At 34.5% G+C, this 133,184-nt stretch overlaps 8 protein-coding genes across 16 annotated transcripts; 4 read left to right on the top strand and 4 right to left on the bottom strand.

Annotated features, from left to right (window-relative positions):
* Window positions 1–5,283: 5,283 nt before the first annotated feature.
* LOC106069578 (sphingosine-1-phosphate phosphatase 2-like) lies at window positions 5,284–14,170 on the bottom strand. The gene is made up of 3 exons (XM_013229279.2): window positions 12,396–14,170; window positions 10,402–10,491; window positions 5,284–9,229 (listed from the first exon to the last, which is right to left on the bottom strand). Exons 1-3 carry the CDS (start codon window positions 13,158–13,160, stop codon window positions 8,645–8,647), a joined length of 1,440 nt encoding a protein of 479 aa, XP_013084733.2. The 5' UTR covers window positions 13,161–14,170; the 3' UTR covers window positions 5,284–8,644.
* An 11,710-nt stretch (window positions 14,171–25,880) lies between these two features.
* LOC106069577 (WD repeat-containing protein 25-like) lies at window positions 25,881–34,124 on the bottom strand. 3 transcript variants are annotated; one of them, XM_056024220.1, is made up of 8 exons: window positions 33,847–34,124; window positions 30,886–31,195; window positions 29,140–29,926; window positions 27,843–28,013; window positions 27,507–27,676; window positions 26,824–26,961; window positions 26,319–26,459; window positions 25,881–26,157 (listed from the first exon to the last, which is right to left on the bottom strand). In XM_056024220.1, the coding sequence occupies exons 2-8, from the start codon at window positions 30,886–30,888 to the stop codon at window positions 25,936–25,938; spliced, it is 1,632 nt and encodes a 543-aa protein (XP_055880195.1). In that variant the 5' UTR covers window positions 30,889–31,195; window positions 33,847–34,124; the 3' UTR covers window positions 25,881–25,935. The 3 variants fall into 3 exon arrangements, with proteins under 3 accessions (XP_055880195.1, XP_055880196.1, XP_055880197.1); XM_056024221.1 differs by lacking the exon at window positions 30,886–31,195; XM_056024222.1 differs by lacking the exon at window positions 30,886–31,195 and having other exon boundaries at window positions 33,987–34,067.
* Window positions 34,125–36,148: 2,024 nt separating this feature from the next.
* Window positions 36,149–48,336, top strand: LOC106069580 (tryptophan--tRNA ligase, cytoplasmic-like). Its single transcript, XM_013229280.2, has 9 exons — window positions 36,149–36,304; window positions 37,251–37,389; window positions 39,397–39,505; window positions 39,669–39,788; window positions 40,473–40,655; window positions 43,102–43,315; window positions 46,144–46,317; window positions 46,594–46,734; window positions 47,408–48,336. The coding sequence occupies exons 2-9, from the start codon at window positions 37,299–37,301 to the stop codon at window positions 47,564–47,566; spliced, it is 1,191 nt and encodes a 396-aa protein (XP_013084734.1). The 5' UTR covers window positions 36,149–36,304; window positions 37,251–37,298; the 3' UTR covers window positions 47,567–48,336.
* Window positions 48,337–49,698: 1,362 nt separating this feature from the next.
* LOC106069576 (tryptophan--tRNA ligase, cytoplasmic-like) lies at window positions 49,699–58,486 on the top strand. The gene is made up of 9 exons (XM_013229276.2): window positions 49,699–49,876; window positions 52,881–53,020; window positions 53,208–53,316; window positions 54,339–54,458; window positions 54,701–54,883; window positions 55,171–55,384; window positions 56,133–56,306; window positions 56,839–56,979; window positions 57,679–58,486. Exons 2-9 carry the CDS (start codon window positions 52,885–52,887, stop codon window positions 57,835–57,837), a joined length of 1,236 nt encoding a protein of 411 aa, XP_013084730.2. The 5' UTR covers window positions 49,699–49,876; window positions 52,881–52,884; the 3' UTR covers window positions 57,838–58,486.
* LOC106069575 (leucine-rich repeat-containing protein 73-like) lies at window positions 58,289–72,761 on the bottom strand. 4 transcript variants are annotated; one of them, XM_056024223.1, is made up of 5 exons: window positions 72,712–72,761; window positions 63,655–63,815; window positions 63,280–63,503; window positions 61,695–61,871; window positions 58,289–61,142 (listed from the first exon to the last, which is right to left on the bottom strand). In XM_056024223.1, the coding sequence occupies exons 2-5, from the start codon at window positions 63,704–63,706 to the stop codon at window positions 60,498–60,500; spliced, it is 1,098 nt and encodes a 365-aa protein (XP_055880198.1). In that variant the 5' UTR covers window positions 63,707–63,815; window positions 72,712–72,761; the 3' UTR covers window positions 58,289–60,497. The 4 variants fall into 4 exon arrangements, with proteins under 4 accessions (XP_055880198.1, XP_055880200.1, XP_055880199.1 ...); XM_056024225.1 differs by lacking the exon at window positions 72,712–72,761 and adding an exon at window positions 70,251–70,375; XM_056024224.1 differs by lacking the exon at window positions 72,712–72,761 and adding an exon at window positions 66,974–67,057.
* A 1,116-nt stretch (window positions 72,762–73,877) lies between these two features.
* On the top strand, window positions 73,878–76,347 carry LOC106069567 (5' exonuclease Apollo-like). The gene is given in 4 exon segments (XM_056023392.1): window positions 73,878–73,939; window positions 73,941–74,030; window positions 74,081–74,715; window positions 75,980–76,347. Coding segments are annotated over 4 exon segments (1,155 nt in total).
* Window positions 76,348–88,104: 11,757 nt separating this feature from the next.
* Window positions 88,105–106,207, top strand: LOC106069574 (uncharacterized). 3 transcript variants are annotated; one of them, XM_056024219.1, is made up of 3 exons: window positions 88,105–88,222; window positions 96,308–97,109; window positions 101,489–106,207. In XM_056024219.1, exons 2-3 carry the CDS (start codon window positions 96,317–96,319, stop codon window positions 104,443–104,445), a joined length of 3,750 nt encoding a protein of 1,249 aa, XP_055880194.1. In that variant the 5' UTR covers window positions 88,105–88,222; window positions 96,308–96,316; the 3' UTR covers window positions 104,446–106,207. The 3 variants fall into 3 exon arrangements, with proteins under 3 accessions (XP_055880194.1, XP_055880193.1, XP_013084726.2); XM_056024218.1 differs by lacking the exon at window positions 88,105–88,222 and adding an exon at window positions 88,274–88,444; XM_013229272.2 differs by lacking the exon at window positions 88,105–88,222 and adding an exon at window positions 88,504–88,748.
* Window positions 106,208–112,328: 6,121 nt separating this feature from the next.
* Window positions 112,329–131,404, bottom strand: LOC106069568 (cytochrome P450 4F6-like). Of its 2 annotated transcripts, none has more exons than XM_013229258.2 (11): window positions 131,298–131,404; window positions 129,817–129,998; window positions 127,854–128,004; window positions 127,001–127,182; window positions 125,720–125,844; window positions 125,280–125,339; window positions 121,353–121,476; window positions 119,885–120,014; window positions 117,058–117,187; window positions 115,805–116,149; window positions 112,329–113,830 (listed from the first exon to the last, which is right to left on the bottom strand). In XM_013229258.2, exons 2-11 carry the CDS (start codon window positions 129,979–129,981, stop codon window positions 113,722–113,724), a joined length of 1,521 nt encoding a protein of 506 aa, XP_013084712.2. In that variant the 5' UTR covers window positions 129,982–129,998; window positions 131,298–131,404; the 3' UTR covers window positions 112,329–113,721. The 2 variants fall into 2 exon arrangements, with proteins under 2 accessions (XP_013084712.2, XP_055880459.1); XM_056024484.1 differs by having other exon boundaries at window positions 131,307–131,402.
* Window positions 131,405–133,184: the final 1,780 nt, after the last annotated feature.

Below are 133,184 nucleotides of genomic sequence, written 5' to 3'. Positions count from 1 at the left end.
GAACTAATAGATGAGAAAGGTTCTAAAGATAATAGGGCCTTCATATGGGCCTAAAATATGCATTTCTTTGCTTTTTTAGTATAATTTTTAAGCCATCTGACAAATTATATATATATATATATATATATATATATATATATATATATATATATATATATATATATATATATCATGGGCGTAGCCAGGATTTTTTTTCGGGGAGGGTTTTGGAATCCCCCCCCGACCCCCCCCCCCCCCAGGCGAAAAAAATTATATATATATATATATATATATGTGTGTGTGTGTACATAATTAATTTTTATTACATTCTGACCCTTTCGGAAGACGTTTATTGTTTATTGTAGACTTCCCGCCCTTGCTAGCAAGGGGGTCTGGGGGAGTTCGTAGTGCTCCCCCAGCGCGGGGCGAAGCCCCGCCGCCGAGCACTATTTCTGGTATTGAAAGCCAACAAAATGCATATTCTGAGGTATCTACAGTGCATTATCTTGCTATTAAAAAGTTTTATTTCAAAAAACCTAATGTGCTATTCTTACTGACTTAGACCCTCTCGCGCCGTTCGGCGCATTTTCCGGCAAGCTGTTTCCGCAACTCTTATTTTGCGTTATTCATTTTGTCGGAGAACATGTCCCGCAAAACCTCATGCGACGCTCTGTCACAACCTTACTAAGGATTCGACTCCCAGTTCGGCATATGATTTCTTTGATTTAGACCCGATCTCTATGACTGACTCCTAAAATCTGTCTTAACCATCTTTGTTGAGACACATTTAATGATTTTCAATTTCGGCAGAAGACTATTCACACTTTATTAATGGAGCCCAAGCCACTGGTAGAAATTTGTAACTTTTCTTGACTACGCTCTTGGAATTACATGCCTCTATTTCGCTTTAGATTTTATATCGAAAAGGAAAGTTTTTTCGTCAAATCATCTGTTGAGGGGTTTTGAACTAAGAAATCTCTGGAGTTTTTTTTGTTTTGTTTTTAATTCAAAACCCAATTTAGCTACGATCTTAGAATTTGGTGAGTGTAGTTTGCTTTAAGATAATATTGAAGAGAGAGGTTTTCAACTCTAAACGCTCTGTAAGGGAATTTTAAACTCAAAACCATCTGGAGTAGTTTTAAACTTTAAAGAAAAAGCCATCTGGAGGAGGGGGATTTAAACTCAAAACCCCTTTGGCTACGCTCATAGATTTTATAGTGTGTAATTTGCTTTTTTTTTCATATTGAAGAGGTACTTTTTAGCTTAAAACCCCAACTTGGGGGGGGGGGGGGTAAACTCAAAACCCCTTTGGCTACGCTCATAGAATTTTGAGTGTGTAATTTGCTTTTTTTATATTGAAGATGGGGTTTATCGTAAATTTTGGAGGGGGTTTTAAAATCAAAATCTTCCTCAACTGTGCTGTTGGAATTTGGGGATTGTTGTTTGCATTTTTTTTTTGTTTTGTTTTATAGAAGAGGGGGATTTAACTCAAAAACCTCTGGTAGGGGGTTTAAAATTCAAACCCCCCCTGTAGGGGGTTTTAAACTCAAAGCCCCCTGGTAGAGGGATTTGTATCTCAAAACCCCCTGATAGGGTTTTTTTTAAATCTCAAAACCCCCTGGTAGGGGGATTTAAACTCAAAACCCCCTGGTAGAGGGTTTTTAACTCAAAACTGCCTCGGCTGTGCTGTGGTAAGTGATGATTTAGTATTAAAATCTCACCTAAAATAAACGAAATGAAAGCAAAAATCAGTCACTTAATTCCTTCCCCCCCCCCCCCCAGGGGGGGGGATTTCATTTCGGGGGGGGTTTGAACCCCAAGAACCCCCCCCTGGCTACGCCCATGATATATATATATATATATATATATATAGGCCCTTTATAGCTAGGTCTTATAATATAGGCAAACTAGGGCCCTAATACATGTATTTTAAGATCTGGTACAGCGCGGTTTGTCTTTTGACATTAAAAGCTTTGACCTGTATTGTAGCACTATATCTATAACGCGGGCGGATCTAAAATAGGGCGGTAGAGGGCGTTTTGTGTGTGTGTGTGTGTGTGTGGTAGTAGTACAATTTGCGCAAATAGCCTGATAATTCAAATTAGATTGTTACTTATGGATAATTAAATCTATTCTTTACCCCCACCCCCAACACACACACATTGACAAATCTTAAGAGTGTTTAATGGCAGCAAAAGTATTTTACATTAGTAGGGCCTAGGCCTGACTATAAGCTTTACACAAATAGTACCATTTCTTCAACATAAGGCCTTTACACACACACACGTGCACCCGATCCTTTCATTTCCGAAACTTGTATTTAAAAAAAAAAAAATAACTGTCCCCTAATTATTACATGACCAAAAATAGAAATCGATTTTAGATATTAAATAAGGATTTTATGAGTGCTTCCACTCGACCCTTCTCTGAAGTACCAAAATTTTCAAATATTTCTATTCTAAAAATCACAATTTCGGTGCACTTTTGAAGATATTCTATTCTTATGTTACTTAGTAGGCCTTGGTTATCATTATTGAAAGCCATAATTTCAAAAACAAATCTTTTCACCAGCTATCCTAAATATAGAACCAGTGTACCATATGCCTAGTATATAGGTAGGCCTACTTTTTTTGTTTTGTTTTTTGTCGCTTCATCAAAATAAAAAAAAGTTTCTAATAATAATAATAAAACTCATGTGTTGAAGTGAAATGGCTTGAAGTCTAAGAAACTTGATACAAATCTTAATCACCCCAAACAATTTAGATTTCCACTCTATTAGTTACTCCACATTGTTTCTCACTGACCTGTATATATACTTTTTTATGTCTACGTTAGACCTGTCATCGTTTTAAAGCTCTAGACCCGCCCTTGTTCTAGATCTAGTACGGGTACCTGAAACGTTATATAGATTTAATAGATAATGCAGTGGGAAAAGAATCATATCGTGACTTGAGCTTTATGTCTTTGACATAAGGACATTATGAGACGAAGGTCACACACTGGATTCAGTTCTCGCGTCTATAAAAAAAGAAGCATAACTCTAGCGTTGGGTAAATGTAAGTGAAGGTATTATTTCCCCTCAATACGAATAGGTCAATAGAATGTTTTAGAAATAGTTGAATACTGAAGAGGAATGAGAGGAACCAATCGATACACACATGAACTAAATCGCGCTGAATTTCGGAGACCACGAGTTGACAAAACGACGTTGGCTTGTATTAAACACACACCACAAGAATAAAGTACCTTCCTACTTTGAACATTTGTAAATCTAGCTAGTAAGCTAACGTCCACCTACTCGCAGTGCTCAGCCCCATTTGCAAGTTAAAAACAAAATCGATTTCTGCACTTCTTGAAGCTGAAGAGCTTTGGTGCATATCTTTCTCTCCATGGACTAATGTCTTCCATTAAGACATTCATTAAACACCTTGACTCTCTATTGGAACAGTTTCGTCTGGGAACATTTCGTACGTTCCAACAGAACTGAAGATGATTACATCCAAGCCACAACCTCCTTCAAGATGGCAAAGCATGGCGCGTGCAAGGTTCGAACTGAACCATGCGACGACAGTCCGAAGTGTATATACGTCCAGGCTATCATCCATTTTATGATTTATTTAGGATGCAATTGATCACGTACAGATATCGATCTAATAATTTTTTTTTTATTCGGTGTCACAACAAAGTTCTACAAATAGACTAACAGTGACATCCCCTTAATAACCCCTGATGCCTTTGATAAGAAACAAGCTCTGTTCGCAACTGACCCATCTCTTCAGGTAAAACCATTTCGGTCTTGTCATATGAGCCATATTACCCGGAACCTTGTACATTTGATCAGATGTCCATACATAACAGCTCCCCCTTTTTTTTTTCCACTAGCGTGTTATATCATCGGCAAAAAAAAAAAAAAAAGTGGGTTCTAATCAGTAAGAGATGTTCATTAACTGTATGAGATAACCAAAATATGTTATCAGTGAAAGGAAAGTAAAGTGATAGGGCTAAGAACACAGCCAAACAATGCAACTGTAACTAACAGAGAAGATCTGAAAAGAAATGTAATGGTGTTTGCTAATGCAGTTGCAAACAAGCAAAAATTATATATTTAAAAATCCTTTTAAAAAAAAAAAAAAAAAAAAGCTGAAGAATTAACTTCCCTTGTTGGTATCCAACAAAATAATTAATTACCAGTAATTAATTGACTAATAAGTCAGTTTTCATTATTGATTCATGCCTTGTATATGCCAATGAATAATTGTGCAAAGTTTCAACTTGACCCGAGAATGGGTATAGGAGAAAAGGTGTACAGACTTTTAACCAGTGTTGATTTAAGCTTTGAAAAAAAAATAAATATGCCGCAATTTTACTACACTTCCTAAATCTAAAATATCACTAATTATCACATAGTAACAAAGAAGAGTTTATTCTTTCCTTTTTTTTTCAACATGCAGGTTTTATTTTATGTATACACATAAAACCATTTTTTCCTGAACCATACATTAAAAAAAAAGCAAACAAAACAAATGTGTAGATTCAATAGATGCAGCAGGATTCACATAACACAATTTGATCATTAGTAAGGGGTTAGAGATCATAGAACTACAACTGTTGGCATGACTTGAAAACTTTCTGCAATGATACAACTGAACACTCAAATATACAAATATTTTTAACAACAAGGCATGACCACTTGTAATTATTCAAAACCATTTTCACTTCAAAATGACAAGGTGTGATATCACACAATCATGTACACACACACAAATCACGTCAGTATTAAAAATAAATATTTAGTTAAAATGAAACACTTTTTAACCACTTGCTGTTCATAACAGGAAAAAAAAAAATGTATGACAATAAAAGGCACATATTAAAAAAAAAAATTAACAACTGGGTTATTTTGAGAATCACTGAATACATAAGTGACTACTGAAACAACATGAGGACCACTAGACCTGACCCAAATTTATTTTTTATTACGGTATATTAACTTTGACCAAACACAGCTAGGTAAGAAATTGTACAACTGGGATAAAGTTTGAATAAATATTAATATGTCAATAATTATTGTATACTGGTAAGTAAACACAAGCAATTCAATTGTTTTAAATGAGCCTCAAAGTCAGATGTATATACATACACTTAAATATTATGAAAATATGCTTCACATGACTATTCTAAATATCACATGCACTTGAAGGTACTGTCAAACAAACAAAAAACAAGTTAACACAATATACTGGGTACAAATTCTGCTTAATTCAAGATGAACAACAACTAAAAAAATTAAGTTTCCGGGGGGGGGGGGGGGGGGGGGGGGGGGGGGATAAAAATATGTCATATTTTTCTTTTGACATGCTAAATGTGTACAGGTTTTTTTTGCTTAGGATTGTCCCAAACAAACATTTTGTGCTACATACCATAACTGGCATAATAACATAGTAACAGCCTGATGGGCCTTATAAAGGATAACAAGGATAAGGGAAAATGGCTTGTTGTATCCTGTTTCAAGTAATAGGAAACCCAAGTTCTGATTTACCCAACCAGCAGCTCCAGTGTATCACATAGACTTTTTTTCCTCTCTGGTGTTTGAAGAGGGGCACTTTTTTTTTTTAATCGTTGACTGACTAGCAGTGACATGACTCCAGGAAATCAATGTAGTTAACTCATTTCCATGCTTGACTGGAGATGAATAATCAGCACTGGGTGCTGAATTCAGGCATTTGATCTCACATTCAATCGTTCTTTGAGCCCAGGAAAATAAATGCTAATATTATTTTTAAAATGTGTAGATTTTTTTTTTTCAATTACATTTCTGGGTCAACTAAAAAAAAAAAGAAGGAAGCAAGTTTTACATAAGCGGTTCTCAGTCAATTGTTTAAGTGTATATTATTATAGGCCAGGGGTAAAGTACTAAAAAAAAAAGTATGGTGGTTAACCCTGTTAGCAAGGGTAGAGTTAAATCAATTTTGTTTGTATATTGATGGAATAAAACAAAAAGTAATTTGAAATCTATTTCAAAGATTCGAAAACACTGTTCTATAAACTTTACATTTTCATTCACATCTGCACATGGACATGTTTTGTTTGTTGTTATTGAAACGGAAAAAGAAAAAGAGAATTTCACCCTTTATTTAAAAGGTTTAATATTGTATTTATTATAGCAAGTAAAACTTGCTTTTCCTACTTTTTTAAAAGTGTTAAAGCAGGGTATAAATACAAGTCAAGCAGTTTCGTAAATACAAAGAAAGAAATATGGGTGATTAAAAAAAAAAGATTTTGTTAGTATGCCAACTGAGATATAACCTTAAGAAAACATTTTTTTTTGGGGTGTCAAGAACTAAATTTTAAAAGAAAAAAAAAAGATTCATTATCAATTTGTTTTAGTCTTTGTTGTGCTGAAACTGTGACAAAACATTTCAGAAAAATAAAAAATTAACCCCCCCCTTCTATAAAGCCAGACTAAAATGTAAAAAAAAAATATATTAAAAATGACAAAGAAACAAACCAAACTTTCCATAAGTGGACGGAAAATAAAAACAGTAAATAATACTGCAATGAAAGCAAAACTACCTTTCCACTGCCAGGAAATATCCACAATTCTTTGACTAGGCTGTGAGAAAAACAAGAGACAAACATGTAATGTTTTTGTACATTGTAATGTCTCACTGATTTACCTTTCAAAAAGCATTTTCATGCAAACAACTAGATGTGGTTCTTTTATTATGGCAAAGAAGCTCTTTGTCCAAAAAACATTTGAAACCCTCTCACTTTTGTTTACCAAAATTGTTTTACGTGTTCCTTCAGAATTAATGATTATTACATCCTAGCCCCAACCTCCAGCGGAATGTGGAAAATAATTTCAGACAGAAAGAATTAACACATTTGAGATAATTAAAATTAAAAGTAATCTAAAAACCATAAAGTTCATTCTTAATTTTTGCTAACTGTGACAACTTCAGAATCACTCATATAGGAGTGGAAAAAGTTGGAAAACATAGCAAGCAACTGGAAGGCATGAGTTAATGGCCTATGACAAAAGTGAAACAATAGACCATGACCACAGCTACAGCTGGTTGTAGCTTGTGCTATTAGTTTGCTACCATTTCAACATGAAGTAAGATATAATGCCACCAGTGAAGGTATCAGCTTTTTAACACACAGCTTGGATAATGATGGGTGCCACTAAGACTCACCATTATAATAAGCATCATCAGTGGTGCCCCAACAGCCCACCACACAGGATAACTTTAAAGAAGGCAATAGAAGTAAAAAAAAAACAACAAAAAAACACCAGTACAAGAGTTTCATCACTTAAAGTTATGAACGTTTAACACATGTATCACTCTCAATCATTGATGATAGCTTTTCATTACAGAGAATGATAACGTAAAAGTATCTGTTTTAGGAACAGATAGCCTTAGCATTAAATCCTAATGTTAAAGAAACATTTAGGATCAGGGCAAATTAAAAAAAAAAAAAAGAAACAGCCACCAACAATGTGATCATTATAAATAAACTTAAGTATCAGTAGATAGGAAATATTTAACACTTATTGATTTGTAAAGAGTATATGTTATATATTTAACAGGTATATGTTATCAGCACTAATCTTCTCATTAAATATTTTTACCTACTATTTGTTTAAAAAAAAATAAGAATAACATAAGAGCAACAAAACATAAAACTATGGTTCAGAACAAGCTATGCACATAAAAATTGCAATCTTGCTCTTAAGATTTTTTTCCATAAAATATATATGTTACAGTTTCAATACAAATGAACACAATATTTCCTAAGTGCCCATTAACAAAAAAAAATTTGTATTTGTGTGTAAAAGGTATCAATATTTAACTTAAAAAAAAAAAGTCTTTAACACATTGAATTTATTGTATGAAGTACAAACCAGCCAAAAGAATTACTTTGCTAAAAACTAATTTTATACTTTAAAAAAAAAAAAAAGAAATACAAAAGGAGTCCACTGCTATTTGATTTGTCTAGAGGCCATGTAAGTACACGAAAGATTAAGATATTGATGGAGTGATACATACAATAAATATATATTATATATATTATTTTACATAGTTGAGTATTTTGAGGGATGCACATTATTAAGATTTACCTCATCGTAATAACATTATTATGACTTGGCTCCAAATGTCAACACCAGCGGATTTATAAATGTGTTGGCTAATTGACACAATGTGAAAGAGGAGTGAACAAACAAGACAGATGATTGTTTTCCTTTACAACATATCAATCAAGTCAGCAAGCAAAATGCATGAACAATAATTTGCAGCCAATTTCACAGGTTTAATAACATTGTTAAAAAATATATATATGTGTACATTTTTTTTAATGTACACGAAAATTTTTATCTAGAAAAAATGATGATACCGAAAGCAGTAAAAAATAAAAGTAATTTTAAATATTAAAGCTTTATAGACAAAATATGTGAACAAGAAAAAAAAAAAGCTTGTATACACATTAATGACACAAACAGGCTGTGTGTATACCCTATTGTTAGGAAGTTTTATATACATTGCTAATTAGTCAAGAATCTATTGCAACTTCTACACTTATGCTTTTTTTTTTTAACTTAAATTTTTTTGATACTTTTCTGATTAAGGTTTGAAGGGGAACTTTACTCTTTTGTTTTAACAGATTAAGATGAATAACTAAAGATTTCTGAATAAAAACCTTCCCTTTCTAAATGAATTTGTTGAAATATAAGGGGCATCACATATGTTGCAACTATCCCTCCAATGAAATAAGGAAGATATCGATAGGGTAGCTCTATACTAAACTGCTGTTTTGTAACAGGGTCTTTAGGATCGTATCCCAAGATCCAAGAAAGCGTATACAATATTATCTTCTTAATGGCAGTCAGGGCTAAAAATATAAAGATGGAGCCTAGAATTTGGCGTATTAATGCAATACCAACACCACTGAGGGTGGGTAGGGCCAAAGTTAATGGCAAGGCTTCAGGTGTAGGATTTACATTTGATAACTGGCCAGTCATCCAAAGGCCACTGTATATCCCAGAAAAAACTCCTAGTATAAGAATAGTATCTCCACGAGTGGTGCTCCATCGTTTCATAGAAGGATATATCCAGCTTAAAAGTATGCATGTAGACATAACTACAGGTATAGATATTTTAGAAGAGAGGATAAACCTGTCAATGGAGTCCACAAAAGGAACAGTAATTAACATTAGAAATGCTGCCAATGACACTCCAGCAATTACATCCTGTAAAAAAAAACAAACAGCTTGTAAGAAGAAACATGCTAACAATATAGATATATTATTTTGAATTTTAAAAAATAATTTAAAGGTAATTAGATGATATTGTAGTAAATGCACTTTCTGTATCAAATAGTTTGTGCCATAATGTATGCATGGTGCCCCTATATATATATATATATAAGACTGCTTTATTGATCCCTTTGGAAATTTGTGATTACAAGGACTCTTTCTCATATATAGAACACAACAGAAATATACACATAAATACAACAGACACAACATAAAAGTTAATTCAGTGACTACACACAGGCATCTCGGTCTTTTTTGTTTCCTGATCAACGCGTGGAGTTGATATAGTCTGACCGAGTGAGGTACGAACAAGTTTTTGTACCGCTCTGTTCTTGCTTTGATTGACAGCAGTCGCCTACTTCACGACGGCCTGACGTAGTTCTGATGAAGCAGGTGGCCGTTGTCTTCCAAGACTTTTTCGATTTTCCTTAGACACTTTTGTTCAAAAAGTTCCTTTAAGTGTGGTAATGTTGTAGGTGTAATTTTTGATGCCCTTTTTATGATGGTTTCTAGACGGCACAACAGGTTAGATGAAGCGTTGCCTTGCCAACAAGTTATTCCGATTGTTAGCAGATTTTGTATAATCGTGCCATAAAAAGGATTTAGGATCTTCTTATTTAGTTTAAAGCTATTGAGTTTGTATAGAAAAAAAAGTCGCTGGGCTGTTTACTTTGTCAGAGTTCCAAAATGGTCTTCCCATGACAGATTGTTATTAATGATAATGCCTAGATATTTATATGTCTTCACTTGTTCTATAGATGTGGTGTTTATTTGCAGTTCACGTTTAGTTTAATTATATTGAAATATAAAAACATATTAAAGCAAAGTGGCATAATGAACAATAAATGAAGGCAGAGAGAGAAGCAAACAGCATGAAAGCTAGCCACTTCAGTTTTTATGGGAATTTAGCTTAATAAGGCTTTTTGAACTACAGTGTTGTTGATTTATATACATTAATTATCTTTTTGTTGAAATCAGATAACTCTAGGTTATCATTCTTCATTGAATGCATTGTAACTAAATGATTCATTGTTGGGACTTCTAAATAGAAAAACAAAGCAACATTAGGTGCATTCAAAATACAAAGAGTCTTCTAGGTGACTTACCAAGACACTGTGCATGCCAAGGTAGAGGCGACTAAAACTGACTAGTAGACACCAAGTTATAGCAATAAATAGACTCAGTACTAGATTGAACTGAAACAAAAAATGATCAAAAGCTTTTAAAATAAAACAATATAGGCCATACTAACATTTAAAAATATAAGTTCAATAGTTTGCTTACAATTTATACAATATAAAATATAATAAAAATTCTAGTTGAATAATTTATTTTTTCACATAAATTATCTTTATAAACATGAGTAAATTTGTTTTTAAAATCACAATTATTGGCACTATTTCATAGCAATGATTATTCAAGAGCAGAAAAAAAAAAAGCTTAAATTTTTTAGACAGTAGGAGTTAAATTAAAGCCTAATGATTATAGCACAGTTCAATTTATGTGAATCAAACATATTTTTATGGTATAAATTTTATTCATTGGCCAGACGGATTAGAGATAGATACAGAAAATTACAAAGGAATTCACACAAATAGTTAACAAGTTTCTTTAAATGTATATTATATTTCAAATTCCCTAGTCTCATCTTCAACATGTGCACTTATTACATTACTCTTAAGTTGCCTTCCTACAAATCCCACCAACCCCAAATCTTGAATTTCACCCCCACCCCAACATTTTCCTAATAATGTTACATATGAAAGAAAAAGAAAAAAAAGGCCTTTAGAATGTAAATCCCAATGAGCCACTTTTAAAGAGCCAATCCAATTTAAAGAGGTTTGAAATGAGGGAATTTATTTCTGCTTTTATTCCTTTCACCAGTGTGATAAGCATAGTCCTACTATTCACCTTCAAGAAACACTTTTTAAAAATTCTATCAGCTAAGATGGGGTAATTTAGGGAATTTCTCCACTATCTACCCCTCGTTCTTTTAAAACTTTACCATTTGGAGTACTTATCCTTTCCTTCCCATCTAATGGCTTGTTATCATTTACATCTAAAGGTCATTTATTTATGATAGTACCATATAAATATATAAATAATGTTTTCAATTCAAAGTTTGAAGACCACTTCAAATCTCGGATAAGTATGCATGCAGCGCTATAAAAGATACTGTCATCCTAGATAACAACATTGACACAACCTTACTGATATATATATATAAATATATATATATAAATATATAATATATTATGTAAATTTTTTACATGATATTCAAAAGTACAAAATATTAACAAAAACGACAATAAATATACAGTGACAACAGTAAGGGAGGATGAGAATCAATAATCTGACTTGAACTTTCAATGATTGTCATGCTAAATGTGATCATGGACAACAGAGAGAAAGTTACTGACACTAGGATCCTGTTTGTCTGCCTATGGGTGGCGATCCAGTACCAAATTAGAAAATCTTCTCATATACTTGTTTTTAGATCTACACATAACATGTTATGTGGTTTGCACTTGTGATGGTTTACATGATCCCTTGCAATTTGAAGAAGGTTAAAAAAAGTGTGCACATAAGTACTAATCCTTTCTTAGTGCCCTTAGACTTAGAGCATGGGAAAGGTTGCCTGAATCAGCCAGGAAAATCAAATGAGCTGAGTTAAAGTCTTTAATTAACATATATAATATATATATATGTATATATGTATGACTAGATTTTTTAAACATATAGATCATATATGAATGCTCGTATGACATAATACTTTTTTTTTTATGTTGAAGTAATGTGGGATGTGTGGATGTGAAGTACAAATGTCTTGGCTACCTATCAAGGGGACATGTGTTCAAACCCTAACCCCATGTGTGTTGTGTTTGTTGAGTGCCTAAAAACATTCTTCACATACACCCCCAACGTCTCTTTGTGAGATTGGATCATAGTGTACTGAGTACATGACATTCAACGAAAGATGAGCTAGAGAAAAGAGTAATTTATAAATAAATAAATTAATTAATTGACATTTATTTAAGAGAATTTGATAAAATCCTAAACAATGTAGAATTTAGTAGCTTGCATTTTCTGAGCAACTTACCTCATATCTCCCATACATGAAAATGAAGACACTGAATGGTATGCCAACTCCTACCATGGCATGTGTTGAAGGCATACCATATTCTAATTCATAGCGTTTTTCAAGGGGGATGACAGGTGGTGATTTCGGTCGTGGCCACATGATAATATCCTTTGCTGCTTGTCCAACATACATGATGACACCCCATACAATAATAGTTCTTCTAATTACAACACTATCTAAGTTCCAAAGTGAAAAGGAGAAAAACAATATATAGAATAGTTCATTTCCTAAGCTTGCACCAAATAAAAAAAGCCAGTGAATAATGACATTGTCTATAGAGTGGTCCTTTAAGCTCTTTACACCATTTTTCTGAATGAAACCATTTCCATTTAGCATACGTCCAACATCACCATTGCAGCTAGACTTATACTCGCCTTCATCTAGCTTTACTCCGTTAGTCCCATTTTTGAGGTAGCCATTGTGATTGATCTGTTTTCTTTCTTTCAAATATCCATTTGAGTGATTTGAGGCAATTGGTGTAAGCACTCCATTTATTCCATGTTCGGAACTTTTAATTTTTCCATTAACTTGATTAAATGGTACGGGTGAGTCAAGATGTGTGTTATTTCCCACACCGGCACTCGCGCTAGCAACGTTGTTTCCATTGACGCTATTTCCATCGTTGAAGTCCGTTAAATGTTTAACTCCACACTTTCTCTGAAATGAAGCTGTTAGTTCAGGATCTCCTAACTTTTTCGCCAACAGCCTAAATGATTCAATCATCTTGAACCAATGTTGACAAGGAAGTGCTAATTACCCAAACCATATATATATTAAGGTCTAGTCTAGATCTGTATAGATCTACCCTTACTATAGATAAAGGTCTTATTCTGTCACCCGACTCGCCTGACACTCGGCTGCGAAGCCGGATATTAGAGAATAATTTGTTTCGTTAAAAATCTATTTTAAATTCTAGAACTAATAAAGTCTAGATTCTAGATCTATGTCTAGTATAGTCTAGATCCAATTTGGATTTAATCCGATCTCTATAATAAATCAAATACTGATTATAGAGAGTCTAGATGAATGATTTTGAAACTGATTATTGTGTTTTCATAGCGTCAACATTTTGAACTACACACAATTTCACACCGCTACGATTCCAACGAAATGACAAATTCATAGGCTAGTACAAAAGTATCTGTCATTGACTCGTGCACCTGGTTCAAAGTAATCGAATACGGTTTTTAAATTTCAATAGATACATTCAACACTTTACACCAGCACATGCTTTTTCGAATATGTATATTTTTAAATAATTTATCTTAAACTATTTATTTGTGATTTATGTGAAACAGCACAAAAATAGTTTTATATTAATTATTTATTGAATTTAAGAGAGCATTGAGATGGCTATTTTTACTATAATTATAAACAGGTATCGAAATTTAATATATAACTTTTTTTTTTCACTATTTTGCTGTCACTACTAGACTACTGCTAGACCTAGAACAAGGGCATGTTGTCAATTGAAAATTGCCCTCGAATCTATGTTTAAATAAGATAACGACTGTGCTAAATAAACATTAAACTATATGGCCTACAAAAATAAAAATATTAGCATTATCTGAACTAAGTCTAGGCCTAAATGTAGATGATAGCACTTTTTAAATTCATTATAATTATAAGACTCTAGCAAGCCTATTAAGTTATTAGGCCCTATATTTACTATAGTTATAGACAGGCTATAAGTATTCTAAAGCATGCCTCTAGATAAATGTAGGATATTTGAATTATGTAGATCTATAGCAGGCACTGGCGGATCCGGGGGGGGGGGCGGTATGGGCGATCGCCCCCCCCCACTCGGCCGACCCCCCCCCCCAGGGGGTGCGGACGAATTATAGTATAGAATTCACACAATTTGTATGCGAATTTATTACTTATGTTAATAATATATACTAATTATTTATATTTCAACCTATTTTTAGATTATTTCGCCCCCCCCCTTCTAGTATTTTGGCCGATTTGGTAGGGTCGGGAGGGGGCGATGGCATCAATCCGCGATCCTCAAAACCTTAATCTAAATATGTGGGGTATCTAATCTTTTCAAAGAACAACTCGGTTTTATTTGCAATGTATTAATGGACTATAAATTCATATAAGAATATTTTTCTCATTATTCAAAAGGCACTTTATAATAGAATGAATAATGAGCTGTAGGGCACGAGAATGCGTTACTGCAGTTAAGAATGCCAGAAAACGCTTTTAGCGTCGAGGCTTCGCCCCGAACCTCACTGATGAATAATAAGCTGTAGATGTCAGGAGAATGCGTTTCTGCAGTGAGAAATGCAAGAAAACGCTTTTGGCGTCGGGGCTTCGCCCCGAACACCACTAATAAGTAATGAGCTGTAGATGTCAGGAGAAGGCGTTTCAGCCGAGAAAAATGCAAGAAAACGCTTTTGGCGTCGGGGCTTCGCCACGAACCCCACTGAAGAAGCTTACAGCGCTCTCCAAGACCCCCAAGCTTGCAAGAGAAAGACTGTTTTTTTTTTCTGTTTTTTTCGCCGAAGATTGAGAAACAGTCTTATTTTATTCTCATATATCGAATATATATATATATATATATATGCTGTACGCACGTTTATGCATAGCGTTAGGGTTTACTGGGCGTTAGGGTTAGGGTTTGGAAAAAAATCGCCCCCCCCCCCCCACTCCAAAGTTCTGGATCCGCCAGTGATAGCAGGCACTGTAATAATATATGTCCAATCCTGAGAATCATGAAAGGTTAATACGAAAAGCTTACGCACTCCTATTAACATAAATATCTGTCCAAAAAAAGCAAAATAGAAAGAATTGGCTTAGTAGGCCTATAAATTAATAGACGAGTTCGACGTTCAAACATTTATATTGACTTTGAGTTCGAATTTCACATAGCAACCATTTATCAATAATAATTTTATTTCTGTAACTCTGTTCGAATCTAGAGGCGAAATATCACATAAAAATATTGACTGTTATAGGCCTATTAGTGTCATAGTGTATACTGATCTAGTGCACTGCTATATCTAATACTGCGTTTTCCTTTATTGTTGGCCGCTTTTTAAAATTTCTTGTGGCTGTAAAGCCACGTTCTGGACTACTCTGCAGACAAATTCCTGCCCAAGTGCATCGTAGGTAAAAATGACGCCTGCTCGGATGTTAAAAATTTTTAAGGAGCCAGTCATTTTACCGTCAACAAAATTAATGGAAATTCCCTCTTCTGCGTTATTTTTTTTTTTTAATTTGCATTTTCCATTAAATTTTCCAAGAAAAAAGTCAACAATTCAATTCAAAAAATAAAACAACAGAAAGGAAAAAAAAAACACATTCTATTATGCTGCCTAAATGATGAAGAGTCACACCGTGCAGTGTGTAGCCTATATATATATATATATATATATATATGTATATATTACCTTCACGAGTCCAGTAGGCGTTGAACTGTTGGGGCACATTTGTCGACCCGTGACCGTGTTTCTCCATTCCTCTCTATATCCTTTAATGCCTAACAATAATAATATTTATTATCCGTGAGGAAATTTGTTTTACAATTGTGCATTACAAAAAACAATAAACAATTAGAGCAAACTATTTGTACGATAGCACACAAAATATACGTTCATACGCCAGTTTCTCTTCAACATAACAACATTACATTTACAAGAGTAGCCTAAGTTAGAGTTTGTTCAACAGTTTAATTGCCATAGGAACAAAAGAGATGTTGTGACGATTAGATTTTGTGATCAGTGTCTTATATCTTCTTTGTGATGGTAAAATATTAAAATCATGAGGAAGAGAATGATTTTTTATGCTTAAAATTTTGAAAGCTTTCTTAACAATGTTTTTCTCAAATAGGTGTCCAAGTGCGGTTTGTTTGTTGCATATGATCTTACTAGCATAATTTAGAATTGTATAAAGTTTATTTTTATTTTGCAAAACCAGGAAGTGATCTATCTATCTATCTATCTATCTATCTATCTATCTATCTATCTATCTATCTATCTATCTATCTATCTATCTATCTATCTATCTATCTATCTATCTATCTATCTATCTATCTATCTATCTATCTATCTATCTATCTATCTATCTATCTATCTATCTATCTATCTATCTATCTATCTATCTATCTATCTATCTATCTATCTATCTATCTATCTATCTATCTATCTATCTATCTATCTATCTATCTATCTATCTATCTATCTATCTATCTATCTATCTATCTATCTATCTATCTATCTATCTATCTATCTATCTAATCTATACCTTCCTTATATATGTATAGGCCTATATGTATATACAATTGCGAGCTTTATTATTTTTTTTTTTTGTTGAATTTATGAAGTTAAGTATGCCTTATATGCCAACTAGGGTAAGCTAGATTAGATGTATAATGGAGTTACATCGGAGGACTCCAGCTACCGTAGCCTCAGCGTGGCGCCTCCGCGGAAACGTCTTTCCGAGGAAGCAGATAGGCTAAAAACAATAGCGAACTTGGCCCCAAGTTGGCTACCACTGTACGTTCTAGCGACCAAACATTTCACGTGGTGGAGATGTGAGAAAGGCTCGTTGACCATGTCACAACTGTCGCACCGCACACGAGAGGGGGATCATACTTGCGGCAATGATAGCTTTCATTATAGGAATACACTGGGCTTACGGCCTTCAAAGAAAAGGAGGAACTGATGTCGTTGGCTCAATGAGCCGTGTCTCATGAACACGGCTGTGAATAAATGATCATATTGTAGATGGTCATGGCAGCTGGTAAGTAAAGAGATCATCCCTCACCCTAGCACGGGATAAACGCCTTTCCCGGGTCAAAAAGGGAGAAATCTCGTCCCTTAAAGACACTTAAGTGAGGAGCTACATCGTAACTCAACAATGACCAATATTTATTTAAACACCGTCTTTTTTTCAAATAAATGTAAAATTTGCCCGTATCCCAAGGCAAGTTAAAGAACGTGGGCTAATGCTTACACGACATATTTTATTGTCGCAGAGGAAATCATGAAAATAGCATCTCGTTCTGGCGATTGTAGACTAAATGCCATTTCTTATATGAGGCGAGAAAAAGTAAGGAATCATAATATTCATCACTAGTTGTGTTTCTATTTAAACGTGTGATTTTTTACACATTTTTACACCGAATCTTTAAATCAATAAAATTACAAAGAGAGTTTGTGTTTTCTAACAAACTCAGAGTTGGCCCTCCGTTACTCCTATGAGTCTACTGTTTCAGTTTGCATGCTATCACACCCATTGCATGAGGTTCTCCTTGTATTCTGTCCGAATACGACCAGCGTGAACATAGTAGACAAAGTGATTAACAAATAGATGACAACACTTGGCGAATGTTATCTTTTATAGCCCTTATCGTGACACCCTCACGACATGCATATTAGGAAATGGAACGGCGAGAAGAAGTAAGGAATCATAATCTCCGGTGGGCTTACGAAGTATAGAGTACATTGCATGTGTTTAACTAAGATAGGAAGACTCTCTAACCCTTGAGTAGTGATAAGACACCTGCATAAATAGGAGTACAAAACCTCACAAAGAAAAAAAAAAGAAAAAAAAATTTATAAACGCCACGCTTACAATTTAATTTTTTATATATAAAAGTAAATAAAAGCCGGTTAAACGACTAAATTTAGGTATTATAGGCCTATATCTGAATTTTACATTTTGCAGAATTTTAACATGCACCCAAAAGATAAGCGTGGAAAACCATTTTCTCTATTTTGTGATTGAAAGTTCTTACTTTAGGTAAAGTGTTTATTGGTTTTCCTGGCTGTTCCATGCGTTATTTTATGATTGAAAGTTCTTACTTTAGGTAAAGTGTTTATTGGTTTTCCAGGCTGTTCCATGCGTTATTTTGTGATTGAAAGTTCTTACTTTTGGTAAAGTGTTTATTTGTTTTCCTGGCTATTCCATGCGTTATCTCCCATATGGTATCTACTAATAAAAGACACTATTACGCGTCCTTTAGAAAAAAATGTGCGTTTTAAAGTGCTGATATATTAAATAAAAAACAAGGTTACAAAAGACAGTTTGTGTGGAAATACAAACTCTAAATCGGCCCCCGAAGTAAAATGTTTTACATAATTCGGATAATCCTTCAGAGTTGAAGATAGTTTACTTCCTAGTCCAAACCTCCCTCATGACGACGGGAGATGGGAGCAGGCAGGGTTTGAACCTTCGACCGTCGATAAATCCGAACGACAGTCCAGCGCGCAAACCGCACGACCAGTGGTCCTCCAAGGTAGGCTTCAATATTTTCAGAAAGAACATCCGAATGAAATTATATCAAAGATAAATGAGAGATAAGAATGGAGAAAAAAGGTTAACAGATCTTGTGTATAGTGCCCCAACGGTCCCACAGATCAAAGGATAGGTGAAAGTGAATGTAAAGTTAGATGTGAACCTGGCCTAACTAGTTTTCCTTTCAGACCTTGTGGTCTATAGGGCAGATGATGTAAACTTCATCTGTTTTTGTGGCCTACGGTTAACGAGGGTGTCATGTAGCCAGCACAACGACCAAACGCCTTTACTTTTCCCCAATTAATGTTAGGTACCCATTAGAGCTGGGTAGACTCAGAAGATCCCAGTCTTCACCAGGATTCCAACCCGGGACCCTCGGTTCGGAATAAATAATGTAATTGTTTTGAAAAAACTCAATCCTCAAAACAAAACAAAAAAAAAAAATAATAATAATAATTTTCCGCTATATAAAAAAGGTACACGAAAATAAAATTTATAAGATTATTATTCGTTTTAAATTGGGTCAAACTTATAATGCATACTAATTAGCTTTTTCTCTTTAAAAAACTGCTTGCATAACTTATTTTAAAAATTATAATTTTCGCTTTCAGGAAAAAAAAAGTAGCCGTTGCATCAGAACTGGTCTAAACTATTGTGAAGTCGGATTTTCAATATCTTTTCTAGTTTACGAGATCTAAACGGGACGGACGGACAGACGGACAGACATTTCACACAAAACTAATAGCGTCTTTTCCCCTTTCTGGGGCCGCTAAAAATGCAATTAGCTATTGCACCTAGACTAAGCAAGTTACAAAATAGGCATATCATGAAATCGAATGTTTAATAGCTGTTCTAGTATTTTGAGATGTAAACACGAAGCTGGACTACACAAAACTATAAACGGCTTTTCCATTTTCGTAGACCGTTAAAAAACAAGCAAGCAGAGTATTTCTTAGAAATCAGTTTTTTATACCAATAAAGACGATTACTTCCCTTTCAAAGAAAATTGTGCCCACGTTTTCCCGTAAATTCATTACATCAGCATATCCCGTAGAGCAGTGTTTCTCAAACCTTTAACCATTACACCAAAAAAAAATTGTTTAGCGCCCTACATAGCCTTCTACAATGGGATGCTAGAGGGTTTTAAGAATGAAATTAAAAAAAAAAGAAAAGAAACTTCAATTAGAATTTACAGTCTACCACTATTTCCCGGGTTAGGCCTATATTTGCATATATTTGTTTTTACAATATGTTTGTACATTACATACATACACGGAAGGTAGTCAGTTTAGTCTTTTTTTTTAGGAAATATTATTTCGTAGATAATTTCAAATAATTTGTAAATTGTATTTTGTAGACTAGTAAAAGGGAATTCTGGAGATTGTACTGGAGAAACAGCAGATTCCCCTCCATCCAGCAAAGGGGCCTGGGGAGGGCTGCAAGCTCCTCTCGCCAAGCTTTTTCCTGCGTTCTAAGCTTCAAAAATGATTTCTCTTGGCGTTTACAACGCCTTTAACTCTTGAAAGAAGAGCCAAATTAAAAAAAAAAGGGTTCAAGTAAAAAGTTATGGCACATCCGATATTGATTTTTTTCTTGCTTTCAGAACTGAGAAATGCTTTCTCTTGGTATCTAGAGTGCACTATTCACATTAGTAAGAAAAAGTTTAACAAAGTAAGGACGTTGATCTGGAGGGGGGGGGGGCGCACAGCAGTTTGAGAAACGCTGCTGAGAAGTGTGTCAATATAATGTCTACTAAGTGACATGGACCCAAAGGCTTCAAGTTGGTGGTGGTGAAACAAAACAGTGAATAGGTTTGATTTCATTTTTAAAAAATGGTAAAGAAGCGGGGCTTTTCATAAAAAAGGAAATTTCTCTCGTAAAGCCGGTTCTTAGGCCTATATCAGGGAAATCGTATTTTCCCACAAACATGCAAGTGATCTAGGCTACATACAGGACGGAATTTACCACAGTAAACGACTGTCCAGCCACTTTACCTTAATGAGGGCCTCCACATTTAAACAAATGTATTATTTTTAACTAAATAGGTAAATTAAATATAGCAAATTGAGTGATAGGGCCTATATATTAACAAATGTTCTAGTTCTTTCTTCTCACACATGACATGTTTATGATAAATTATTATTAAGTGCATTTATGTTTGAATCTCGTAAATCCTGACCAAAACCTCCACCTAAATCCGGCACTATCAAGAAATTGTAACTTTTACTTATGTATGGGTATATTTTCAAAAATAGGGCTATGTAACACATCTCTAACAAAACAGTGATTAAATTGAATCGTTAAGTCAAAATAGTATAGGTTACATTTAGGCCTATAATCAAGTGAGCCTCAAGAACTAATACATTGAAATAGAAACCTAGTACCGGTAGTTGATTTTCAGCTAAGCCACTTCAAGTCTATAGGATAAGCTTCTCAGTAGCCTACAGTTTAGACCAACTCAAGGCTATATAGTGGCTGTGTGGTAAAGCATTTGGCTTCTGAACTGAAAGGTCACGGGTTAGAATTGTGGTGAAGGCAGGGCTTTTTAGGACATGTTGTGTTGTACTGACCTCATGCCACCCTCGTTTATAGTCGGCAAAAGAGACAGATGACCTTTAGATCATATGCCCTAAATTTCGCTAGGTCCTGAAGGTGTACTAATAATAAGGCTTTTCTTTTAGTTCGCAGATTAATGAGTATAGTGTTTCATGTAGGATAACTACGCAGTTTCCAAAACTAATTGCATGTCATAGTGATATATATATATATATATATATATATATATATATATATATATATATATATATATATATATATATATATATATATATATCATGGGCGTAGCCAGGATTTTTTTTCGGGGAGGGTTTTGAGGGGGGGATCCCCCCCCCCCCCCCGAAAAAAAAATATATTTATAGGGCCTATATATATATATATATATATATATATATATATATATATATATATATATATATATATATATATATATATATATATATATATATATATATATGTTTGTATGGATGTGTTTGTGTGTACATAATTAATCTCTATTACATTCTGACCTTTCTTTCTTTTGGAAGACGTTTATTGTGCCCAAGAATAGGTTCCTCCTGGAGTTAGTGAAAAAATGAAAACTCCTCGCCCTTGCCAGCAAGGGGTCTGGGGGAACGCTGAGAGCTCGCCTGCGCGGGGCGAAGCCCCGCCGCCAAGCACTATTTCTGGTTTTGAAAACCAACTAAATGCATATTCTGAGGTACCTACAGTGCATTATTTTGCTATTAACAAGTTTTATATTGAAAAACCTAATGTGCTATTCTTACTGACTTAGACACTCCCGCGCCGTTGGCGCATTTGCTGGCAAGCTGTTTCCACAAAAATCTGTCACTGGCAATGTCCGAAGCATCTTCCCACCTGCTCTAAGGACCTCCATGAAAGTGTGGCGCCAAGTTGTACTAGGATGTCATCGCAACTCTTATTATGCGTAATTCATTTTGTCGGAGAACATGTCCCGCAAACCTCATGTGACGCTCTGTCACAACCTTACTAAGGTGTCGACTCCCATTTCGGCATAGGATTTCCTTGATTTAGACCCGATCTCTATAAATGACTCCTAAAATCCGTCTTAGCCATCTTTATAGAGCCACATTTAGTGCTTTTCAATTTCATTGCACTTTATCAATGGAGCCCAGCCACTGGTAGATATGTGTACCTTCTCTTGACTACGATTTTGGAATTAGGTGACTATTTAGCTTTAGATGTTATATCGAAAAGGGAAGTTTTATCGTCAAAATCATCTGTAGGGGGTTAAACTAAAATATATCTGGAGTTTTTTTGTTTCTTTTAAAGTCAAAACCACATTTAGCTACAGTCATAGAATTTGGTGACTGTAGTTTGCTTTAGAAATAATATTGAAGAGAGAGACTTTTAACCTTAAAACGCTTTGAAGGGGGATTTTAAACTCAAAACTATCTTGAGGGGTATTAAGCTTTTCAAAAAGCCATCTGGAGGAGAGGGGTTAAAACTCAAAACCTCCCATTGGCTTGGCTACGCTAAAAGAATTGAGTGTGTAATTTGATTTTTTTTATATTGAAGAGGAATTTTTTAGCATCAAACCCTCTGAAGGGAAATTTAAACTCAAAACACCCAATAAGCTTGGCTACGCTCATAGCATTTTGATTGCGAAATTTGATTCTTTTTTTATTTTGAAGATTTATTTTTTAGCTTCAAACCCCGCTGGCGGGAGGTTTAAACTAAAAAACCCTTTGGCTATGCTCATAGCATTTTGAGTGCGTAATTTGCTTTTTTTTTATATTGAAGAGGTATTTTTAGCTTCAAACCCAGCTGAAGAAGGGTTTAAATTTAAAACCCCTTTGGCTACGCTCATACAATTTTGATTGTGTAATTTACTTCTGTATGTTGATGAGGGGTTTATCGTAAATTTTGTTTTTGTTTTATAGAAGAGGGGGATTTAAATGAAAAAATCCCTTGTAGGGGTTTTCAAACTCAAAACCCCTTGTAGGGGGTTTTAAACTCAAAACCCCTTAGTATGGGTTTTCAAACTCAAAACCCGTCTAAACCCCCTAGTAGGGGGGTTCCAACTCAAAACCCCCTGGTAGGGGTTTTTAAACTCAAAATCCCCTTGGCTGTGCTAGGGCTAGTGATGGTTTAGTATTTAAATTTCACCTAAAATAAACAAAATTAAAGCAAAAGATCAGTCACATAACTCCGACACCCCCCCTGCGGGGGGGGGGGATTTCATTTCGGGGGGGGTTTGAACCCCAAGAACCCCCCCTGGCTACGCCCATGATATATATATATATATATATATGTGTGTGTGTGTGTGTGTGTATGACACTGGCACCCTCAACGTCATAATCAAACTGGACACATTGCTGGATGATGTATTTCCCTTCAACTAAGTTGAAATCAAAACTATAGAGAAGCTTGCTCACAAAGTTCTATCCCAACTACACGATGACTATGACAAGCCATACATCTATTCTTACAATGCCTAAGGAATATGACGACAGCAAGAAGAGCTTCAGAGAATGTGAATCAACTCTCACAATGCATACAGAGTTACTTGTTTGGGTTTTTGCTTGGTTCTTTCACACAAGTTGACAGCACATTTTTTTTTGTTCGGGCCACCTAATTTCCAATATCCAAGTAGGCAATTGTTTGTGAAGATCTGGAGCTTTTCCGTATTTATTTTCGTGACTCTCCATGTCTCATAACCATATAAAAGAACCGATTTAACGTTTGCATTAAAGATTCAGACCTTGTTCTGTAGAAACAGTACTTTGGAGCGCCAGATAGTTTGAAGAGTGGTAAAGGCAAACCAACCTAGATTTACTAATGCGATTTCGTATATCGTCATCAGTTTCATAGGAGTCTCAGATAATGTGATTATGGCCAGTAGGGGAGAGGGCACTGTCTATAAATATTTATATATACAGGGTGTCCGTAAAGTTCGGACACATTGATGGCAATGCAAATTTATTGCATCCAGTTCATGCACATTTTGTGAGACCCATTAACATTTGTATTAGAAATGGTGGAGATCATATTAAAGATGTTATTTGAATAAAAGTGTATTATAAGAATAAAGCTTAATTTTATTTGCATGCCAAAAATATAAAATTAGCCTGTGTCTAGAATTTACAAACACCCTGTCAATTCATTTGCCAATAACCATGGCACAAAGAGGCTCATTGCGTCCAGTCCATGACTTATTGGTGCCCTGAGGGGGCCATTGAAAGATAGTCGTTATTACTTTATAGAAAACATACAAGCATTGAATGTCATGACACTTTTACTTTTCAAAAGATGGTACATACATTAGAATAGTCTTTTTTTTTTTGTAAATGTACTGATACACACAGGATGGTGCTTTTTTTTTTTTTTTAAAACCTCATCCTTATACAATGCGCTCTTGGAGGGTTTTAAAAAAGGAAATAAAAAAGGAACTTTAAATTTTTAACCATATCACTATTTCCCAGGTTATATTTTGCATATATATTTACACTATGTTTGGACTATAAATTTATATAAAATATATTCGTTAAAGCTAGTAAGTTTTGTCTTTCTATTTTCGTAGATAATTTTGTAAATTATGTTTTGTAGACTAGAAAAGGTTAATTCTGGAGATAGTTTTGGAGAAAAAGCAGAGTCCCCTCCATCCAGGAGAGGGAGGCATATATTCCTGAAACCGGCCAACAAGTACCTTGTCACCCCACTGGATTATTTTATGTGTGTATTACATATACTTAAATAATTGAAATAATTTAATTTTAAAATGTTAGATGCACAAGTGTAAAAAAAATTCATTGGGATACTAAAGTTTATTTGTTAACATCTTTAACAAACTTCCTGATAACTAAGTGATACCCTTGGTATTATGAAATGATTTAAATAGAAATTTATGGCATTGTATAGCATACACAATGACCAACTGCAATTCCTTCACATGTTGTTAGTATCCCCAAGAGTGTGACCACAATACCTGCAAACAAACTCTTAGATGTCAAATAAGATTTGAACCCAGAAACCTTGGTTTGGAGAATTTAAGAAAGCTGGTTAAATTTAATGGGTCATGTTTTTTACTTTGCAAGTATATAATATATACTGAATATTCTTAGTGACTTGCAGAGGCGGAGCACGGTTGACACTCTATTTGGCTCAAATAATATTGTTGACATGTAGGTAATTAAATGAGTAATTTTTTAATCAACAGGTAGAGCTCAAATGTACATAAAGACGTGTTCCTTTAAATATAGTTAGTGATTTTATATTTGAGACAGAGAGAGAGGTGTGTATAGTAGATATTGTATGTACTAATAACTATAAAAATTGAAGTTGCTAGTTAAACGAGTTTTCTTCCATGCTGTATAAATATAATACAATCAAATCCTATATGTCAGACAGTCTTCTGACAGTTCTTAACACTGATCATCTACAGCCTCACACATATCTTTTAAGACCACTTAAAAATGTGTACATTATTAATTTCAGGAAAATTTAAGTTTTTGAATTGTTGTAAGTACCATCCTAAGTGATAGTGTGAAGATTCTGACTTGTAACTACTACCTAAGGTAGGCCTATATAATCAAATAGTTGTGTTCATTAAAAAGAAAAGTAGGAAATATGTCTTTCAAAGTTAAAACAACAACCTTTAATAAGAATGATAAGAAAAGTAAGTAATCAGAAAATTGTTTAATATATTTGAATACATAAAGTAAATGTTATAATAACACTAATGCCATAAATAAATGCTTCCTCCCCATGTGCTAGCAGCTATCATTGAAGATAAAACTGGATGGCATGCCACGTCTGTGATTACATCCTGTTTCAGATTTAGCTGACGAATGCTCCTTCCACTGTGCTCATCGTAGCAATAGACACCCCCTGATGAGCTCCCACTGTATAGAATTTTACCACTAGGACTTATGTCAAACCCAATTCTGTATCCTTGAATCTGAGAATAACAATAAAGGAAAAACAGGTTGAGCATTATATTTTGTTAAGCAAATAGAAGTCACACACTGTCACCTAGCATGCTTGGATAGTTTATAGTTAATTACTTCACAAATATATGATCACAAATATATAATTAACTCATTATGTCTCGCTAATTACCTTGTGGCCTTCAAAGCGTTTTGATTTATCCAATTTATATGGTGAGGTTGTGGAGAAGATGGCTACATAGCCACCCTGTGTTTGTGCTAAGAAATGTGTGTTGTCTGGATGGAGTTTTAATCTGGTGCAAGTGTATCTCTCCTGTAATTTATTAATTTTGATTATAAAATCAGTTAATAAATCTCAACAAAATTTAATTGTGCATTTTTCTGTCATGACAACAAATTTTGAAATGTAAAAAGTGTAAATATATTCCTTTTTGTGGACTAACTTCAAATATAATGCTTACATATTTGCATAGTTAAACAAAATTATTATCTAGATTAAATGGTTTAAAGACAAGCCTAACTATATAAAAAAACAACAGTGATATTGAAACTAATGAGGAAAAGTTAATTCTTGATTAATTGGCTTTCCTGGCTGATTCAGGCAACCTTTTACAGACTCTAATGACACTAGGAAAAAAATATAACTTATATGGAACAAAATAATATATTACAGCTACCTGGAATATTTGGTTTGACAACACAACTCCAGATCTGACATCCCAAGCCATTATACTACGATCTGCTGAGTCTCTAGATACCACATCACCACATGAGATGATTTCTTGACCATTTGATATAAATAGTACATCCTGAATCTAAGGTATTAGATAAATAAAACAAATCATTTATTCAATTTTTAGTGAAGTTTAATGATTTAAATTTCTACATGTCTAATTATATTGAGACTAAACATGAGTTTGTTTGTGTCGGTAGCCTCACAAGGTCATTGTTGATTCTTGTTTTTAGATTGTCCATTTTGTAATTTTACTTCCAGTAACCCAGAGCTAAGGCCCAGTATGGCCTGATATCTATTTATTCTGTTTATTAGATTAATACTATTAGTTTGGCTTAGCAAATCTATTTCGTGTGAATTCAGTTTTGTTATTGAAACATATAATTATTCTATTTGGGTTTTTGTTAATAAAATATTTGTAATTTAACAAGTAGATATTTCTTATGTGCTTTCTCCATTATGGAGAATGTTGTGTTAAACTTGGGGCAAGGAATCCATTAATATCTAATTAAAATTTATCATCACAAATGGAAATATACTATAAATAAAGCATAACAACAAAAAAGGCAACAGTAATCATTAATTAAAGCAAGTTTGAAAAAACAGAACCTGATAAAACTTTCTTACTTGCCCAATGTTATCTTTAAAATTGAAATGTTTCGTTGGTGCTTGAGGAGTTCTCACATCCCACATGCACATCATGTTATCTGTGCCAGTCACAAAAATATTGCCATTTGATGGGTGTAAACAGGCTGATGTGACAAAATCAACATGTTCACACAGGGCTGTGCACTGCCCTAAAATATTTCAGTTGAAAAATCACAAGCATATGAATATATTTACACAAGTTTAAAAGACAATCAAACTTATGCTACTTTTCAGTTAAAAAAAAACAACAACATTATTATTGGTTTGGGGGATCAGAATATATAAAGCCCTATTTCTGTATGTATTGTTGCATACCTGTCTCAACATCTGTGATCTGTGCTGTTCTGTCATAGCTGCAAGAGAGAATTTTCAACCCATTCATGCACCAGTCTACATGTGTTACTGCCTTCTTGTGACAAGTTATAAGAGTAGCTTCTGATTCAGTACTGGACCAAACATTCCATACTCTAATAACAGCATCCATACCTAATTTTTTAAATCAAATTTGAAAATTACATCTGATTTCGAAAATTTTACATTTATGATTATAATCTAGTGATTTAAATTACATTTCCTTAAAATAAATCTCAGCTAACTATTGCACATTGTCTATGATGTCTCATTATAGACAAGGTTAAACTTTTAGTTCTACTCAAAAGAAAATCTAGCTCTTATAAAGACAGTTGTTTACCTCCTAAGTGGAAAAGATATTCCCATTCACACAAAAGAGAGAAGTAAAGCTAACGTGTTTTATCTTTAAGGGCTAATGCCAAAAAGCATGCAGTGAAAGAAATTATTATGAGGGCCTTTCTATTAGAGAATGAAAGAAATAAAAGTTTCATTCAAAATAAACAACATGAATCAACTTTTTCAATTAGGTGAAGCATGAAGATAAAGGTATGAGACTGAGTATGACAAAAAATGTTGGCCGCAAAGTAACTTTTTACACTAAATTTCAAATTGAGACTATTAATTTTTTTTTTAATCTGAACATTTTGTTTAAAGAACATTTGAAAAATCATAAGGTAAAAAAAAAATCCTCTTTTAATATTATTTGGATGATGAGTAATGTAGGACATAAAAATTACAAGGAAATTCGTATATTTGCCTTATGCCTTTTACAAACATCAAAAGAATATAAGTGATACAGAATTATTCATACAAATAAACTATATCTGAACTGTATCTAACCATTGCACACTAGTTAACAGTTAACAATTTCATGTTTCTGTTCAGACTCACAGATGAGTAAATTCACAATCCTTTTGATTAAGCATTGACAATAATAGATTGGCTCTTCTGTTTTAGTTACTCAAACTAATATTTCACAGAGTACAAGAGAAACATAATAAGTTGATTCATTTTTATTGAAAAAAACTAACTCTGTCATTTCATTTGTTATGCTCACATACTCTGGTCTAACTTTCCATTACAAAAATGGAAGTGTGTGGTTGCCTAAAGGATTGGAATGAAAAAAAAAAATTTTTTTTAAATAGTTAAAAATGGCAAGAGAATACAGTTTTGACCATATTAAAAAAGTATAAATTGGCAGTGCTGTTAATGTAAAAAAATTATTGACAGTTAAATTTGTTTTACAAGCAAAAGATGTTACCTGCTGTTGCTAAAAGATGACTGTAACAGGAAATATTCCAAGCCAGCCTATTCACTACTCCATCATGGGCAATCCAAGATTTCTCCAATCGAGTAGAACACTTGTTACATATCTTTGTATTCAAATAAGGGGAAACTTTGCTATGAACATAATACATCTTTTTTTTAACAAATGTTGATTTATTGTCATTATCTGTAGAGTGAAAAACAGGCTGATCTTGCCTGACAAAGGCTGACTTTAAAGTGACCATAGCAATTTTTTTTTTGCTAGGATAATCATCAGCGTTTGAAAAAGGCCAACCATATGATCTTTTATGTGAAGGAATTTGCAGAGAGTTATTATACTTTGGTGTGCAGTTGAGTGAAAATCTAGAACTATTATTAGTTTCAGTATTATTGTATGCAGAAGCTGATGATTCACCCCTATCATTATCTTGAACACTATCTAGTGTTACATCCTTCCAGAAATCTCCATCAGGAATTTCTATTGCACCATATTTTGAGTCTATTATATGTGCACACATTTGGGTTTCAGAGCCATTTAACTTTGTCCTGCCTGTAGTCGACAGTGCTTTAAATCCAAAAAAATCAGATTCATTCTCAACTGGAATTTCAGCTGTTGACAAAAATGACAGAGTCTCATTCTTAATAGATTTACAATGATTTGACTGCAAATCTTGTTCTGTTGTTTGGTTAGTTTCATTACTGTCATTATCACTTTCATAATATTTTAGGTTTTCCATAGTAAAAATGAAACTGCTCTTGGTTGTAATTGGTTTGATGATTATCTGTTAAGAAGAAAGAAGTTAATATAACTGAATATATTTGTTGAGATATAAAAAAAAAAAAAAAAAAGATTGTTTGCATTATACTTTCATCAACACAGTATTAAGAAAAAAAAAATCAATTTTAAAGTTAGTATGGAAAATTAAGAACCAAGTTTAGATGTGGTCAGTGGTATACAATGAGATTACCATCAACATATATAAAGTACCCTTGAGAGTAAAGTAGACCAATACAATTTTAATCCTAACCCTAACAGTCTATCTTCTGTAACCTCATATCTACACAACCATTTATGTTGTTACTGTAGCTTTAAATATAAAATAAAATATTCTCATTTAAAAACACTTCAGCACAGAAAAATAAAAAGTAAAGTAAATAATAGCCTATATAAAACACTAAATTATAATTTACAAATACACAAAAATAACTTAATAAAATACTCAGACACAAAAGATAAAGGAACATTTCTTATTCCATATGCTAGGATAAATGTGTACAAGAGCTCCTTCCCTAGCGCCATTAGAGCATAGAATGAGTTGCCTGAATAAGACAGCAAAACCAATGACTTAGCAAAGTTTAAGTCACTGATTAACATTTCAAAGGTGAGGCTGCATTCATTACAAGGGTGATTTTTTTTTTTTAGTTAATTTTTTACCTGGGATTTGGGATATTCTGGGTCTACAATATTGTATAGTACATATAGATCAGGGGTTCTCAACCTGGGGGGTCGATTGACGATTTGCCAGGGGTCGCATAAGACCATAAAAAAAAAAAAAAGGATTGTTATTGTCTACTCTTCTATTGCTGTGTGTGTGTGCGGGGGGGAGGGGGGGGTCGCAGCACAGTTGGGGATGGTAAAAAGGGGTCGCAGAGCCTAAAAGGTTGAGAATTGCTGATATAGAAAGTAGGACTCAGTAAATAGATCATAAATTTGAAGGCATTACTGATTACTTAAACTCACCATAAGACTGAAGACATTTAAAAAAAAAATAATTCTGAGATGAAGTAGATTTAGAATCTTGATCTAGTCTAATCTTCAAATACAAAACCTAATAAAATACTCAGAAAGACCTAAAGGCACATTTCTTGTTCCATTTGCTAGGACACATTTTTTGTGCTATTAGAGTATGAAATGTGCTTCCTGACTCAGCCAGGAAAACAAGTGACTTGGCAGTGTTTAAGTCATTCAACTCATTGATTCACACGCATGACTAGATTGACTTAGGACATGCGCAGGACATAATCACCTTTTTTTTCTTTTGAAGTAACATCTGTATTTTGTAAGAAGATAAGATCTTTAAAGTTAATTATCATTTATTAAATGTCATACATTAAAGTGATACTCATACTCATTAGGACGTTTTGACGCCGCCGTTTTGGCGACAGGACGTTTTGGCGCGAAATACATTAAGTATGTTTATTGTATTATTTCTTTTAAAAGAATTATTCATATCTATGTTTTGCATGAGTGTTTGTGTTAAGACATATTTTGTACTAAATGTAAATGTGTGTTTGTGTTTCATATCATTTTCTTTAATAAACATTTTGGCTTGTGTATTTGTGTTTATTAAGAAAGTGTGCCTCTTAATAAATATTTCAAAAAAGTTTTATAAGATATTACTTTAAAATTAAAAAAAAAAAAAAAAAAAAAAATGAAACGATGATAGACTAAAAATTGATGCAATTATTTGTTTACATTAACATTGGTTTACTTAATGACTGTATGGTATCTCCAGCTATACATACCAAACACTCGCTAATAAATAAATAGGCTGAATGGTGTTAGAATTCATACTATACATACAATATTATGGTAGAGTGAAATAAACATTGTTATAAAAGCTATGTGCTTATTAAATTATTGTCAAATGATATCTCGCGCCAAAACGGCTCACGCCAAAACGTCACGTACCGTCATCATATTCATAAAAATTATCAAATGCATCATTATACATAATTTGCTTTTTGCACATGATGAAGCAATTAAAAAGCTGTGTTCATTAAAACCATTAGCCAATTAGCTCTTTCTAGATTCTAGTTAAAAAAATGTTTGTGACTTTTGTCTTTAGTACTGAGTACTGTTTTGTCTTTTCACATTTTTATTTAGTTGAACTTGATGATGAGCCTGAGCAGCTTGGAACTTTTATTTAGTTTTAGATCTACTTTTCTTGGTTACTTCATAAATCATTACTTTTACTTCAATACTTGAAGTTCATTTATAATATATAGTAGATTCTTATATAAGGCACACCGTATTCGGGAACTAGGTCACATTTTTAAAAAATTTTTTTTATTTGGTGACGGATTAACTTACAAAAAAACTGAAAGCAGATTCTTATTCTGCAACTAAAGGACTATAAAAATAGCTGTGTTTCTTTGAATTACTACTCAAAGTCAAGATTTTATTTTAAAATAAATTAGGTCACCTCATGCTCCTATACTAAACGCAGTTTTTGTGCTTTCTCCTTTAGCGCACATTGAGCACTGTTAAGAAACACCACTATGTTATTGCTAATAAATTATATCTGTGTTAATAAAAAATTATTTAGATTGTATTAAAAGAAGTAGATTCACTTCTGCAATATGTATTTATAGTACCGGTATATTGCCTCTCTCTATATATATAGCCTACATATATCGTTTATAGTTTATTTATTTATATATGCCTACCTATATAATCTATGTGTAGAAACAGACAGACATAAATCTATATAAATTATAGATCTATAAATTAATTATCATAATTTAATAAACATGATATTTTCAACTAGGCTACATGTATTCTCTCTCTCTCTCTTTCTTTTAATTCCCATCCAAGGAACCTCTTCTTTTCATAATTTGGATGTTCGTTTTGTTACACCTTAACATCCCCTCCCTCCCTTAGATGCTTATAATTCTTTTCATGACTCTCTCCCCCTTCCCTCCACTGCCTGTTTGATAGTTTGTGACACTACACGCTTAGTGTATACCTCTCCTCACCGCCAGCTCATCTGGCGTGATCACCTGCTGTGGGCATGGTCTCTGGCTTCAAATTAGCAGCCCACACTTTTTCTTTCATTCATAAATTATATATTCTAGATATCTCGATCTAGGTCACGTTTATTCATTGATTTATTAATCCCAATAATATTTCTTATTACGATTTTGCCTTGTGCACTATAGGAGAATGTGTTAAATTTCATTATTATCGTTGAAACACCTTCTTTTTTAATTTTATTTAACAGCTAACAGTATGAATGTGATTGAAATGTCTTTCTTAAGATGTTTGGAAGCTTATTTTGATATATCCATCAGCCTACGATCAAACAGGCTAATAATATAGCCTTCATCCCTTATATGGGTATGAATTGCTGGGGGAGGTTAAAACAATAGCTTTACATACTTGGTTACCGAGAATCTAAAAAACTGCCATCTGCTTTGGAAAAGCGGAACAAAAATACAGGAACTTAACTAAAATTGGACATGCGGTGTCCCGAAACGTCGTTTTTAGCTCCAAACATAAAACAAATGAATTATAAACAGAAAAAGGGACGTGTTTCTTAATGGAGAATTTGATCAGCTGTGCCTTATATAAGAAGCTACTATAGATCTAGATTATTCTAGATCTATCTAGAGTAGAATTAGTCATTTAGTAATTAGATCTACTATCTAGATCAAGAATTCTGAATTCAATGAATGTGTTATTGTGACAATAATTTTATTAATTTTAAATAATAAAGTAAAAGTAGTAAACGTGACACTGACTACGCTAAAACTTAAAACTATTCAAAGTCACTTAAATTGTGACAGGCCAACTACTAACTTATATATAACTCAAATAACTGTTAATGTTATTATTAAACTTAAATTTAAAACTAGTCTTAAGTCTACACACTAACTAACACAACACTGTGACTGTGTCTTAACTTAATAATGAAATTACCTAGTGTAACCTAGAGTACTAGATCTAGATCTAGATCTATCTTCTCTACTTAGACTTAACGGTAAGACTTAATATTATTATTAATATTATTGCGATATAGTTGGCTAAAAAAAAGTCATGATCTATGATTCTATCTAGACCTAGATCTATAGATCTGGTGAAATAGATGATTTATTTAGGAGTTTAGGTCGGTAATCTTTCGTCTCGATATAGAATACTCAGAATAGACCTAGAATCTAGAATAAAATTACTTTTGTCTTTTAAATTTACTATTATCATTTACTATGACTAGCATATTACCTACATTCTATATAGTAGCTTCTTATATTAGGCACAGCTCATCGCATTCTCCTTTAAGAAACACGTCGCTTTTTTTGTTTATAATTAATTTGTTTTTATGTTTGGAGCTAAAAACGATGTTTCGGGACAGTGCATGTCCAATTTTAGATAAGTTCCTGTATTTTTGTTCCGCTTTTCCAAAGCAGATGGCAGTTTTTTAGATTCTCGGTAACCAAGTATGTAAAGCTATTGTTTAAACCTCCCCCGGCAATTCATACCCATATAAGGGATGAAGACTATATTATGAGCCTGTTTGATCGTAGGCTGGTGGATCTATCAAAATAAGCTTTCAAACATCTTTAGAAAGACATTCCAATCACATTCATACTGTTAGCTGTTAAATAAAATTTAAAAAGGAGGTGTTTCAATGAATAATGATGAATTAAACACATTCTCCTATAGTGCACAAGGCAAAATCGTAATAAGAAATATTATTGGGATTAATAAATCTATGATTTTTTTCAATAAATAAATGTGACCTAGATCGAGAAATCTAGAATATATAATTTATGAATGAAAGAAAAAGTGCGGGCTGCTAATTTGAAGCCAGAGACCATGCCCACTGCAGGTGATCACGCCAGGCGAGCGCTGGTGGTGAGGAGAGGTATACACTAAGCGTGTAGTGTCACAACCTATCATACAGGCAATGGAGGGAAGGGGGAGAGAGTCATGAAAAGAATTATAAGCATCTATGGGAGGGAGGGGATGTAACAAAACGAACATCCAAATTATGAAAAGAAGAGGGTCCTTGGATGTGAATTAAAAGAAAGAGACAGAGAATACATGTAGCCTAGTCTAAAATATCATGTTTGTTGAATTATAATAATTAATTTATAGATCTATAATTATATAGTTTATTTCTGTTTCTACACATAGATTATATAGGTAGGCATATATATATATATATATATCTAGAGAGAGAGAGAGAGAGGCAATATACTATAAATACATATTGCAGAAGTGAATCTACTTCTTTTAATACAATCTAAATAATTTTTAATTAACACAGATATAATTTATTAGCAATAACATAGTGGTGTTTCTTAACGGTGCTCGATGTGTGCTGAAGGAGAAAGCACAAAAACTGCGTTTATTATAGGAGCATGAAGTGACCTGATTTATTTTAAAATAAAATCTTGACTATGAGTGGTAATTCAAAGAAACACAGCTATTTTTATAGTCCTTTAGTTGCAGAATAAGAATCTGCTTTCAGCTTTTTTGTAAGTTAAACCGTCACCAAATAAAAAAATAAAATAAAAATTTGACCTAGTTCCCGAATACGGTGTGCCTAATATAAGAATCTACTATATATATAGATAAGAAATTCCAGGAAATTAGTCTAGTTCATTTCTAAGAATGAGCAAAAAAAAAAAAAATGAAATAATTTAAAAAATATAATAAAAATCCAGATCTAGAAAACTAGTCTTCTTATTATATTATAATTATTTTTGCTCGGAAAAGCTATATAAAGAATCTAGGCCAGTGGATTAAAAAATGCATGCCTTTTTAAAAAATTTTTTAAAAACCTTTTTTTCATTTGAAGTGAAGTTTTCTCTTAGTTTTTTTTTTTTTTTTTTTTTTTGTAACACTTTGTCAACAACGTGATAGAAATCAAAGCAAGATTGAGAAAGAGAGAGAGAGAGAACAAAAAATATGTGTTTGTATTTGTGAATAAACCGGAGGCAGAAATTGTGGAAATGGGACAAAATAAATCTTTCCACTAACAGGGCTTACATTACATTGGATCCACGATTCTGCTACTAACTACCACTACTTAGTTGTTGGTCTAAACTGAAGAATATCTAGAAGTCGTATTGATTTCTGTTATCGCACTCCCCTCACAGGTTTTTTTTTTTTTTTTTTTACGTTTTAATTTATGATCACATTGGTTTCTTGACTTTTTTTCCGATAAAGGATTACATTTTAAAGCGGGAAAATAAGTTCTTGTTTTCCCAAGAAATGACGGAAGCCCAATGCATTTTCTTAGGAGCTGTCTGTCTTCGCATTCCGATATAAAAGACAAAACAAGAGAAAATTATATTCATTATTTATATATACCGGGACTAAAATTGTCACATCTGAATTCACTTGAGTGGATCCCTTGTATTTTTGTTCTCAAGTAAGAAGTTATCTAAGATTAATAGAATTAAGTGTATTTTAATTTAATTGTAGATCTGTGTTACATTCATGATTCATACAATGACGTTACAGGGTATCATAGGCATTACTGTGCCATTACGTCATACTCATGTCCAGGGGCGAACTGGGTGCTAAAATCGGCCCAGTCATTTCTAAGTGTTAGATTAAATTAGCATTACACTGTAAAGTCTAAAAGATTTATTTTTAAACGCGACGCTCAGAGGGCCCCTTTTACAAGAGGATATGATAAAACGTTTAACAATTTAATACGTTCTATAGTACGTGGCATTCATGATGTCCTTTAGGTGGTCTTACTGGCCCACCGGGCATTTGCCCGAATGCCCATATAACCAGTCCGCCCCTGCTCATGTCTGCCATTGTTTTGTTTTCATGATATATATATATATATATATATATATATATATATATTGCTTTTTTTTTGTAAAAACAAATAGGTGCCAGTACTCAGTGATTGATTGCCTAACTTTTAACTATTACTAATAAATTACTAATATACGTTAAAATACAAGAAAAGTAATATATTTTTTTCCTCACATTCAAATAGGTGCCGGTACGCTGAACAGGTGCGTACCGTCACAAAAAGCCCTGTAAATATATATTACGATAACGTCGGCCTATCACTCTAGTGAAGTTAAATATTGACAAGTCTTTTACTAAGCTGTTTTTTTTTAAATGTTGGACTAATATTTATTGCTAAGTGCAATGATAAGCTCTATGCTGCATTTGTAGGATATTGGGGCAGATTTACATTCTGCTGAGAGATAGGCTACTAGATCGATTTGTATTGCTCTTTTTAAAAGTTTGAAAAGTGTTAGTCTAGATCAGTGAAACAGATCAGTAGGCTTATATAAAAACTATTTAATGAATTTAATTATATTTTTTTTTTGTTTTGTTTTTTTGTTTAGGATTTAAGACATTTGTAATCTGCGTCTCTCTATCAACATAAATACAAAATGACTGATTCTCACGAAGTTCAGGATACTGTGACACCATGGGTAGTCCAAGCTGGCAAAGCTAGCGGTATCGACTATGAGAAATTAATAGGTAAGTAATATATACAAAGGGCTTATAGTGACCGAATGGCAAGGATGCGAATTACACAATGAAAAAAAAACGGTTTTCATATAACGCACTCAAAGTGCAGAAATTCGCGAAAAAAGCGCGAGCTTTGTTTGAAACCTTGATTTTATATTTATTTATTTCTCCAAAATGGCCGCAGTATATCTTTTGACATCTATTTATAAATAATAAATACTGTTACTTATTTATCTTCTTTTTGCTTACTGTACTTGTAAAAAACACAAATGAAATTAATGCAAAGAACATGACAACTTCAATTACACTTTCCGATTACATTATTTAGTAAAAATATTATAGATTTTTCAGTGTACACAAGCAGCGTACAATATCTGCACTTACTTCGCTTATTCACTTCAATGCACTTCATTGCGCTTCTCTGCACGTCAATGCACTTCGCTGCATTTCAATGCACTTCAACGAATTTAGCTGCACTTTAAATGCACCTTTCAGCACATCAGAGCACTTAGCTGCACTTTAAATGCACCTTTCTGCACATCAGAGCACTTTGCTGCACTTCAATACACTTCTCTGCACGTCAATGCACTTCGCTGAACTGCAATGCACTAGGCTTCTTTGAATTTTGCTGCATTTCAATGCACCTCTCTGTAATTCGATGCATTCAATGTACGTTCTGCAATTCAATGCACTTTTTTGCACTTAACTTTTCTCATCTGTATCGAGCCGTATTCTGCTCTTCTCAACTGTTCCGAGTCGTACTCATCAATTCTACCGACTCTCAAATGTTCCGAGTCGTAGGCCTACTCATCAACTCTACCGACTCTCAACTGTACCGAGCCGTACTCATCAACTCTACCGACTCTCAACTGTACCGAGCCGTACTCATCAACTCTACCGACTCTCAACTGCACCGAGCCGTACTTATAAACTCTACCGACTCTCAACTGTACCGAGCCGTGCTCATCAACTCTACCGTCTCTCAACTGCATCGAGCCGTATACTCTGTTACTCTACCGACTCTCAACTGTACCGAGCCGTACATGCCACTTCAAGTGTAACGAAGAGGCTACTGCAAGACTACTGCAACGACTGTGCTTGCACATATTCCCTCTCTAGTTTATGACAAGGTCCAAACAAGCTTCTAGCTAGAACATGCCGGAATCTTACAGTCTCTGTCGCGTTTCTATTTACAATGATCACATGACCAACTCGAACTATATATAAAACGTATACATTCCAGAGAAAACACGCTGACCTGTCAGCCCCCGGGTTTACGTGATGACCTCTACCTGCAGCTAGTTCATATTGAACAATACAAACCATAGTTTAATTAAAAACATTAACAACAATAACAACAACAAAAATAAATAAATCCACTAGCCATTGTAGACAATTTATACATATAAAAGCAATTTGATACTTCTCCCCCTCCCCCCCCCCCAAAAAAAAAAAAAAGCTGCATGTTTGTGTATACAAAATTATAAAAACGAAATGAAATGTATTCAGGAGTGTTTATTTTTCTCTTGAGTTTTTGTTGTGGGTGGAGATAAGGGATAGTAGAATTGACTATGAGAGGCCAAATAATGCGGACAAAAAATTTGTATAGGGGGAGGAGTTATGTGTGTGTGTGGAGGGGGGGGGGGTAGGCAAAACAAAAAAACCGATGTAATGCATGTCAACTATTTCAACACAGCGAAGCACCGAGTATCAGGAGTTGGGTATAGGGGGAGGAGTTATGTGTGTGTGGCCAAGAGTATGTATGGAGAAGTGTTGAAAAAACTTGGCTCTAATTGGGCCAACAGTTGTCGCTTCACTTTTTGGCAGGTAACAAGGAAAATGCTCGAATAAAAAAAATGGCTTCCAGATATCTTGGAATTTTTAAACAAGAGTATATTGTAATGTATTAAGGAATAAAACAACGGGTGTAGCCGGAGGGTAATGCTAGTTCTTTAAATTACAATTGTAACGGTGGGTAATGATATAATTATTTAACTTCGTTTTGTTGTTTTGTAGATCAGTTTGGCAGCTTCAAAATTGACCCACAACTCATCGAAAGGTTTGAAAAAGTAACAGGGAAAAAAGCGCACCACTTTCTCAGGCGTGGGATTTTTTTCTCTCATAGGTGACTGGATATACATATTTGTTAAATCTTATAATTTATCTTAATTAAAAATAGTTTTTGATACAATAGGCTTAAATACTAAACACTTGCTTTTAAAAAACAAATCAGACAATTGATTTTACGATCTCATTTGAAGTTACATGTATCTTTTTTTGTAATGTAGAGAAATGAACCATATTCTGGACCTCTATGAACAGAAGAAACCTTTCTACTTATACACTGGCAGAGGACCCTCCTCAGAGGCTATGCATATGGGACATCTTGTACCATTTATCTTTACTAAGTAGGTCAGCAAAATATAGGCTACATATTTTCAGCTTCAAGACAGCTGATGGCTGTTTATCTGACAAACAGAATGTCTAGCGTTGTTGAAGATGTACTTTATAGAACATTACAGTTAAAAGCGTACTGAGTTCTTGACATTTGCTGAGGAGGTTTAATGTTAACAATTTTCCACAAAACAAGAAAACTTTCTATATACTAATCGTAGTAGTTTAGATGTCATTGGATAATTTCTGATAAATAATAAGATGGACATTGTCTATATCGTGAAATACACATTTTTAAATGTTCATGATCTACTGACTGATCATAACACTGGTGTACTTGTAGGCTGTGAATGAGTGAGCCATTATGCTGGATTATAGAGTTCACTCCCTTCTCTTCCCGATTAGCGCCCGGGTTCATTGAATAGGTTATAGATCTGTAGCATTTTGAAGAGCATTCACTATTCTATTTTAAATCTCATTTATATTTCTTTGCGAACTACGACTTTATGAGACTTTAATACCTGGGCAGATCTCATTATTATTTAGTTAATGACTTTAAAAATATTTACGCATAGGAGTATAGAACTACATGTAAGAACTTTTTAAATTCTTTTAAGACATCAACAAATTTTTTAATGTGATAAGATGTATCATTTTGTACCAATGAAGACAGCTCACTGTTAAATATATATATTTAGGTGGCTACAGGACACATTCGATGTGCCGCTGGTGATCCAAGTGACTGATGATGAAAAGTTTCTCTTTAGAGATTTCACGCTACAAGAGATGGAGAGGATAACATATGAGAATGTAAAAGATATCATTTCTCTGGGCTTTGACGTGGACAAGACATTCATCTTCACAGACTTCACGTACATGGGGTAAAGTGTCACTTTGTTCAGGCCAATAGAATCTGAAGTGTGTTGCTTCTCTCCCTTCCAAAACACTGTGTTCTGGTCAAAATAATCTAAAGTGTTGCTTCTCTCCCTTCCAAAATACTTTGTTCAGGCCAATAGAATCTGATGTGTTGCTTCTCTCCCTTACAAAATAATTTGTTCAGGCCAATAGAATCTGATGTTTTGCTTCTCTCCCTTACAAAATAATTTGTTCAGGCCAATAGAATCTGATGTTTTGCTTCTCTCCCTTACAAAATACTTTGCTAGCGAAGTCACATGTTTAAATAAAAAAAAGGGCATACCGTACATAAAATATTTCCAGATATAATCTAAATAATGTCAATTAAAAAAAAAACACTACCTCCCAAAGACTTACAATTTCATATCAAGCAATATTGTAATATTTCAAATCCTGGAATTTTTATTTTTGGGATCTTAAGGACGCCTCAGAATACACCCAGACAGTTGGTCATTGTAATGGCCACATGACGCCATTGTTAACCGTAGGCCACAGAAACAGATGATCGCAAGGTCTGAAAGGGAACTTTACTTTAATATTGTAATAACATGATATGGTATTTAAGTGGTACAACGTCAGAAAAAAGTAATTGGTTCAAATCCTTGTAGTTATGTGGCTTTTTAGCCTACTTATGATGAAAAGATTTTCAGAGTAACAAAGAGGTCAAATCAACATAAGAAGATATAGTTGGTCAACGTTTAGAGCCTTAATAGTTCTATTCGCTTACCCCTTGGATGTAAAAGAACCCAACATATGATGACTGCTGGGATAAGAGTTGTCCATATTTTTGATTCCATTCAGTCATAAAAAGACTTGATTATTTTGCTAATTACATAAAAGGCGCTTGCTGTGTCATCTCTCAGGGTGCACGCGAAGTCTTGAATTAGATTTTTCAGTAGTTTAATATACACTCTACACATTTTTAAAATGTCTAGCATGATTAATTTTACACAACGTAACTCATAATACAATTGAAAGTGATGTACTTATAAAAACCCATCAACAATAAAAGACAATTGAAAGTGATGTACTTATAAAAACCCATCAACAATAAAAGACAATTGAAAGTGATGTACTTATAAAAACCCATCAACAATAAAAGACAATTGAAAGTGATGTAGCCTACTTATAAAAACCCATCAACAATAAAAGACAATTGAAAGTGATGCACTTATAAAAACCCATCAACAATAAAAGACAATTGAAAGTGATGTAGCCTACTTATAAAAACCCATCAACAATAAAAGACAATTGAAAGTGATGCACTTATAAAAACCCATCAACAATAAAAGACAATTGAAAGTGATGTAGCCTACTTATAAAAACCCATCAACAATAAAAGACAATTGAAAGTGATGCACTTATAAAAACCCATCAACAATAAAAGACAATTGAAAGTGATGTAGCCTACTTATAAAAACCCATCAACAATAAAAGACAATTGAAAGTGATGCACTTATAAAAACCCATCAACAATAAAAGACAATTGAAAGTGATGCACTTATAAAAACCCATCAACAATAAAAGACAATTGAAAGTGATGTAGCCTACTTATAAAAACCCATCAACAATAAAAGACAATTGAAAGTGATGCACTTATAAAAACCCATCAACAATAAAAGACAATTGAAAGTGATGCACTTATAAAAACCCATCAACAATAAAAGACAATTGAAAGTGATGTAGCCTACTTATAAAAACCCATCAACAATAAAAGACAATTGAAAGTGATGCACTTATAAAAACCCATCAACAATAAAAGACAATTGAAAGTGATGCACTTATAAAAACCCATCAACAATAAAAGACAATTGAAAGTGATGTAGCCTACTTATAAAAACCCATCAACAATAAAAGACAATTGAAAGTGATGCACTTATAAAAACCCATCAACAATAAAAGACAATTGAAAGTGATGCACTTATAAAAACCCATCAACAATAAAAGACAATTGAAAGTGATGTAGCCTACTTATAAAAACCCATCAACAATAAAAGACAATTGAAAGTGATGCACTTATAAAAACCCATCAACAATAAAAGACAATTGAAAGTGATGCACTTATAAAAACCCATCAACAATAAAAGACAATTGAAAGTGATGCACTTATAAAAACCCATCAACAATAAAAGACTTTAAAAAAAAAAGACACAACTAAGTTTTGATCACTATGATTTAAATTCTTTAAAAACAAGAATGCATCTCTTGCACTCGATAATTCTAATTTATCGGTCGATACTCAAGAGTAGGCCTATCTTAATTCTATTTTACTCAATGTTATCTAGGACTAAGTTGGTTCAGACTTCAAATGTTGTTTTTTTTTAATTTATTTATCTCAGACCCTTTTTGGGCAAAACTAGTTCAGACTTTAACTTGACGTCCGAAATTTCTCACAAACTGCTTTGTTTTCAGGCAATGCTCAGACTTCTACAAGCTTATTGTTCAGATTCAGAAACATGTCACATTTAATCAGATCAAAGGTATTTTTGGCATGACCGAAAGCGACAACATTGGACAAATCGCCTTCCCAGCCGTTCAAGCTGCACCTAGTTTTAGCTCGGCTTTCCCACACATCTTCGGGGAGAAATCCAACTTGCCCTGTTTGATCCCATGTGCAATAGATCAGGTAAAGATCTTTATGCATAAATTGTAAAACAACAAAACAACCAAGTTCATTGACTGATTGGTGTTGATACACGGTCGTAAGGTTGTAGCCCTTGTGGCTGAACACGAATAAGACTTGAGCAAACTTCTAAAAGAAAAATAACCTTTTTATTAATAGTATAGGCCCTATACACAGCTTTTAAATTGAGTGTAGATCTATGTAAAAAGTAGAAACACAAGTGAAATAATACTTTAAACCAAATGCGTCTTTCTGTCATTCGCCTCCAGCTTTTTCTCTACTTCAACTTTCACACTATATACCTTCGACTACATCAGAATCTAATCAGCCCATACGACCTAACTATCCACCTAGTTTTACTCATGGTTACATCAGAAACACACACACACACACACAAACACTCCATGGAATGCGAGATAGACTATTTAAAATGGGCTACGACAGCGTTGCGTTTAAAAAAAAAATCTTTTATTAGTAGGCTAATTCACCCAGCCTAATAAAGGATGAAGGAATGACTTGGCTTGGTGCCTTGCGATTTCTTACATTCTGAGCTGCAGAAATGTATTTTGCGACATCTCTAGAGCACACTTCATCACAATAAACATATAGAGCAGGTCTAATAAATGAAGTAGGATGAATTGACTTCAAGATGTAGACAAGGGGCAACCCTGAACTGAAGTATGAGACTTCGAGACACATGCAGCACACAAACGTCTGTAATTGAACGAAGTGCTAACGCCGTAGTTTCGTATAAATCATCGGCACTAAATTTAATCTCTTTCCAAAATAGTTACTCTGTCGGTTTATGAAATTCTGCACAATTGGAGCTTTTCAAACATGAATGCCAATCAATGAATAGCTAGCTTTTTTGTGTAGGCCCATTGGATATAGGCTACAAAATAAAGGAAGTGCTGATTAGCTTTTTTTTTTTTAAGCTCTTTAATTATTTGTGTGCATTTTGTAGTAGCCTACTGCAGAATTCAATTTTCTAAGCTCTTCCTTTTGTATTTTTTATCTAGTTGGCAACAGTGAATTCGATTTAGTGTCGTTGACATTACTATTTTAACGATATCTGGACACATAGCGAAAGAACCACTGTTTATATAAATGAAAGATTAAACTTAGTACAACATAATTCACAGTGGGAGTGGATTTTACTGATATCTAGCATATATGAGAAAACTAGATCGCGTTCGCTGTCCCATTGTCAGCAAATCCCCCAATGTTGAGCAGATAAAAAGAAACCATAGGCCTATATTTCTCAGAAGAATATATATATATATATATATATGGGTTGCCTGAGCCAACCAGGAAAACCAATGACTTGGCAGAATTTAAGTCATTGGTTAACATGCATGACTAGATGCATGACGTGTAGGACATAATCATCTTTTTTGAAGTAAAGTCTTTATTTTATAAGATAAGAAAAAAAGAAACATGAACAGATCTTTGTATTTTTGTGCTAATCATATTTTAGAAAAAAATCTTTTCAATATATTATAGACCTTAGGAGGGAAAGGTCAGTACTGACCTGCTATGAGCGGTATAAAAGGCTGGATGAATACCTCCCAGCTAGAAAACTAGTGGATGGTTGGAGATGCAGAAGACGTATCCAGATGCAGTCTTTTATGCATCATGCCACTAGACTATCTGATGAAGCTGGCCTCTCCACCAACCGACAATACATTCAACGCTTTCATCCCCTTCCCCCTTGGTGTCGCCCAACAACCCCAGACATACGCTTGAAATTAGTAGACCCTAATGCCACTAAGCAAAGCTGTTCATCTAACGACCTTCAAATCCTAGCTCTGGAGACCATTAATACCTTCAAGCCCAGTGCTATTTTTGCATACACTGATGGGTCGGCATCAATAGATTCTGGAAGAGCAGGCTATGGAGCCTACATCGACTTTCTTGGCTATTACACAGTCAAAATCTTTGGACCATGTGGTAGTGTTTGCAGTTTTGATGTGGAGACCATGGCAGTCTGTGAAGCCTTAAAAGTCATTGACTCTCAACTCGGCGAGGGACATTTGAGGGCAACACAGATTGTTGTGGTCACTGACTCAAAATCTGTACTACATGCTTTGCAAAGCCCCGGACCATGGCCCCCCAATATCAACACTGTCATCATGGCTTCACATAACATCAAACAACGCTATGGCACCCCTGTAATAATGCAGTGGGTACCGAGTCACATAGGTGTGACTGGCAACACAATCGCAGACTCTTTGGCCCACCAGGGAGGGCAAATTCCACCCACTGATCAGGCTGTAAGCTTTCATCAAGCCCTGACTATAATACAAAAAACAGAAATGGAAAAGTGGTTTGAGTGCTGGGACAAGTCCCAAAAAGCCCGTGGAGTCTGGGAGCGCATGAGGTGCCCTGACCGCACTTCCCTGTGGTGGAGGCTGTCCAGGCCTGAGCAAGCTATTATAGCACAGTGCAGGACAGGCCACTGTCCTGTTGGCTCATATTTCTCGTGGCTATGGCCAAATTTTGATTCACAGTGCCCCCGCTGCGGGGAAGAAGAGGAAACCGTGCCTCATATTCTGTTTGACTGCCCCAGACTTGCTGATCTCCGTCTCGATAGGTCTGGGAAACCCAAATTCTCGACCTGTATGGCGACATTTATACACTACGCAAGACAGCAGGGTTTCTGTCCAGGGCGTTTGCAAGAGAGGATTTGAGCCTCTCAAGCCCTTACTCTAATGGAGTTTGATGATGATGATTATGATGATAGACTGAAAATGGATAAAATGTGTATTTTACTTTTCAATATTTCATGGTCGAGCTGTAAATTTTTTTTTGTTTTGTTACTCCATATTTAGGATCCCTACTTCAGAATGACAAGAGATGTGGCGCCAAAACTGAAACTGCATAAACCAGCTCTCTTACATTCTATATTTTTTCCTGCACTGCAAGGAGCCACTTCAAAAATGTCAGCAAGTGATCCCAACTCATCCATCTTTCTTTCAGATACATCGGATAGAATTGCTGAAAAAGTAAATATCAAAATACATTATTTCGTTGGAACAATAATAAATAAAAAACTACCTTGCACAAAGTACTGGCCTTTTAAATTAAAATTCATTTATATATTTTTTCTGCAGCTAAGATAAAACATTAAATTATAATTATTGTAGCTACTTCATGCAGATCAATATTTACTCTTCAGTATAAATAAAGTTTAATTCTAAATGTAATTATATATTAATAATTCTTATAAAAATGTGTTTGACTTTAAAACAGTTAACATTCATGCTTATAATTCTTCCTAGATAACCAAGTATGCTTTTTCTGGTGGACGGGAAACAGAAAGAGAGCACAGAGAAAAGGGCGGTAATTGTGACATTGATGTATCTTACCAGTATTTGAAATTCTTCATGGACGATGATGAGAAACTAGAACAAATAAGACAGGTTTGTGATTTAAAACATTAAACTAAAATGAAACTTACAAATAAAATGATTTCCTTGGATTTTAAATTGTAAAATCTTGCAATAGAGCTGTGACATTGCATGCCTTTTTTTTAAAATTAGATTTCTGTAGTACCAGTATGCAATAATATCTTAAGCATGCTCAGTACATTCTGTTTTAAATAGCATTCATGTTGCATAAGGAGCACAGTACACTCCCATTTAGGGTAAAAATGGTAAAAACCTTTATAAGGTTGGTAAAAAAAAGTCCTTTGACTTTGCCCTCCTCCTTTTACTAGAGAAACATTTTTTTTAAATGATTTCTTTAGTATGCAATAATATTTTTAGCATGCAAAGTACATTCTCACATACATTCTTGGAAATTCTTTGAGCTAGTTGCACATAAAACATAGCAAAAGAGTACCAAATGCCCCCATTTAAGGTACAAACATTATAAGGTTGGTGAAAATATCTGTGCAGCACAATCTGTAAATATATATAAATGCAATTTTAGTTTTTAAGTCCACTCGGCTGAAACCTTTAGACAATGTTAAAACTTTTACCATGATATTATCACCCTGACTGTACTGACATGAATAGTTGATTCAATTTATATAATTTTTGTTGCAATACTCTGATGCACGCATATTTACACTGGTTTACTGTATGTTTGCAGGATTACACAAGTGGCAAGCTTCTTACATCTGGCATAAAAAAAGAGCTTATAGTTGTATTGCAGAAAATAGTTGGCGACATCCAGGAGAGAAGAAAAACTGTAACAGACACAATGGCACAGAATTTTATGACACCAAGGAAATTAAAATTTACTTACTAAAGTGTTTGTAAATTTTTGTTTCCTATTTCATACACAGATTTAACCTACTTTAGAACCACATTTTGATTGTAATCATTTACTAATCATGCATTTAATAATTTCAATCCATACTAAGATTTTTTAAAATAATAATAAAAAAAATGGTTATACACAATAAATGTGTATCTACATTTTATTTGACAATCTATTAGAACCATTTTTTTTAAATTTCTTTTAAGTATGTAGCCTACCATAAATTCATTATTAACAATGATAAGGGCTAAAATAAATTTTGTAACTTACATTTTAAAAAAATCTCCAAAATTGTATTTGAATCTCAACTTGTGATAATTTATTGCTCATTATTAAAAAACCTATTTCTCAACTCTTGAATGATTGAAGATATGAGATTTAATTATGTATATTATCTAATTTATTAAATTATTTTTCAACCTTTGATTAAGACACATATTTGTATGTTCATCATTTAAAAAATTAAAATTATGTTAATGTTATTTGCTTTGAATGTAACCTATTTTGTAACTTAGATCTAAAAACGTCAACTTGTTTTATTTTGCTCTTTTGATATATTGCCTCAATTATACTAGCTATAACTTTTTTATTTGCTTAATAAAACACTAAATGTGGATAAATATGTAGATTTTCAAAGCTTAATTTTTTTATTGAGACATAATCATTAAATAAATAATGGACCGTTGCTTTCAGATGGCTCTGTATACAGTCTATTTAATGTTACCGGGTACTGAAAATAAAATTCAAAATATTATTCATTCAAATAGTTTGCGTTGATTTTCAGAGAATATATTGCTACCCTTAATGAGATAATAGGATTTATTTAAAGTTATGTGGGGAACTTCATATGGTGATTTTCGAAAATATAAAATATTCTTTAAAAGTGATGTTCAAAATACAAGCTGTGGGCCATTCCTGGTCCTTGAGATATGACGCTATCATAAGCCTTAAACTTCTGCACACAATATATAGAATATTGGTTCCATTGGACTCAATGATTTTTGTGGTGATGGGGTGCTTTATACATGTTGGAAATTTAAATGTCTCCTACAGGCAGTAAAAGGTTATAGGGATCACTGTAGCCTACTATAGCAAAAAAAATCTTATTTATGTTCTGAAACAAATAAAATCTTATTTATGTTCTGAAACATTAATTAATACAAACATCTTAGTAAATTAAATATTTTTTAACATAAATATTAACAATAAAATCAAACTTTTGCACAATAAACTAATGGTCTAGTTTTGTATGCTTAAAAATGTCAAACATTACACAAAATCATTAAAAATAATAATAATAATAAAAAAAAAACAATGGCGAAAAAGTAAATTAAAAGAATTAAAGATTATGATTCAATGACTTAATTTTTTAAGAAATTAGCTTAGAAAAAAATTATATAAGGCATTGAAATAGCTCAAACATCACGTCAGTCTATGGGGAAAAAAAATATTTATACAAATGTGTGCTAGCATATGGAATAATAATTAAGTTGTTCCTTTATCTTTGTGTCTGAATATTAACTTAATATTTTATTGAAGTATGTTCTTATATTTGCTTTATGTAATATTGCTATGATCAACTTTGTTAAGTCTCTGACCTGAAGTTTATAGGGATTTTTAAATGCTGCTACTCTAGTCTAGTAAAAATGAAAATGTGAGTAGGACTATTGATTAATTTCAGATATAAACCTCTCGACTCTATTTTGCGACAACTCTACTTTAATAAATATATCTACATGTAGGCTCTAGTTTCAAATCCTATTCTAATGTTCAGTACCGTAGTAGTGGGCCCATATATGATATATGGTACCTGAGCATAGCAATAATAGTATACTTCAATAATCTACATCACAGACTTCACAGAGGCATAAAGATATAACTACAATAACCCCCAGGCCCTCAAGTTTTAGAAGTGATGTAGATCTCTAGACTCTAGATGTTTATAAGTCAGTTTCACTACTACATCGTAATTCATATATCTAGACTCCAAATTACCTATTTACTTAGGCTAGAAATTTAAGAAGTCTACAAATATAGATATATGTATCACATTCAAATCTATTGTCCTGGTAATCAGGGTGCTATGAAAAAGGTGTTCATTTTCATATCTAGGTCAGTGCATGACACATGTGCAGTCCGTTCAATGAGTCTGCTGTGATGTGTTACAGTTACAGCTCTGTTTCGTCATCGTTAGAAGTTGACAAAATTATAAACAAATTAAGTGATCAATATTGTCTTGTTTTGCTCGGAAGTTCTTAACCTAGATCCAGATCTAGTCTAGATCTAACTTTGAAGGAGGTAAATTTATACTTACTTTATCTATAATCTATAGATAGTGACTATACTAGCCATAGCAGGGATAGATGATCATGAATAATCATGATACATTGATACAGATAATACTAATGTGAGTAATAGATCAGATTCACTCATCATTATTCATTCATGATTCAGTAGATTTAGATAGACTTAGTTTAGACTAGATTAACTAAGATAGACGTCTCACATAGTTGATGGTACCCTACATTCTAGACGTTCGAACTAGAGGCTAGGCAGGGCAATCTGAATCTCATATGATATGATACTCCCCATACTGCCGGGCCATACTCGAGTCATAGACTCTAGTAACTGATACTGATATTAGTGATAGTGATACTCTTAATCATAATCTTTTTAATCTGTATCAGTGTATGATGATAATGATAGTAGATCTAGCTAGATCTAGTAGCCTACTATGAATGAATTTCTACTCATCTCATACTACTCATAGTCTACTAGATCTAGTTAATCTAGTAATTATATAATATATATATATTATATTATATAGTAGATTCTTATATCTGAACACCGACTTACGGGAACTAGGTCAAATTTTTATTTTATTTTTTTATTTGGTGAAGGTTTAACTTACAAAAAAACTGAATCTTCAACTAATGGACAATAAAAATAGCTGTGTTTCTTTTTATTACCACTCATAGTCAGGATTTTATATTAAAATAAATTGGGTCACTTCATGCTCCTACTCTGAACGCAGTTTTTGTGCTTTCCCTTTCATTGGACACTGAGCACTGTCACTGAACTCCACTATGTAATTGCTAATAAATTATATCTGTGTTAATTAAAAATTATTTAGATTGTAATAAAAGAAGTAGATTCACTTCTGCAATATGTATTTATAGTCTATTGCCTCTCTCTCTCTCTCCTCTCTCTCTCTCATAGATGCTTATAAATAATTCTTTTCATGACTGTCTTCCCCTTTCCCTCCAATAATATTTCTTATTACAATTTTGCCTTGTCCAATGAAGGAGAATGAGTTAAATTCATTATTATTCGTTGGGACAATTCCTTTTTAAATTTTATTTAACAGCTAACAGTATAAATGTAATTGGAATGTCTTTCTCAAGATGTTTGGAAGCTTATTATGATATGCCCATCAGCCTTCGATCAAACAGGAACATAGTCAGTTGACAGTTGAGTCTATAGTCAACTAAAGTCTTTTGTATAAATTGTATATTATAGTATCTAGATTCTAGATCTATATAGTCTAAAGATCTAGCAGCTAGCTAGATAGTAGATTGTCTGGACTCTGATAGTAGATCTAGATCTAGTACTAAACTATTCTTTAACCTACTTTACTTAGCCTAAGACTTATTATATAAATATAAGTCTCTATATATTCTCTGAACAAATGAAAACTATGTATCAATGGTTTGGTGATATATATGAAAAATGAAGCTAAGTGTGTTGTTTGTGATTCGTACATTTCCAATGCTAATAAAGTTAGCGCTGTTTTAGAACATCATGTTGCTAGCGATAAGCATCATATTCTAACAAAAAATGTGCTTCTTCTGCAAACGTTACAACTTTTTTTCAACCGAAACACTCTTTGAAATCCATGAAGGCTTGTACTGCCGAAGCAACATTAACTTATCACACTGTCACACATCATCAATCTTATAAGCTGAGAGACTGTACTACATGCTTGTCTAATATGGAAGATGATTGAAGATTTGGAAACTGCTAATAACATTGCATGAGCCAGAATAAAAACAGGCAATTGTAAACAATGTCATTGTTTCTCACACTGTTGCAAGATTACTACAGGAGTTAAGTAGCAATAGCTCTTTTTGGAGTCTTTACAGTTGCAAGTAGCCATGGTGCAGAGAAACTATTTCCAGTAGTAGTATTGTACTTTTAGAAACTATTGAGAAATACAGTTTGTCATCCAAGTGTGTTGCGTTCGTAGGAGATAATGCCAAGCCACTGTGAACTTTGGAGACATCCGCAGAAAACAAAGCAAGAATTTGTTTTCACTGTTGAAAACTCAGCTTAAGTTAACAATATCACATTTTCTTTACAACTGTATGCAACATAGTACAGATTTGCTGCCTGTAGATGCTGAAACTATTGTGCAAAAAGTGTTAACTATTTTTCTATTTATACTTTGCGCATACTATTTTTTTATAAATTTATACTGAAAGATTTCTGTCATTTATTTCTTATTACTTATCAGCAGTTACTAAACCACAGCAAAACTAGTTTACTTTGCTTATTTCTGGAAATTGACAGTATGCTCCAGCTATTTTTTGCACTGAAGCCATACTTTCTGAGCATAGATCAGCCACCAATGTGAATCAAGAATTTTTTTAGTTAATTCACTGATGCCAGCTTTTCAGCCATAGAAGAGTAGAAAGGTCTAGTGGTTTGCAGTACTTTTCATTCAACAAAGCAAAGTCTGCAAAAGGGTAAAGTGAAAGTTTTCTTTGATTGAAAGTGAAAGAACTTAAGAAAAAAAACTGTTAAGAAAGCTACAAAGAGTTAAAGACAAACGTAAGGCATGTGTGATAAACAATCTAAATGTAAAATGTGCATTGAATATTAGAAAAAATGAATGGCTTACTTTGAGGGATGTATTTTTTAAAATACATTAAAAGACATTACAATTGATTTGATGATATATTGTCATGCATACAGTACTTAAGAAAAGGGTTATAGATGTCAACAAGTACTGTAATTTGAAATCATTTGCAGGACGGAAAGATTTTTTTGCACAGTTGACTCAGTGAGAGGTATTCATCTCACAAAGTACAATTTGAAGAAAATGTTCTGCATACAATTCCACACCTATGTTAGAGTGAATGAAGTACTAATAACATATTAACGCTAATGAAAGTCCTAGTAAAATTCTGACTTTATATCCTCTAGATCTAGTTGAGATACAGATATAGTGAATGTCTTCAACTAAATAGGATGTATGCTTTTAGGAAAATTTGTTGGTGGACAGCTTTTTTTTTTATTACAGAAATATGGCAGATGAAAACAGTGAAATGCTTGCCTCTGTGGCTTTAAATCATGAGGAAAATGAAAACAAAGAAGACTTTGTTGATCCATGGAATGTACAATCTGCTTCTGCCACTGGGGTAGACTATGCCAAATTGATAGGTATGTTCAAAAGCAATTTTAAGGATTTTTTGGTGGTGTAAATTTTATAGCACTATTTGTTTGAAGTAATATATATATATATATATATATATATATATATATATATATATATATATATATATATATATATAAAAATAAGTAAACTTGTGCTTAACATTCATTTCAAGAATAGCATACTTTTCTTCAGATAGATTTGGCAGCAGCGCGATTGATTCTGAATTGATTGATAGAATTGAAAAAGTGACAGGAAAACAAGCTCACCACTTCCTAAAACGTGGCATTTTTTTCTCACATAGGTTAGTGATTTTATTAGTCACATAGTATTTGTAGGTTTTGGGGCTGGGATATTTTACTATGCTTGATATTTGAATATTTTATAATAGAATTTAGAATATTAACTATTAGGAGGGGGGAAAATGTATGTGAGGTGATCCTAAGAAGCAATCTAAAGACTAATTCTAGTGATATACAGAAAGAGACATCTGGAAAACTTTTTTTAAGACTACAATATATACCTTTGAGATACAAATGAAATTAGCACTCAAGAATGTGCAGCTGATGGTAAGAGAACTTTCAGTGATTGTTGAAGTATTCAGTTGTTGCTTAGTAAGAGCTCTCTTCCAGTTAGTAAAACTGAACAAGTGTAGATGTATTCAATTCTGAAAACTTGAACAAACTTTTTTTAAAATCAAAACTGAAAATAACGTTTATTTAGTAATATACACAGCTTTCAGCTTCAGTGTATATGTATGTAGAAATACAAATGAAATAATAATATATTGAACAATTTAAACAAAATAGAAAAAAAAATTCACATCTTGCTGTCACATCTCTTATTTATTCTCTCCTCTCTTCAACTTTCACACTCCTATTTATTTGAACTTTGGGATTTCGTTAGAATCTCTTCAGCGTACACAACAAAATAATTGACCCACCTTTACTCATGGTTACATCAGAAACATGCAGAAACGGTCCATAAGAGTGATCCATGCGGGTCAGTGTTTTATTTGGGTCAGTGCAGCAGCATGTATAAATCACATCTGGTTCTAGCTACATTTCTTACACAGAAAGCAATGCCTTTTTGATAATAGTAATACTAGTAAATTTCATAATGGGTAGAAGAAATACATTGAATGAAAATAATTTATGACAAGTTTGAGATGATTTAAAGCAATTGATTGAAATTGATTTTATCAACATTTAAATCTGCATTAAAAATAACTACATTGTTGCTATTTTAGTTAGGTATTTTATAATTTAATGTATTTTTAGTTATATGGGATTTTCAATTATATTATGTGTCTTTTGAACATTTCAGAGAGATGCATAAAATTTTAGACTTGTATGAACAGAAGAAACCTTTTTACCTGTACACTGGCAGGGGACCATCATCAGAATCAATGCACATGGGGCATCTTATCCCATTTATTTTCACTAAGTGAGGTTAAATTTTTAATTTCCATCAATTTTTGTTATGTTTTTTTCTAAGTTGAATTATGGTTTGTTTTCTGCAGTGGAGGAATCTACAACCCATTTATTCAGCTTGTTAGTCTTTGTTTAAAGTTCAATATTTTTTAAATTAGGATTTTACTAAAAATTAATAATACATAAACCTTATGAACTTAATATGAAATAAACAACATTTCTACATATAAATTAAATGACACACTCTCTTTTTAGATGGCTGCAGGAAACATTTGATGTACCATTGGTCATTCAGATGACTGATGATGAGAAGTATTTGTGGAAAGATATCTCTATTGATGAGGTCCAGAGAGTGGCTCTGGAGAATGTGAAAGACATTATATCACTAGGTTTTGATATTGATAAGACCTTTATCTTCTGCGATTTTAATTATATAGGGTATGCAAAATGTAATAATACAATATTTTCTTTAAATCTATTATATGTAAAAAAAAACAACTATCAGCACTGTTAAGAAATTTGTCTTATTTGTAAGGATTAATCAATTTAAATAGAACCAGTTCAATGCTCTTAATTAGTTTTTTTTAATACAGCTTTTGTTTCATGGTTATTTTTACACCCATGACTCCCATTAGTAAGACAAAAGTGGCTTCCCTGTCATTCACAATTTCTTTTATTTATACAATAGGCCTAAACTACTAATTCTCTTTGATTTTATATTTTAGGCAGTGTCCAGATTTCTACAAATTAATTGTCCAGATTCAAAAACATGTAACATTCAATCAAGTGAAAGGTATTTTTGGTTTTGGGGAAAGTGATTGTATAGGTAAAATATCATTTCCTGCCATTCAAGCTGCACCAAGTTTTAGCACTGCATTTCCACACATTTTTAAAGGCAGAAGGAATATACCTTGTCTTATTCCTTGTGCTATTGACCAGGTAATTTTTTTTTTCATTTTGTTATCATTTTTATGACAAATTTAGAAGAAATGTGTATATTCATAATCCATGATTAATATTCACTTTTTTTTCTTTGAAATAGCAGCATAAAAGTTAAGGACCACTAATAGTTTATTCTTTATTATATTATTTTTTATTTTATTTTTACAAAGCTTAAATCAACTCATTGGTCTGGTAAAAAGTTTATTTCTCCGACACCCAATCTCGGATCAAGCTGAAATTTTGCACAATTTTTTCTTTTACCTGACAACACAAGAATCAATTTAAAAAATTAAACAATTAGTTGATTAACTATTGGTAATTAATTATTTTGTTTTGGTATCTTGAACGAGCGAAAGAAATTGTACTTGACTGAAGTGAATAAGCTGAATTAGTCCCCTTGATAGGTCGCTGCTCTAAATTGTAACAAACAATATATAACTATACTATCTTCTGTAGTCACGTACCTCACTAGTAGAGTGGTAAGCTCATTGGCCCCGAAGAGGTGTGATCAAGAGTTTGAATTCAGGTTGTTTCCTCCTCTTTTTTTTTTAATGCTGTTAAAAACCAATTATGGTAAAATTCATCCAGATAACCCTTTCTTTACCCCCCCCCCCCTTTCCATTTTCCCAACTGGTCCAGATAAATGATAGGATCATAGATTTTTTAAAGTATTTTTTTAATGTTTTTTTTGTTCCTATTAAAACTGTAAAGTTAAGTGTTATATTGATATTTTTCACCTTCACAGGATCCCTACTTTCGAATGACAAGAGATGTAGCCCCTAGAATAAATCTCCCAAAGCCAGCTTTATTGCACTCTGTATTCTTCCCAGCCTTACAAGGAGCTACATCAAAAATGTCCGCCAGCGATCCCAACTCCTGCATCTTGCTGACTGATACTCCCAATCAAATTAAAAACAAAGTAAGCTCAGAAAAATTATTGGAAAGTTAATTTTTTTATGTTGAGAAAGCTAAAAGATCGTTTTCATTAAATCTGTGTGTATACAAAACTTCCCCACAGCATTTAATGAGCTCTTCATTTCCGTTGATGGAATAAGTTGCTTTAGGTTATGTAATTATGTTTCAAAATGTAATAATATTATTGTATGAAAGCCTTTATTTCACCTTCACCCATCCCTTAGTGTGTTGGGTATTGGGGCACCTCACAAGATCTGTTGACCATCTTTCTGTATTCTGTCTTTTGTTTTGATAGAATCTTTTTCAATGATAGGCCTGTCCATTCTTTTATGTCTTCCCATCGCTTTCTTTGTATGCCTCTTCTTTTTCCTGATACTGTTCCCTGAAGGAAGGTTTTGCAAGCCCTGAGAACTATGTGATATAGCCATAGTGTTTTAGTGTTAATTAACAAACTTTGAAATTTGTATGTCTTAATTATCAAGCTATTATGACCTTAGGAAGTACGTGTTTTGAATACAGCTTGTGATTTTTTTTAGGTGAATAAATATGCTTTCTCTGGAGGCCAGGCAACTGTGGAAGAGCATAGAGAGAAGGGAGGCAACTGTGATGTTGATGTTTCCTATCAGTATTTAAAGTTTTTCCTTGAGGATGGAGAAAAGCTGGAGAAAATAAGACAGGTAGACTTACACAATAGTATCATTGTTGTTACTGGTTGTTGACTTGTATACTTACACAATAGTATCATTGTTGTTACTGGTTGTTGACTTGTATACCTACACAATAGTATCATTGTTGTTACTGGTTGTTGACTTGTATACCTACACAATAGTATCATTGTTGTTACTGGTTGTTGACTTGTATACCTACACAATAGTATCATTGTTGTTACTGGTTGTTGACTTGTAGCACCAAACTGCTGGTAGACAACTTAAATGTCGTAGGTGCAATCTATCTTAACTAATAAAACTTAAATAGCTTGAATAACTTCCTTGTGAACAGTACTAAATAGAACTTTATAATATAGCCAAAAAACAAAGTTGATATAACATTAAAAAAATGTACTAGACTTAAGTAATAATATTTCTTAACAAAATCTAATTCACTACAATAGCACGACCTTTCAGTCTCAGGTTCTGGAATTAGTCTCCCCTTAGATCAGATAATGACAATGCCACCTATGTTGTATCATTCACAATCAGTCGCTAAACTCTTCCCACCGTCACCATAGAAACACAAACACACTCTATAACAATCATAATGTAGACAAGCCTACAAGAAATATATATAGATTTGTCCCAAACTTTTTAAAGGAATAGCCTTTTAATTAGACATGTATTCATAGTTAATGAACATCATCTCTTTTGTTGTCCTGTTAGGATTACACCAGTGGTGAACTACTGACTGGTCATCTTAAGAAGGAGCTCATCACTGTCTTGCAGCAAATAGTGGCAGGGATACAAGACAAGAGGAAGACTATCACAGATGAGTTAGCTAGGGAATTCATGACACCTCGCAAACTAAAATTTGATTATTAAATGTTATTTATTCTTAATTTGAATTGGATGAATATGGGCATTTTGTTTTAGTGAATTCAGTAAGAATGATGTGTGTCAGTGACAGGGTTTGGCCAAATTATCAAAGATTATGAAGATGATTGAAGGTCAGCATACTAATATAAACAGATTCATTAATGACTTTCCAGTGAGTCACAAAATTTAGGAAAAAACATTGTGTCTTTGATTTACAGTTAACAAAGTATCAAAATTTGTAGCCGATATGCTTAAAGTCTATATGATTAAAAATAGCTAGACAAAAACACATCATCAAACATGTCTATTCATATATATATATATTGTACAGGTTGTAAACTATTCAGTATTATTTGCAAATTAATGTAATAGTTTTATGTATAAAAATTAGTAGCTGTAATATGTAAATGTAATAGTCTATAGTTTTCAATATATCTAGAGAAATGGGAAAAAAAAAGATTTATTAGAAATTTTATTAAATAAAAAATATTATTATTAATACCAACAAATTTGTTATCAAATGTGTGCTTGACATTGAAGATGGTCACTTTGTCTTTTGTGTAACTGAATTTTGACTGAAATAAAGTAATATTGAAAACATTTGCATTTCCAGTTTTGGTAGATTACTTGTTGATATACTATGAATATGCTTTTTGGTTTTTCTTAATATCAAAAGTTTATACACATTTGAAAACTGGTCTCCTAATGAATAATTAGTTTTTGCACAGAGCATAGTAACTCTACAGAGACACCCTTGACCCATGTTTTCAAAAATCTCTAAGTTAAAGATAAATATTGTTTATACATCAAGGAATAATTTCAACTGTACATATTTTATTGCTAAACATTCCACGTTGTAAGGTTTTCAAATCATGTAATATTTAAAAAAAATATTTTATGTGAATGTGAGTTTAAAAACAAAATACAAGCTTTTATAATATATATATATATATATTCCTAAACAATATTTATTAACTTTAAAAAGACTGCATTATATATGTATTACGAAAGTAGTGATGGTGTTTCCAACACTGTTTTTAATTTGGCCAAGATAAACTAAAAATGCTTTAATGTGTAATGTTAATACCTTGAAACACATCCAATCAGAACATGGTTCATATTGACATTCATAAAGTTAAATTGTAACATTTAAAAGACTAAGAACAAAATTACAAAGTAAATAATTTATTGAGCTAAAAATGTAAAGTTTGGCACTCAGATGTATATTTAAGTATGTCATACATCACTTATCACTGATATACCAAGTATACAAAGTGCTGTTAGAGCATGGCATAGAAACAATAAAAAACTATAGTCTAGTAAGAGAGAGTAAAGGGAACACTGTCTTTACATTGTCACCCAAAGAAACTCCAATCAAGGGTTCAGTGTGAAGGACTCAAGTTTTAGTTTTAGTATAATTGCAGACTATATTATTATTATTATAAGGTACTAAAAGAGGAGCTTTTGGCGGAGTGGTAAAGCACTTGGCTTCTGAACTGAGGGGTCCCAGGTTCAAATCCTGGTTAAGACTGGGATTTTTAATTTTGAGATCTTTAAGGTGTCTCTGAGTCCACCCAGCTCTAATGGGTACCTGATATTAATTGGGGAAACGTAAAGGTGATTGGTCATTGTAAGGCCACATGACACCCTCATTAACTGTGGACCACAGGAACAGATCTTCTGCCCTACAGATCATATGGTCTAAAAAGGGAACTTTATTTTTTTGAAAAAGGGACTAAAATTCTTACCAGTCATCAAAGTTGACTTGCATAAAAACCACCTGAAGGGGTTCACATCCACTTTTTAAGTGTTTTACATTTCTTCTTTAAGTCAATAAGAACAGAACATAATTGAGACAAGATATTCATTTTATAATACACTAATTAACACAAATATTATGTTGAAAAATATAAACATCGACTATCAATGAGTAGAGACCAGACACACTAATAAAGCTACTGGCTGCTACATTGAAACATCAATGTTGCCAACTAAAAAAAAAATTCCTTTGTGCTACAAGCCAAAGATCTTTAGAAATTGTAGTCTGCAGTGCCTAAAAGTGAACAAAATGATTATATGCTTTTTAAAATACAAAGCTTATCAATATCTCCCTATTCTGTTCACCAAATAAACCATTCCATGTTCTAATTTATTATACTAATTATTCATTTATAGCTAGATCAGCAATCTGGTGTTTCATTCTAAAAATGAAACAACCTATTATTATCTCTTTTGATTTATATACATTTCAGTGCAAATACTATTGTCACAACATTATATGAAGCCTATAAAAACTTTGCGATAAATTAATTCATAGTTTGGAGACAATGTTAACAAATTCAAATGGAGTATAAAAGTCACAAATATCTATGTAACATGATAGTCTTAAAAAAATAATATTTACATTTGACATGTAGCAGTGACATGTAGGCTCTTCTGTAGTATGTGCCACAAAAAAAAATAGTGTGGTGTTCTTGGTTGTTGAAGTAGCAGGCATTGTGTCATTAGACATTTATCAACAATGAATTTGTAAAAATACATTGATAAATACTATCTTCTCAAAACTATCCTATACTGTTATACTATAAGGTTATATTATAAAAGTTATTTGTTTATATTTTTTATACATGATGTAACTGTTTGTATATAATGTACATCTCAATTTTCTATTTATAAAACACAGGTACCTCATTTAATTCTTCACCAAAACTATCCTCAGTTTCATTATGTTCTTCATCGTCAGACCCCTTGGTCTTTTTCTGCCCTTCTTTCTTCTTTTTCTTGTCTCCTTTGCTGTCATCCTTTTTATCTTCTTTGATTTTCTTCTTATCTTCTATATCTTTCTCTTTTTTCTTTTCTTTCTTTTTTGTTTCTTTAGCACTATCAAGGTCTTTTGATCCTTTGTTCTTGTTACTTTTCCTCTCTTGATTATCTGCCTCAGTACTATCACTTTTATTTTTTTTAGATTTCTTTCTGTCTCCTTCCTCTTTCTCAGAACTCTTAGATTTGTCTTTCTTCTTTTTTTCATCTTTAGACTTAGTGCCTTTCTTACTTTTGGTCTCTTCTTGTTGGCTGCCCAAGTCTTGCGTAAGTGTCTTCTCAATTTTTGCTTTCACTTTTGTTTTCACATTCTTCTTGTCCTTCTTGCCCTTTGGCCTAACTGTTTCGTCATTGTCAGAACTGTCTGAGTTAGTTTTTGAACTGCTGCTGCAGCTAGAGCTTGAGGAATGTGAGGAGGAGGAGGATGATGATGAAGAAGAGGAAGATGATGAGGATAAAGATGAGGAGCGCTGTTTTCTGTAGCGTGATGACTGAAAAAAATAATTTTTGGTAGTTTCAGAATTCTCAGTTGAGTTAAAGTTGTATTGTGAGCTATAACTCAAAGAATCTGTTTTTTTTAAAAAAGGTGTTGATGGGGAAAAAAATTTAGCAAAAGAAATTTCAGCATCATAGCTCTAACAAAAGTCTAGATACTTCTAAAGAAAGAATTTATTTCTACATAACATACTTAAATAGTTACAAATGCTAATCCCTGGAGTTCCTAACAACATAATTACTATATAGTTATTAAAATTATTATGCTGCATTGAGAAATTATAGAACTTCTGAAGACTTGAAACTAGAATGTAAAGATTTAAAAGAGTAGCTTAAATAAGGAGCACAGCTACTACATTTTGGAGCTTTGTGAACGGTGGAAAATAGGCTAGCAGACTAGTAGGAGTACTTAACTATAAACCCTTGAGATGTATGTAAAAAATATCATCATTAGGAAATCCCCAGAATACAATTTATCTTGGCACATACAAAATGTGGTGAAAAAATATGGCTTAGCAAAAAAAAAAAAAAAAAAAAAAGAACAATACCTCAGATGAAGCAAAAAGATCTTCATAAGTGATGGAAGAAGCTGTATCTGAATCATCCAGATGATTTTCACTGAGATGTTTCTTAATGGCATGAACTGTTATTTTACGTATTCTGTTGTTAGTCAGCTTAATTCTGCTTAAACTGCCAAGATGGTTTTGCACCAAATGTAATAGCACCTGGTTTCAATAAAATATTATCGTTAATAATCCGAAAACATTAAGAAACATTTATTTTCCAGTTTAAAAAAAATTAATACAAAAATTAGAAAACAATCAGATGTTGATCTTTTTTGGTTTAAAAAACAATAACTTTTCTTTATTCTCAAAGGCAGGGCCGGTCCTAACAGTTGCGGGGCCCTATGCAAAACTGATTATGCGGGGCCTAGTCTGTGTGGGAATAAGGATAAAAAGTGAAAATTAAGATTTTGAATTTTATTCATTTATTACTAAGTACAAAATTGCGATCAAATTAACTTTACTTTACGAACCTTGCAACCTATGACATATTTATATGCCAATGACTATAAAAATAAACAAAATATTGGAACTTCCGATTAAGGTGAAACATTTATTTTCGGGGCCTAGTCTGGGTGGGAATAAGGATAAAAAGTGAAAATTAAGATTTTGTATTAGAAACAAAATTTTGAATTTTATTCATTTATTACTAAGTACAAAATTGTGATCAAATTAACTTTACTTTACGAACCTATGACATATTTATATGCCAATGACTATAAAAATAAACAAAATATTGGAACTTCCGATTAAGGTGAAAATTCACCCGATTATTAAACTTTATTACATGAAAGCTGACTATGCCTTTTTTTCTTTTATCGCGCCTAGGATTGGCGTTTTCTGCAAAGAACGAAACCCACAAATGACAATTTAGTCTATTTTTCAGGAGATTTTAATAAGTTCAGGAGATTTCCAGGAATTTTTCGTATATATTTTGCAATTTAATGATTACACCTAGAATTAGCACGGGGCCTATGAAAGCGCTGGGCCCACTGCAACCGCATAGGTTGCAGTGACCTAAGACCGGCCCTGCTCAAAGGTTTGAGTGAATGAAAAAAAAGAACATCATTTCATACTCTAAATCTTATAATGAATGACAAAGAATAACGGCAAGCAGTAATTAAATTTGAAACCATCCCTAAGACTGTGTAAAAAGCATACTAAATATTCCGTTGTTTCACTTGTTTGTTTAATTAGTTTCAGGTGTCCTTCAGAAATGAAGATTATTACTTCTTGGTCCAAAGCTCCTGACAGATAGCAGTTGATGTATGCAGAGGTCAAAATTAGGATCATTGAGTCCAAAGTGCATATCAAATGACCAGGCAGTCATCCTCTCTAAGTTACTTTAAAACTAAATTATGAGTATGGACTCTTGCTTCAGCTTTAAAATAAACAACATAAATAGTTGTTTTTTTCTTTAATAATTATTTTTTAAAACTCTACCTTTATTTTTTTTAAATAAAAAAAAAATAGATCAATAAAGAAGTGGAGAGTTATTTTCCTCAATTTCAAATAGACTATTATCATGATAATACTTGTCAGTGAGAGAAAAAAATAGCAACTAACAAACCTGCCCAGTGTGTTCAGTAAGGCCGCATCCTTCCATGTCTAATAATTCTACTGACTGGCTAGCAGCAATGCCAGTCAATATACAGCTAGCTGAGTAGTCACCAAGAGGATTGTAATCTAAAAATAGCCACTTGAGCGAGCTGCAATTTGCAAGGCACATTGATAATTGAGTCCACCCTAATGCACTTATTCTGGGATTATCACTCAGTGTTAATTCTGTTATTCCTGTTGAATAAAAGAGGTGATTTAAAGACAAATCTCTTAAGTATTAATACATAATATTTATGTTAATGTTCATTTACTGTTAACACCAAACAAATTAAAACAATTGAAACAATTAATCACAGTCAGTCAAATGCCGATATTTTTAACACACCTGGCCTGTTGTTGGTAGGCAGTAACAGTGAATACAGGACATCAATAGACATGTCACTTAGCTGGCAGTCTCCCAGGTCTAATGAAACAATGCCTGGATGAAAGCTTAATGCCCTTCCTAGGACTTGCAAACCAACATCCCCTAGTTCACTACCATGAATGCTGTATAAAAGGAAGTAGCTAAGTTAAATTAAAGAGAAAACAAAATTACATGATTTTAAAAATATATTTAAGTGTAAATTTAACAGCTGAAAGTAGATCTATAACTTGCATTGCATAAGGCGACAAAAAAAATTTGAATTAACTATTATAAACTATAACATAGTAAAGAAAATACATAACTAAAAGAATCTGTTATTTTTTTAAAAGTTAGCAACTGATGCTAAAGAAATTTCAGCATCATAGCTCTAAAAAAAAGTCTAGATACTTCTAAAAGAAGAATTATTTCTACATAACATATATACTTTAATAGTTAAAAAGACAATATTATAGGTGGCTGCCTGGTCGTACGGTTATATATGCACGCTGAATGTCATTCGGACCTGTCAATGGTTACTGGTTCATACCATACCCACTGCTATCCCCCATCGTCCTGCGGGAGGTTTGGACTCAAAAGTAAATTATCAACTCTGAAGGAACATCCAAAACATGTAAAACAAACAAAATAAATAAACATAGCAAAATAATTGGGACCTTAGTGCATAACTGAGATAGATCATGGATCTACTGAATATTTGTGTGTGTGTGTGTGTGTTATTTTATTACAATAAACTTACTTCCTAATAATTGTCTCTATATTATATTATTATATGATTTAAGCCTAAACTTACTGTAGTCCAGTTAAGGATGTATTTTTATAAATACATTTAGCCAAAAGCTCAACTTGTTCTAAATTGTTTATGATGCCTACATTTAAAGTCAGCTGTTGAAGTGACTGGCAGGAGCCTATACATTTTAAAATACTTTGGAAGTCTTTTTTCCCTAGTTTGCATTCACGAAGACATAACAAACGCATTTGATTTGCCTTTAGCGCTCGACAAACTAGTACGACTTCTTCATTCGTGAGTTTTGTGCCAGATTTATTAAAGGTTGCATCAGTCATTTTAAATTCAATTAACACCTTAGATCCGATTAGCTGTAATAACTAAGACGCTTTTATAAACATAGAATATCATAGATCTATCAGACCATTTTACAATTTACTTCGCCATGACAGTTACTACAACAAAACAGCTCGGCATAAAATGACATAAAGTTATAGATAAACAAAAATGAGCGGCACTTTTCTATTTGCACTGAACTATAATATATTTCTACTTTTCTTTCGTTATCCAACCATGGAACCGATCGAACCATAGATTATATAGATCTATAATCTAGAGTCTATGGATCGAATACATCACTCAGATTCTGGAGCGAGTCGCCCGGAGGATTCAGTCTATGTCGCCTCCGTGGAAACATCTAAGGCCCCGGCAGGATACCCTGTCCTGTGTGAGCTTTTTTAAAATTTATTTTTATCTTACTTGGGGTGGGCATGGAACAAAAGCCAGCAACCCAGTCCAAAAAGTCCGCCACACCGTTCCACCAAGGGACCGACATCAGTGTCTCGTTACCTGGAGTGGCGGTCCCTTCACGGAACGTGGCGGTTACAGTAGGCCTATAGGAATATGAGGCAAACTCCCCATGGTTAGCGCTGCCCTCGGCCACGTATAGCAGGCTCGGCGCGCCGTGTAGGCCTACACGATATGCATACCTTACTTGGCCCATGACCAGGGCCGCCGCTACCTATTGTGCAATGTGTGCATTGAACGCAGGCGGCCGAATGTAGGGGGCGGCCAAATTATTATTCCAAGATTTCTCTCTTTTTTGTTTAATTTTTGGTTTAAATTCTGATCACCATCCTTTGAAAACTGGGGGGGGGGGGGGGAGAGAGAGGGGAGAGACGATATTCGTACAATAAAAGTTATTTTGGAAACTTTAAAAAGATAGAAAAAAAGAAGGCGCGCGAGGGATTCCCACGGGTTTTTTCCATAGGTGCCGACTCTTTCCTGGTCTTGAATTTTCGCGGGTTGTTTGTAATATTTGTTTCGAGTCGAATAGCCCGCCCTGTAAGTAGATCTAGATCTTGTAATTACAAAGTCAATTTTAAAACATTGTCACTTTTATTTGAAATGGCTGTTAATTGAGAGTAGAATATTTTTGGCCGATTATAGAATGTAGATGTAGATCTACATTAAGTTCATTTGCAACTTCCTGACAAAAAGGGGTGTTATAGAGTGTGCTTGTTTCCTAGGTGGCAGTAAGAAGAGATTAAGCGATTGATTGGTCATTATGCATTGAGGATGATGAAATTAGCGTAATGCAAATGTGAACCATTAGATAATCTTGAGACATGAAACGTAATGCAAATGTGAAACATTAGATAATCTTGAGACATGAAAGAGTAATAACGTTGTTTATGGTGCACTAGATTTCGTTTAAATATCAGTCTATTTCAAATAGTATATCTCTAACTCAAGTTAAATAGGCCTATCAGTCTATTTCAAATAGTATATCTCTAACTCAAGTTAAATATCAGTCTATTTCAAATAGTATATCTCTAACTCAAGTTAAATATCAGTCTATTTCAAATAGTATATCTCTAACTCAAGTTAAATATCAGTCTATTTCAAATAGTATATCTCTAACTCAAGTTAAATATCAGTCTATTTCAAATAGTATATCTCTAACTCAAGTTAAATATCAGTCTATTTCAAATAGTATATCTCTAACTCAAGTTAAATCTGAAATATTGTAATAATAGGCTAGTTATATTGAGTTTATATTCATGTGAGCAGGTCAGGAGTGGCGCTACTGAGTGAGGCCTTTTTGTTCTCTGCTGCTCAACATTTGTTCATTTATAAACAGTAGGCAGGTGGTAGCTTTACTGGGTGGGCCCAATCTGTGCACCTCAGTCTGCGACCAAGGGGCTAGAGTAGTCGCCTAAGCAACCAGACATCACAATTAAACTAAACTGCACTAATCTAGCTAACTAAAAATAAAACAGCCAACTAAAATTATAAAAAGAACTTATATACACTTTATTTACATGATACAAAAAACAGTAATAAAATAAATATACATACTACTAAACAACTAATGAACCCTAATTAACTGAACCTAACAACTCCACTAACCAAAACCCTCTGGATCTATGTTGCTAAATCTACAACTACACTAAACAGTAAGCTACTACAGTAAAGCAGAACTACAGCAGACAGGCAGGTATTATAGCAGGCAGTCCACACAGGAACAACACTAAAAATAATTTTCTAACTCACTGCTTGGTCACACAGACCAGCTAATCAAGCACTGACCAGCGGTCAACACTGGAAAAAGGGACAAGACACTACAGCATCCGTTCTATTTATAGAGCCAGGTCATGACTCATCTACACTAACTTTAAAGTTAAAGAGCTGGCGGGAGACAGGCATGCACTCAGCACTAGCCTAGATAGTTTACAAAAATTAAAATACAGATATAAATAGATAAAAAAAAAAAAATAGATTTAGGAGCGCCAGCTCACATTCACAAAAGAAATAGTTTAAGTTATTTAAAGTTTATTTATTAAAAATATAAAACACCTACATTGGTTCAGTTGTGCTAGCTGTTTGGATGGTAAGCCAATGACCAACTAGCAACAAGGAGAAGGGGCGGCGAAAAAAAATGTTTTATTTTCAGTGTAATTTATCTGAATATAAGTAAAATTCATTGTTTAAAAATTAAAATATCTTAAGTAGGAGACGTCGTTTTATCTTCTAATAATACCTTGTTAAATGCAGACCGCTTTTTGCGAGGTACGTATGCAACAATGTGGGTCAAAACGTTTTGAAGAAAACATTTTGAAACGTCTCCGTTAATAGTGTGATTCTTATGGATTTATTTTTTGTCTCAGAATGATCGAATTTCTTCCGTCTATTGCACTTCATTAAAGTGACGACTTTTGTGTGAAAAAAATGTCCGTGATAGAGACGTCTTACTTAACACAAAGAATATTGTTAAAAAGCTCACGCCCATTACAGACGTCCGTGCGCAATATGTAGGCCTTCCTAGAATGTCCCTCGCATAATACTATTGTGTGAAAATACATCTTGCTTTATTTCCTGCGGATGTCTCCTAAGTTCACATTGGATTGGCATTATCTCATTCGAGGAGGCGCGGTGGCTGAGCGGTAAAGCGCTTGATTTCCCACCCAGGGTTCCGGGTTTAAATCATGGTGAAGACTGTGATTTTTACTTCCGGGATATTTAGGGCACCCGAGTTCACCCAGAGCTAATGGGTACCGGACATTAGTTGGGGAAAAGTAAAGGCGGTACCAGATATTGTACAGTCTTCTATGCAACTTGTTACAGTGACGAATCGCAGTTGATAGTCAATAAAGTTATATGAAGCTGAAAGTTGAATTGTCAAGTTTTTGGCAGTGTTTATTTGTGTCTCTACCAGTAAATTGATCCAGAAAAAGAGAAATACATAACAATATAAAAGGAAATGTTTTAATAGAGGCAAGATGAAGACAAATCACGACGCTCCGCGCCGTCCCTCAATTTTTTTTTTGTAAAGAGAATACTATGAACTTGCTTACTGGCCTTTAATTTATTTAAATCTGTCTACTTGGGTACCGGCCCACCGAGCATTAGCCAGTTTGCTCCTGGTCCGAAGTTGTGTAATCAAATAATTTTATGTTTCATCGTCTCATGTCTTTTATATTTCTAACGGGACATTATGGGCCATTGTAGCCGGCAACATGGGCGTAGCCAGGATTTTTTTCGGGGATGGGGACTTTCGCCAACCGATAAATATGTGTGTGTTTGTGTACACACGTAATTAATCTTTATTATATTCCGACCTTTTATTCTTTCGAAAGACGTTTATTGTACCCTAGAATAGGATCTTCCTAGAGATAGTGGAAAGACTGTATACCCTCTGCCCTAGCCAGCGAGGGGTTCTAGAAGAGAGCTGAGAGTTCCCCCAGGTTAGTAGAGGCATCCGTCCCGGCGCTAAGTACTATTTCCGGTATTTAAAAACAACAACAAAAAAAAATGCATATTCTACAGTGCATTATCCTGCTATTAAAAAAAAATTAGTTCAAAAACCGAATCTGACATTCACTGCACTTTATAAATGGAGCCCAGCGACTGCGAGAAATTTATAACTCCTCTTGGCTACGCTCATGGAATTTGGTGACTATACTTTGCTTTAGATTTTATATCGAAAAGGAAAGTTTTATCGTCAAAAACATCTATTTCTGGGGGGGGGGGGGGTGTTAAACTAAAAAAATCTCTGAATTTTATTTTCAACAAAATCAAAACTCTTTAAGTACTCTCATATAATTTGGCGACTGTAGTTTGCTTTACAATAATATTGAAAAGATCTGTTTTCAATCTAGAAACTCTCGGTTCGGGGGTTTTAAACTTAAAAGCATCTGGAGGGGGTTTTAAACTCACCCCCTTCCGTTTGGTTTCGCTCATAGAATTGTGTGACTGTAGTTTGCTTTAATTTTATATTGAAGAGGTGGTTTTTAGCTTCAAACCCTTTAATGGGGGGGGGGGGTAAACTCAAAATCCTCTGGAGGGCAGTGGAGGGAGTTTTAACTTAAATCCGTCTGGAGGGGGGGGGGGTAAAATCGATACCCCTCTTGGTTACGCTCATAGAATCTGTTGACTGTTGTTTGCTTTAGTCTTATAATGATGTTAAGTTTTATCGTAAAACAAATGTTGGCGAGGGGTTTTAGACTTTAAAAAATCCCCATTGGCTACGCTCATGGAATTTGGTGCTTATCGTTTGCATTATTTTTTGTTTTGTTGAAGAGGGAGGGGGGTAACCTCAAACCCCCATGGAGGGGGATTTTAAACTCAAAACCCACTTGTCTGCGCTGAGGGAGGTGATGGTTTAACATTAAAATCTCGCACAAAATTAAAGCAAAATAATCAGTCACAGAATAAGACTGGCACCCAAAACCGACTTAAAAGAATTCCTTTTGTTCAGGAATCACAGAACCTTAAAAAAAAATACCACTTAGGAAATATCACTATTGAGTCAACAAAGCATCATAATGCTTTTCCTCCGTGGGACTAGAGTTCTCTCCCTTTTATAAGAGACAGCAACGAAAGCGTAACAAAAATATCCGATCACAACCAAACAGAGTTCAAGGAATTAGTGAACTCTTTTCTAAGAACCCATTACACCAACAACCAATGGGTCAGAGTTTACACAGACGGATCCTCCCAAAAAATCCAATACAAACGGAGGAGCTGGCATACTAATTGAATGGCCCAATGGAGAAAGACTGGAAAAGTCCATTGCAACTGACGATCTCTCAGACAGCCATAGAGCAGAAAGGCAAGCACTGGAACTAGCAGCTACCACACTAACTTTCATTTCGGGAGGTGAACCCCAACCCCTCTGGCTACGCCCAAGGGATTACTGATCTGAACCCTACGACATGTAAAATAATAACGAAGAAGAAGAAGTCACAGAATCCCCTCCCCCCCCCCCGCTATGCCAATGGCCTACATTGTATTTTGATCTTGTCATCAAGGTATGGCTGTTGAGGCCTACCTGAACCCGGAATGATGTTTGGTTACAACCTGGTCATGCTTTGTAGGTGCAGTCTCTGGGAATTGACGTTTTTGTTTTGATGCTTTTCTTGGCCACGTACAAAGTCAGCTCTTCAAAATAATACTGCAAACAATCTATGACAATTAGTTATCAAAATAATCTACAATATATAATAGATTTAATGAGAATTTTTTAAAAAGGTAATTTATAATTTATTTTTGTGCGTAATAGTGTAATTCTTCTTTGTCAAGCATGTCTGTTTAGCTTCATCTAATGCTGGGCACTTTGGCTCTTGGCTAAACAAAGGTAACTTTAACCTGAAAGATTTTAAATTGCTTGAGAATTATTAGTTATGTCTTATGCCGGTATCAGAGAAAGAAACTGGTAGATCTTAATGGTTTATAAAGATTTCAGATAGTGAGTCTTCTGTAGTATTTCAAGATTGAAGGGAATGACTATAACTATATATCTGACAAAATGTAACATTAGAGAGATCCTTTAACTGGTCATATATCTAAGACAAAATGTAACACTGGGGCCGTCCACTCTATGGAAAACTGCATGATTTATGTTTTTTTTAAATACCAGGCAGTTTTTATATATAATTAGTGTTTGAAAAGAGTCCATTTAGGGCCAGGGTCTCAACCATGTATAGAAGAGGGACATGTCACTGGAACCATGTATAGAAGAGGGACATGTCACTGGAACCATGTATAGAAGAGGGACATGTCACTGGAACCATGTATAGAAGAGGGACATGTCACTGGAACCATGTATAGAAGAGGGACATGTCACTGGAACCATGTATAGAAGAGGGACATGTCACTGGAACCATGTATAGAAGAGGGACATGTCACTGGAACCATGTATAGAAGAGGGACATGTCACTGGAACCATGTATAGAAGAGGGACATGTCACTGGAACCATGTATAGAAGAGGGACATGTCACTGGAACCATGTATAGAAGAGGGACATGTCACTGGAACCATGTATAGAAGAGGGACATGTCACTGGAACCATGTATAGAAGAGGGACATGTCACTGGAACCATGTATAGAAGAGGGACATGTCACTGGAACCATGTATAGAAGAGGGACATGTCACTGGAACCATGTATAGAAGAGGGACATGTCACTGGAACCATGTATAGAAGAGGGACATGTCACTGGAACCATGTATAGAAGAGGGACATGTCACTGGAACCATGTATAGAAGAGGGACATGTCACTGGAACCATGTCTAGAAGAGGGACATGTCACTGGAACCATGTATAGAAGAGGGACATGTCACTGGAACCACTTCCAACTTTTCCCTTGCTTAGAATAAATAAATTATTGAACAATATCTTTTAATATATGTGAGCAGGTCAGGCAGGCGCTGAGTGGATAGATACCTATTATCTGCTGCTCAACATTAAAATTTACCAACAGTAGGCAGAAGTTTGCGCTACTGGGTGGGCTCAATCTGTGCACCTCGGTATGGTGACCAAGGGGCTAGAGTCGCCTAAGTAACCAGGATGGCTGCCTGGTCGTGCGGTTTGCGCGCTAGACTGTCGTTCGGATTTATCGACGGTCGAGGGTTCAAACCCTGCCCGCTCCCATCCCCCGTCGTCCTGCGGGAGGTTTGGACTAGGAAGTAAACTATCTTCAACTCTGAAGGAACATCCGAAATATGTAAAACATTTTACAACATTTTACATACTAACCTAAACTAAATGAAAGCAAGAAGCAATAACGAAACTTTACTTCAAATTAAATAAAACAAAAAGATACTTTATTTACATAAAAAAATAAATCAATAATAAAAAATAATATATTCTCTACAACGAAAACAACTAATACTAACTAAAACCCTCTAAATCTACACCACTACAAACACCAACAAACTAACCAAACCAACTATCTAACACAAACTGATCAAAACAACTATCTAACTAAAGAGAACTAAATCACTACAAGACAACTACTATACTAGACCTAGATCTACACAAACTCACTACAATAAATAAACTAGTCTAGATCTACAATATCCTACAATTACACTCATAACACTAACACTAAAACAAGAATATCTTATTCTTAGGCTCAGTACCTTACTATTCACTAAGAACAGAACTGAGAAACAGACTATAAATATAACTAAGTTTACTAAGGCGATAATAAAGAAACCAAATAACACTAGTCTAGATCTACAGCAACAATAACAATACTAGATCTATCAATAATAGCTGTTTATAGCAGAAACAAAATTAGAAAATAGCACTAGATTCCCTAGAATTAGAATAGATCTACAACAGCAATTATAGCAGCAATATTAGATACAGCAGCATGTATTTCAGCAGTAATATTCAGCAGTAACACAGCAGTATGAATAGCAGGCCGTCCCAGGTACAGAATAATAAAATAATTAGACGACAGACCACAAAGATCTTCCGCTGTCACACAGACATACTATACTGACCACTGGTCAACTGTACACTGAACTGTTTTAAGACAGCATGTAGTACATCACTTTTATGCTATCCCGCACTAGCCTATATAAATATGCGGAAGTACAACTATAAAATCTGACACTAACCTATAAAAATAAAATATATAAAAATAGCTCTAACCTATACAACAAAAATACATTTAAAAAAATAGCTAAAATTGCATATAAAACTAGCTCTGGGAGCGCAAGCTCTCATATACATCCTTTTTAATAATTTGGATAAGAGATATAATATGCCTTCTTTTTCTTTTTAAATAAGTTTCTTTACCTTTTACTGAGGTCTTTCTAATAATTTCAGTGTTCCTTGTCCCTTTATTTTTGGTAATTTCATTTTTTTTTCTGTTTACTGGAAATGGAATCTATTAGGCAACAGTTATTGAAATGGGCAATGTTGATATTACTTGTTTTCTTGAGGTGATTATAACAGAAGGCCTACTGTCATAAATTAAGAAAGACTTGAAAGGAGTTAAGTTAATTACATTGATTAAAACTTTACCTAAAAAGATAGCCTATATTAATTATATAGTTTATCAGTATTTACACAATAAATTTATTTGTGAATGAACAAGAAAAGTTGGAGTGACCAAGTAAATGAGAGGCAGATCATGTACATACAGCAGAGTTGTACAAATGAGTGTTCAAGTTAGCTAGATAGGTTTTGGTGTTGGTAATAAAATAAAAGAAAGGGATATTTAGAATTGTGTTTGTTTTTTTATACCACCTATGTTGCCTTCAACTACCCAGCTAGTTCGCCACAATGTCGTCAATATCAAGTAGGTATTATACTTTGGCTTTGAACAAAATCAAAGAATAAAAAATTACTTTATGTTTTGATCCTTATTGAACTTTGCATTGACTAGATTTAAATGTAAAATATTTAGGAACATACGGTACTTCATGATACAAAATTTAATACAATAAAACACACATATTCACAATTTAGATCATTGTATATAACTTTTCTTACAGCTATTTATCAATTTTTGTTAATTTTAGAATTTCGTGGAGCGCTTTCTCACATTAAACATGTAATTCTAAATATTAACTGCTTAAATCTCATAAAAAAGTATAGATCTATATTTTCATATTTGCATTTGAATTTTTTTTTCTTGTGCATTTCTTTTTAGGTTTTTAGAATGAATGGTCATATAATTCAAAACACTCATATAGCAATAGATAAATGGGAAAAAAGAGACTGCATATATGTATGTACATTTCCTAATCCATATTCACGATGATCATACTGATGGGTTGACATCAACATGGCAGAAGCCAGTCTACTGTTCAGAAATATATATATATATATATATATATAGCTTTTATATAGCGCTACTTTCATGCTTATAGCCCAATTGTTAGTGGAAAGGTTTGAGGTCAAGAAAGAACTTATAAATATATTGCCATTGAACCAGAGCACGATTGTGCCAATCTCTCTTTCTCGCATACAGAACTCTACCTTCACTGTGACCGCTTTTGATGCCAACCATTGTCCAGGTTCTATTATATTGTATTTTGAGGGCAGCTTTGGCAATGTGCTGTACACCGGCGACTTCAAGCTGTCTGATGACATAATTGAACAGGCAAAGAAACTTTCTGGGCAAGTGGACTTACTCTATTTAGACAACACATTCTGTAGCCCTCATTGTGTTTTCCCGAGCCAAGATGATTGCTTTAATCAGATTTTAGACATAATACAAAAACATCCCAGCCATAATGTTGCTATTGGTCTTGACAAAACAGGCAAAGAGACTCTACTAGTTCGCTTGGGCGTCCATTTGAATGAAACAATTACAGTTTCATGTGAAAGATATAAATTGTGTAATCTACTCTTTAAAACCAATGTATTTATAACTTCTATGGGTGAGAAAACCTCTAGATTGACTGTTGTTTCTAAGAGAAAGTTGTACCAAACTTTAAGGGATTTGAACAATCATTCACCAACGATCGGCATTATTCCAACAGCAATTTTTGCAGGTAGGCTTAATTTCTTATTTTTAAATTTCTAAGGATGAAAAAAAAATTACCGGCTGATTCATCAAAAAATTATTTTGCAATAACAAAAAGGTAAGAAGAAGAAAAACACTAAGCCATATATTTAATTATTTAACTGAGGATTTCATTAAAGGACAACTGTAATAATGCTTCAGTAACTTTATATACAATGTAGGCCTATATTAAATTTAGACTAGTCAATAAGAAATAAATATATATAGATTTTTAAACTCTTTGATTCATAAAAAAAACAACAACTTTGTTTTATATATTTTTCTTACACAATTATTCTTTTTTTTTTTCTTTGACATCACATTATGAGCAATGTCAAGTCACAGTGAATGTAATCTAAATCGCCTTCAAAAATATTTTCCTATAGGCCTAGTTTATATGATCTTAATCTAAACATACCTATATTTAGAATTAAAAAAAAAAAAAAAAAAAGGTGCAAAACATATTAGAGCAGAAAACCTTTTTTATATAAGTGACTTTTTTTTTTACTATTGTTAGGTAATCTTTTAGATCTCTTCTTTGAAATAAAAAGTGATTTGAAGAACTAAATTTTAAAATGTAGGCCTATTAGGCCTACTAAAATTCCAATTAATCTAGATCAAAGTCTAAAACCTTTGGGTAATTCAACATGTCAAGAAAAGGCTTAGATAATCTTTTAATGCAATATTTCCTCTGGTGTATTTTGTTGGCTTTCTGCTACAATAAGATACCATCTTTATCATCTAGCATTGTGTGTTTTTGTGCTGATGCTGCTTATATTAAATAAATTTGTATCCTTTTTGGTATATATATGTAGTAAATTTTTCGAATGTTCCTTCAGAGTTGAAGATAGTTTACTTCCTAGTCCAAACCTCCCGCATGAAGACGGGTGATGGGAGCGGGCAAGGTTTGAACCCGGGACCATCGATAAGTTCAAACGACAGTCCAGCGCTCAAACCGCACGACCCGGCAGCCATCCTAATTAATAATATCTATAAAAGACTATAATGATTAAGCACATTAAGAATGAGGGTCACATATTGTAGCACACAGTGGCTTTATACGCCTAGAAATTAGTTGCATGCAAGGACAAAATTTAAAAAAAAGTTAATTGACAATAATACCGTTTATTTTACTTACAAAAACAACTGCCTTCTTACAATCACAATGGCAAATCTATTTGTTTTTAATATGACCTGTTTATTTTAGTATTGTACTTCTTCTTTAGTGCACTTTGATTTAAAACCGAACAATTGATCATTCTTTTCAGGTTGCTCAGAAAATACGATGAAGAATCCCAATCTGTACATAGTGCCATATTCTGATCACTGTAGCTACACTGAACTTGTTCAGTTTGTGTATGCACTCAGACCTAGCAAGGTTGTTCCTATAGTCACAGGAACTAAAGATAGATTTAACATGTCTTGCTTTGATGCCTACCTTTCTCAACCACATGCTGTTAGTGCTAATGCTACTAATCAGTTTAGTAGTCATTCAGAAACACAGATACTATTAGGAGGTATAGGCTATAATACATCAGCCATAGTGAAGGGGAAAAAGCTCACGCGCAGAAGCAAACCCCCAGCAAAGGGGGTTGTTTATTGTGAAGACTCTGAACTTTAATAGAATCATTAGTAGATCAACCAAGTGGTTTAACAGATAAAAAGGTGATCATCTCTGAAGATAAAAAAACATTTGTAAAAAACAGTGTAACAATGGATCATTCTCCTATTGACTTGAAAGCTAAAAAATATATATCAATCGAGCAGGCTGCTCAAAATACTTGTCGCAATCCATGTGATTTGTCTGACAACAGAAGTTCTCAAAAATATTTCTTTCCTGAATCACTGGACTGTAAAAAACCTAAACGTTCATCTAATGGGTCTGGTAATATTGATGGTAAGGATGTTAAGGATGTCCATGGCTCTTGGAAGAGAGAATTTCATACATTCAAACCCTCAACTTCATGTAGTTTGATAATTGATCTGACTTTGGAAAGTGATGATGCTACAAATGAGTGTACTGCTGATAATGATGAACAGGAGGATTCAAAATCATGTCTTGTAGCCTACATGGTTTGACACTAAATACAGTTGCAACAGAACGAATTACTCATTTGCAGGATTTTGGTAGTAACTTATGTTATCAATCATATTCTGAGAAAAAAAAGCATGATGCACAATATATAATTCTTATTATGGTCACACTTAATTAATTATTTATTTATCTTATATATAGTCTGATAATGTTTTCTTTAAAAGAAAAATTAAAATATAAATTAAGAAGAATAATTTGATGGCAGGCCTTCATTCCCTTCTTCTCCCTACTTTTTTTCTTGGTGCATTTTTCTGATCTTTGATTTTGCTCAATGTTGCATTTTTTGGTCATTATTAACAGTAGTTTTCAAACGTATTTGGATAGCATAATTAAATTACACAAAAGTGCAACTAAAGTTCAGCAAATCTAGACCCAAGTTTTCTTTTTTAATAAATATCCATTCCTACTATGCAGTGGTTTCCTGACTACGTGGCTCTTGTGCCAGGTGTGACAACGTTTGACAGTATGTGAGGTATAACAGTATGACAAAGTCATTATTTTGTGTGAGCTTAAATGTGTTTCAGAAAAGACTTTCATAAGCACTTCAAAGACCAGCTCAGAGATCAGCATTGGGTTCCTTGAATGACTAAGCTGGCCCATTCAGCAGATGGTAACAGCCATGCTATGTTGCAAACATAACATCCATTTTATTTTTCTCTAATGCAACCATTAGTACTGGGGATTCTAAATAGCATTTCAAAGTTCGCAATTAAAATAGAGCTGTCAAAATTGAAATAAATAAGCACAACGCCACTGAAACAAAAAATGAAAAAAATAAGTATAACTGTTTTAGAATCTCAAATACTGTATAAAATAGAAAAAAACATATATTTTAATTTTAATTTTTTCTTAACAATTGTAGCAACCACTGAAACGAAAAAAAGCAACTGTGAGTTTAGTGTGATATATTTGTAATGTTTAAATCTCAATATATATTTGTAATGTTTAAATCTCAATATATATTTGTAATGTTTAAATCTCAATAAATAAAAGTGCTCTTGAATTCTTTCACCATATTTTGTAATGTGATAAAAATGACTACTTTTGGTCTTCTGAAAGTGAATCCTTTTATTTTAAAATTAAACATGCAAATCCCCCTTTTCACACAAATTCATAATTTTTTAAAATTATTACTTAAAATACAAATAGTGTATACATGGGCGGACTGGATGTCAAAATCGGCCCAGGCATTTCTATACAGTACATTTCGTAAATTGTATATCATATGATGGGCCTCCAATTATAGGCCTATCTGTTCTCAAAATCATTATTTTTTGTTTGTTTATGATGTATCGATAACTGTATGCATACTCTATAACACTTTATATCTTTAAAAGAAATATAGGACTTATGTTGCTTTTGAATCGCTATGTTTGTTAGCCCTAAAGGATGAAGCCTACTAATAGCACTGTCTACGGATGTAGGCTATTACATTATTTTAGAAAATGTGTTAGATTTAATTAGTATTACATTGTAGTCTGTAAAAGATTAATTTAACTTGACGCTCATAAAGCCTCTTATATGAGAATATTATAAAACCTTTAACAATTTTATGCGTGACATAGTGGCATTCATGAGACCTTTTAGGCCCATTTGAGTAGGGCCTACAGTCCCACCGGGCATTAGCCTAAATGCCCATATAGCCAGTCCGCCCCTGCGTGTGTACTACTATTAATAATGAGAAAGAATTTTTGCTATAAATTAGAGCAAAATAATTCTAAAAAATTTTTTTTGAAAAATTTATAAATAAAATGTTACTACTGCCTTAGAATTTGTGTGAAAATCAAAACTCTCTTTGTTATTTTGCATTTTGTTATATTGCATTTTTTGTTACACAAAATAACAAATGCATTTTTTTAATAATACTGATTGATCTTGACTGTCACATATATTACAGTAGCACTATTTTCTATTATCTGTTTTTTTTTTGTTATACCAGCAAAAGACAATAAAATTGTTGAAGTCTTAAATTGTAAATGTTGTGTATTCTTAAAGTTGTAACATAATATATATTTATATAGCCCGCTGGCGGACAACGGCTTTGTCAGCACGAGATGATGAAAAATATGCAGGTTGCAACTGGATTTGTGTAGTCATGTGAAACACTGCACTTATCCCAGATATATGGGATCAATTAAGGTCATTACCATATGTATATATAATTCCTACAATTAACTTACTCTTTGGTAGTCTAAAAGAAAACAAGATTACAAAGAGAGTTTGTGTTACACAAACTCAGAGGCGGCCCCCGTCGAAGTCGGATCCCTGTCGGATCTGCCTATTCGCAAATAATATTCAAGAGGTGATTTAATTTTGATGTAAAATGTTTTACACGTTTCGGATGTTCCTTCAGAGTTGAAGATAATTACTTCCTAGTCCAAACCTCCCGCAGGACGACGGGGGATGGGAGCGGGCAGGGTTTGAACCCTGGGCCATCCATAAATCTGAACGACAGTCCAGCGCGCAAACCGCACGACCAGGCAGCCATCCGATGGTCAAAAGTAATAATGTTTCAAAGATTCATTTGCCGTAAATTTAAATTTAATAAAAAAATAGTAGATTAGTTTTAGTATATTAAAACATTACAATATTGATCAAAACGTTTGGAAATGAAAATCTACACTTTTTTTTTACACTTTAAGTTTAGAAATTGAAATTCTACATCTTAATCTAGTCTATTTTAGTCTAAACTAGATCTAGAAATTCTAGATCTAGACTCTAAAATAATTTTAATTAGAATATAAATCCAGATCTAGATATAGGCCTACTGTAATAAAAATCTAGATCTAGTTTAAAAAATCTAGATTAGATCTAAATCAAGATATCATTCCTTTTTTAAACGCGAGTCGCATAACGAGGCTTAATAAACATTACTATACCGAGTTCTTTTTTCATTTCATTTGAAGAATTAATTCCATATAACGTCAGAGGGAAAAAAAAAACACTACGTCACACGGCCTAGCTAGACTAAAAATCGCCTTCATCTATAAGAGCCTTTTATCGAGTGTTCATAGACTTTGGTGCACCGAGTGCGTTCTTTAAGCATTTCATTTAAAGAATTCATTCCATATGACGTCAAAGGAAAACAAAACACTACGTCACAAGGCCTAGCTAGACTAAAAATCACCTTTATCAACACGAGCCATTTCTCGAGTGTTCATAGACATTGGTGCACCGAGTGCGTTCTTTTAGCATTTCATTTAAAGAATTCATTCCATGTGACGTCAAAGGAAAAAAAAACACTACGTCACACGGCTTAGTTAGACTAAAATATGTTTTCATTAATACAGGCAATTTTTTCGAGGGTTAATAGACATTGGTGCACCGAGTGCGTTCTTTTAACATTACATTTAAAGAGTCCATTCATATGACGTCAAAGAAAAAAAATTCCATTACCTCACAATAGGCTAGTACCGGTACCATAAAAAAAAAATGTCTTTATTTACACGAGATATTTAACGAGGGTTCATAGACATTGGTGCACTGAGTTCTAATTGATATTATTTAAAAAGGATCAAAGCCACATTGTTTTTGCGTTTTGTCTGTCAGTCGGTCTGTCCGTTATCTTGATATAAAAATAACAACTAAAAGTTATTAAAAATTGATTAACCTTTATTTTACGTTTCAAAACATCGCAATAATTTTTAGGTATGAACACAATTGAAAAGTTTATATAATAGATTGTTCCGGATGTTTGTATAAATAGTAAAAGAAAAAGAGAATTTCAGATAAATGTAATACCGTTAATTAAATTTTTTGGATGGTCTCGTATAAAAATTAGATGTACTACAGCCACGTGGAGAGATTTTCATACCTTACTTTGGTGTTTGGATTCTGTTTTCCTTAAAAATCGGAACATAATATTAACGATAATTAGATTTTTTAATGTTTTAGGTAGAAAGTTAAATGTACTGTAAGAGAGTAGTGAGTTAAAATATTTTTCATAAAAATCCGTAAAAACATTATTTCGTAAATGAGAAGATTATTTGTTTATTAATTAGAAGAGGGAGTTCAAACAATTATTTGGCGTTAGTAGATTTTTAAATAAATTCGAAAATTTCTGGCGACGATTTGTAAGAAACAAAATCCGGAACTTTCTTTATCGATTACAAAACTTCTATGTTATGTTTTAGCAAGAAAATTAAATGTCTAAAAAGTAATTTTCAGTAATCAATTCTAGTAAATTACTTTTTTTTAAAGCCCCGAACAACCTATTGTCGATATTTTTAAAATTTGTTTAAAGATGAAAATACGGAACAATTTGATATTGATAACCAAATTATAGTGACGCATTGTCAAATAATATAAGTGTAATATTAGTAAATTATGCGATTTCAAACAATCATTAGGCAAAATTTATGTTTTATAAAACAATATCCGGAACATTTTTACACTTAATGAAATATAAGTCAGTATAGAGATTTTGATTTAGCATTAATATGCTATTTACATAAAAAAATGGAACAACATATTATTGATAATGTGTTTTTGCAACGTTTAAGCATGGAAATTGAATGTAATATAAATTAGAAGAGCAAACAAACATTTGTTGGGGTTGATTAGTTTTGCACAAAAAAATCCGGAACAATCAATTTTTAGATACTTAAAACTATTGAGATGTTACGGGAGGAACATTAAAGTGTAAATCAGATTTTCAATAGCTTTTAGAGTTCTAGTTTTTTTAATCTAATCGTGACGGACAGACCGATTAACAGACAAAACGCACAAAAATAATCTTCTTTTATTCGGATGGGGGCACTAAACAAAAAATAAATAAAATCTGATTTTTTAAAAAAGTTTAAGGAATTGGTTTAGCACCTGATCATGTTGCGACGTTACGCTACTGCACGAAAATCGCTGCATAAAAAGTCCATTTAAAAAAATGTGCGTGATATTTACATACAAAGTGCATTATTAGCCTTTATAAACAAACAGAAATGTTTTCTTTTAATTTTAGCAGCTAGTTGACCAGAAAAAACGTCTTTAACTATTATTTGTATTTGTAAACATTTCCTGTACATTTTAAAAATATATTTGACTTAGTGATACTGAAAATACACAAAAATCGTTCATCTTTGTTAGCATATTGTAACATTGCCTCCCTTACATTTACGTAATTGTTTTAGAATTGGTGTATTTTTATGAAAAAATCGCTTGCATAATTAATTTTATAAATTAAACGGTTTGCTTTTAGAAAACCAAAAGTAGCCGTTGCACCTAAACTTTTCAAGCCGGATTTAATGATGAAATAATATTTTTCCTATCTCTTCTAGTTTTCGAGATCTGAGTGTGACAGACGGACAGACGGACAGACGGACAGACTTACAGACGGACATTTTGCACAAACCTAATAGCGGCTTTTTCCCCTTACGGGGGCCGCTAAAAATGAATAATTTATTTAGACAACTCAATTTTTTTATTGTATCGAGCTGAAACTTCCTACAATAAACTTGTGTCACAACACATTTAATTAAAATGTCAGAAAAATCACTTCATTAATTATTAAATTGACTATAATTTTATTAAGCCCAGAGTTCTGTCTATGGAGGTAAGAGAACTAACTATTACAATTTCCTTATTACAGTATAGTAGAGTATATGCCCCTATGCAAAAATAAGAATACACAATCTTTCTTTTATTAATATGTATCTAAAGTTTTTATTTAATGGACATGTGTATTTGATTTTAATTTGTTATCCATTTATTATTAATTACCCTTTAAAATCATTGGTTCAAGAGTGACCCATTGGGCTTTTGAGGGGAAATTTTTTAATGGTATTTATCATATATCTGTACTAAGTAGAATTGTTACAATATTATGAAAAATACTAATATAAATGTTTTACATATCATCTGTACATACCAATAGGATGGATTAAATTTTTGTTTATATTATAATTGCTTATTGCAATATTTTGCAGCCGGAATTTGTTCATGAATACGTATCCTTTTTGATGTGCTCTAATTTTTTTAATGAGCTTCAAAGTCATACAGGGTCATATAAATGCCGTTTGTACAGATTTTAAAAAAATCAAATAGCTCCAAACTCATCTCTTTCAGTATGGTACTGTAATTGTGAGAGCTCCATAATTATTTTTAAGCACGATCTCCATTACCGTCTTTCAATGTTACGGTCAGAGTGGCCATTGTGTAAATCAAAAATGGTGTGAATGCTTGTATTGAACGGAAATGACATCACAGTGGTGGAGAGTTTTATAAGAGAAACTGTAAAGTGGAAAAAAAAAGGCAAGTAAATATTGGAAACAACACAGGCGGATAATGCAACATAGTGACCAGAAATGGGTGATATGCACAAAGTGAATGAAATGGTTTGCCTTAACCAGCCAAGAAAACCAACAACTTTAGCAGAAGAGCTTAAGTCATCTGATCAACATGTATGACTAGATTGACCCCTGAAATTCTTATAACGTAATTATCTTCTTTTTTGAAGTAACGTCTGTAGTCTGTACAATAAGTAGGGAAAGAGAAAAAAGGAGGTGCGAACATAATATTAAGGCTACATAAATATGTGAATAGAGAAGGGATACACTGCAATGATGACTTTACTCATTGTTGCTTGAGTTTTGTATTGAGGTAATGCAATTCGAAGTCAAGTGGACAGAAATATTAAGTCTACTAATCTTACTATATTACAGAAAATTGTAAACATAATGTCAAAGCAAAACGTCAAGATTTGTATGAATTATGATGTAGATGATTCTGGATGGACATGAATACGAATAATGTAGGCCTATATAAATACCACACTACTTTCAAGAAGAACATAAAGACCTACCTGTTTAAAACTTTTTTAGATTTGGTTGTCATTTTAGCTCTCATGTTTGTCTTTGTAATGTTATTACAGCGTCTTGAGCCTACGTTTTGTTTGTTAACAGCGCTTTATAAATACAATTATTAAATTATTATTAAAATTATCATTATTATATATAGGCCTATTGTTGAACCCTAGTGGGTACAATATGTATTGGATAGTGTTGTTTTATGCTTAATGTTTAATACCTGTTAAGGCAAAAACTGCACGTGATAATATTGGTAAAGGGAACTATTGGATTATGATGAGAAAAGTCTAAATAAATATGATGCATTATTTCTTTTATATCTTAATTATTAATTGTTGTGTTTGAAAGAATGTTATGATTGTTTATACATCTAGACAAACATGCTATTGTATTTATATATTGAAATTTCTTAGCTATAAATTATTTTAGAGAAAGATAAAATTATACTGCGGGAAAATGAAATGTATAGATATGATATTGCATATAGAAATGTATAGATAGTGTTACGAATCTCACTATCCAGGCTCTCTGCAAACTGCACCATACACCACCAACTTAAAGAACTTGACAACTCAGGGCTCTAAAGTAACGTAACACTTTAATAGTTGAATAAATAACCGCCAATACTGTACAATTGGCAACACGTACACTGTACAAATATCTCTCCGATAACACCGTTCCGCAGTATCAACTCTTGCACTGGCCTCTCCGTCTCGTTCCGGGCTTGCACTGGGTTCAACAGTTCAGGACTGACTTCACACACTAGGCTCGTTGTGTCGGACTCGATCGCAGACCAAGATCAAGACGCCAGTCGTCTCAACTGTACTTGACAGTACTCCGCACTGAACCGTCGTAATGCTCCGTACAGAACCACACCGCTGAACTGTGCTGTAGTCGACCGGACTGTAGTGAACCGGGCTCTGAACCCCTGCCGTGAACCGTCTTGACTGCGACACCTCCGCTCTTATATAGGGTCCCTACTGGCCTTCTCGAACCGGACAGAACGCCGCTCGACGTTTCTAGGTGGTCAGATGACTACAACTCTCGTGACGCTCCTGTGCTCTGTTCACGACGGCGATCCTTCCCGGACCGCCGTAAATCCTTCCCGAACCGCCGTGTTGACACTCGTCTCGGCTGACCGTCGTAACTCGTCACGGTTGACCGCTCGTCTAGCGCTGGCCTGGGGCGATTTGCGTCGGTTGACTACACTCACATCACTACCCCCATCTGTGCCACCATATGCATTTTGTTTGATTGCCCATACAAGGGATTCACAATCTATTGGAGACATTGGCTTATATGATATTGGATTAAAAGGTTATTCAATGGGCGTTCTTTATACATAGAAAAGCGAAAGGGGTGGTTTACAGTCAGAGCACAGGATGTTATGAATAAATATGGTGCCAATGCGTGTATTGAATGGAAATGGCGAAATAATTTTAACCCAATATTTTTCTTCGGAGCAAACCTATCGAAAGATTTAAGCCCTTCTTTTTTTTTAAGCACTATTGAAACTCTTTTTGTAACTTGCTATTGCAATGCCTGGCGTGTAACATGCTTTTATAGATATTATATAAAAACAATCTCTTTTTTTTTTAGTTATACGTAACCATAATTGACTTAATACGTGTTTTTGTGTGTAAAAATTATTTATGAACACAAAAAGAAAGGAAGGACTAGTCCTCCCGTAGTGCTCTGCAAGAAACTGGGACGTACCGCGTAATCCCTCGTAGCCCCCACACAAGTCGGGTGACTGTCCAGACACGCCCCCCCCCCTTAGCTCCCGGATCTGGGGACACTCGTACAATGTATGCGACACTGTTTTGACGCTCTCTCCACGGTGATGGCATCGGGAGTCATAATTCGGACAGAACCGGGCAACGTCCCTTCTTCACTGCGCAATGATTGCTTGGTCTGACCTCAAGCGTCACCACCGATCGTCGCGATGTGGGTGACGCATACATTGCCAGACACCACGAGCTCTGTCAGATTCCTCACAGGACTTCAACCAGTAACTTTTAGAGACGTGTTTGGTGTTTCGAGTTGATTGGCTGCCAACGCCCTCTCTCTTGCAAGGACTTCTGCAGCCTCATTTCCCCCTCACGCCGCAATATGAGAGCGTCCATTGCATAAAAACGACAGCTCCAATAAATCGGCGGATGTTATCTGCAGCGCCATCTGCCTATTCTATTACGGGTGAACCTCCCCCACCGCAAACCATGGCTAAGAGACTAGAGCGACACTCAGTTACCAGAGCCGATATAGACTATACTCGTATACATATACCAGATATAGCTAGTATGTCTTTTTCATACGAGAAAGTTGGCGAGGTTTAATAAACATTGATGCGCCTAATTCTTATAGCATTTCATTAAAAAAATTCATTCCATATGACGTCCAAGGAAAAAAATCCACTATATCACATGGCCTACTTAGACTAAAAATGTGTTTATCAATACAAGAAAGCTGACGAGGGATCATGGACATTGGTACACTGAGTTCTTATAGCATTTCATTTATATATATATATATATCATGGGCGTAGCCAGAATTATTTTTTGGGGGGGGGGGTGATTTTTTTCTCCCCCCCCCCGTACCCCCCCCCCTCCCAGAAAAAAATTATATATATACTAATGGACGTGTGTGTGTACATAGTTAATCTTTATTACATTCTGACCCTTCATTCTTTTGGAAGACGTTTATTGTGCCCTTGAATAGGTTCTTTCTGGAGTTAGTGAAAAAATTGTCGACTCCACGCCCTTGGAGCAAGGGGTCTGGGGAGTTCGCTGAGAGCTCCCCAGGCGCGGGGCGGAGCCCCGCCGCTAAGCACTATTTCTGGTTTTGATAGCCAACTAAATGCATATTCTGAGGTACCTACAGTGCATTATTTTGCTATTAAAAAGTTTTATTTCAAAAACCTTATGTGCTATTCTTACTGACTTAGACCCTCCAGCGCCGTTCGGCGCATTGGCTGGCAAGCTGTTTCCACAAAAATCTGTCACTGGCAATGTCTGTAGCCTCTTCCCACCTGCTCTGAGGATCTCCATAAAAGTGTGGCGCCAAGTTGTACTAGGATGTCATCGCAACTCTTATTATGCGTAATTCTTTTTGTCGGAGAACATACCCTGCAAACCTCATGCGACGCTCTGTCACAACCTTACTAAGGGGTCGACTCCCTTGATTTAGACCCGATCTCTATAACTGACTCCTAAAATCCGTCTTAGCCATCTTTGTAGAGCCACATTTAGTGTTTTTCAATTTCATTGCACTTTATTAATGGAGCCAAGCCACTGGTAGACATGTGTAACTTTCCTTGACTACGATCTTGGAATTAGGTAACTATTTTGCTTTAGATGTTATACCGAAACGGGAAGTTTTATCGTCAAAATCATCTGTTGGGGGATTTTAAACTAAAATATATCTGGAGTTGTTTTATTTTTTTTTAAATTCAAAACCACATTTAGCTACGGTCATAGAATTTGGTGACTGTAGTTTGCTTTAGAAATAATAATAACCTTAAAACGCTATGTAAGGGGATTTTAAACTCAAAACTATCTTGAGGGGTTTTAAACTTTTAAAAAAGCCATCCAAAAGGAGGGTGTAAGTCAGTAAGAATGGCACCTTAGGTTTTTGAAATAAAACTTTTTAATAGCAAAATAATGACCCCAGACCCCTTGCTGGCAAGGGCGAGGAGTCTACCGTTTTTTCACTCCAGGAAAAACCTATTCTTGGGCACAATAAACGTCTTCCAAAAGAATGAAGGGTCAGAATGTAATAAATATTAATTATGTACACATACACACACATCCATCCATACAAACATATATATATATTTTTTTTTTTTCTGGGGGGTGGGATAAAAAAAATCCCCCCCCCCCCCAAAAAAAAAAAAAAATCCTGGCTACGCCCATGCAATATAGTTTCATATTAAATATCAAAATAAAGATGTAATGACAACCCTCCGCCCCCCCCCCGCAAAAAAACAACAACAACAACAACAACAAAAAAAAAAAAAAAAAAAAAACAGCAAGTTGTTCGGATTCATGTAATGAACTGTAATGTCCAGAATAAATAAATAATAATTTAGCCTACTATGTTTTTTTTTTTTACACGGAAAGAAAAAAAAATTCTTAGTTCGCACTTAATTTTTTTTTCTTGGTACGCGAGTACCTTAGATCTATACCAAATATTAGACTCTAGGTCGAATCTAGATTCTATAGTGGTAAAATTCTAAATGAGGTGGGTTCGTGTCATATATATTTCATAAAATATATTTTATGTCTATGTCTATGGTGTTTACATTCTAAAAAATAAATAAATAAAGCTTAGTGCGCATGTAAAGTGAAAGTCTCGCGAATCGCGAGATATGATGTTTAAAAGTTGTGGCTCGCGCGATCGGAACTAGCAAACTAAGATCAACTGGGAAAATGCGAAGAAATTTGACCAAATTCAAAATCGTAAAAAAAAAACCCTCAGATTTTAACAAAATTGGACCCATTTCCGGGTTATCTCAGAAAAGTAGCACCCCTGTGCTAGACTTTTTAAAATTTCTTTTTTATATTTTACTTGTTTTTCACTGAACCGCATCAGAAGAAATTTGGGTAGATGTATTATAATTTAAATATTTTTCAACTTAAGTTCTATGTTTTTAAAATGAGCATAGAAGTCTAGAGACTAGTACCACCTGGCCTAAAAAACATGAACATGCCTGCTCTTTTGAATTTAAAAGGATGATTCTTAAAACTTAGTAACGATGATATTAGACTCTACTTAACTTACTAGAGAATAGAGATTTAACTAGACATCTAGATCTAGTTCTAATAGTAAGTCTGAATATAGACATTGAATCTAGTCTAGATTAACTAGAGTCTTGCTTTAGACTAGATTTAGATCTACAAATACAAATACTACAATGATAATCTACTACATGATCTAGAATCTAGATGAGATCTAGACCTACACCTAGTCTATGTAGTAATGTAGTATGACAATCTCAGTCGACTAAGTCAATCTGATCTAACTAAATCTAGATCTAGTTGAAAATCTAAAACTAGCTAGATCTAGATCTAGTTAATCTAGATCTAGATAAGATATCTATAAATATAAAAAAAAGTATAAAATAATAATGTAAGTATACTAGTATAGACTAGAGTAGTTTATGTAGGGATGTTACAATATCCGGTGACACGCCCCTTTTATTAAGTCAAAAAACTGTTTCGACTTTTTTCTGACATTTTTTTTACATACCTTAAAGGTGCACTTTGTTAACCTATTAATTGAATACTTCTCTGTAAAAGAGTTATAGTTTTTGATTGACCAATAAAAATGGCTTCCGGGAATGAAATTACGCTTTCCCACGTGGAGTAGAAGGTTTCGTTTTATTAGACTTAAATAAAGGTTCGATTTCCCTTGTGTATAGTTTAAAAAGCTCAACATTCCCACGCCTTTTGACTCTCCAGTATTGTAGAGCATTTTTCTGGCTAAATTTCAGTGCTTTACTTTTCACATAATACTGTGCACTTTGGATGCTATTAATTTTTTAATATTTAGCAGTTGAATCTAATGCTGGAGGCCATTGTTAACCATTGTAATTTTAGCCTTCTTGTTTACATGCCAAGATAATAGTGATTGGTCAGATTGGTCATGTGACATCAAACAATTTTCTGATAGGTTGAATTATTATAGCAGTTTAAAAAAAACTTAGACTGAAATGATGTCAAAATGGCTGACATTGATTTATTTCTGCAGTTACTCATTTTGAAATAGATGTAGATTTAGATCTAATGAATATATAATATGCAGCTTAGTGTTCAGATATTTTAATAACAATAAACTTTCATTTGAAACATGTTTTTGGACTAGTTGATTAATATATAAGAAATGGCAAGCATATTTATTCAACACATTCAAATCTCCTCACATCGTGCCCATTGGTTGCTATGATAAGGACAAGCACACATAGAAAATTTATTTTCTTTCAACCAGGAATCATACATACATAATTCATATAAATTTAGAAGGCTCTTTCAAATCTACAACATATCAGACAACAAGATTCTTAAAATAATTTTTCTGAAAAAAATTGTAACATCCCTAGTTTATGCTATTCGGACACCTATAGTTAGGCACTTCAACAAAAAAAATTATTTTGATGGTATAGTTTTGTAATTGATATTAAATAGAGCTTGGTGTCCCATTTACAAAAATATCAAATTTATGTTTCTATGATAAGTAGAAGCAAAGTTGTTATGATTTTTTTTTGTATTTTTTTTTCCTTCTTTGGCTTTGTATTCAATAAAAAAATTTGGTACCCGAATTTTGACTTTTTGTTATTAAAGCATGCATATCTTTCTTATTATTCAATATTTTTTGGTTCAAATTTTCAGAAGACTTTATGCATGTTATTTAAAGTGTGATATGACCCCAATCTTTCATCTAAGCCGATTTTTCATACTTTTACAGCCGGGCGAAGCTGAAAATAGAGACGACAAATTTGGTCGAAATTTGACTTGATTCAAGCACAACTTTGTTATTTGTCAATATTTCCATTTCAAATTTTCAGGAGACTTTACATGTTCTTTATATCATTTTATAACCCCCAAATCTATCAATTAAATCTATTTTTTTACTTAAAATTACAGCCAGGCAAAGCTGAAAATAGAGACGACAAATTTGGTCGAAATTTGACTTAATTCATGCATAACTTTTTTATTTCTCAATATTTCCATTTTAAATTTTCAGGAGACTTTATATGTTCTTTATATCATTTTATAACCCCCAAATCTTTCATCTAAATCTATTTTTTATACTTTTACAGCCAGACGCAGTTAAAAATAGAAACAACGAATTTGGTCAGAATTTGACTTATTCATGCACAACTTTTTTATTTATTAATATTACCATTTCAAATTTTCAAGAAACTTTAAACATGTTATTTGCTACAAAAATAAATATTAATTTTAAAGAAAAATAGCCATTAATAATTGTGACCTTTATTTTTTAAAATTTTACAACAGGAACAGCTAGATTTTTTTCAAATATTGATGAAAACTTTTTTATTCTTTATATTTAATCATAAAATTAAAAGGAGACTTTAAACAGCTGGAATATGAAAAATTTATCTTTAAAAAACATTTTTAAAATATTGACCTTTTTTTTTTTTACCAAACAAAACAAAAAACGCAGATGTAAAATTACAAAATATTTGGATATGGGGGGGGGGGGGTGAGGGGGGAGCAAGGCAAGAGGCAATAGAAATCAAAACTATTAGTAAAATTGCCAAGATCAGATATCAGAATGTCTCTTTTATAAAGTTAATACATATATATATTATATATACAGACATAATCTAAACAAACTTATAACATCTAGATCTAATTTATATATATTGAAAAGCTGCTTTAGTTTTTAGGCTATTTCTCAAAGTTTCTCCCATTAAATTTCACATAAAAAAAATAGATCTAAATTTAGTCCTCAACATTCTAGATCTAGAAACTAGTATTAGTTTATTAAGACAATTAAGAATAGACTAGACTAGTATATTATATATCAAATCAATTATCCTATCTTATCTATCTTTATCTAATTCTTGATTTCATTCTATGCATCTCTGTTCCTATTCTAGAAAATAGATCTAAGGCTAAATCTAAGTATTAGACCTAGATTTACACTCTAGTGTATGATTAAAACAATAATTTGATTTTTCTACATTATCTGTTGCTTCTCTAGATCTATTACTAAATAAATCTAGATCTACATTAATACGAGTTTTTTGCTTCATTATCTATATTAATAAACAAGGAAACTTCGTTTTAATAATCTTTTATAAGTATTTTATTACTACTTCCGGTAGAATTGATAGCAAAATGGCTACTTTCGATTTGGTGGTCATTTTGGCATTCATATACCAAGAGCGCCATCCAAAATAGCTTAATAATCACACGTGATTCTTATGTAGATATGGATACTACAAATTACTAACCAATATAAATAATTACAAAACAAAAATAAAAAAGTAATCATAGCTGGAACACACCCTAATTTTGGAAACTTTAAAAAAAAACGATCTAGTAAGCCAATCCCGTCAAATTTGGTATCAAAAGAATCGTCATTTTCTCCCCGACAAAATGATACTATAATCTAGAAGATCGGTTTAAAAAATAATGACGTTTTACTCACTTTTCCGATGGTAACCGGGGACGCGACCGAAACCATTAGGACCAGCTTTTAAGCAGACTTCCGGCGCACTAAAATAGCGATGTTGAAGTACCTACTATAGTAAGGCTATATTAGTATAGGCAGTATAGTATAGGCATAGGCCCAAATTTGAAAGTTTGACTTTGACAGTGCATTATTTTACAATGGTTCGACATAGAAAAGAAAATGAACTGATTAATGAAGTATCAAAATCAAGAATAGTTAAAGCTATTAAAGGAGAATAAGGATGACTACTTTAGACACTTTAGTACTTATATTTGTACCCCTAAGTCCCCTAACCTAGATATTTGTTATTATATTTAAGGTGAAATAGGCCGTGTGTTTTCATTTAATTCATACACATTTGACCCACATTATTTGATTCCGGACACCATAATTTATTTCGGACAGTCTCTAATGACTCTCTTGATCTATATTTAGGCATCAATAAACTCAGATTTTAATTCTATATTAACATAAATTTTAAGATCCTCAGGCATAGCCTCTCACAGGAAATCATTAAGATGTTTTCAAATCATGCATAAAAACGAACACAAAAAATTAAAATATGAACACACTTATTTTCCCAAAATTAGGTCACTGGGATAGTGACTTCTACACAGACTTTTAGACTTATTTTATGTTTGCATGATTAGAATGTTAGTGTTTATAAATTTGTATTTTAATTTAATAAATTTCTAATACAGATGATGTTTTGTAGTATAGTACAGTTTAGGATAGCCATTCTTGCCTAAATAGCTGAATCCTCTATATTTTCTCTATATAAATCTAGATCTATCTAGTAGGTCTAGATCTAAGCATTTAACTTCATTCAATGTACCAAGCTCACTCTAAACATTTGCCCATTTATTCTCTATTAAAAAAACAACAACAAACGAACAAATATAATATAAGATCATTATCATTGATTTCCAAAACTGGCTGTCCAAAATAGATTTTGGTAAGAAAATCGTAATTTAATTCGGACACCCTATTAATTTTTTTTGTATGGAATCAAACAACTTGGCTTATAAATCAAATAAATTAGCCCCAAAAACAGAATAAATATTGCCAGGCTCATTAGTATAGACTTAGCCAATCAAAAAATATAGTCTTAACCCTAGGAAGAGGTAAAGTCATCCGGGTAACATAATAAAAAACAACAACCTGACTAACAAATTTGAAATTAGTTTTTCTTACATAAAAAGACAATAAAAAATTTAAAATACTAGACTTAGACTTTAGTCTAGATTACTCTAGTCAGTCTAGATCTATTTTAAAACTATTATAATTATAGTAAATTTACTAAATTATTAATATGTCGGAAAACAGATTGAGCTCTCAACATTCTACTTTTAGGACCATTTTTTTGACCAATTTCAAATTGGCTATTATTGTAGCGATGTTACATTATCCTGTGACACAACCCTTTGTTTTTTAAGTCAAAAAATTGTTTCAACTTTTTTTGGACACACCTCAAAGTCACACAAAATAAACCTATTAGAGTAAAGATCGTATTGCTGACACTTTTGCACCCGTTTTCACTTGAATTTTTTTTTCTCTGAAATGGTTAGACTTTGGAAAAAGTGAAAGTAGAAATCTCCTCAGCTATAATTATAGATTTGCTGCTTGATAGTCCTATGATTATAAAAAAAATAGAATTCAAGTTTACTTGTGGGGTTTGCACACCTCATGGACAATTAAAAAAAACAAAAACATTCGCGGACATTGTATCATATAAAATCAATATAATCTTACAATTCTTCCCTTGAAGCCATTTTCTTTTACAAAAGTTTGAAAAGATTAAGACAATCAATTCTATGTCACTTTTTCCACACTCTAATACAGCCTTTCTCCTTCATGTTAAAATGATTTTTTGTAGACCTCCTCCCCCTAATTACATTAATATCTATGTTACATCTGCTATTTTTTCCCTAGCTACAAAACAATGTCTAGAGTCAAGCCTAGTTTGACATGGAGGAGAAAGTTTTGGTTTGGAGCAATTCCACATTTAGGATCATTATTTCAGTCCTGTCTCACTCCCCCCCCCCACACACACACACACTCACACATTATAATGGTGCTGCAATTTTTTCCTAGCTTCACAGTGATGTCTATGGGCTAGTCTATTTAAACATGGAGGTGTCAGCTCCACATTATAATGATTACTGTTCTCCACTGGGTCCAGTCCATTGGACATTAGAGAGTAAGGCCTGCAGCCTGCTAGTAGGTGATAGCAAGTTTTCTCTCCCCACCCCCCCACCCCACCCTCTCCTTGGTTAGTAAGCCAAGTGTAGATCAACTACACTAAGGTCACACCTGTTGTAAGCCTTCCTACCTGTAGTCCCTATCTGGTCAACCAAGCTTTTAGTGGACTCATCCCTCCCTCCCTTCCCTCTCTAGTGGCAGTCTCTTCTGTTACATTGACTGGAAAGGGGGGCTAAACAAAAAGAGCCCTTCCCCTCCAATCTGGAGAATGACCCACTTCCCAGCTTTTTTATGTTGACTGTTTCACCCCCTCCCCCATTTCCATAGTTGTACTATTTGGCTAAAAGTTTGCTGGTTTATTATAATTAAATTCTACTAGTTGACTGGCGGCTGGTTATTTTGCAGGGCCGGTCTTAGGCCACTGCAACCTATGCGACCGAAGGATCATCACTTTCATGGGACCCACGCTAATTCAAGGTGTATAAATTATTAAATTAAACCATTTTATAACTTAAAACAGATTTCCTGCGCCCTCCTGTCGATTTACCAGGAGCTCCTGGAAATCTCCCGAAGTTGCAAAATATACGAAAAAGTCCTTAAAATATAAGGAAATATATACACAAAAATTGACATTTTGGGGTGTCATTCAATATGGAAAACGCCAATCTTACGCGCAGCATTATGCATCAGCCAAAATTGTGTAATCTGGTGAAAGAAGCTTCTCGCGCCTCAAACTAATGAATAATTACTTGAGGGCAACAATTCTCAAAGATATATTGAAACATTTGGTAATTCTTGCTATTGAGCGGAATCTATGTAGGAAACTTTATATGTAGGTATGTAGGTATAACTTTGCTACACGCAAGGCTCGTAAAGTAATTCTCTACGTAGTAATGAATGAATAAATTGCAAAGACGAATTTATTTTCTAAATCAAACTCTTAAATTTCACTTATTATCCGCTTCCCTAGCCAAACTTGGCCCCGCGAAATCCGTTTCGCATAGGCTCCCACAATGGTTAAGTCCGGCCCTGCTATTTACATATAGTAGATTATTTAGATTAGTTCCTAGTCCAAACCTCCCGCAAGACAAAGGGGGATGGGAGCGGGCAGGGTTTGATACATTTTAACGACAGTGAAGCGCGTAGCCAGTCATCCGTAGTGTGAATACTACTCTTGTTTTCTCGTGGACAGAAATACTTCTTATTACTCGACAAACTCTTGAGGGAAAAAGAGAATAATATAAATATAGATGCTATATTAAGTTATATCTATAATTTAAAGTTTTTACTTTCTTAAATAGATTTTTAATAAATATGATTTTAAGATCTCTGAAAATAAAAAGCAGCCATCTTGACAAAGAGCGCAAAACTATGCAAATCATTGAAAATAGTTCCTGTCTAGGCTCTACTTAGAGAGTTTTAATAAATCTAGATTAAATCTAGACATTTCTAGATCTCTAGATGCAATTCCTATTTCTATTTATTTATTTTTGCCATTTTGTCAGCAATATCATTTCTTAGGATTATTGTGTGTGCAGGGATTCATTGAAAATTGTTTTTCTTGTTGTTATTGTTGACATTTCTTGTTATTATCTAGAGTACTTGGATATAATTTTAATATAGTCGGCTGATAATGTATCTGATTAAGTATAAAAAATAAATTATTGAAATATAATACATTGTTTTCTTCATGCACAATTGAAAATGTACAGGAATTAAAAAAAAAAGGAATAATTTAAAATTTAACAAAGCAGTTTTACTTTAGGAGATTGTTGCTACTGTAATAAAATATGAATAAATGATTTAAATGGTGTTATTTTAATTACAATGATTAAAAATTAACCATGGAGATATAATAGAACTTACTTTTGTATTGATTATTAGAAAAATAATGTATGTGTGTGCGTGGGAAGTGGAAATGACTAAATGAATGAGAAGATGACAAAGTATGTACACAGTTGCCAAGAGATTGCTCAAGCTAGTTTTCAAGTTGTTTATATTAAATTTTCGTGCTGGAAATGAAAGAAAGACAGTGATATTTAATAAATATAGACTATGTTGCCTTTCCCCACTTTGAGGTCACATCAGATTGAAAAAAAAAATCCTCATGGTTTCTTTTTAAAATTTGCATATTAAGTAGATTTATAGTAATGTTTAAAAGTATGGTACTTCACAGTCAAGATGGAATTATAATACACAAATTATACAAATCTTATATAACATTAATATCTCTTTATTTTTTGCTTTTGAAATTTATAACTAATTCATGCACTTCATTTCAGGTTCTAAGAATGAATGGACATTTAATTCCAAACAGTTGTATAGCAATTGATTCCTGGAGAATCAAGACTACAACAGTTGAGTATATACATTTCCTAACCCACATTCACAGTGATCATACTGTTGGGTTGACGTCAACATGGCAGAAGCCAATCTACTGTTCAGAAATCACAGCTTATTTGTTAATAGAAAGGTATGGTGTCAAGCAAAAGCTCATACAAATACTGCCTTTGAACCAGAGTGTAGTAGTGCAAGTCTTTCTTTCTCACCTACAGAGCAGTACATTCACTGTGACTGCTTTTGATGCAAACCATTGCCCAGGGGCTATAATGTTGTATTTTCAAGGCAGCTTTGGCAATGTGCTGTACACAGGTGACTTCAGACTGTCAGAAGACATAATTGAAATGGCTAAAAAACTGTCTGGACAAGTGGATACACTGTATTTAGACAACACATTCTGTAGCCCACGGTGTGTCTTCCCAAGCCAAGATGATTGCTTTGAAGAGATTGTTGACATTATAAGAAAACATCCCAACCATAAGGTCATAATAGGCCTAAGAAAGATAGGCAAAGAGACACTGCTAGGTCGCTTGGGTGTCACTTTGAATGAAACTATTACAGTGTCGCCTGAAAGTTACAAATTGTGTGATTTACTTTTTTCAACCAACGTCTTAACAACTGCTAATTCAAGCAAGAAAACCTCCAGACTAAGTGTTGTCCCCGTGGAAGTAGTTACCCGAATGTTAAGTATTTTGAACAAGCATTCACCAACAATTGGCATTATTCCAACAGCCATTTTTACAGGTAACCCGCCATAAGCCTTATTGCTTAGGTTCAGCTTTTAAAAATATTTTTTGAAAAACCTCAATAAGATCACATAATAAGAGTTACTTAATTAAGTAAAAAGAATTACTTAACTCTTTCTCTCTGAAATTATTTTCATCGTTCCGATAGAATTCCTCATTCTGCTCATTTGTATTTCACTATCTTTTTATGATTAAACTATTTTTTCGTTTGTTATATTTGTTATTGAATTATAGGGCAATCCATTCTCTTTTTACACAACACAAATTAAAGTTGATAAATCCAAGGGGTCAAATCAATGTTGGCATCATCAATTAGGAGAGTTAAAACAAGATTACAAAAATAGTTTGTGTTTCACACAAACTCAGAGGTGGCCCCCATATATCTGCCCATGGATTCGCGTTTAACAGACAGACTTGACCAAAGAAAACTATCTAGTTTTTTAGAATCTCTTTCCATTATCTTCTCTTATAAAATACAGTTGTTACTTCAAAAAAGAAGATTATGTTCTGCCAAGTCATTGATTTTCCTGACTGGCTCAGGCAACCCATTCCATGCTTTAATAGCACTAGTGAAGAAAGAGCATATTAATATGGATCTAGATCTAGTTACAGATTATATCTAGAGCTTTGAACTAATAGACTTAGTCAGTAGTCTAAATCTAGATTCTATATCTATAATTAGATTACTTTGATGTAGATTATTATTAAATTTAAGTCTAGTAGGCTTCACACATGGTCATATCTATCTATACTAGAATTAAATATCTAAATCTATTTCTGGAATCTAAATCTAGAATAAACTAGATCTACATTAATTAAGATCTAAGTCTAGATTTAGATCCTCATTCTAAATCAAGATTCACGTAAATTCTATTATTTAGAGTTGACTGACAACGTAAAATATCTTAAGACCTAGAGCTAGATAGATCCAGTCTAGATGAATTAGAACGAATCAGTCAATTAACTCCTAATCAGGTTGAAGACTTCATATTGTTACGTTCTCTCTCTCCTAATCCGGCCTTCCGTAAACACTGCTAAACACAACACATCACATCAACACATCAAGAACTTGACAACAAGAGCTCCACAATATCGGGTACTTTAATAATGAGTGAATAAGTAGATAACAGCCAATACTAGACAATTGGCATCAAACACAACAACTAAAATGTCACTCTGTACATCACCGTACAAAACTCTACTGTCTCTCTTTCTGGTCTTGTACATCAACACATGAGGACTCGACCAGGACCGACTTCATAGCCGACTAACAGTCCCGGTCTCGACGCTCTCCGGTCTTGAACTGCCGCTTTCCTACACACTGTGTCCTCGTACACGCAGGCTTTCGATCACATGACCATAACATTGGTCATATTTGCGTGTAATCGTAGTACTGTCCCTTGTCCATGGCCCCGCTGACCTGAGTGATTCACGTGTGTGTCAGCTGAGCCTGAGTTAACCCTTTTGCGCCGCCAATAGGGTCGTAACAATATAATCAGACAAACTGAAAGGAACCCCGCTTAATTTAGATCATTAAGATTTACACCTATGGGAAAGTAACAATGTCGAACGCTTTTGTGCCAGTTTTTAGTTTAGAATTTATAGCTTTGCAATGGTTAAACTTATTAAAAAAATGAAAACGTCTGTGGACTCCTCAGCTATTGGGCGATAAAACTAAATTTGACTCTTTTTTTCCATATCAGCTATTAAATTTATATACTCAAGTCACTGCGGTAGGGGTCGGACCTAATCTGGAACTTAATTTTTGCGGGAGTCATAATGAGCGAAAGGCGGTAAAAAAAACAGCGAAATAACATGTTAAAATATAGGAAATTAAGCTTCAATTAGTTCTATCGTCTAATTTCTTCCATGAAGAATTATAACTATTGACCTCCTTGTGGCATTAAATTTGGTTTCACTTTTCCCGTGCTCCACATCTCCTTTCTCTGCTTGGAACTGATGTAGATATAGCCTACGAAACGTGTGATCAAATATTTCTTTTAATTAAAGAAAGAAAGAAACTATATAACTCGATCTCGCCTCCTTCATATAGATTATAGGCTAGTCCACATCATTTTACTCTCCATTTCATTAACTCTTGTTACTGCGGCTATTTTTTTTTAGAACACATTGTTCAGTGCACTTAATCACCATCTACTCGATCTCACATGAAGTCTTCCATACACACACACGCACTGGTTGACCCAAAGGCAGATCCCGAATGCGATGGATTGATGATGTATGGAGGCGGATCTACAACAGCTTGGGTTTCGGGCATGAATAGGAAAGACACAGAATGTGTTGAAGCAGGCCAGAGCCCTCCATGGGCTGTAGCGCTAGGCCTACTAGGATGGATAGACAGGATTGACGTCCACAGCTGCACTTGCAACACTCAAAACAATCTTGAAAGAAAAAAAGCATAGGGCTAACTCTCTTCACTAAATCAGACCGATGCGATACTTGGTCATGCCCTTATTTTTATAATGCTTAAAAATCTTGAAGCTAACTGCAGAATTAGAGAGAAGACTCGTATATAATGGAACTGAGATGCTATACAAAGACCGCATCACAAACGAAGATAGGTATTAGAAACAGGATCACAACAGCCATATTAGACCCTATGATGATCTGCTATAAACCACTTTAAAATAAAAATGTGTGGCCTATCACAACGTACCCAGGGCTTGCAAAAACCTTCTTTTACATAAAAATTCATTTATGTTGGAAGATGACCTATGGTTGATAATGCAGTTTTTTTTTATAGGTAGGCCTATAGTATAAAAAATAGGTGCGTAAACAATACTTATGAAAATGAATTCTGCACTTCTTTTAAACATTTATACACATATTAGGTGTAATATCATTAGTTGGTAACAAAAGAATATCCAGCCAGTTTTAAAAAAAGGAGGACGGCAAAACAGAGGTGCCCCCCTCCCCCATTTATCCCTCTCCCGTACCTATAAACGCTTTAAAGATCAACTGAGGCGCCATTTCACCCTCACTGGCATAGAGGAAAGTAGCTGGCAGCAGATGGCCTCTGAGAGAGACTGTTGGAGAACTCTCACATTTAAAGGCTGCGAGACAAACATTTTAGACGGATAGAAAATAGACTGCCAGTGGACAACATCCTTGCCTGCATGAAATGCGGTAAAATATGCTGGTCGCAGCTGGGCTTGTGTAGTCATGTGAGACGCGTAGTGCTGCACTCATCCTTAATCTTCGAAATCGAAGACATTTCCATTCATATAAAAATAGGCCTATTATTTTAATATTTCAGTTTACAAACAATAACAATAGATAAGACAAAAAGAAAAGCAGATTAAATTAGTCACTAAATTATCATTAATGGCTTTTAAGCTTATTATAGGGGCGTTTGCTGAAAAAGTTTTCAGTTAAAAGGTCATTTTGTGTGAACACCCCATAATATTTTTTTTTTCAATTGAATGAATAGCCTTTGCTATTCTAGCTAACTATTTCCTCATCTATTTAGAAGATGTCCATTGATGCTTTGAAATCGCCCTTAAGTTCGGACCTATTCTCATTTATTCAGAAAGGTTTTGACAATGGAAATTTTCATACATGCCAACTTTGACCTTCAGCTATGCTTTATTTTATGAGGGAAAACGAAAGTGACTATGTGGGAAATGTAGAAAAATAGTGTCTTTGTAATACCAATTTAATAGTTCTGCAGTTACTTTCGAAATAAATAAGAATGGATAAAAATTATTAGGAGCTGTTTGCTTTATATGCCATTTCGATGATGGGCCTTTCCTATATATCTAGTAAACATTTAAATCTTCGCGGGTCAGAGTGAAAAAAAAAAAAGCTATCTCGTGGTAGTCTAATACGAATAGTTTATCACCAGTCATTGACGCACGTATCTATATATATGATTAGTAAAAAGTACTTTTTAAAATTTTTTTTTTTTTTTTTTTGCTTTAGAGAGGGGAATGCGTATTTTGAGATAAACCGTATTCACATATTTTCATGTCCATTTGCATAAAAAATATGCAATATTATGAGTACTTGTAGGCAACTCTGCCTTTACATCCTCTGCCCTGAAAAGGGGTACATATTAATTTACCTAGAACTAAAATATTTAATATTTATTCACTTTAAAAAAAAAATCTATTAGCTCATGCAGAATGTGGGTAACGTTTTATAGCACTGCACATGCATGCAAATTAGTTGCACACAACTGCCATATAAGTAAAAAAGATGGTTTCATTTCCTCAATTTCTTTTATTGCATCAATAACTGGCCTCCTAGAATCACATGCAAATGTATTTATTTTTAATATGACCTGTTTATTTGAGTATTGTACTTCTTCTTTAGTGCACTTTGATTTAAAACTAAACACTTGATCATTCTTTTCAGGTTGTACAGAAAATGTGATGAAGAATCCCAATCTGTACATAGTGCCATACTCTGATCACTGTAGCTACCCTGAACTTGTTCAGTTTGTGTCTGCACTCAGGCCTAATAAGGTTCTCCCTATTGTAACAGGCACTAAAGGCCCTTACAACTCAGACTTCAGTGATAGACTTAACATGTCCTGCTTTGATGCTTACCTTTCTCAGCCACATGCTGTTAGTACTAATGCTACCAATCTGCTTGATAGCCATACAGAAACGGAGAGATTAACAGGAACTGTAACCAACTCTAAATTATCCTTAGTCAAGAGGAGAATGCTCAGTACTAAAAAGAAAGCTAAAGCAAAGGGGGTTGTTTATTGCAAAGGTTTTTACCCTATACAAGAACCAATAGCAGATAAACCAAGTGCTTTAAAAGATGGTATCATTTTTGAGGATAAAGAAGCATCCTTCAAAATGTGTGTAACAAGTGGTCATCCTTCCATTGATTTGACAGCTCAAGAAAGTGAAAGCTGTCACTCTTTAAATGAGCCAGCTACTCAGACTACTTATGACCATCCTAGTGATTTGCCTGAGCTCATTAACTCCAGAATTTCTCAAATAGATTTCTGTCCTGACTCATTGGACTATGAAAAAACTGCTAGTTCATCAAATAGTCATGAAGACAGCATTAATGTCATTGATCTGACCTCAGACAATAAAGATGTTGCAGATTTTTATGTGCCCAGCGACACTTTTCAAATTAATTGTACTCTGGATAATCATGAGCAAGTTGATTCAAAATCAGTTCTACCAGAGAAGACACTGGATGTAAATGCGGCAGAGCAAAACACTCAGTTACAGGATTTTGGTATAAACACAGAAGTTGAAGAAACAGGTAAAACCAAAGAGAAAACAAACCAGCTTGTTAAAATACGAAGTAGCAGACATAGTTCAAAGACTCAAGACTTATCTAATACCAGCAAATATACAAAATGTATAAAAAAGCTCTGTAATGCTTGTGATGTTATTGATATGTCAGAAAAAAACGGTGAAAAGGTCACACTTTTGATGGATTGGGATAGCAACAAGCAAGTTAAACAAAGGGGTAGAGCCAAAAGGAAAAGGAATCGGCTAGTTGAAATCCCATCATCAAAGGTACAAAATAGGGAAAGTCCTTCAAAGGAATCTAGCCAATCATCCCATACCAGGAGCAAAAAAAAATGCATTAATAGTGAAATCCCTACTATTCTTTCTACTAGCATTTCAAAACAAGTGCCATTGTTAGATGTTCAGGAAACCAACAATGGTGCTGTTCACCCAACAGCAGATACATTACAGCATTGTCATGAAAAGAAACAACCTCATTCCAGGAAAGAAGAGGTAGCAAATCCATCTGCTGCTTTGCTTCCACTGATACCACAAAAAAGGGGTCGCGGTCGCCCTAAGAAAAAGGACCAATTATCAAATGACAAGAATAGCAAAAATCTGGTTAGTCTAATACAAGCAGATAGGCTTAATAGAACAAACACACATTTACGAAAATCAGCTATTGGGAAAATAAAAAGGGAAAACAGCCCTAATGCAGCTCAGACTAAGAAGTTAGTGTCACTTATATGCTCAGCTGTTTGTTCTGCTTTACTGCCTTTGAGAACCAAAAGGCTGATTAAGAATGAAGTTACACATGATGTAGCACCTGCATCCTGTCCAAGTGGCATGTCCGATTCATCACAAGATGCCCTCAAAGACTCTCTTGAAAGCAGAAAATGGGAGACATCTACCACCAATCATAGTCTGGAGGATTTAAATTTTTTGAGTGCATCAGATGAAGAATACACAATTAAAAAGCTGTCAAACCAAGTTTGTTTCAATAAGAAATCTTTACATATCATTGACTCGTCTATACTAGTGGGTACACAAGATGAAAATAAAATCTCAGAATCTGAAAGCAACAAATTGCATAAACAAATTTGCTTAAAGGACAGTATAAAGAACACTAGAAAAATTGACGAGTTCCCAACAATCAAAGATACATCACATTCTACAGATGAAGAGTTAGGGGATCACATGTGTTCTAAGGACAGAGTTGAGAACAGAAATACATTATCTAAATCTCAGGCTGCTTCATGTGTAAATCTACCTGAACCTTCAGATTCTACCAGCAGTGCTCTCACAAACCATTCTGTGTTACAGGGCAAAGTAAAAGAGACTTACATTAAGTACTGTGCAATGGAGTCATCATCAGTGGGGCCTGAGGAAATAAAGGATTACAGAAGTGTGCATATCAACAATGATTCGAGCAAACAAACACCACAGGGGTCTTCCTGCTTGCCTGTTGAGTTCCCAACAATCAAAGATACATCACATTCTACAGATGAAGAGTTAGGGGATCATCTGTGTTCTAAGGACAGAGTTGAGAACAGAAATACATTACCTAAATCTCAGGCTGCTTCATGTGTAAATCTACCTGAACTTTCAAATTCTACCAGTAGTGCTCTCACAAACCATTCTGTGTTACAGGGCAAAGTAAAGGAGACTTACATTAAGTACTGTGCAATGGAGTCATCATCAGTGGGGCCTGAGGAAATAAGGGATTACATAAGTGTGCACATCAACAATGATTCGAGCAAACAAACACCACAGGGGTCTTCCTGCTTGCCTGTTGTAAGGAAGATTTCTGAAACTATTTGCAGTGATGGGGATCTCAAAGCAACCCTTGATCAAACTAGTGATGAACATTCCAATGAATTCACAATGGATACAGTGATAACAGGCCAAGGAAGCCACAAGTCTACTATATCCAACAAAGTTCATTTTTGCTATGATTGTTTCATCAGCAGATTTCCTTCAGCTGTCATAGAGAATCAAGTGAACGCATGCTTTGTTTGTGAAAAGTCAGTTCAAAAAAAGATATTTTGTGATCAGATGTTTGTGAACACTTTAAAAGATTTATTCTTTAGAAAGGATTCTGTAAAGAGCTGAATCTCAAGGCAATACTTTTTTTTTTATATTTTTTTTTTGTAAATAAAAAAAATCCTCTAAATGAGATTCATATTTCAAAGGATTCTTTTAGTTCTTAAATGTTTTATTTAATCTTAACTCTACCTCACTTCAGTAGAAAATTTGAATAAATAAAAGTCATTAGGCTATTATAAAATATTATTTTTTTACAGATGCTTTTGTTCAGTTTCAATAAAACAGTGTGATCGAAATTTATGGGATCCTATACTTCAGCATGGAAGTGGTATTAGTTTGCTGGAGACTCAAAAATTGCTGCAAGTTTTGTATCCATGTGGAGGGCCACTGTAAATGTATAAATTATATTTAAATAATAGCCAAGATTGTAAACACTTTGTAAATTAAGATCAATAGCCATCTTCTATACATTAAACTCCTTTACAAGCAGGTCAAAGCACGATAATCACTCAGTATTGAGATTGTGGAAAGGAAATTGTAAAATTTTCTTTACATGTTATAATTTACATCAACTGATGAAATTTTAAAAATATAATATTTGTAAAAATGTTCAAACACTTTTGATTGATTTACAAAGTTCCATTTTATATTTTCTTCACATTGTTGCACAAGTTTAGTTTTGTATGATATTGATTACACAGTACTGGTAATGCAATTGTTTTAACATTTTATGGAAACAAGATGTTTTCACTGAAGCTTACATCACAGTATTTAGACCAAACCTCAACAAGTGAATGTCTGCTGTCCTGTTGTATATATAGTTGTCTTTTGAGGATGTAAATGCAAGAAACTTAAAATGTTGTTTTTTTCTTGTCACATCTTGTGTCCAATAAAAGAATTTAAACATAGTGCTATCAATACAATATGTTCTTGTGGTAAAGCTCTGAACTGTAATCTCTATGGTCCCAGTTTGGAACCCTGCCCACTGCCATCCCCTGCTTTCTTGCAGAAGTTTTTGCTCAGATGTAATAATCTTCAATTTTGAAGGAGCATCAGAAACATGTCCAATAAACAAGTCAAAATAAATAAAGAATTGTCTCCAAGTCCAGAGAAAAACTATTTTATTTAGTCCTGGCTGCTACCTATATTGTCACCTCTCATACAAAGTTGCAACAGAAAGAAGCTTGATAGTGTAACATTTCATAGAACAATAATCCTAAGCCATTTTCTTGCTGATAAATGTCCACTATCAAGTTACTTAAAGGAAGAACCTTCAAGATATTTTACCATTCATGAAATATTTCCTTCTTTGAATGCCAGGACTGTTTGTGACCCAGATTCTACTTGTTGTTTTACTCAGATGTGCTGGCCACATTTAGTATATCACCTAATTGTAAGAGGGGCTTCCTTTATCTGTTGTAGAAAAGAATGCAGAGACAAGAATGGAGAAACTACTCTTCAGAACTATTCTAGTTCCAGCCTCCTATCTTCTTGGTGCATTTACCTGCAGTTTTAATCAATAGTTACAGAGCTGTCATGTTTTTTTTTAACAGATTTTTATTTGGCCATATTGGCTTGAAGAACTTTTGTAAATAATTAAATTTATATATTTGTTTTAAATGATATAAAAGTCATTTATTTGGGCTATGTCCTACTATAGGACTTGTATTCTTTTATAGGCAATGTGTTTCTAAAGGGCATTCACTTACCTTTTTTTTTATCTCATCACAATATTGTTTGACTTCAAAGTCTGATGTTCCTACTTTTGGTTACTGTTGAGCAAAGTCTTTTACTTTTATCATTTCAATAAATATCTATAATTATTTTATATTGTGTGTGTTGGATTTTCCTTCTGTTAGCTATTGCTACATTAAATAATGTTTGAATAAAATTCACATTAAATTAGATTAATGATTATTTAATTGTACAGTAGATGGCATTAATGTTTTATCTAGATCTTCAGTGTTACTTTAATGTGAGTATTTGTACATATATACAAGCATTTTTTATAAGCTACGCCCATTGATTTGTTTTCCGCCCTTTTTTTCATGGACCCCCCTCTCAGTATAAAATTCATTCATTCATTCCTTTGCCATCGAATTCTGGTATCTTATGTTGAACTAGCTTATAAATGTAAGTATCGCTGCCTCACCCCCCCCCCCCTCTCTAACTCCCGCCAGAATGAAGTCTTATTTACACTACCTGAAATGGACCTCATTCACCAATCGTAAACAAACAACATTTAGTCACGTGGTCTTATTGATAAAACAATGGAAAAAACTGTCACGTGACAACCATCATGAATTAAACATGAGATCGTAAAATATATAGAAGAGATAGAGCACCACGTGGCTAAATGATGTTTGTTTACGATTGGTGAATGAGGTCCATTCTATGATAATTTTTGGATGGGGCCCTTGTTTCCTATTACATGCTTCAAATGGCAACGCTCACATATTTTGTCCTTACCCACACATGTGTTTTATTTTTTGTTTTCCTTTCATTTGAACTGTCCCCATTTCAATACTCTCCTTTGGACCCGTGAATTCTAGTTTATGTGACGTTTAATTGGAACGGCTAGATTTAAATAAAGCGCTCCCAAACACATTCACTTCTGACCTGTAAATTCTAATATCACTTTTCTCTTTTAAATTTATGTATATATAATATAATAATAATAATCTTTATTGTCCGTATGGAAATTTGTGTTACAATTTTTGCATTACACCAAACAAAAAACATTATAACTATAAGAAACCAAAGTGTACATTCACACCAGACTCACTCATAATTTACATGTGACAAAGTTTATACCGGATTGATCTTATTTAATTATTTGATTTCTAGGGGAACAAAAGAGTGTTTGTGTCTGTTTGTCTTTGCTATTGGTGTCTTGTATCTCTTTTGTGATGGTAAAATCACAAAATCCTGACACAAAGGGTGATTCTTTATTTCGAGGATCTTGTTAGCTTTTTTTTTTAGAGATGTTTGTCTCAAACAACTGCCCAAATGGGGTTTTTTTTTTGCCAATGATTTTACCAGCAGCATTTAGGATTCTATAAAGTGTATTTTTAATGCTCAGATTGCCATACCAGGCAGTGATATTGAAAATTAAATTATTGCAGATGTGAGCGTGATAAAACATAGCCAAGGCCTTTTCGCTAACATTAAACGAGGACATTTTTCTTAGTAATCGTAATCTTTGCTGCCCTTTTTTTGCTGATATAATCAGTATTTGCAGTAAAATTTAGTTTATTGTCTAGGATAGTACCAAGGTATTTAAAGGTTTGCACAATTTCAATAGTCTCTCCAGCTACAGAAACAATATCATTTTCCTTCTTGTCCCTACGAAAATCGATTATCATTTCTTTGGATTTTTTACATTTCATGATAATATCGTCCACCATGGCCCAGTTGTGTTCTTTTCGTAATGTACGTTTAGATTGCTGCATTCTTTCATGGTCTAGTTCTATTCGCATCTTCCTGTTTTGGGTTTTCATCTCCTCACTAGCCTATGTATATTACATCAAAATTTACACTGGGCGGAGTGGCCTATTGTAAAGTGATTGGCTTCCTTGTGTGATAGTAAGTCATAAAGTGTTTTTGTTTGGAGTGACTCGCAGTGTATTGTGTGTGACTGTGTATGGAAAGACCGGATGACCTTCATTGTACTTGGACGAGTGAACAGCGAAAAAAGTGTGTAAGTCAGGACTGTGTGGAAATAGGTCAGAAAAAACAGGACATAAATGTGAAACTAATAAAGTGATTTGTTGAGATTATAGTTGTTTTTAGTGTGTCTATTGCACTAGCGGATCCAGAACTTTGGAGTGGGGGGGGGGGGCGATTTTTTTCCAAACCCTAACCCTAACGCCCAGTAAACCCTAACCCTACGCATAAACGTGCATACAGTGCGCGCGCGCACACACACACACATATATATATATGTATATATATATATAAATATGAGAATAAAAAAAGCAGCATTTCTCAACCTTCGGCGAAAAACAAAACAACTGGGGCAGCGCTATAAGGTTCTCTGGTGAAGTTCGCCAAAAGCGTTTTCTTGCTTTTTTCACTGCAGAAACGCATTCTCCTGACAAGTACAGCTCATTATTCATCAATGGAGTACGGGGCGAAGCCCCGACGCCAAAAGCGTTTTCTTGCATTCTTCCTTGCAGAAACGCATTCTCCTGACATCTACAACTCATTACCCATAAATGAAGTTCGGGGCGAAGCACTGCAGAAACGCATTCTCCTGACCTGAAGCTCATTATTCATACTATTAAAAAACGACCTTTCGAATAATGTTGTACTTGAAAAATATTCTAATTTGAATTTATAGGCCCATAATACATTGCAAATAAAACCGATTTGTTCCTTGAAAAGATAGGATACCCCACGAATTTAGATTTTTGCTTTGAGGATCGCCGCCGAAAAAAAACTTATTCGATAAATAGTATTCAAGAAAACTCTAGTATAAATTGTGAGTTATAGTCCCAAATTTATTTAGCTAGAAAAATATCAGATTGAGTAAAGGCTGGGAAAAGGTGACAATGAAAACGTTATTTGAGTTTAGAACTCATCTCAATCATGACTCTTATACTGAAAAATTTCGTTTGAATTCTAACTTTTCCAATGCAAAGTCTTTCTTAAAATACTTATAACTTCATGTGAAATTACAAAAACTCTGTCTGGAAATGGGAATGGCGGTAGAGTGAAAACGATTAATCCTCGCTCCTTTACTAATTTCTGCTAAAGATTGCATTTGGCATTAAAGAATAGGGGTGGCGCGACTCGATATAAGAATTTAATTTATAGTATATATAAATTATATTAGTGACAGATTTTTTTAATTTTGTAATTTCTTAACTATAATACAAAAAGAAAAAGTATTGATTTGTCCGATGGGGGAAATGCGATTGCATGTATCGCCCCTCCCACCTGGTACAACCCTTTTTCATTTAAATTTACTAATGATACAATTTGAGATTAGAGTGTGGTACGACATATTTACAATGGGTCACATATCAATACGTAGTTTATATTATATAGATATTCAACTAATTTTATTCACAAACTATGATTCTCCACAAAAATAGGACCGCCCCCCCAGCACTCAGAGCGCTAGAGTGGGGAGGGCAGTACATGCAATCGCCCCCCCCCCCCTCACCCCACCGAATCGGCCAAAATACCAGAAAGGGAGCGACATAATATAAAATTTATATATTAATTCAACTAATTTTGTTCACAAACTATGATTTCTCCATAAGAACGGACCGCCCCCCCCCCCCCACTCAAAGGGTTTAGGTGGGAAGGGCAGAAGAGGTATTCGTCCCCCCCCCCCCTCCCACCAATCGGCAAACAGGGAACGACATAATATAAAGATCGGTTAAAATATCAATAACAAGTTACAGGGATATAGATATTTAATTGATTTGTTAGCAGGCTGTGATTTCTACCAATAAATTGGACCGCTCCCCCCACTTGAAAGTGTAAGGGGGGGGGGCGGAATTGATACCATCGCCCCCTCCCGACTTCACCAAATCGGCCAACATACTAGAGGGGGGGGGGCGAAATAATCTAAAAATATGTTGAAATATAAATAATTAGTATATATTTTTAACATAAGTAATAAATTCGTATACAAACTGTGTGAATCCTATACTAAAGTTCGTCCGCCCCCCCCCCCTGGGGGGGTCGGCCGAGTGGGGGGGGGCGATCGCCCCTACCGCCCCCCCCCCTGGATCCGCCAGTGGCTATTGTCAGGTAGGGTTTCAGTGGGTTGCCCTAGGGCTCATTGCTTTTCCGGGTTCCCCCCACCTGAACAATGTAAACCAGATCAGGCCCGCGACGTGGTTCCATCCGGCCCGCAAAAATGTCGGCACAAAATAAAAAATCACACTAACAAAATGAAAAATGTATCTTAACCTAAGTTGGGGAGTCAATTTTTCTCTGACGGCTTGGTACCATGACCTTTAACATTTGTGCGTTTATTAAATGGGACTCTGAATTTAGAATCTATCAGGAAACGTTAACAGATTAATTTTACTTTTTTTTTTGTGGTAGCCTACCCGAACATGACAAAAAGCCAACATATTGTTTTGTAAAGAAAGACTGACTCTAACTAAGACCTTATGAAAATTGGTTGTGATTACAAGGACTCTTTTCTCATATAAAAGTGTGATGTTTTAAAAACAAAGAACAATATATATATCGAATTATTTTTTTTTAATATGACAGCTTTCTTAGTTTGAGACACGAATAAAAGATTGTTAAACTACGCTTAGATATTGGAAGATAGGGATTTACACCAACAAGAGACAAGAAAATGAGTCGGTGTTGAAGCTAGCTACAATGTCGCTCACACTTTCAGTAGAGAAATAAAGCCATTTTCTGACGATTAAAAAGAAGATAAACTTCAAATATCCCATTCATTAATGTAAGTACTAGATCCACAGGTTTCTATTCTAATAAAAAAGTTTCAGGTCAATTTCATTTCGTTTTTGTTCTTGTTCGTTCATCTGGCCCTCGACACGAGTGTCGGAAATTAAAATGGCCCGCAGGTCGAATTAGGTTGGGCATCACTGATGTAAACCAAAACAAAGAGTACGGTACTAGCATAAATACTACGTTTCAGGGTGTTAGGCTATGGGAAAGAGTGTCGCCTATGGAGCCGTATCTTTAGCTAGCGTTGTTTGTGGTGTATGAAGTTGTAGGGCGCCGAGATGGAGTGTGTGTGTGGAAGGTGTGTTATTGGTGTGTTTTTTGAACAATTATTAATGTAATGTTTACCACCATGAAATTGATTCACATGGAAATATCTTCTTAATTTGCAATTAGGTATTATTAAATACTAGTCGACCGGCGGCGTAGCATACGCCGCTACTTTGCAGGGCCGGCCTTAGGTGACCGTAGTGGGCTCCGCACTTATGCAACCGCAGTGGGCCCCTCACTTTCGTAAGACCCGCGGTAATTCTAGGTGTATAAATTATTAAATTAAATCACTGTATAACTTATAACGGATTTCTCGCGGCCTCCTGTCAATTTACCAGGAGCTCCTAAAAATCTCCCGAAATTAGCAAAATATACGAAAAAGTCCTGGAATTATCCGGAAATTATTAAAATCTTTAGAAAACTCATACGAATCTCCTGAAATATATAGACAAAAATTGCCATTTTGGGGTGTCATTCAATAAGGAAAATGCCAATCCTACGCGCGATAAAGAAAAAAACGGCATTTTCCCTTAATTTTGGAATCTGGTAAGATAGATTGAAACATTTGTTAATTCTTGCTATTGAGCGTGATCTATGTTGGAAATAAAAGTTTCATGATTCACTGTGGGACTTCGCTACACGCAAGGCTCGTAAAATTCGTGGGATAACTCTATCCGCAGAAATTAAAGAGTGATTACTTCTTCTTTACTTCTTCTTCTCGTCCAAACTCTTGAGCGAATAAGAGAATTATATATATATAGATTCATTATTGTTCGTGTTGAACCATTGTTGTTTATTCAGTAACTGTTCAGTTGAATGACTTTTATTCGATGTTCATTTATTTCGTATGCCAGAAAGTAATGAACGTATGTCTATCACTAGGGCAACACACTGACACCCGGACCTGACATCTATTACAGCTTGGGCTCTCTAGTGTGAATCTCGGGTACGACTGGGATGTTTAACTTGGGTCTCCACTACGTCCACCCAACTGTAATGGGTATCTGAAAGGCATTTGGGAAGTAATGGTAGTTGGTCGTTGTGCTGGCCACATGGAGATCTCATTAACCGGGCAGCTACGAGTCTCGACTGACCACTCGTCGCCACGTCATAGGTCTTCAGTCAGGCCTTCTCTAACGATGGGTCACGGTGTACGATGAGTGATTTAGCTTATTGCTTGTCCTTGCATGAACAGAACACATTCTGGCATGAGTAAAGCAAAGAAAAGCAACTAATTGAAGTTCCAAACATTTTAATGAAAGAAATATATCAAAAAATAGTTACATAATCATTCTATTGAGTTCACATGAAATAGACTTGAATTAAGTTTATTAACGAACCAATGGACTTTGACACTGCTCTTGTTCATCTTTAAATGCCATTTCGTGTCTATGAGATATTTCAAGACTTTCAATGTTCACGATCAAGTCTACAATGTCAAGGACGCCAAATTGAAATTCATTGTTGCCAACTAAACTAGAAAAAAAAAATACTTAAAAAAAAAGCCTATTAAAGGACACAGCTGTGATTTATTTTCTAAATTGATTCCTGTTTTGTTAGGCGCAATAAATAACTGTAAAATTTCAACTTGATCCGAGAATGGGTGTGAAAGAATTTAAGTAACGTGTACAATTATCTAAGAGGACAGACTCCAATTATTTAGCCATATCTGTTAATACTGAAGGACTAATTTCCCTTGTTGGTAAACAAAAAAGTGCCCAGTATTTAATTGACTAATTGGTTTATTTCTTTTATTGATTCATGTGTACACTGTTCTCATTCAGGCCAGTGAGAGGGAGCTCTTCTACACTTTTGCTGGAAGATGATGTAAAGGTTTCTGTGACCCACGGTCAACGAGAGTGTCATGTGGCCAGAATAACCAACAACCTTAACTTTTCACAGCTAATGCCAGGTACCCATTTTTTTAGAGCTGTATGGCGTCCAAAGATCCAGAAAAATTAAAAATTACAGGATTCGAACCCAGAATCCCCGGTTCGGAAGCCGAGCGCTTTACCGCTAAGCCACCATTGGGGAAAAGTAAAGGCGGTTGGTCGTTATGCTGGCCACATGACACCCTCGTAAACCTTCGACCCAAGGAACCATATGACCTTTACATCATCTGCCCAATAAATCATAAGGCCTGAAAGGGGAATCAGCTAGATCAATCTTAAACTTTCTAATGAAGTGGGCCTACATTCGGAAATACCCGAAGACTTATTGCCTATTCAAGAAAGGTATTCTCTAGACCTCTAGCTAAATTTAAATTTGTATTTTTTTTTACTTTGAAAAAACTCAAATGTTCCTCGTGTGGCCAACGAGCTAGTCATTCTTTCCCCAACAATATACACCAACTGTCAAATTTCTAAAAAAATCGTTAAAGCCGTTTTCGAGAATCGGGTCCACCTAGATGATTCTAGGTTTTGCCCACTACGAATGTGTGACTTCAATGTACGTATTGCAAAAGTATTGTAAAAATTAACGAATACAAATAGACCCAGTCTCGTTGTCGGGTGTTTCTATGCCTATGAATAAAGCTTACGAATGTTAGAATTTATTACAGTGTGCAAGTCAAAGGTTTATCAAAGAAGTGAATGGACGAAACAAAAGTGCGTTTTTTTAATGTTTCTTCTATTTCTTTCGCTTTTGTATTTGAAACCACACGCCATTTTCACTGTGAAGTACTGCCTGTGGGATTCTCTTGGGTGGTGGGACGTCTGCTGGTATCTTAAAAAAATATCTGGGGACACATACATTTGTACAATATTATTTGAAGTACATGTATACCCAGCGGCGTAGCTAGCGTGGGGGGAGTGGGGGTCCAAATCCGAAAGTCCCACCAAGCCCCTACTTGAGGGGGACATCCAAATGAATTTCATAAATTATTTTTTTTACATTAAATATTAAATATTATGTCACTGCTATGTAATCTTGCTATACATTGGAGTCAAAAATTTTAGACAGCATTGATCTAGAAATCTAGATGATGTTATAAATGGCTTTTATGCCATAGCTGAACACAGAATGCACGACGTGAGGCGATATGAATTGATATTTGTCACTTGTGCATTGTCTCGCTAATAAACAACTGTAGTATTCATTAAAAGATACCTTTTTTTGTTATATATATATATATATATATATATATATTCTGTACCATTTGGAATGTTGACTTATATAATTATCAAGTACATTATCTCATCTCATGATGTCAAATGTCAAAATGCAGGGGTCTCTAAAAAGTTCAACCCTCCCCCGAGCCCCCAAATTCCTATCTACGCCACTGTATATACCCATGTTAATGTATTAAGAGGCACATTTAAAACAAAGAAAGTTTAATACCAATGAAATATTCATCAAACAAAATTAATAAATGGTTAAATAACAATATAAAGAAACTGCAATCAGAAAGACAACCAATTTTAAACATTTTAAAGAAACTAGGGCGGAAAAAGTCCATAAAAAGTAATTTAAAACTAAACACTTAGCCCAAAAAGTCAACAAACAGCTGCAGAGTATATACATAAACAAAGCAATGTCTAAAGATGGCATTAAATTATATGGTCATACATTACATCTAAGAAAATAGAAATAACTGGGGTAGTCTCAGGGTGGACTCCAGGGGCGGACTGGGTATCAATATCGACCCGGGCATTTCTAGATAAACCGGCCTACAAATGACATGTCAAATTATGAGCGTAGCAAGGATTTTTTCGGAGGTGGATTCCCCCCCTCCGCAATTCTACCCTAGAAAACACACTTTTTTTAATTAGTGGAAAGACAGGACACACCGCCAAGGACAGCTTGGGGAGCGCTGTGAACTAAACCTTGAAGACATCAAAGTAGTGTTGATGTTCACGCCGCTCGTACATAGCAAAAAGTATCGTATAACGTTTTACAAATGATAATACATACAGTGAATAGTGTAAACTTTTTGATATTCTTGTTGAATTTCAAACAAAATTAATTGTTATAATAATAAAAAAAACAACAACAAGAAAACGTGTTCGGGCCTTTGTGTCTTGCTGCTGTCACTTTATTTTTTATAAGTTGTCTGCATTTAATTTTTTTTTTCTTTGGTCGCGACCAGACCGGCCCATTTGGTGCCGGCCCACCTAACATTTGCCTGTTTGCCTATATAGCCAGTCCGCCCCTGCTGGACTCACTTATCTCTATATCTTTCATGTATGCATTATCTTCCTGGTAAAGAAAGACTTCCTAATTGAGTAAAGACAAACGATGGTAACACCAGGGATATAAGTGAATTGTTTGACGACTTATGTATCACTTAACGTTCTTTAAACGATTGGATACACCTAAAACTAGCTTTAAAAAAATAGCAATGTCTTCAATGCGAAGATTAAGGATGAATGCAGAGCCAGACACATGACTACGCTAACCCAGTTGCGACTAGCATTTTATTCCAAAATTTTCGAAATTGGACGAAATTTTCGTTACTTTTAATGCGCTTATCTTCTGCAACGGCTACCCCAGTTATTTCTATTTTCTTAGATGTAATGTATGACCATATTATTTTATTGTTATCTTTAGACATTGCTTTGTTTATGTATATAGAGCGAAGGCACCTTTGACTAATGCATTCGAGTAGCCTAAGATGCCTTTTATTGAGCACCCATGTTTTATACAAAAGTTAACATAAAATTAATTATATAAAAATAAAACCCATAATACAATCGAACATCACAAGAGTTACCTGCGTAATAAGCGCGCTATTAAAACTTTTTCTTCATTCAGCGCGAAGTTTTGTCCAATACAGTTCCTGGAGCCTGCTGAGAACGGAATGAAGGAGAAAGAGTCTTTGTCTTTCAAATTGGTGGAGAGGAACCTCTCCGGGATGAAATCGTGAGGTTGATCCCAGACATCTGGGTTTCTGTGCAAGTGGACAATGGCTATGTTTATTATGTTTCCAGCGGGAATCTTATGGCCTTCAATTGTGACGTCTTCGTTAAGGCGGCGTTGTAAAAAAGGAGCTGGAGGGTAGAGTCTCATTGCTTCTTTGATACACAGTGCAAGGTAGTTCAGTTTGGAAATGTCCGACCTGAAATAAATCAAAAACAATAAAATAAGTAGCCATATAATATACATTAAAGGCCTACATGTAAAGTACTAAACCACTCCATATCCCATCATTTAGACAGCAATATTTTAATGTAACAAAACTAGGATTACAAGACACCTACACCACCATAGGAATCCTTATAAATGAGGATCATGTCAGTAAATCAAAGGCTGTAAAATCCACTAAATAATGTTTCTGAAATCAAGCGAATGTTCTCACTAGTTCATCAATCGCACGCACATGAAGGTGTGGACATAATGCACGACATTTGCTTTGGTTTGAAGACCCCTACTTTGACCAAAAGCCTCACAGTGAGTCAATGGAGAGTATTTGTTTCTTCTGTCTAATGTTGATCAGTTCTTCCAAGGAAAAATGCACCTTTAACGTTAGCATTATACGGTACCAGGAAATACAAAAGGAAAAAAATCTTCTTCTTTAGCAGCTCTGAGTAACAGGTTTCTTTTGAACAGCCTTGACTATAGACCAACTACGGCTACTTTCACTTTTGTATTTGAAGGAGGTTGCCAAAGAACTAATAAGTAGTTATTTCTTTAAGAGAATAAGTCTTTCAACCATAAAATACGAAGGATTTTCGGATATTGTACCATTGCAGTAAACAGAGAGTAAAAGCCGGACAATGTCACAATTTACACCAATGTCTGCCAGACGGAGATATGACACAGGAGGATATGCCTGCCTTGTGTCGGGCGTCTGATATCCCTAAACAAAACCTTGGTATTTCAAACCTCTGTATAAATAATTAAATATGTGTATAGAGAATTTGATGTTTCCAGAAACAGAAACCTCTCCTATATTTATGCTGACATATGCTATGAAATTGTGTAACAGTTTAACAGTAAAAAAATAAAGAAATAAAATATAAATACCACATAATACAATCGGAATCTCTGCCTTCTAAAACTGAATCAATCTCATCTTGGACTTTTGTTTGGCATTCAGGATTCTTTGCTAAACAATAAACTATCCAAGGAGCTGCTGTAGCTGTTGTATCATGGCCTGATAAATTACAAAATGTTAAGAGGAGACAATGGCTCAAATTTGTAATAGTGAATTATAGGTGATATGTGATATGTTCGTTAACTTATGACTGGAGTTTTGCGTCGCACGCGTGTCAGTTGCAAAATAGCTTCAAAAGACGCAGAAGAGTCTACCTCTGAAACTTTATAAGTGAACAAGATAGAGCCGTGACTATTGAGTCACAAAAAGGTTCGTGAAAGTCTTGTTTGTCTGATCGACGATTCTGTATTGGTGCTTGGCATCTATGGCGGATAGAGGAAGAGTTCATAAACTATTATTATTATTTATTATTATTATTTTTTGAATTTTTTAGCACTGTAAATTTCGATTCCTAAGCTCTATAGCTTGAAGAAGAAAGTAATTTTTAGCGACCTCCAAAACGCGCTACACATTTTGTGTGGTCTGTCCTAGATAATGTTTCTTATCCTCAACGTGGCGCTCGGGTGGAAACAGTATTAGAAGAGATGATTAGGCCGATAGGGAAGCAATACAGAACCACCGCTGAGGCGCCTGAGGACCGAGCCCATTGCACGCAAGGTAGCGGCGGCCCTACTCATTTTTCTTTTACCGAATGTTGAAATCCAGACCAACATATTACCATACTTAAAGCACCATCTGTGCAGCCAAATATGAACCAACTTTATGTAACACATTTACACACTGTCGTGGTCGTCTTGAGTCGATTGCAAAAGAGAATCTCCTCTTTAAATCGCCAACATTTATATGCATAACCATTCCTCCAAACTACTGGGTATCCATGACGACAGGGTTCGGATGCTATCTATCACAATGACAGTTATTTTGGCTTCCCCATAGATTTGATGAAACAACTTCCTTACAAATGACATACTGGAGTTGTGTTCAATTCTTGCTTTAATGGGGCAGGCAGATGAAACAGAGGGTCCTGTCTTACGAGAGTGACCAAGAGCTGCGGGGAGACAACTGAAGGGTCACTTGAACAGCGATGGGGAGGCACTACGTTCGACATCAGTCTCTTACCAAAGCACTACGGGAGGCCAATGCTTTCCTGTCCTGCTACCATTTGGACTTCTTCCAAGGTTCATATTATCCAATACATTATGCATTTATATACAAAGTTTACGTATGAAAATTGAAATTTATGGATGCGATGTTCCACCTTTTAAAAAACTTATACATTTTAGTTCACATATTACAATTTTCTCACATTTGTTTGATATTTTCTCTGCAAACATGCAATAAAAGTGGTGGACCTTATATTACACTACTTAATGAATTAGTGATTATTTACAGTAACTCTTGACATAATGGACGACAGTCCAGAGCTTTACAACACGACCACTCGTAACTATACGTTATGCATTAATGCGCATTAAAAATATTTCTGCTGCGACAATGAAAATGTTTGAAATCAATTCTGATTCAGTTGTCTGCAACATCTATCCTGGAATAACAATAAAAATAGTAAATTCCAATGAAAAAAAAAACGTTGTATGTGCTAAGCTTGACATGTTAGAATGGACTAAAAAAAAATCCATATTTTCAATGGTCTTAAGCGACTCCCTAACTAATTGTCAATCGAACCCCGAAACGTTGAGTTAGAATGATCATAGCTTGTAGATATAATATTCGTGGGGAAAATAGCGACACTACAATAAGCATATATAGGTCCTATAGGAAACCCTGCTGGACCAAACTAAAATATTGAAACCTGCCATTTTTACCTGCATTATTACTCAGCAAATAGGTCGCACCTTTGGGAGGCCGCCTCCGCGTTTGTGTGAAAGTACAAACTCTCTTTGTAATCTTGTTATTATTCATTTTGCAAAAGTGATAATTATCCATGACATTGTCTAACTTATTTATTTATTTCAAAATCTATTCCGTCATTACTGTTATTATTTTTCTTATGTCTTTCTTAATGTTTCTTAAGGGTTACTCCACCTGTCTCCATATCGCGTTATCTTCTATTTCCAAATATTTTATTTCTTCAACTAAACAAAGGAGATAACCTTGTTTGCTATTTATTGCCTAATTCCCCTATAAGTGGCTATAAGAAAAATATTTTTACGATTTTTTAATAAATTTTTAACGCCTTTTTAAAAATAATAAATCAACTTTTGAAGTCCCCGTATTGCAGCCATTTATTTAGTCTACTTTCGGTTTAGAAGTTTCGTAATCGTCTTATTCATATTGGCCAAACCGAGAGACTAAATGCTTAAGACTTTCATTTTCCTACATTAAGAAAACTATTTCCCATTGGCGGCTAGAAATATTAATATTGCAATGCGGACTTCTCAAATTATGGATACAAAACAGGAAAATCAGTGACTTGGCTGAATTAAAGTCATTGATTAATATGCATGACTTAATGCATGACGCGTAGGACGTAATCATCTTGTTTTTTGAGGTAACGTCTGTATTATATAAGATAAGAGAATACTAATTAAAACAAACAAGAAGCATTCCCCATTTAGAGATAAAGGGAAAAAAAGCGATTGTGTCAACTTTGTTTTGTTTAGAGCGACATGTTTTATGTGATATTATGTTTGGTTTTGCGAGCGAGAAAGGAAAGAATAAAAAAAAACAACGTTGTGATTTTTTATAACAGATAAAATGTAATATACTAGATGCAATAGACTATATATCTAACTTGTAGATATCTACATCAGAGGAAGCTTAGGTCAGTGTTATTACCTGCAAACAAGAAAGTGTCAACTTCATTTCGTATTTCCAAGTCGGTCATTGGCTTACCGTCCTCATCCCTGGCTGACAAAAGGATATCCAGGAAATCTAGATGACGTTTCGAGGGAAGACCTTCTTTGTTCTGGAATGCATGTAGGGACATAGTAAGCTATCCTTAAGATATTTTGTTGTTTAAGACATTTAGGGACTGAAACACATAGACATCCATGTATACATTTCTATCATAAAAGTCACAAGGTGTTGTAGTCTGAAGTGAATTGTAGATTGCTCCACTTCCTTTTTGATTGCATTGGAGAACTTAAGAGGTAAGAAAATAAATTAAATACATTTTTTTTTACTAAATTTTATATCATCTCACTCTGCCTGTCTGTCTGTCTGTCTAGTACAAATGTCCTTCTCACACTCTCGGATCAAGTTGAAACTTTAAACAATTATTTATTGTATCTAACAAAACATAAATCAATAAAAAAATCGCCAATTTGTCCTTAATTATTAGTCATTAATTAGTTTCTTTGGTATCGAAAAACAGAACAAAATATCCGTAAATGAGATATTTGGCTATAAATGTGGAGTTATTCCCATTAATACAATTTTAGAAATTTATTTTTGACCACTTCCCATTTTCGAATCTAGTTGAAATTCTGCATATTTAATTATTAGAACATAGTCGATGACAATGCACGAATCAATAAAAAAAAAATAACTATCAGTTATCCAATTAGTGGTAATTAATTACTTGTATTTATATTGAAAAAGAGATAAATGGCAGTGATTTTGTGACTCTAACCTATGCTCTTACCTTTAGATTGTTATAATTTGGATCATGACGCATTCCACACTGTCCTAGGCCTAATACAACCTAAACTCTTAAACAATGTTTCTATTTAAGCCTTCTTTATAGGCCCTACACATAAAGAAGGAAATATGGCACAATGATAAACTTTTCCCAGTCTGAGATTTATAGTAGACTGGTGCGTAGAAGATACTAGCTATCGGGAATTTCTTCAGTGACGTGACGGAAATAGTTTAGTGACAGAAATAAAGAGAGTTACTCTGAAGACTGAGAGTAGAGACGACATGATTTCTTAATGATTCCTGGACTTAGCGGACCACAGCGACGCTGGACAGTTCCTTCTTTCATTGCATTAAATGATCACGTTATCTAACTACTCAGTCTTCAGTTCACCCATTTTGTGTTGATTTCCTGTGAGTTCATAAGTTATTGCTTGGATTAAATATATTGTCACCCTACTGTCTCGTCAACAGTTTTCAACTCAATGAGATCAAGACATACCATCAAAATCACAAGTAACAGCCAGAACATATTATTCATGGTTGTCAATCAGTTCTGGATGTTAGAATGTGCATTTCGATATGTTGTTTTCCTCTGTAGGCCAACACAATTGTACATTTAGGCAATATTTAAAGTATATGTTTTTATCATTTTTGTTTCTCTCACCAGTTGATCTCTTCGTTTATTGATGATTTCTTCCGCTACCTGATGTACAAAGTCGCAGTTTTGTAAAAATCGTTTGCCTTTCGATGTCCACTTGAAGATAAAATCCGACCAAAACCAAGGTTGTCTAAAAATAACAATTATAAAAACAAATGATATTAAGATACAAAAAATGATCGCTGTTTTAAATATTAGCTTGATTTAGTTTTCCAATCCAGTATTTAATGAAAAACTTATTGAGTCCAACCAGTTCTCATGTAGACCTAAACATCAGCTATCGTGTAGCATCAGTTGGTGAATGTAGACCTAAACATCAGCTATCGTGTAGCATCAGTTGGTGAATTTAGACCTAAACATCAGCTATCGTGTAGCATCAGTTGGTGAATGTAGACCTAAACATCAGCTATCGTGTAGCATCAGTTGGTGAATGTAGACCTAAACATCAGCTATCGTGTAGCATCAGTTGGTGAATGTAGACCTAAACATCAGCTATCGTGTAGCATCAGTTGGTGAATGTAGACCTAAACATCAGCTATCGTGGAGCATCAGTTGGTGAATGTAGACCTAAACATCAGCTATCGTGGAGCATCAGTTGGTGAATGTAGACCTAAACATCAGCTATCGTGGAGCATCAGTTGGTGAATGTAGACCTAAACATCAGCTATCGTGGAGCATCAGTTGGTGAATGTAGACCTAAACATCAGCTATCGTGGAGCATCAGTTGGTGACAGTGGCGTAACTAAGGGGGGGAGGGGGGGGAGAAATTTAAAATCCCCCCGGGCCGCCACCTAGGGGGGGGGCCCCCAAATGGGTGTCCGAAATTTATTTGTAAATACATAAATTAATATATTTGATTGACAAATAGTGTCAACGGGTGTCTTTTTTTTCAACATTTATGGATTAAAAATTTATCACAAAGACTAAACCTAGATCTAGGTCTATCAGTAGGCCTACGTTGACTTTGTTGACATTTTAAAAATATTTTTTCCCACAGAGATCAAAGTTTTTTTTAAAGTTAGTTTTACATTTTAAACTTTGTTGCCACGAATAAAACTGCATGATATACAGCGAATTCCAGGTATCTTGTTACCTTTACTAATAATAGATCTAAATGGCGAGTATTTTATGGCTACACTAATTAACCTTGAAGCAAAATTTACAGAATCGAGTATAACAGATCCAAAAGTTATTCTTAATAATGCAAGAATAGTCCATTATTCGGGTTTGGCGTCTACAATTTCAGAATTAAACTTCACACTCGAGTTATTACCCCTCTATTCATCTTTCCTCAATCCAATGGAAACTCTATTTTTATTTCCATCTAATCCTTTTGCTTTCGCACAAAACATAAACAACAAACAATAACGTAATATCATATAATATTAGCACATCCTTCCTTTTGAAGTTATTATAACACCCTTCCTTTTAAAGTTCTTAAGAGTGATATCTACCATTTGGGGGCCCTATGCAAAACGGATCACGCGGGGCCTAGTCTGGGTAGGGATGAGCATAATGTCAGTATTATTTTTTTTGAATTAGAAAATAGGCCTACTTTCGTCTTTGCAATTCATTTTTATCAAATGAAAGCTCGCAATGCCACTTTTTTATTTATTGGCACCCCAAAATGTCAATTTTGTCTATTCTTCAGGAGATTTGAATAAATTCAAAAAAAGTTCAGGACTTTATCGTATATTTTGCCTTTTCATGAGATTTCCTGGAGGCCCTGGAAAATCAGGAGGTCACGAAAACCCTGTTATTTTATATACGTTATAATGGTTTAATTTAATAATGTACACTTAGAATTAGCGCGTGTCCTATGAAAGCGCAGGGCCCACTGCGACCGCATAGGCTGCAGTGGCCTAAGGCCGGCCCTGTCTACTAGGAACTTTAACAATTCGTCCACTTCTGGTTGTCTTGACTGGCACAACAAGTTCTCTAGACGTTGGTCTATAACTGTTCCAACAGTTTGCAGTTCATTGTCTCCATCGGTATCATAGTACCCAGAGATGTCTTCATCGAAACTCTTATTCAAAAAGCGTTGATTTCTTCTGTATGTTTTTCCATCGTTTGTCTTTATGATGTAAGATCTGGGTGCTGAATGTTTTTTATGACAACTGCTTTCTGCCATGTTTGACCTAGACGAACTCTCCGACAGGTAGTCTTGCTTTTGCATTGTATTTCACTTTGCTTTTCATCTGTCGTTCGTTGAGTAATGTCTCTGCATTTTCAGCTACCGATGGTTTCAATAGTTTGGGATCAGTTCGAATGATTCCCTGAGTCTTCTACTCGTCAGCAGTTGTGATGGTGAATACGGCAGTCCACTTATCGGATTATTTCTATACTCGAGCATAACGAGATATGGATCTTCCCACTTTTGTATGCTCTGAATCCTTTTGCTTGCGCACAAAACATAAACAACCAACAATGACGTAATACCATTATAATATTAGCACAGAATCTTCTTCATGCAGTGGAAAATTAAGAATTTTTTGCCTATCTTGAATTCTGGTCAAAGCTCTTGCTCCCAATTAATATAGTTCGGAAGAAACTACAAAAGTCTGGACTGCATATATGGAAAGCTGCTAAAGAAATTAGTACCCTTTCATGCTTTCTGCAAAATGATGAGAAACTGACAAAAACCCAATCCATCAAAATAGCAAAAGAAGGTAGTGAATACTATGGATTCCCTGTAATCCCTGTGGGAAGCGTGGTCGAGAGGCTAAGTGCCCTTGAACTTTGCTTGTCTTGGCTACCTAGAAGGGGACTCGAGGTTCGACACCCGACTCGGGCAGAGTTGCGTTTACTGAGCGCCTAAAGGCAGAACGGAAAACCAACTCCTAGATTGGACCAAAGCGCTCTGAGCATGCTATAAGCATGAAAGTAACGCTATATAAAAGCTATAGAAGAAAGAAAAGACTTGATGGGAAGTTGAGTTCTAATGTAGGACTGTCAATAGAACTGCAATTCAAACGTGCTGGACAGATTTCATATGGAGATGAAGGGCAGATTTCAAAGGCTGGAAAGAAAATGGATACCTTTGGGTTTCTTCTTGAACCAAGACACCTGTTAGATGAAGACCCGCTTATGACAAACTGTGCTACTTTTCCTGTTTGTATGATGTCATTGATGCACGAGCACTTTTCATCAACAAACCAGTAATACAATCACCAATAGACATATTGAGGAAACAGGCTTCATATGGTAATTACGTGTGCTCAAACTTTGCAACCTCCTCCGAATACTGCTAACTCAGGCCACTTCCATTACGTCATGTGAGAGATCATTCTCAAAGCTCAAGTTCATCAAAAGCTATCTCAGGAGCACAATGACACAAGAAAGGCTTATCATGGCTTTAATGTCAGTGAAGTCACAAATACTAGAAAGTATCGGTGTAGTTGATGTTATAGATGTCTTTGCTGCACAGAATGCACGACGTGAAGCGATATCAATTGAGATTTGTCACTTGTGCATTATTTAACTAATAAACAAAGCTTTTATTCATTAAAAGAGTCTTGATTACTTTTTGTTAAGTTTACTGATATACTGAACCAATTTGATTTGGGGCTTATATATTTTTGCGTACATTATTCCATGTCATATGTCGAATGTCAAAATGCAAGGGGCCCCCAAAGAGGTCAATCCCCCCGGGCCCCCAAATCCCTAGTTACGCCCCTGGTTGGTGAATGTAGACCTAAACATCAGCTATCGTGTAGCATCAGTTGGTGAATGTAGACCTAAACATCAGCTATCGTGTAGCATCAGTTGGTGAATGTAGACCTAAACATCAGCTATCGTGGAGCATCAGTTGGTGAATGTAGAACATTTGTCTTCATTCTGGCTATGTTTTTTTTTTAAAGATTACTGTAGTACAGAAGAACTGATTCAAAACAATGTGACATAATAACAAATAAATAATTGGGATTGCGGTACCTGTTTCTTTCAAACCAAGCCGCCGCCAACTCTCTCGTCGCCTTGGCATAAGGATTTTGTCTGGAAAGTGAAGACATAATGTTGACAGAACAAGATTGGTAGAATAGGCAAATTTTGTTGACACATAGGTCTGTAACGTCTACGTAATTGAAATTCTTTCCCCAACTATAATATTTAAAGAATAGAATGAAAACATAGTGAAACTAATATAACTAAATCTTATTGTGTAGACCTTAGTATGTTTTGACCTTTCTATAGGCCAGGTAGCCCTAAGTGTGTCGACTTTACTAAATGAACATCTTACTGTGTCGACTTTAGATTTAGACCATCTTATTTTGTCGACCTTACTGCGGGTAGACCTTTCTAAGCGTAGTTAAGTTTTAAAATGGTTTAAATTTTATTAAAAAATAAATACACTGCTTGAAAAAAAAATCACAGACCCTTCTCTTTGGATATCTGTATCGTAACTCATAGCACATTTCAGAATTATTTCCAGAGTACAGAGGGTCATTAGTGGACAAAGGTCAAAACTTTCTCCACTTTCAGCCAGTTTGTCTAATTTTTCCTGATAAAATTTAATCCAAGAAATTACCATTTTGTTTATTTTATAAAAAATGTACAAATAATAATCTTTAATTAGAATGTATTAATATAAATAGCAGGGCGCGTGGACTCAAGTTCCCCATTCAGACCTTGTGATCTACAGGGCAGACCTGTGTCTCTGTCTCCTACGGGTAATAACGGTGTCATGAAGCCTGCACAATGACAAACCACCTTTACTTTTTACCCAACTAATGTCAGGTACCCAAAGATCCCGAATTAAAAAATGCCAGTCTTAATCAGCATTCGAAGCCGGGACCCCCTGATCAGAAGTCAAGCGTTTTACCGCTCAGTCACTGCGCCTCCGGGCATGGACTCAATCTCGGGTATATTCAGGCTATTTTCACAAGTACCAACCAACATTTCAATGATCTGAAGACAAGTACAACATCCATCCTTTTTTTATCATATTCTTTTCAGAAAATTAGAAAATCAGGCTGCATAAGTTCATTAACTCAAAGACATGTGGACTTATAGGCCTACTTGACATGTGGACTTATAGGCCTACTTAACATGTGGACTTATATACCTACTTAACATGTGGACTTATAGGCCTACTTGACATGTGGACTTATAGACCTACTTAACATGTGGACTTATAGGCCTAATTGACATGTGGACTTATAGACCTACTTGACATGTGGACTTATAGACCTACTTAACATGTGGACTTATAGACCTACTTAACATGTGGACTTATAGGCCTACTTGACATGTGGACTTATAGACCTACTTGACATGTGGACTTATAGGCCTACTTGACATGTGGACTTATAGTTTTAAGCTTATCCAAGGGGAAGAACTTCGCACTTATAAATATACATCTTAATAATGTAGACGTTATTTCTCTTATTCGATATCAAGAAAAACAATTAATTACCAATAATTAATTGACTCATTGGTTTATTTTTCATTGATTCATGTTTTTGTTAGGTACAATGAATAATTGATTCGAGAATGGATGTGGTAGAAATAACGTTTACAATTATCTAAGGGGACAACACCCTAAATACTTAGCCATGTCTGTGAATACTTAAAGATTAATTTCCCTTGTTAGTATAATAAAATCTATAACCAGTGATTAATGTACTAAATAGTTAAGTTTTTAAAACTTGACTTACTACCAACGTATCAGCTGCTGTGTTGTATACAGAGACGTAATTCTTTAGAATGTCAAAGTGAAAGGCTGGTGTGAGGAGTCTTCTGGCCCTGGCCCAGGTGGCCCCGTTGGAAACAATGAGACCGTTGCCGATCCAGGGCATAGCGTGTTCGTAAACAGTGCCATATCCTCTTGCTTTAGGAGCTTGATAGGAGACGAATAGTCTGTATTAGTAGGCTATAAATAGTAACAATTTGTAGCAATTTAAAAAGAATTAAGATATGCAATCTAATCACTAGTATATGTGTCTAAGGTTTTTATTACCGGAAAAAATAATAGGTAGGCCTATAAGTGCTCCCTATAAAATGGTTCCAGCTCCTGGCTTTCAAGTGTGGCACATTTATTGGGTCCGGCTGAACTGTTTTTACTAACACGAGAAGGGGCGAAGGGAATTACTGGCGCATAAACCATTAAGATTTGGGCTGGTGGGGCTCGTTTGCCTTGGCTTGCTACCAGCCTTGCAGCTATACCAAAACATGGGAAAGGCTTCGGGAGTCAAGCCTGGGAAAAATCAGCAGCCGGCGATCCTTAGGCAAATTGTAGCACACAGTGACACACCTTGGCAGAGCCGACAATGCCTCTGATCCCTGTTGTGTCGGCACTAGTGTGGGGAGGGGGGAGGGAACTGCTGTGTGGGCAAAATCGTTCCGACCTCAACTAATGCCCAGGCATTCATCTCAAATGTATGAGATGATCCATAGTCACATCACAACAAAACAAATGATTTCATCAGAAATAATACTTTTAAAAGTTATACTTTTTAACATCATGCTAAAAACTTATAAATAGTCCTATAAATATGCTCTATCACCTACCTGAAGACTTAAGAATGACTTTCACAGTTTCCGGGTGGTATACTGTGATGTCTGGTCGAAAGGGAGTAAACCAGAAACGCGAAAACTTGGAATTTATGTCCGTGACATTCTGGTAGCCATACTCGAGCCTTCTCTCCCCTGTTGAAGGCAGCTGTTGAAATGAAGTTACTAAAATTACTCTTAAAAGTGAACACATCCAGACATGAGATGTAAAATAGGATGGAACTGACATTTCATCGTTACAGAAACTAGTCAAAATAATTGGCAGCAAGGGAACTCGACAAGTCGGCAGGGTGACAAGTTCAGAACGCGGTCAGACCATCAAAGTTTTATGTGCCATGAAAGCTCCTTGGACTTCAAATGCCTCTGTCATTTGTCTGCCATGCACTATTCTGCAAGTCATCCCCTCATATAACTTCTTGATGATATTGATATTTTTTTCAGGTACTCCATAGTGTCTCAAAGTCTCCAGTGTCCACGCTGTCAAAAGCCTTCTCATAGTCTATAAAATTGACATAGAGAGGGGAGTTCCATTCCACAGACTATTTCAAAATTATGCGTAGTGTCGCTATTTGATCTGTGCATGATCTCTCCTTTCGAAAGCCGGCTTGTTGGTCACGGAGATGTGAGTCTACAGCATCTTTCATTCGGTTTAGCAGAATGCTGTTAAACACTTTGCTTGGAATGTACAGTATCCCTCAATAGCTGGAGCAGGAACAAAGATCGCCTTTCTTTGGGAGTTTGATGAGGTAGCCCTCCTTCTTCTTTTCCCCATATCTTGCAAGATTTTTTAAAGTAGCGACTGCAAATTTCAAAGTGCACAAACGTCTAGTCGGTTTCTTTTATCTGTGACGCGGTTCATAACGGCAATGAATCCACGTTGTACCAAAGAAGAAGACGGGAAAACAGTCAACAACTTCCTTAATGCTAACTATAAAATTTGAATGTGTTTTTGTTACCAGAATTTGTAGTATCCTTGTTCAGACATTGGTTAAAGTTCCCCTTTCAGACCTTGCGATCTATAGGGCAGCTGATGTAGAGGTCATCTAAATAATGTCAGGTACCCATTAGAGGTGGGTAGACTCAGAGGCGCCCAAAGATCCCGAAATAAATAAAAATTCCGATTTTCACCAGGATTCGAATCCGGGACCTCCGGTTCGAAAGCCAAGCGCTTTACCGCTGAATAACGCTGCTCCTTCTTTGTTTGTGGATATTTCAAAAAGCGGCTCCTGTATTTGTATGTATTCATCTGTGATTGGGATCTCAGTTTTTACAAGCATTAAAAGATTCAATACCCAGTAGTGAATAACCAAGTGAAGAATGTCTTCCAATCTTTGGTTTAGTTAATCATAGAATAGTACGTAATAGAAATATCAAACAGTTGTGAGTGTCGAGTGGATTATTATTAAAATTGGAGAAACTGGCTTTTAGCGAAGAAGTTACTTCAATTATATACAATTTTCATCTTTCTGCGGACCGCCTCTGTTCATCTTGCGGGCCTTGGGGGTCTGCGGACCACAGTTTGACAACCACTGCCTTAGACAAGACGAAACACATTCACCAAAGTCAACCACAACATGGAAGCCAAATAGAGAAAAGGGTAAACAAGGCCGTTCTCGATTAACATGGCGCCGCACCTCATTTGAAGACCTAAAATCAGTGGTCACCTGCTGGAAACAGATTGTTGATGATTGCCTATGATCTATATCTGTGGAGAGGCCTTGGAGCTATATAAGCCGAACTGCGCGGTATCTGCGAGGGAGGAGCCATGTCTGAGTTTAATTAAAATGATGTAGGAAGGAAATAACTTTATTTCTCTAATATTTATGTAAAGCTAACTTGAAATCACGGACTAACTTCATTTAGCTTATGTTGAAATTAAGTTTCATTTCGGCTACTAACCCTGCTACTTTTCTAACTAAAGAAAAACTAAGAACAAGAAGTCTGTAGTCTGTCTAATTACCTTGTGGAGATTTCCAAACAGCCAAGAAAAACTTGGTTCTCCTGGTAGTTGATTGAAGTAGTGAAATCTTACAATGGTCTGATAAATCTGGCACACTAGCCAAATGATGCCCAGAGTTAGGACAGCCACCGAGCAGGAGTTAAGAATCCCTCCAACATCCAACATTATTGACGTTTTAAATACTGAAAATGTACAACAAGATTGTAAGACAAGAGGAAACCATGGCCTCCGACTGTTACCTACTTGGCACTTTAGATTTAGAAAGATTTTGTTTTCCGTTACCTTCTTTCGATTTTCTTCTCTAGAGTAAGCTTTATTATTATTATTATTATTATTATTATTATTATACCATTCAGGCTAAATTTAGTTTTAACGAATGTTCTAGAGTGAACACAAATGCTCCCCACCCCCGTGTTTATATTGCCTTAAACTCCTCGGATAAAGTATTTCTGTCTTCCAATGAGTTTATAAAACACAGAATTACATTTTATTAGACACTTGTTCTAACTGGAGCTTGTCTAGAATCTTATAGAATCTTATAGAATGTCGACATTGCCAACTAAATAAAACTGAGATACCGTACTCTTTTTTTTTACTTCCATCCAGAACTAAAACATGCACACAAATACACACACTCGCACACAGATACACAGACGCACAAAAATACACTCACAAACAAATACACACACACAGACACACGCATACAAATACACACACACGCACACAAATACACACGCGCACAAAAATACACACACGCACAAAAATACACACATGCACAAATATATACAAATACAAACACAAATACACACACACGCACAAATACACAACCACACAAATACACACACGCATACAAATATACATACACGCACACAAATACACACATAAATACACACATGCACACAAATATACACACACGCACACAAATACACACATAAATACACACATGCACACAAATATACACACACGCACACAAATACAAACATACACAAATACACGCACGCTAACAAATACACACTCACAAATGCACGCACACACACAAATACACACAGACAAATACACACACGCACAAATATATATATACACATAAATACAAACACAAATACAAACGCAAGCACACAAACACACATTACACACAGACACGCAAACAAATACACACTTACGCACACAAATACACACACACACACGCACACACTGTTCGTATCTTGGTGTAAGTCAAGACGAGACACAAAACTCACAACTCCGATTGGAATGTCGAGAGTTCATTATGAATAGAAACACGGAATGAACAACTGCATGTCTAATCTGATACATGAACACATAAAGTATTGAGTTAGGAATGTTCAGATTGTTAATTAAACTTTGTCTATAATAACACAATTATAGCCCGATGGATTATCTTCACATACTATTTAACATATAGATTCTATGTAACATATATATACTATTGAACACATAGATACAACATCTTTATACTATTTAACCTCAATTACATGTGGACAAAAAACAACTTCCAATGATGTAACTATACTATTAATTTAAAACTCTATAACAATAAAGTCCTATAATAGGCAATACTAGGGCCTGTATCTGTGACAGTAAAAACATGTTTCAATGTATTTTATATATATCAGCGCCCCACAGTTCTTCAGTCTGTAATTTTGAGCTGTCATGTTTCCGTGCGTTCAATGCAAGGCCAAGTTTATGCAGTTAGTTTGTCATGTCTGTTGGAACTTGGTTCAAGTTCTGTAACGTTCTACCTAGAGTGACGGGGAGAGTCAGAGCCGCTGAAACAATGTTACATTTTGACCCCATTTCAGAATTAGCTTTCCACATACTAAAATAGTGCTATACAATATAATAACATAGAGCTGGTCTCGTTTTGTCTCCAGTGTGTCTCCATGTCGTGTCATGTGACAGGTGCTCTCTGGCCCACATTTCATGAGCAGATGCTTTTTTCTTTGGTTCGGGAGGGGGGGGGGGGGGAGGGGCTAAAGCGCTGACTCTTATGTTTTCACAGAAACACAAGTTCAATGTTGAACGAAACAAGAAAAATTTGTATATATAGAATGTAGAAGTTATTTACCTTCTTCGATATCAAATAAAATAATTAAATAGCAATTATTATTATAACTGGTTATTTTTTAAAAATTGTTTCATGTTTTGTTACGACAAATATGTCCCTTTTAAAAATCTCAACTTGTTCCGAGTATGGGTGTGGGACAAATAATGTAAAAAATGATATAAGGGGACCAAAAAAAAAACCTACACATTTAGCCGTAGTCCAACGTGTATGGTGATTCTACCAAGAAATAACTGCAGCCACATGAATACCAACTGGTGGAGAAGAAGAAGGCTACTTTTGTTGAGTGCAACGTGGATGACGATGCGACAACGACGTCGATGCAACCAGATGAAGGCTAACTGGAGGAGAAGAAGAAAACGTTTTCTGAATTCCACGTGGATGGCGATGAACGCAAGACGTCCATGCAACCAGGTGAAGGCCAATTGGAGGAGAAGAAGGAAGCGAACATTGCCGACATCAACCTGGATGGCTCCTTCAAGCTCAAGAGGCAAGCCAAATGCCACCGATCGACCCCCACCTACAGCGATGAAACTTCACAGCCAATGTCATGAGGTTGATTCTGTCCGGGACGGACAGATCTAAGGAGAAGGCAGTGTTATAAACCTGGTGGTGGTACAGATGGGTTAGTGGTGTGTGTGTAGTCAGCCGACGCAAATCGCCTCAGGCCAACGGTTGACGAGCGGTCAACCGTGACGAGCTACGACTGTCAGCCGAGACGAGTGTCAACATGAAGGTTCGAGTAGGATCGGCGTCGTGAGCAGAGCTCAGGAGCGTCACGAGAGTTGTAGTCACCTAACCACCCAGAAACGTCGAGCGGCGTTCTGTCCGGTTCTAGAAGGCCAGTAGGGACCCTATATAAGAGCGGAGGTGTCGCAGTCAAGAAGGTTGAGAAAAGGGGCTCAATACAGCAAGGTTCACGAGAGAAGGTTCACGACAGAAGGTCCACTACAGCCCGGTTCAATACAGTCCGGTCGACTACAGCACAGTTCAAAGGTGTGGTTCTGTACGGAGCATTACGACGGTTCAGTGCGGAGTACTGTCAAGTACAGTTGAGACGACTGGCGTCTTGATCTTGGTCTGCGATCGAGTCCGACACAACGAGCCCAGTGTGTGAAGTCAGTCCTGAACTGTTGAACCCAGTGCAAGCCCGGAACGAGACGGAGAGGCCAGTGCAAGAGTTGATACTGCGGAACGGTGTTATCGGAGAGATATTTGTACAGTGTACGTGTTGCCAATTGTACAGTATTGGCTGTTATTTATTCAACTATTAAAGTGTTACGTTACT

The sequence above is a fragment of the Biomphalaria glabrata genome, chromosome 3 (genome assembly GCF_947242115.1).
Source record: "Biomphalaria glabrata chromosome 3, xgBioGlab47.1, whole genome shotgun sequence".
Lineage (NCBI taxonomy): Eukaryota > Metazoa > Mollusca > Gastropoda > Planorbidae > Biomphalaria > Biomphalaria glabrata.
Note: the sequence above shows the minus strand (reverse complement) of the source record. Positions and strands in the feature narration are given on the sequence as shown.

Bases quoted from the DNA above. Each gene is read 5' to 3' on its own strand.
- LOC106069574 (XM_056024219.1), top strand. From the start codon at position 96,317: ATGAATGGACATTTAATTCCAAACAGTTGTATAGCAATTGATTCCTGG. The intron at 97,110-101,488 runs GTAACCCGCCAT...CATTCTTTTCAG, and splicing joins TCCAACAGCCATTTTTACAG to GTTGTACAGAAAATGTGATG.
- LOC106069580 (XM_013229280.2), top strand. From the start codon at position 37,299: ATGACTGATTCTCACGAAGTTCAGGATACTGTGACACCATGGGTAGTC. The intron at 39,789-40,472 runs GTAGGTCAGCAA...ATATATATTTAG, and splicing joins GTACCATTTATCTTTACTAA to GTGGCTACAGGACACATTCG. The intron at 40,656-43,101 runs GTAAAGTGTCAC...CTTTGTTTTCAG, and splicing joins ACAGACTTCACGTACATGGG to GCAATGCTCAGACTTCTACA.
- LOC106069576 (XM_013229276.2), top strand. From the start codon at position 52,885: ATGGCAGATGAAAACAGTGAAATGCTTGCCTCTGTGGCTTTAAATCAT. The intron at 54,459-54,700 runs GTGAGGTTAAAT...CTCTCTTTTTAG, and splicing joins ATCCCATTTATTTTCACTAA to ATGGCTGCAGGAAACATTTG. The intron at 55,385-56,132 runs GTAATTTTTTTT...TCACCTTCACAG, and splicing joins TTCCTTGTGCTATTGACCAG to GATCCCTACTTTCGAATGAC.
- LOC106069577 (XM_056024220.1), bottom strand. The intron at 27,677-27,842 runs GTATGCAACAAT...GAAATATTTTAG, and splicing joins GATCACAGATGTTGAGACAG to GGCAGTGCACAGCCCTGTGT. The intron at 26,158-26,318 runs GTAATTAGCGAG...TGTTATTCTCAG, and splicing joins AACGCTTTGAAGGCCACAAG to ATTCAAGGATACAGAATTGG.
- LOC106069575 (XM_013229274.2), bottom strand. From the start codon at position 64,755: ATGACTGATGCAACCTTTAATAAATCTGGCACAAAACTCACGAATGAA. The intron at 61,872-63,279 runs GTTTGTTAGTTG...TATTGAAACCAG, and splicing joins TTACTGAACACACTGGGCAG to GTGCTATTACATTTGGTGCA. The intron at 61,143-61,694 runs GTATTGTTCTTT...TATTTTTTTCAG, and splicing joins ATCTTTTTGCTTCATCTGAG to TCATCACGCTACAGAAAACA.
- LOC106069568 (XM_013229258.2), bottom strand. From the start codon at position 129,981: ATGTTGGATGTTGGAGGGATTCTTAACTCCTGCTCGGTGGCTGTCCTA. The intron at 128,005-129,816 runs GTAATTAGACAG...TCATTTCAACAG, and splicing joins TGTTTGGAAATCTCCACAAG to CTGCCTTCAACAGGGGAGAG. The intron at 117,188-119,884 runs GTAATAACACTG...GTAATTTATCAG, and splicing joins TGACACTTTCTTGTTTGCAG to GCCATGATACAACAGCTACA.
- LOC106069578 (XM_013229279.2), bottom strand. From the start codon at position 13,160: ATGATTGAATCATTTAGGCTGTTGGCGAAAAAGTTAGGAGATCCTGAA. The intron at 10,492-12,395 runs GTAAGTTGCTCA...TTTTTGTTTCAG, and splicing joins TCATGTATGGGAGATATGAG to TTCAATCTAGTACTGAGTCT. The intron at 9,230-10,401 runs GTAAGTCACCTA...TTTTTTTTACAG, and splicing joins TTGGCATGCACAGTGTCTTG to GATGTAATTGCTGGAGTGTC.